At 31.3% G+C, this 121,896-nt stretch overlaps 11 protein-coding genes and 1 long non-coding RNA gene across 22 annotated transcripts; 5 read left to right on the forward strand and 7 right to left on the reverse strand.

Annotated features, from left to right (window-relative positions):
• Positions 1–16,587: 16,587 nt before the first annotated feature.
• Positions 16,588–18,261, forward strand: ENODL1 (early nodulin-like protein 1). Its single transcript, XM_012221220.4, has 2 exons — positions 16,588–16,995; positions 17,175–18,261. Exons 1-2 carry the CDS (start codon positions 16,827–16,829, stop codon positions 17,999–18,001), a joined length of 996 nt encoding a protein of 331 aa, XP_012076610.1. The 5' UTR covers positions 16,588–16,826; the 3' UTR covers positions 18,002–18,261.
• Positions 18,262–24,910: 6,649 nt separating this feature from the next.
• On the reverse strand, positions 24,911–40,119 carry EMB2737 (embryo defective 2737). Its single transcript, XM_012221233.4, has 12 exons — positions 39,769–40,119; positions 38,691–38,755; positions 37,751–37,849; positions 36,016–36,148; positions 35,585–35,644; positions 34,679–34,738; positions 31,262–31,384; positions 29,951–30,022; positions 28,717–28,854; positions 27,349–27,504; positions 26,269–26,373; positions 24,911–25,262 (listed from the first exon to the last, which is right to left on the reverse strand). The coding sequence occupies exons 1-12, from the start codon at positions 39,991–39,993 to the stop codon at positions 25,230–25,232; spliced, it is 1,269 nt and encodes a 422-aa protein (XP_012076623.1). The 5' UTR covers positions 39,994–40,119; the 3' UTR covers positions 24,911–25,229.
• A 3,764-nt stretch (positions 40,120–43,883) lies between these two features.
• Positions 43,884–54,829, forward strand: LOC105637681 (haloacid dehalogenase-like hydrolase family protein). The gene is made up of 12 exons (XM_037636151.2): positions 43,884–44,236; positions 45,045–45,181; positions 45,552–45,647; positions 46,656–46,775; positions 47,759–47,848; positions 50,636–50,815; positions 51,041–51,196; positions 52,449–52,598; positions 52,696–52,797; positions 53,452–53,561; positions 53,645–53,763; positions 54,495–54,829. Exons 1-12 carry the CDS (start codon positions 44,005–44,007, stop codon positions 54,584–54,586), a joined length of 1,584 nt encoding a protein of 527 aa, XP_037492079.1. The 5' UTR covers positions 43,884–44,004; the 3' UTR covers positions 54,587–54,829.
• Positions 54,830–59,661: 4,832 nt separating this feature from the next.
• Positions 59,662–60,849, reverse strand: LOC105650438 (VQ motif-containing protein 19). Its single transcript, XM_012237337.4, has one exon. It carries the CDS (start codon positions 60,566–60,568, stop codon positions 59,819–59,821), a length of 750 nt encoding a protein of 249 aa, XP_012092727.1. The 5' UTR covers positions 60,569–60,849; the 3' UTR covers positions 59,662–59,818.
• Positions 60,850–73,231: 12,382 nt separating this feature from the next.
• DRP5A (Dynamin related protein 5A) lies at positions 73,232–78,348 on the reverse strand. 2 transcript variants are annotated; one of them, XM_012237338.4, is made up of 8 exons: positions 77,902–78,343; positions 77,326–77,517; positions 77,009–77,215; positions 76,198–76,626; positions 75,600–75,827; positions 75,311–75,506; positions 74,201–74,900; positions 73,232–73,671 (listed from the first exon to the last, which is right to left on the reverse strand). In XM_012237338.4, the coding sequence occupies exons 1-8, from the start codon at positions 78,238–78,240 to the stop codon at positions 73,485–73,487; spliced, it is 2,478 nt and encodes an 825-aa protein (XP_012092728.1). In that variant the 5' UTR covers positions 78,241–78,343; the 3' UTR covers positions 73,232–73,484. The 2 variants fall into 2 exon arrangements, with proteins under 2 accessions (XP_012092728.1, XP_012092729.1); XM_012237339.4 differs by lacking the exon at positions 76,198–76,626 and having other exon boundaries at positions 77,902–78,348.
• Positions 78,349–79,745: 1,397 nt separating this feature from the next.
• LOC105650441 (proteasome assembly chaperone) lies at positions 79,746–81,344 on the reverse strand. Its single transcript, XM_012237340.4, has 5 exons — positions 81,015–81,344; positions 80,859–80,927; positions 80,685–80,760; positions 80,545–80,609; positions 79,746–80,130 (listed from the first exon to the last, which is right to left on the reverse strand). The coding sequence occupies exons 1-5, from the start codon at positions 81,210–81,212 to the stop codon at positions 80,050–80,052; spliced, it is 489 nt and encodes a 162-aa protein (XP_012092730.1). The 5' UTR covers positions 81,213–81,344; the 3' UTR covers positions 79,746–80,049.
• A 3,666-nt stretch (positions 81,345–85,010) lies between these two features.
• LOC105650443 (exosome complex component RRP41 homolog) lies at positions 85,011–88,464 on the forward strand. Its single transcript, XM_089724098.1, has 13 exons — positions 85,011–85,187; positions 85,306–85,361; positions 85,507–85,553; positions 85,626–85,686; positions 85,789–85,827; positions 85,932–85,999; positions 86,508–86,586; positions 86,684–86,720; positions 87,044–87,160; positions 87,259–87,344; positions 87,837–87,926; positions 88,062–88,127; positions 88,220–88,464. Exons 2-12 carry the CDS (start codon positions 85,308–85,310, stop codon positions 88,107–88,109), a joined length of 726 nt encoding a protein of 241 aa, XP_089580224.1. The 5' UTR covers positions 85,011–85,187; positions 85,306–85,307; the 3' UTR covers positions 88,110–88,127; positions 88,220–88,464.
• Positions 88,465–88,603: 139 nt separating this feature from the next.
• Positions 88,604–90,775, reverse strand: LOC105650444 (F-box/FBD/LRR-repeat protein At1g13570). Its single transcript, XM_012237343.4, has 4 exons — positions 90,591–90,775; positions 89,431–90,268; positions 89,174–89,332; positions 88,604–89,077 (listed from the first exon to the last, which is right to left on the reverse strand). Exons 2-4 carry the CDS (start codon positions 90,250–90,252, stop codon positions 88,769–88,771), a joined length of 1,290 nt encoding a protein of 429 aa, XP_012092733.1. The 5' UTR covers positions 90,253–90,268; positions 90,591–90,775; the 3' UTR covers positions 88,604–88,768.
• A 7,470-nt stretch (positions 90,776–98,245) lies between these two features.
• LOC105650445 (RNA-binding S4 domain-containing protein) lies at positions 98,246–105,143 on the reverse strand. Of its 8 annotated transcripts, none has more exons than XM_037636300.2 (12): positions 104,917–105,141; positions 104,669–104,713; positions 104,097–104,224; positions 103,764–103,895; positions 103,617–103,690; positions 103,416–103,521; positions 102,866–102,934; positions 102,403–102,467; positions 102,210–102,308; positions 101,355–101,454; positions 101,172–101,274; positions 98,246–98,785 (listed from the first exon to the last, which is right to left on the reverse strand). In XM_037636300.2, the coding sequence occupies exons 1-11, from the start codon at positions 105,068–105,070 to the stop codon at positions 101,212–101,214; spliced, it is 1,035 nt and encodes a 344-aa protein (XP_037492228.1). In that variant the 5' UTR covers positions 105,071–105,141; the 3' UTR covers positions 98,246–98,785; positions 101,172–101,211. The 8 variants fall into 8 exon arrangements, 7 of the variants coding, with proteins under 7 accessions (XP_037492228.1, XP_037492227.1, XP_037492226.1 ...); XM_037636299.2 differs by having other exon boundaries at positions 98,246–98,866; XM_037636298.2 differs by having other exon boundaries at positions 98,246–98,872.
• GRI (Stigma-specific Stig1 family protein) lies at positions 98,445–99,143 on the forward strand. The gene has a single exon (XM_089724251.1). The coding sequence runs from the start codon at positions 98,445–98,447 to the stop codon at positions 98,895–98,897; it is 453 nt and encodes a 150-aa protein (XP_089580377.1). The 3' UTR covers positions 98,898–99,143.
• Positions 105,144–106,108: 965 nt separating the features above from the next.
• On the forward strand, positions 106,109–114,210 carry LOC149494962 (uncharacterized). 3 transcript variants are annotated; one of them, XR_016321749.1, is made up of 4 exons: positions 106,109–106,502; positions 107,239–107,320; positions 113,042–113,123; positions 113,917–114,210. It is a non-coding gene; the product is annotated as an uncharacterized LOC149494962 (long non-coding RNA). The 3 variants fall into 3 exon arrangements; XR_016321751.1 differs by lacking the exons at positions 113,042–113,123; positions 113,917–114,210 and adding an exon at positions 108,114–108,704; XR_016321750.1 differs by lacking the exons at positions 106,109–106,502; positions 107,239–107,320 and adding an exon at positions 111,912–112,305.
• Positions 114,211–115,330: 1,120 nt separating this feature from the next.
• On the reverse strand, positions 115,331–121,320 carry LOC105644279 (proton pump-interactor). The gene is made up of 7 exons (XM_089724055.1): positions 121,132–121,320; positions 120,007–120,416; positions 118,346–118,531; positions 118,006–118,185; positions 117,686–117,880; positions 116,644–116,742; positions 115,331–116,556 (listed from the first exon to the last, which is right to left on the reverse strand). Exons 2-7 carry the CDS (start codon positions 120,376–120,378, stop codon positions 115,930–115,932), a joined length of 1,659 nt encoding a protein of 552 aa, XP_089580181.1. The 5' UTR covers positions 120,379–120,416; positions 121,132–121,320; the 3' UTR covers positions 115,331–115,929.
• Positions 121,321–121,896: the final 576 nt, after the last annotated feature.

The raw sequence follows: 121,896 nt of genomic DNA on the forward strand, positions 1-121,896 counted from the left end.
ACTACAGAGGTGAGAGAGAAAAAGAGCGGCATGGGAACTGCGGCGGGAGGCGATGGGAACGGCGGCGGCTTCAGGTGACCGGAAAAAAAAGAAAAGCAAAAAGGGGAGGGAGAGGGGTGTCGCGCGCCTGGCGCTGGCGCAAGGAAGAAGAAGGGAAAAGAAAAAAAAGAAAAAAAGAAAAAGAAAGAAAAAAAAGGAAAAGAAAGAAAAAAAATCCTGGGCTTCTAGACCATTCTGGTTCGATTCGAACCGGTTTGGTCTAATTTAATGATTTGGCTCAATTTGCTTGGTTTTCGAGTTTTTCGCTTGGTATTCGAAAAATCGAATTGGTTTACGGGTCCAGTTTAGCAATAATAAAATACTAGCTGGTATAATTTCATTGGTTGAAATAAAAAATTTAGTTTTTAAATGAAAATTCTACGAAATTAAATTTTCGGGTCGTTTCACTCGTGCTAGGTACCCATTAGTATAAGTATAGCAAACCATTTATATTTTTAGGTTAAATTATTAAAAACAAATTTGAAAATAAAATTTGGTATTTTCCCTCAAGGATAAAATTAGAACAAAAAGTGTTTTATTTGGCCTTTTTGGTTGAGTAACAAGAAAAATATTAACAAAATGACTATTCAGTTGAACAATGACAAAATGGATGGACCATATTTTAATAGTGAAAAATTGAAAATACCATTCTAACCTTTTATTGAATGATTGAATTTTCTTTTCTTTTATAAATCCATGCCCTGCTCTGCATTCAGATGAGTACATTAGGAGTCTGCATTTGGTTGATTTTATTTGAATTTTTATAAACCGAAATATCGATTTTTCTTAACTAAAATTTAATAAAAAAAATATATAAAATTGAGTCAAAATAAATTGAATTATCAAAACTAAATCAGCTGAATCATTTGTTTAACCCTAAAGTTTTGAAATTGAACGAATTGCGACAAATAAAACAATAACATTTGCGTTGAAAAGATAAGATAAAATAAAAAATTAGTACAAAAACTCAAAATGAAACGCATTCTCCTTTACATAGATAGAGATTGCATCAAAACAGAAGCAATTATTACTTCCCATTTATTTAATCATCACCACAAAGTGGTGTGCATTTCTCTGTACAACCTTGTGGTGTAGAACCTCCTCTATTATAAGGAGACATGCATCGTCTATAGCACTCACTGTAGCATTCCTTATCAATCTTAGGTGTATAATTTGAAAATGGCCATATCCAAGCTTCCCCAACCTCAATTAATACAAAAACAATAAGCAAGGAAAGTAAGATCGTTGATGTAACTTTTGTTGTTGATGATCCCATTCTTCTTGCTTTCCAAGAAGATGAGACACTCCTTATTTTCTTTTTATTGGAGTTTTGCTTTAATTGTTTCAAACTACTTCCAGAATTGCGTTTTTAAAGTTATTTAATTGGTTAAATTTTTCTATTTTTGCTTGTGATGTAGAGAAAAGTAAGGGCAAGCCAATTGTTCTTATTATGGAATGTTTGTATTAAGTTTTTCTTTGTTCTTTTATATTTTTTTTTCTTTTTATCTTCTAAACTATACATGTGGGGATAAACATGCACTTTGACTTGCACTAGCTTGCTTAGGCTAGTGGTAAACAATAATTGTAGTTCAATCAGTTAAGTTGGAATTTTATTGTTAATTGTACATAATAAAAAATTTATAGAAATTTAGAAAAAAAAAAATTTATCAGTTTGCAGGTGCTGAGGCAGAAATTTTGATTAGGATGGACAAAATCAAATTAACATGCTTTGAAGAGTCATTTTATTTTTTGTAAGAATGATGGATTACATATAAATACTTAAAAAAAATGAAAATTCATCTATAACAAATATTTATTCTGATTTCAGTAATACAATAAATTTTATTTGTCTACTTCCTAATTTAGAAATTGCATGTATTAAGTATTCATAATGATAATAATTGAATAATTTGAATTGCTATATATATATTAAATTAATTAATTTTGTCATGTTTAAATCTGAAATTTTTTTTTTCCTTTGTTTTATTTAGTATAGTTATAGCTATATATATTTAATGTGCATATCGATTAACTAAATCATTATAACTGGCACAAGATTAATTAACCATTTTGATTACCTTAATTCTCCCATTAAAAAACCTAAAATTTTGATCAATTTTAAGAATCATTTTATATGGGTAATTTAATTAAAACATGGATCATTTAATAATTAATTTAAAGATACATTAGGAAAAAAAAACTGGGCAAAAATTGTAGTTTAATTGTGTTAATTGCATTTTTTAATCAATTTAATAATCAAACTGGGATTATAATTGAGATTAAGACAGTATCTGATTTGAAGATGTAATTTTTTTTTTTTCTTAAAAAATGATGTTTAAATTATTTAGATTTTTTTTTAGAAGAAAGTATTTAGAAACATGTTAGTTTCATTTATATGTTTCGAAATATTTCATATTGAAGTAAGCATGTGGAGGTAAAATTAATAATTAAAAAAATAATTCAGAACTGTATAATAGAATTATCATCCAAAAACCAAAGACAGAGAGTCAATTATCACTCATTTGTATTTTCATTTTTCTTTTTTATTTTTGGAAAAAATATCACTCATCTGTGGAACTTTCATTTCAACTAGGTTACATCGAGTTTTACCAAGCCCACCTATGTTTTACATAGTAATAATTTCCAAAGGTACAGTGTCATGAACAGTAATTTTGGGAATTACTTAAAAAAAAAAAAAAAAAAAAAAAAAAAAAAAAAAAAAAAGGCTTGAAGAGAGACTCGTTGCTCAGCATTCACCAGATGTGGGCTTGGTTTTAGCAAACCCATTTTTTTTCAAGCAGGCCAACCACTGCGTTGTATAGATCTTGGTTGTATCATATCACGTTGAGGTAAAGGGATTAAAATTTCAGAATTTATTATTAAAAAAAAATTGTGATGAGCTAAAAAAATAATATCAGATTAGGAAAAGGTCTCGAGTCCGAATCTCTAGATCATAAGAGCTTTCAACGATTTTGTGAGTTAAGGAGAAGATTACCCTTATTCTATGATTCATAATGTTCTTTTGATTCATTGAGTTTTATAATATGTAAAAAGAAATAATAACAACCGTATCAAACTTGAAATTTCTTAATTTCCATGTTGATGAAAAGACCAACTAAATTACACCTGATTAACTCTCAACTTTATGGTTTATGTGAAATATTAATTAAATGGTTTATTTAATCAAATGTCTACTTTACAATGTAAGCAAGTGATTTCTCATTAGGTTATGCAGTAGAATTCATATGTATATGCTATTATATAAATTTATGTATCATCCACTTATATCAAATTATTATGACATCTCTAAAGTTTGACTTCCGTAAAAAGTCAGACCTTTTCATTAATTTTATATTAAAAAAAAAATCTAAAACACTCTTATTTTAGTACCCACAAATAACAAAACCTCTTATTTTCCACCCCTATTCTCACCTCTCTCTCTCTCAAACAAAAAACGATTTTGGGCTATAATATCATTATTAAGCAAACTCCCATTATCAAGCAAACAAAAATACAGGAAACATCCTCTACAATGGAGTTCCAAAATGTCAAGATAGTAATAAATTTAATAAAATATTAAAAGCAATATATAGCCTGTCCCCAACAGCAACAATCCAAAACCAGATTAAGCAACTGCATGTCAAAGTTAGGTATACCCACACACGTGATGAAAAGAAAAAAAAATTAGTTGAAAGTTGGCAAGCAATTTTGACAAAGATGGAGAGCCGTGAATGAGTTATACACGGCTCTCTCATCTTCCTCTCCTATAAATAGGAGAGGATTTACCTCCGTTCAATACACCAACAAGACAGAGAGAGTGAGGTCAATTGTGAGAGAGCAATTGTGAAAGAAAAAAATAGAGTGATTATTCAAGAAGAAAAATTAAGCTTAATTTTTCGGGTATTCTTAAAAGAGAGTTGTAAGTGTATGTAAACACTTTATTTATTTTTCTCCTATAAAAGATCTGTGGCAGTCTGGAGACGTAGGCAAGATTGGCCGAACTCCGTTATCAAATTGTGTGTTATTTTCTGACTTATTAGGGATTTTGCGTAATTTTTTCCCAACAACTGGTATCAGAGCCGAAGGTTTCGATAGGTCCAGCCGGTCAGATAGCGGTTCCGGATCCGTGGATATATTTTGAAAATTACGACGAGTCTATCGGTGTTGTCCGCTCGGAAAGTCGTTGCAGAATCGACTTAATGGTGAATAGTAAAACAATAACTCAAAGTTGGTGGTGAACAGTACTGTTAGAGTTAGCCCGTGACTCTTAAGCCCAACACTATTCAAACATAGTACTATTCACGTGTACGATTACTATTCACGTATAGTACTATTCATATGTACGATTACTATTCACATATATTACTATTCACGTGTACGGTTACTATTTACGCATAGTACTATTCGCGTATACGGTTACTATTCACGTATACTAACAATCAAGGCGAAGTTAGACTCGAGTGGGAGCAATGGCTGCAGATGAAGGAAAGTCGAAAATTGAAAAATTTGACGGTGCAGATTTTGGCTTTTGGAAAATGCAGATAGAGGATTATCTGTATCAGAAAGGTCTTTTCAAACCTCTCTCCGGAATAAAGCCAGAGGCTATGAAGGAAGAAGATTGGAATCTTCTAGACAGACAAGCACTCGGGGTTATTCGTTTAACCCTCTCCCGCAATGTTGCCTTCAACATAGCAAAAGAAAAGACCACGGCGGGTCTTATGGCGGCTCTTTCCAATATGTACGAAAAGCCATCAGCCGCAAACAAAGTTCACTTGATGAGACGATTATTCAATCTATGAATGACGGAAAGCGCATTTGTGGCCCAACATCTCAATGAACTCAATACAGTGACAACCCAATTGAGTTCAGTTGGAATTGAATTTGATGAAGAGGTACGAGCATTGATACTTTTGTCTTCCCTACCAGAAAGTTGGAATGCTACTGTCACAGCTGTGAGTAGCTCGTCCGGAAGCAAGAAGTTAAAATTTGATGATGTTCATGACCTAGTTCTCAGTGAAGAGATCCGACGGAGAGAGTCAGGTGAACCTTCAACTTCTTCAGTCTTGCATACAGAATTAAGAGGAAGAAATTCAACCAGAGGGAATGGACGCGGTAGATCGAACTACCGAGGCAAATCAAAGGACAAAAGGTCCAAATCCAGGAATCCCAGCAATTTCAATAGCACAAAAACCATTGAATGTTGGAATTGTGGAAAAATTGGTCACTACAAAAATCAGTGCAAGAATGCACCAAAGCACCAGGAAGGGAAGTTAGAAGCAAATGTTGCTTCCACCTCAGGAGAAGATGATGCACTTATATGCTCTTTGGAGAGCAAGCAGGAATCTTGGGTTTTAGACTCCGGTGCGTCATTTCATGCAACTTCACAAAAAGAACTCCTTGAAAGGTATGCCCCCGGAAACTTTGGAAAAGTATACATTGGTAATGACCAACCATGTAATATTGTTGGTAAAGGAGTAGTGAAGATTAAGTTGAACGGATCTACATGGGAGTTGAAGGATGTCAGACATATTCCTGACCTGAGAAAGAACTTAATCTCAGTAGGCCAGTTGGCCAGCGATGGCTACACAACAACCTTCCATGGCGATAATTGGAAGATTACAAAGGGTGCAATGATGGTTGCTCGTGGAAGTAAGAGTGGTACTCTTTACAGCACAGGAGGAGCAAGTTATTCCATTGCTGTTGCATCAAACAATGAAATTCCCAATCTATGGCATCAAAGGCTTGGCCATATGAGTATGAAAGGAATGAAGATTCTACACTCACAGGGAAAACTAGCAGGTCTTCAGTCAATTGAAATTGACATGTGTGAAGACTGCATATTTGGAAAGCAGAAAAGAGTCAGCATTCAGACAAATAGAAGAACCCCAAAGAAGGAGAAACTTGAGCTTGTTCACTCAGATGTGTGGGGACCAACTACTGTCTCATCTATTGGTGGGAAACACTACTTTGTGACTTTTATTGATGATCACTCTCGGAAAGTTTGGGTTTACTTTCTAAAATATAAGTCAAAAGTATTTGATGCTTTCAAAATTTGGAAAGCTATGGTTGAAAATGAGACAGTATTGAAGATCAAAAAGCTCAGAACCGACCATGGTGGTGAATATGAAGACACCAGGTTCAAGAAGTTCTGCTATGAGCATGGAATCAAGATGGAGAAAACCGTGCCAGGCACGCCTCAACACAATGGTGTAGCTGAGCGCATGAATCGAACGTTGACAGAAAGAGCCATAAGCTTACGTGTACAATCAGGCTTACCAAAGCAGTTCTGGGCAAAAGCAGTCAGCACAGCAGCTTACTTGATCAACCGAGGTCCATCGGTACCATTGGAGCACAAAATACCAGAAGAGGTATGGAGTGGAAAAGAAGTAAAACTCTCACACCTAAGAGTTTTCGGTTGTGTAGCATATGTGCATATAAGTGATCATGGCAAGAATAAGCTTGATCCCAAATCTAAGAAACGCATTTTCATCGGCTATGGCGAAGATGAGTTTGGATACCACCTCTGGGATGAAGAAAATAAGAAAGTGATCCGCAGCAGAGATGTAGTCTTCAATGAAAGAATTATGTACAAGAATAGACATAACACAGTTGCCAGCGACTCAGAGCAGAGTGGGTCAGTGTTTGTAGAGGTGGACGACATCTCAGAAAGTCTACCGAATGAGTTAGTTAAAGATCCTCAATCAGAGGAATCGATCGACACAACACAAACTTCTCCTCCAAAAGTTTTAAGAAGGTCCGAACGTCCTTCGAAGCCTAATAGAAAATATATGAATTATTTATGATTAACAGATGGAGGAGAACCTGAATGCTTTGAAGAAGCATGTCAAACGGTAGATGCCAGCAAGTGGGAGCTTGCCATGAAAGACGAAATGAAGTTTTTAATCTCCAATCAAACATGGGAACTAGCTGAGTTACCCGTGGGAAAGAAGGCACTTCATAATAAATGGGTGTATCGAGTGAAAGAGGAACATGATGGTTCCAAGAGATACAAAGCTCGATTGGTAGTCAAAGGGTTCCAGCAAAAGGAAGGAGTTGACTACACCGAAATATTTGCACCAGTTGTAAAACTCAATACTATCATGTCTGTGTTGAGTATTGTTGCCAGTGAAGGGCTCTACCTTGAGCAGTTGGACGTAAAGACAGCGTTTCTTCATGGAGACTTGGATAAGGAGATATACATGTACCAGCCGGAAGGATTCTCAGAAAAAGGAAAAGAGAATATGGTGTGCAAACTCAAGAAGAGCTTGTATGGCTTGAAGCAAGCCTTGGACAGTGGTACAGAAAATTTGATGGCTTCATGCACAGAGAAGGTTTCCAGAGGAGCAATGCCGACCACTGTTGCTACTTCATAAGGTTTAAGACTAATTATATCATTCTATTACTTTATGTCGATGATATGTTAGTAGCAGGACCAGATATAAATGAAATCAAAAACTTGAAGAAGCAATTGTCAAAAGAATTTGACATGAAGGACTTGGGTCCAGCGAAAAAGATTCTTGGAATGCAAATCACGAGAGATAAGAAAAAACAGGTGTTGCAGTTATCTCAGGCGGAGTACATCAATCGTGTATTGCAAAGATTCAACATGAACGATGCTAAGCCGGTCAGCACACCCTTGGCTAGCCATTTTCGCCTATCCAAGGACCAGTCCCCTCAGACGGAAAAAGAGAGAAAAGACATGGCCAAAATTCCTTATGCTTCAGCCATAGGAAGTTTGATGTATGCGATGGTTTGTACAAGACCAGATATTGGCCATGTAGTGGGAGTTGTTAGCAGGTATATGTCAAATCCAGGGAAAGCTCATTGGGAAGCGGTAAAGTGGATTTTGAGGTATCTACGAGGCACTACTGAGAAGTGTTTGTACTTTGGTAAAGGAGAACTAAAAGTACAAGGTTATGTAGATGCAGACTATGGAGGCTACATTGATCACCGAAGAAGCACCACAGGTTATATTTTCACTGTTGGTACTACAGCTGTTTGTTGGATGTCACAGGTACAGAAGATTGTAGCTCTATCCACCACAGAAGCTGAATATGTCGCAGTGACAGAAGCCAGCAAAGAGATGATATGGCTTCAAGGTTTGTTAACAGAGTTGGGATTCACGCAGGAAAAGAATGTTTTGTACAGTGATAGTCAGAGTGCACTACATTTGGCAAAGAATTCAGCATTCCATTCTAGAACAAAACACATTGGTCTTCGATATCATTTCATTAGGTCTCTGCTTGAAAATGATGTGCTAAAGTTAGAGAAGATTCAAGGAAACAAGAATCCAGCTGACATGTTAACAAAGGTGGTGACCATTGACAAACTGAAGTTGTGCTCGACTTCAGTTGGCCTGCTAGAATAACAGACCAGAGAAGATTGCCGCAGAATTAATGTGTGAAGACAGATTTGAAATCAGTCTTCAAGTGGGAGATTGTCAAAGTTAGTTGTACCCACACACGTGATGAAAAGAAAAAAAATTAGTTGAAAGTTGGCAAGCAACTTTGACAAAGATAGAGTGCCGTGAATGAGTTATACACGGCTCTCTCATCTTCCTCTCCTATAAATAGGAGAGGATTTGCCTCCGTTCAATACACCAACAAGACAGAGAGAGTGAGATCAATTGTGAGAGAGCAATTGTGAAAGAGAAAAATAGAGTGATTATTCAAGAAGAAAAATTAAGCTTAATTTTTCGGATATTCTTGAAAGAGAGTTATGAGTGTATGTAAATACTTTATTTATTTTTCTCCTATAAAAGATCTGTGGCAGTCCGGAGACGTTGGCAAGATTGGCCGAACTCCGTTATCAAATTGTGTGTTATTTTCTGACTTATTAGGGATTTTGCGTAATTTTTTCCCAACACTGCATCCTCGTGGACTCCATGAGACCTGAAAAAACTGATGCTGGTGTTAACTCAGTCCCATCCACAATGAAAGAGAAGAAAGATGCAGAAAAGAAATGCAAAGATTTCTTCAATAAAGCCTTTGGAGAATAAGGTAAAGTTCAACTGGGTTTTTGTTGTTTGGGCTAAATTTATTCTCTCTACGACTCAAATATAATCGATGGGTTGTTGCTTTTTAGCTATTCGTTTACTGGGTTGTGTCAACAAAAATTGCTGTCTCTGGTTTTCTTTTTGCTACCATTGTTTATTAGTTGGCTTTCTATGTGATGAAAACTCTGATTGCTCTTGGCCTGGTGTTTCTCCTGTCCCCCAGTAGCCAACCAATTTGATAGAATTATTCTCTCAATTAACCAATTTTTGTAATTTTCTTTTCAAGGTAAGGTTCGTTCTTGTAATTGACGATTGATTCTATTATCGTGGAATTGTTTTATGTTCTTTGCTTTACAGTAACAACTGGGTTGTGATTTTTCCCATACGCATGCTTGCTTTCATGTGCACACCACACCAAAATCGTTTTTGGTTGCAACAGATGAAAGGTTTTGTCATTTGTCGGTCCCAAAATAATGGTATTTTAGCCTTTTCGCATAAAATTAATGGAAAAAATATAGCTTTTTGGACGGAAGAATCAAGTTAACTAAAACAAACTTCAGAGACGTCATAATAATTTGATCAAAATATATGAACGAAGTTGTTAATTTGTTCAAATATAGGGACAAAATAGTAAATTTTCTCAAAATCTTTTGTTAGCATTAAAGTTAGTGTAAAGTAACTCTACAAATTAGCTCTCAAGATAGCAGCCTTCCTCGACTCAAAAGATCCTTAAATGAACATATCAAATTTGTGTTACAAATTAAAAGAGTCTATAGAAGGCTAATAGTGTTTCAAACATTTTACCCAACAAAACTTTGAAATCTAGCATGGATCTTCATGTGTTGCATGGGACGTGTGTTTTTTTACTCAAAAGGTCTATTTGGTAAAATTAACTATTTTGGTAGTTGTTAGTTATTTTAGTAGTATTTAATTTTTAACTGTTTGAGTAATTTTTCATAAAACGCTAAAAGCTAAACATTACATGAGTTAACGTTTTATAAAATGCTACCTTAATCTCTAAAATTTAGTTCAAACGCTATGTTGCCGAACACTTCATTCACACATACAATATAATCGTAAATAATTTGAAAAATAAATCTCACACTTCCTTCCTTGAGTCCTATACCATAGGACTTGGGAGTTACATAATCATAATTAGCCATGCAAGATGTACCAAACCAGGCAAATCAAATACTAATAGTAGCTACAACTTAATGCCTCAACTCACTATCTATTAATACTTTGAATAAAGGTAAAATTATTTTAAAATTGACATTTAATCGAATCTTCCAATAATAAACCACGATTCTTTTGATTTTGTAATTATTTTCAAAAAGCACAATCCCTTCGTGGCAGTCATAGCTTTAAAAGTACTTTTCACATTCTAGTTTTCTAATGTGGGATTCTGTCACGACCCGTTTCCATGGGCCGGACCGGCACTAGGGCCCAGGTAAGCTTAAGGCCCCCGAGGCCCGTAGTAAGCCTGAATCACTAATAACTATTATCTCAATATAATATTTAAAACATTCAGCCTATAATTATAGAAAAATAAACCTTAAGATTCTATTAAATTTCGGCCCAAATTTATCAATTACAACATTTCCACAGTTCGGGCCCAATTAACAATACATCATATTTTTAATATGGGCTCACATAATTATGTCGTCTAAGTTAATACACGACTAATTGCACACAAATTCTACAACTGCGGAATTCACTAACAGATGTATACAGATAAGTCTTCAGACATTTATCTACTTAATATATCAACATTAAAATTAAAGAATCTCTTTTTAACAGTGAAGGAGCAGAGTTATAGCTGGGATTTAGAAAATGCTACTTCCTGGAAGATTTAAACAAGAGATGTGAGTTTATTAATGAATAATAATTATTGCACAACACACGCATTCACACAAATGTATGAATATATCAATCTAGTCATCCGACTAGTTATATGCTCACACAGCCAGTCACACAAATGGCATATCACCAGCACTCACAATTATTAACATCTTCATATAATCACATCACGTGGAAATTAGTCAGTGGAGTCACCGAACCCCCGATGAGCCGTCCTCCCACATGGCCCATCCTCTCACGTGTGCACCAGGGAGCCGATCCCCCATACTGGCCGACCGGTCTAATCCTCACTTGACCAGCCCTCTCATTGTTTTTCCATTCTCTCTTTTCTTTTTTCATACCAACAGGAGGCAACCCGGTGGTCTCCATCCAATCTAGATCATCAAGCGCTCACAACAGGAGGCCACCCTGCGGGCTGCAATCAAATCTAGACTGTCCGGTGCGCAACGACGAGAAGCCAACCCGTGGTTAACGGTAACGGTAACGGTAGGTGCACACGGGGGCGCCGATCTCCCATTTACCCGGCTAACGGTAATGGATCCATATAACAGTAACGGTATATAACGGTAACGGTAATCAAGATCCATATAACGGTAACGGTCTCACAAACCCATGGTGACCCACTTCATCCCAATTCCACACAAGCAAAGCACAGCAATATCACAACACAATTAATCAAACATTGCGATTAAATGCAGACATATCGATCAATTACATATTGGACTGCAATGTACAATTAAACATCCATTCTCAAATGCAATTAAATAATTAAATAAATAATATTAACAATAACAGCAACGATAAAATAAATAATAATAATAATAATAAACTATGATAATGACAAGGTAGTTAAAGCACTTTATTTATTATGTATCAAATTGTAGAAATTTATCTAATAAGCTTATTTGTTATGTTATTAATTAAAATTAGTCTAAATTCTGTCAAAATTTCGACAGCACCTCCCCTAAAAATTGGGCTATCTACCTGCTCAAATATCACAATATTATCATATCTTTATCAATCAGTGCACACAGCCCATCCGTCGGGCAATCAATCAATTTAAAATCCCATCCTCCTTCCAAAAACAACAATATCAACACTCCAAAAATTTACAAACTAATTCTAATAATATCCATATAAGATCATTTATTAAGTCATTAGTTAACTAAATTATTAGTTTTACCGTAACTAATTTGTTAAGTAGCTAAAACATATTTTAACAATAACTGATTATAACTACTACCTATTAAAATTCGGTTTTTATATCAATATCAGCAATGGCTAGGCCTCCCAAATCTTGATTAATCAAAATTTCGGATCTAACCGTTAACCAACTAAAATTTGCCTCACTTTTCTTATGCACAATCGGTTAGTTTTAAACTAATGATTATCTAATTAACTAATTAACTAATTCTAATTTAGTTTCCCCCTCAATTCACCTATTTATAACAATAACCATGTAATTTATTTAAAAATGTTCAAAATTAATTTGTAACTACATTATATCAGTTAATTAATTTCATAGCAAGGATTATATTTGATTTCAACTTAATCAATTAATAGTTTTAAATTTGGAGTTTAAAACAAAATTTAGGAAATAGGTATTAGGGCGTACCGTTTGAGAATCGGACCTCAATTCCATGATCAACGCGAAGTGGAGATCATTCTGCCTCTTGGGGCCTCGCCGGAGTGTCGCCGGCCGGTCACCGGACCGCCGTCGCCAGCCGCCGTCCACGGTGGCCGGAAAAGTTGGGGCCACCCAGAATTGACCCTTCTTCACGCCACCCCACTCAAATTTCATCGAGGAGTCCGTTTTTGATGTCAGTTGTGGGAGGTTGGCCCTCCATTTGGCTGAATTAGTCCGACAATAGCTTGGTGCCGCCATTAATGGTGATTTCGCCATTTCAAGCTTTGTAGCCGGAATTAATGGAGGAGAAACACTCACAAGGTGGAGGTGACTCGATCGACGCCTGCCTTTCGTGTTGACGTCGCCGGAATTGCTCGATCTCGTCGGAGATCGAAGAAGGAGAATTGTCGATGGAGACAGTCCCGCTTCGCGTCACTGGAGACTCTGCCAGTGTGGAAGGAGGTCGGAAAACGGACCAGGAGCTCTAGCGGAGACGATCGCCATCTCGCTCTCGTCGAGCGGTGGCCGGAAACGGAGGGGGAGGGTGGAGGGAGGCTGTCGCGCGCCTGAAGAAGGAGAGGAGAAAGAAAAGAAAGGAAAAAAAAGTAAGGCGGTTTCTAGCAAACTCTAGGCCATTCCGGTTCGATTCAAACCGGTTTGGTCCGATTTAGTGGTTTGGTCTCATTTCGCTTGATTTTCAAGTTTTTCCCTCGGTTCTCGGATTATTTGGGTGGTTCTCGACAAATTAAACTGATTTTCGGGCCTGATTCAATTTATTTTAACTGTTTAATTCGGTTTCGTAATATTTTCTCCATTTACTCAATAATTATAAAATTATTTATAGTAACAATATTTGATTTTAGGATAATGATTTTATATATATTCATAATAGATTAAATTACGGGGTTTCGTATTATTCTCAAAAATTTTAACCGTTTACGATTCAAAATTTCTTTTCGATATTTTATTTGGGCTTGGGCCTGACTCGTAAAATTTTGGGCTCGAATTGAGATTGTTTGGTATATATATAGCCCATTAGTTGAAAATCGAGATTTTTGATTTATTAAAAATTCGAAAGTTTTCGAAAATAAAAATTCGGGGTGTCTCAGATTCATATTTTTTTATATTAATTTATTGTATTATTTGATAAACATGATTCCAACTAATTTAAAATTAAAAATTCTTTTTCCTTCTTTTTTGTTTGATATTATATTGTTTCTTTTTATTCATTATGTGAGAAAAGAAGAAAGGAATTAATTATTAATATATATATTTAAAAAAGCAAAAGAAATATTGAAATAACAAAAGAAAAGGAAATGAACGTTTCGAGAGGAAAAGAAAAACAATTATTATGAGAAAATCGTGATAAACCTTTTTTAAGCTTAATTATTGTGAAAAGCTCTTTTGTAGATAAATTATTGTGATGAACTATTGGAATTTGGAGAACTAATGAATTTTACCAACTACTTTTATTGGAAATTTTGTTGGACAATTAATTAGATGTAATCTAGTTAGTCTTCTCATTTTGCAGGCATGACCACAGTTTAGTTTCAAACTGAAATCGACCCGGTCAAAACTGACATTAAACTGTAGCTAAAGGCCCTTGGTTTTGAATTGTAATGAAAATCATGTACTTAACATTCATTTCTGATTTTTCATTTTTTAGAATCGAAATCATTATTATTGATTTAAAATTGATAGGTCCAATTTGAAACCATGAAAATATATTCCTAAAGAAACTACTAATTTATTTTTTTATTTTGTTATAAAATTTTAAAATAAATTATTAAACTGGTTTAGTGTTTTTCAACAACAATATTTATTATTATTATTATTATTATTATTATTTAAGCTACAAATCTAAAAATGAATTTTCAAAAGTTTGAAATAAATTATTTAATTTCGGTTCCAAACTAGAATAAAATCACAACCAGTGTTTCCAAAAAACATTTTAATGATGCATATATGCAATTCAATTTCAGTTTCAAATTTCTTATAATTAGATTGGTAATTTTAAAATTAAAACCGGCGGTTCTAGATTGTGGTCATACCTACATTTATGTGAAGAGTGAGAGGTCTAAAGTTTGAATCCTCTCGATTACAAGAATTTATACTAATTTGATGAGTAAAGGGAGGGCTATCTTTATTTTACAAGCCACAATGTTATTTCAGCAAATTACACCTTCCAACGAATAAAAAAAATTATTGGAGAACAACATGGGTAAACCTTTTTTTAGAAACTATTGTTGTTCTATTGTTTGAAATTTTATAGAGTACTAGTTTTCTCGAACATGTATTACATGTTATAATTTGTGGTCGTTGAATATTACTCATTGCAAGTAAAATGTAATTTAATTTATATATAATTTTCTTTTTTTATATAAATTATAATCCTATGAACCATTTATATTACCAAAAAACTCTAAAAGTATTCACAAAATAGAAAAAGAACATTTTATAAAATAATAAAACATAAAAAATAGTAAATTTTTTCAAGATAGATTAGCTTGACTTGGTTTATTATGTTTTTAATTTATATTATAGATATTATATACTAACGTGTTAAAAAAATTTCTTTTAACATGTTATATGCTATAACAAAATATTGTATTTTTTAACATGTTATATGCTATATCAAAATATTGTTTTGTTTACATTTTTTTAATGAGTATTATTTTCTATTTTATATTAAATAATAAATCTTATAATATATACTTTAATAAATAATAACAAATTATGTTTTGCTCTTTATAGAATAAGTTCCTTTTAGGAAATAATTATAGCCAATCATATAACTGTAGAGTACCATTGTAAATTAAGCACCAATATAATTTTTTTTATTAATTTCAGGTCCATTGGGATTCAAATTTTTAACTAATATTTTTAAAAATAAAATTTAATACTCTTAAGCCTAAAATCATTAAATATTTATGGTTGTCTGTATTATTTTTTTATATATTAAAGTTAAAGAAATATGATACTTATTACTAGTTAGTTTGTTACTATTACCAATAACAGATTTTAAATTTTCAACTATGAATTTTTTTTCCAAAAATCAGTTTTAAACGTGGAAAAAATTATATCTATTGAACTAATAATTTTTTTTTTAAAATTTTGGTATAGTACTTTTGTAGTCATATTATTATTTTACTGCTGCTAAACCCAAGCCCAAGCCGCTTACATACAATAAGAAAAAGGGCAACCATGCTGCTCACATATCAACGACTGTAGAAGAACTAGGAGCCAATGGCCCTTGCGATAAGGGATAACAAAAAAAAGAAATCCTTGGCCCCTCGATCAATGTCCATTTACCCGAAAGCTGCAAGGCTAGAAAAAAGTCAGAGACAAAAAGATATAAAATGACGATTGTTCAAGAACCATAACTAATGAAAATCAGGACTTACCAGCGGAGAAATCTTACAAACAAAATTCAATCACATTTCACCCTTTTTTCCAATAGCAACTTTAAAAAAATAATAAAAAAAGGATAGATATTCATACAAAATAAAATAGAATAAAAATATATATATGCAAATGACACTTAAGGGGCTATCACAGGTGGAGTTTGCATCGGAGAAAATTAAACTCATTGCTCCAGTGTTGTTTGTCACTGACCTACTCTCATTTGGATTAATTCAGTATGTGTTGTGCAAGAAATTTTATTTTTTTATATTTGCACGAGTTATTTAGACTCGTGTCTATATAAACGGTCCACAAATTTAACTAATTTTCATTCACCTTCAGAGATAAAAAGGCTGATCCGAAAGAATTTACATTTGTGAATAATTGAACAGATAACTTAAGTAATAACGATCACAAGAAAGTTTCACTGTTATATTAAATAAAATTTGCATAGATATATATTTGAGTTAAAGAAATTGATTTGGAAAAAAATATTCAGATTGCTTAAATAAAAAATAAATATTAAATAATCGTATCGTGAGAAAATTCTGTTAGGACCCAAAAATATATATATATACCGCAACTTTAAACACTAATGTAGTATCATCGAGTAACACACGCTTTTCCATATATTTGCCTCCTTTTGCTACCTTCAAACGCTATAATTCAACCCGTTACTACCCTTTTCCCTCTGCGATCTGTCTCTCTCTCTCTCTTTTAATTAAAAGAAAATCCCAAAAATCTTCACCTTCCAAATTAGCTTTCTGGTAACAATTCATCTTCCAAATCTATATTTCTCTCAGATTCTTCATTATACGCATATATATATATAGATACACACACTCGATAGATAGGGTTTTTAGTTAGGCATATACACTCTGTTTTCTCTGTTCCACTTGAAAGATGATTTCTTCTCTGTTTTTCATCCTAGTTCTGTTTGCTTCTTTTTTTATCTCCTCCTCTATCGCTTACAACTTCTACGTTGGAGGCAAAGATGGTTGGGTTTTGAAACCTTCTGAGGATTACAATCACTGGGCTGGCAGAAACAGATTTCAAGTCCACGATACACTCAGTATGTTCTTTTCTCATTCATTTTTAATTCTAGTTTTTTCACTCTTATGATTGCTCTGATCTGCACCACTGAAATAAAAATTTGATCTTTGATCGATTTGTGGGTATTGATTGATTAATATTATTTGGATTAAAGATTTGAACTTTCATTGATTTTCTTCTTGGTTTCTTTTCTGGTAGCTTTTAAGTTCAAAGAAGGGACAGACTCTGTTTTGGTTGTGAAGAAAGATGATTACTATAATTGCAACACAAAGAATCCAATCAAGATTTTGAGTTCTGGTACCTCTGTTTTTCAATTTGATCATTCTGGTCCTTTCTTTTTCATTAGTGGAAATCAAGAAAATTGTCAAAAAGGACAAAAGCTAATTGTTGTAGTTCTTGCCATTAGACCAAAACCAGCTCCTATAGCCCCTTCGCCACCATTAACACCACCACTGCCACCATCTAAACCACCTTCCATTGCCCCAAAACCATCATCCCCCAGTGTCTCCCCTGTCTCATCCCCACCATCTATAACACCAAAACCACCAGTTATTTCCCCTGCAATACCTACAGTTCCTGCAGTTTCCCCTGTTTCTCCTTCTTTAGCTCCATCACCAACAGCCAAGACTCCAGTTATATCTCCCGTACCGGCGAAATCTCCATCCCCATTAGCAAATGCTCCTTCACCGGCAATATCTCATGCACCCAAGTCTTCATCGCCGGCTAAATCTCCATCTCCGTCTCCTACAACCACTCCACCTGTTTACTCTCCGGCGACATCTCCATCTCCGTCAATCACAACGGCTCCGCCTGTTTTGTCTCCGGGAGCTGAACCGGCTGAATCACCTGAGGGAGGGTCAGGGCCAGCATCTTCACCGGGCTCTGGTGAAACGGCGGCGATCACTGCACCGCCTCCAGGTGGTTCTGCTTCATGGGCTGTAACTCCTTCAAAAATGATCTCGTTTGGTGTTACTATTGCTATTACTGTCGTTTTTGGTGCATTTCATTGGGGAGCTTATTTTTGAATAATTTGGTGGTTGATGGGTTTCTTTTGGAGTTTTAGTTTTTAATTTTTAATTTTTAATTTTATTTCATTTGGTTTTATTAGGATTTTCTCAGTTATTATTATTTTTTTTAATTATGGTTTGGTTCTGCTTTATTTGAATATATGCCCATGACATTTTCTTCTTTTCTTTTTTTTGTTTTATTGAGTTTCTGTATGTACTTGTAATGAACGAGCAATTTTTTATTTTACTTTAATAATAATTCAAATCTTTTTTTATTATTGCAATTCAATACATAAAATAATACTTCAATCTTCCAAGAAAAATTTGAAGGTACCCTCAATTTTAAGGTCCGCATATTAAATATTTTAACTATTAAAAATATATTTATTATATATTTGAATTTGTAAAAAATTTACAATTAATATAGTTTTGTACAATTTGGCAATTACTAAAAGTATGCATTTTTTTGACACAAATTATTAGAAATATAGTGATTTTAAGATGTTTAATCATTTGATAATTATTTAATTAAATTAAATATCAGATAAATATAATTTAATAAGTTAAAAACATAACATGTTCAATAGGTATAATTTTAACGATTAAAAAGTTTAATTGGTCAATTTTAGACTTAAAAATACCATAATTTTTTATTTTTATCGTAAAAGGTACATTCAATTTATGCATTTATACCATGATTAGATATTATCATAATTCAAATGCTTGTCCAAACTCAAAAAAAATGAAATATTTTGTTCATTTTGGCTATTGAACTTTTAAAATATTATTTTTCTTTAATTTTTATTAAAGAATTTATTTAATGTCTTTAGTTAGTGACCTTAAATATAAGGTGTTAAACAAGTTAATTGTGAAAAATAAAAATTAAAGGGTTTAATGTAAATAAATAAAAATTTAGGGACTTAATAGCCAAAGTAGATAAAGTTGAAGCACTTATTTAGGAATCCCTTTTTCTTTCTTTGGCTAAGTGTTGACTTTTGAGTAACATATCAAATGGCATCTTATTTCATTTCCAATATATGCAATGCAATGGATATAGAAAATTACAATGCATTTAAATGTCAATTTATTTATTTTTAAATAATTAATGATATTATTATGGTTTAATTTAATGTAATATTATTAATAGAAAATCATTTATGCAATTCAAAAATTTATAAATTATGAACATTTTTTTAGCTTAAACTTAAAAATTAACTTCTGATTAATATGGTATAAGGTAAATTACTTACTCTTTTCTTTTTTTTTCTTTTTGAATGAAGTAAATTACTTACTTTTGATAACTAGCTATGCCAATATTCTTGCTAGTAGTTAATAACAAATCACCTTATTTTCACTAAATTAAACATTTTAACTTTTTTGTAGAAAATTTAAATCTAAATTTAATTTGTATATTTAAAGATTTAAGATTTGCATTATAAATAGAAACTCATAAACTACAAATTTTTGTTAAATAGGCATATGAATGAATATGAAAGTTGTGGATTAAAACTCTATATGTTAATTTACATTTTGTTTCTTAATGATAGCAAATATAAGATAAAATTGTAGAATCTCTATTTTAAGGACCCTATTTTCCAAGACCACAATTAAATTAATTAATTAATATTAAAAATTAAAATGTTCTCGACTAATTTGATATATTTTGAAAAATAATCATTTGCTATATATAGAAAAATTAATATTAATATTCTAAATATGGTAGTGAATTTTGATCTTATCAATATTATGGAAATAAGTTATATAATATAATGGATTATATATATGATTGTTACCAAACAAGTAAAATGCAAAATAATCAAATAAAATATAATTATCATTAAATATCAATGGAAATAAATTCATAATCTAACCTTTTAATTATTGTCAAAAGTCAACCGTAAATCATTAAATGATTAATACGGTATGAGTGTTCAAATCTTTACACTAATTAAGAAAATATTTATTTAAATATTTCCTTAACGAAAATTATTGGGAAATAATTTTTTTTTTTTTACAAAATAAATTTTCGAAGGAGGAGAATCATGCCATGAAGTGAGAAAATTATATTCTCTGTCAACTCTATCAAAGTTATAAAATTTTGTATTAAATTATTTTCAGTAAGTGATTGGTTTCATTTATGTAAAGAAATAATATGTTATTTTCAACTTTATTCTTGTAATTTATTTTTAATTAATTAATGAAATATCTCTTTTTTATAAAAAACGAGAATTTTCTTTATAATATTGAAAAATCTTGTTGATAACAAAAATCAAATAATTGCTTTTGTTAATTGATACTAGTAATTATTTATGGAAAAATAATTATTTCGGTCCTAAAAGTCAATTCAATTGACTTATTTAGTATCTGAAATTCAATTTCATCTTATTAAATGATGTTTCTATCTAAAATCAAATGTTTTTTCCGTTAAATGAGGTTAAAAGGTAAGAGAGAAGAGAGATGACGAGTTTTAATTTTTGATCAATATTTATTTTAGTTATTAAGGAGTTTTTTAATTTTTTTTTCATCCTGTTTTAATGGAAAAAACTCTAAATTGAAATGAAATGACTATTTAACAAGATGAGATTGAATTTTAAAAAATAAATACTTAATAGTCCGAAGACAAATTAATTAATTTTGTAAAATTTTGAGTCCGAAATAATTATTTTCCGATTGGTTTAATTTTCTGCGTTTCTTAATAGGTCTAGGATAAGTAGATGTCGATAAGGTCCACATCTAGAAAGGTCATAATCTTGTGATATGTGTGATTTCTACTGATCATACTTTTTTTGCCACAATTTTAATTGAATAAACCATATAAAATAATAATAATAATAATCATGAATATCTTCTTCAAATTAATTTATATATTTTCTAATTTACAAATAAAATTTATTTTGTATATAATTTTTTTAAATTTATAAAATAGAAGCAAAAATTATTTATAAGGTAATTATTGAGTTATAATTTAATTTTATCAGATAGAGATAGACCATAATATTAATTAATGGTTGTTAATTTGTTGCCACGAATATGCCAAATGGAAAAGAAGAGGCTAAAAAAATTAGGTAACCAATTAGATAATGCCATGTTCAAAAGTGGAAGAGTGTTCTGGACCTATGAACCTGATCCTGATGCTGATGCTTTGATCAAAATCATAATCACCGTTCATAAATATGCAAAATTTAATATCTTTAATAAAAATTTATATATTCTTCAATTTGAAAGAGACTTTCCTCAATACAAGTTTTAAATAGAAAGAGATGTAATTAGGTTAGGTAGGCTTCTTCTTTCGGATTCACACTTTATGACCAGAAAAAATATTTTCTTGTTGTGTTTAGCACAAATAGCAAAACTACTGAATATATCCTTCATATTACATAATTCAAGTTAAACCCTAATTAATTTGAAAATGACAAATCATTTTATAATAATAATAAGATCATTGACTCATTAACTATGACAACAGAGTTTTATATTTGATTTATATAAATATTTATAATACTTGATATTATTATTAATGTACTATATTTCGGAAAAAATAATTATTAAATGGAAATAGATAATGTATTTGAATTGAGAGAAAGTCAGATTATCGAATTTCTATTATATTTCATGTGCCTTGACTAACTAAAAATGGACTAATTACGTTTTTAATTAAAAAATGTATAGAAAATAGCATTACTTATAGAATATGGCCAAAATGACCCTAGTATAGCTTCAATCTTTTGTCGTAGCTTGGTGGTTACAATTTTGTTTTATATTAATTAATTAAATTTTTTAGTGCATGACTCGTGACTTTATAAATATAAATACATTAGCAAGTTTGTTATTATTTGCCATCTATTATAATATCATTCAAATTAATTAAATAGTGAGTAATGTTCAACATTAAAGTTTATTTTTAATTCAAATTTCAAATTTTTTCCTATGTTATTTTATCTAAAATTATTAATTTTAGTAGGATAAATATTTGTATATTACAAGTGTAAATAGTAAAATTATAAATTTGTAGTAAAGTTATTTTCTTTGTAAACAAATGAAAATAATTTTAATTTTTTTTCTCTTTTTCTTTTCTCCAATTTAAACATTGATTGAAAAATAACTAAGAAAAATAAAATAGTAGAATGCTTCATTATTATTTTATAATGGAGAACTTTGACTTATTGGTTTTATTAGAATAATATCTATACTTAAAATATAAATTTACAATAATATCATTTTCTTTTCTCCTTAATTTAGGCATTTGCAAATAAAGAAAAATAATTTTATTTTCTTTCCTTTTATATTTTTAATCCAAATATAGAAAAAAATAAAGAAAAAAGTAAATAGTTTTCTAGTTTTCTCTATTATTTTCCTTTCTATATTTTATTTTTTCCGTGTTTCAAACAGACTGTTTCACTTTTTTATATATATATATATATATATATATATATATATATATATAATTAAGGTATGTAATCCTGTATTTTTACTCTTCTAGTAAATGTAATTTCTTACTCTTCTAATAAAATGTAAAATGTCTTTTTCAGGCATCAAATTTGTATTTTCGTCTTTTTAGCAGTGTAAAATAAAAATAATATATACTCTTTTAGTAAAATGTATTTTTCAGATATCGAACTTGTATTCTAATTTTTTTGGCAGTGTAAAATAAAAATAATATTGCAGGGCTACACAACATGGGTAATCCTCCTTTTAGCTCACTAAATTCGTAAAAACAATCGTAGTTAAGAAGACTCGAACTTTAAACATCTTATTCTTCACATCGGTGAAAAGATCAATTTGACTACTACTTAATTGACATTAATTTAATAACCCTGTTTCACTTGTCCTAATAAATAGAAAATTTTTACCTAGACCGTGTCTATGGCCGTACTCATAGACCAAATTAATAAAAATAAAATTTCTTATTAAAATGTGGATATTTCTAAACATACATAAAAAAAAAGTCAAAATAATTTTTTAAAAATATTTATCGTGATTGATTTGTTCCGGTTATGGACATGATCTAGCCAATTAATTATAGTGATTACTGGAATAAAATAAGCATTTTTAACAGTTTTCACTATTTAAAAAGTGCCACGTTTATTAGGACAGGAGAAATTAAGAGCCTGCTGACATGACTTCACTTGTCCATGTAATTTTGCCACGTGTAAGACTTACTTACTTCGTCTTAGTGGGCTTGGTTTACAAGTTACCGTTTTGCAATTATTAAGAACCGCTCCATCAGACCCACCTTCCGTACAACGAAATTCCCCAAATTCATATTTAAAAAAAAAATCAATTTTTAAAATATTAGAAAAATAAAAAGACTCATGCTAACAAGATTTTCACCGTAACATGTCAAAATGCCTATAATGCTTTCAATAGGTTTAACGAGACGGATTTTATTTTATCCATCATGGAATTTTTATATATTTGAAAATTGTGTCAAAACTAATTTAGATTAAACATAATTTTCGAAATATATAAAAAAATAACAATAAATAGATAAATAAATGGACTTATTAGTTTGTAATAAGAGTCGTTGTACCGTACTATTTCTGTTTCTTCTTTATAGCCGTTAAAGCTTTGGGGTTCATGAGGATGGGACCTCAATAATACCGACAGATGCAAGAGCTGGTAGGGGTCTTCATTATTGTTTCTCTAAAATTTGAAAATTGTATTTTTAGTTTAAATTAAATACTAAATTTTATTTTAATATATATATTTTATATTATCCTATCAAAATATTAAAATATTCTGTTTTTTATAATTCTACATCATCTTGCCTCAACTTAGGGACATTTTTTTTTTTTTTTTTTTGTTTCTATTTAATTTTAATTTTTTTTTAAAAAAAATAAAGCTTGAATAATTCATATATTTCTTTCATTATTATGAACAAGAGTCGCTTTGCTTTTGTCGGCAAAATTGGATTGGTCCTTTGATGTCTTTTTTAATGTGATTGGCTATTGACATATATGTCTTTTGCTGAGTTGATTTCAAAAAAAGAAGGCTTCCCATTTAAATTTTCTTTAGACACGTTGTATGTTTCTCATTTAACAAATTAAAAAAAAATCGTACCAATTTTTTTTTTTTTTTTTTTTTTTTGTCGATACAATATGACAGCATCATAAGAAAAAATTATGAACAATATGAATTTACAAAAAATATTTTTTAGTGACAAGTGAATTTCAATCGAATTTACTTTAATTTAAAATAAATATAAAGTTGATGAAATGTTAAATATATTGATTTATTTAAATTGTGATAGATTTTGAAATTCATGGAAGATAAAAGGCAAGAAATTGAAAAATATTTTAAAAATAGAATTAAATTCATGATTCCCAGCTGTATCCTAGGCTATTCGGTCAACAGATGTGACCCGATAAATAGGCCATTCAAAAATGTCCGTATCAATATGATATTGATAGCTGCAAATGCCCTTTAAGAGTTCATAACACCTATACTTGAGATCATCACATTCAAATCCAAAATAGACCTTGATCTATATATATTCCCTAAATAAATATTTTTAGTTTATTTGTAATTTTCCTCTTCAAAAATTAATATTTCTTGTTTTTGTCCCTATGTACCTAATTGTATATTTAGGTTTTCCATCTTAGCTTAAATTTAATTAGCTCTCCCTTTTGAGCTGTACATTGTCTAGCATTCTTTAATAATATTTCTAATGGAGACAAACAATAGATAGCATTCTTTAATGATATTTCTACCATTTCACTGAGGGGAAAAAAACAATTTTAAAAAATCTTTTTGATCAGTTTGGTTTATGGGTGAGTCGATGAACCGGGTCTAGACAAGTCTAATTCCTAATATCATAATTTGGGAGAACAAAAATAACATTTTATAGGTATACAAGCATCTAAAAAGCTTTAAAACATCTTGTGAAGCTACTAAAATACAAGTAAAATGGAAGAGAAAGATAACATATGCAGCGAAATTCCTCTTTCAGCATCCCCAGATTGATCAAATACAAGTCCAACTAACTTAAGACATCAAGAGCGGAAGAACATGTGAGAACTTCAAATTATACAACAAAAATAATTATATTGAGATACACTAAACATGCTAGAGAGAGAGAGAGAGAGAGATGCCTCCAACTACTTTTTTTTCTTCTCTTTTTTCAAAAATGACCTTGAATAAGGTAAAGATAAAAGGAAAAATGTAAATTACAGAGTGAAGAAATTGGAAGAAATACAAATTGTACAACAAAAAGGCATCAAGACAAGGGAAATGTGTAAAGCAACTTTCAGAAAAACCACCATCTCCTTTGCCGACTCCTCTGCAATAAACATAAGAAGTTGCAAAAGTTACAGCATTTCAACGAGTTCTAGAATTGCAAACCATAACTAGATATGCTCACAAGAATAAATCAAAGAAACCAAAGATTGAGTATGAATGTGATTTATGGTGGGTGGAATGGGAGGAGCCAAGGAGGGATTTGAATTTGGAACCTAATTTTCATGGAAAGCGATGTTAATAAAATATGGTGCCAAAAGCCTAGCAACTGCAGGAAACCCTGTGTTGCAACTTATTCAGCAGCACAATCAAATAACCATTATATAGAGCAAGCAAGAATCACGTGTTAAACCTATTCAATTTTGTTGATAGACAGCAAATAAGATTTCATTACATGAGATCAGAAATAGGATGCGTTACGTTATCTGCTACTCATGCAGGCATACATGAACCCTCTTACTAGTTGAGCCCCCCCCCCCCCCCCCCCCCATTCCTCGATTTGGTATTTAAAAATGTATGTTATTTTCTCCTTTCTTTTCTCTTCCCATCCCCTCTCTCTTCTGAGACCAGTGATATTAAAAAACATTTTTATTTAAAAAAAATCAATAAATTATAAAAATGAAGTCAAATATCAATCCACTTAAGTCCAAAATCTTGAAGCTAATAAGAGAATAGCTAAGGCTCAACTGCATATCATTTTGATGAATGGAACAAGAAAAGGAACACTATACTACTGATGTGGACACTAGAAGTAGAACTTGCCAAAACATGTCTCTTCGGTTAAAAATCCATGTACATGCACCACACATATTGGGGAGGGATGCAGACAACAGAGAATTGCACAATTTGCCAGAATAATCATGTCCAAACAAAGGACCAAGATGACTATACTTTCTCGAGCACCGAACATGGCCTTCCAAAGCAATGGCAAAATGAATGGTTTGGTTCTATCAGATTGACATAGATAATAATCTTTTCATGTTTACCTGATTCTAGCTCATTGCAACAGAAGTGAATAATTTAGAAATTGAAAGGAAAGAAAGGGAAACCTTTTTATCCTTATTCTGTGATTGCATTATAATAGGCCGGGATAGTACTGCATTATTGATGTTCTGAATGTATGGCCGTACCTTCTCCTCCAAAATCTCATTCAACTGAAAAACAATATAATCACATTGGCATCAATTCATGAGATGCTCAAAGTGACAGAGAAGTAAGGGGGAGAGAAAACATGAGCAAAAATGAAAAGGAAGAAGAAAAAGATGAAAGCTGCATCAAACATATAGCAGTGGTATGTAGTGGAAAAACCCCCCCGAGGCATCGCAGAAAAGCATTTGGAACCTCATAGATACAAGAACAAAACTCTTCAAGCATACTTCCAAAGTCTTCTCATATGTCAGATATGCAAAGTCTTTTCTGGTATTTGCATTTTCAACATTATACTTCTGATAACAGAGTATGAAATAGGCATCTTAATATAACCCTTCAAGCAACCAAAAAGTAAGAACGAAACTGCTAGAAAAGAAAATCAATTCTTTTAATATGTTAAATTGAGAGTTGCTGGAGATGGCAGTATGGGTAACCATGATATTCATCCTACAAATATAGATACATTTTCATCAGGAGTTGGTAAAAAAAAACAATTTCAGCAACTTTAGTGGCCAGAAGGCCCAAAAGTCAAGAATTTTAATCCTTTACTTTTTTGTAATTTTACTTTCCTGAAAGGAAAGAAAATATTATACATTCCCATAATAGCGCCATAACTATAATCTTCTCACGGATTTATGTTCAACTTCCTACTACATTTTAATAAATAAATGCCACCTGAAAATGCAATTACCCCAAAATGGAGAATTTCCTTAAAAATTCTTAATCGTCTCCCTGATGCAGCTTAAATTACAATGATGTCACAACCCAAATATCTGTCATGAAGAAAAGTTTTCTGCAAGTCTTTGGGAACAGACCACTAAGAAAAAATGTGTCATGCAACGTTAATAAATCATTGTCCCATGGCTTGAATGCATGATTGTGACGATAAGACAATGAAGAATATGTAACTTCCTATGAATATAGGCGTGGAGTTCAGAGACTTGTAATATATAGATGGGAGCAGATGAAAATGCACCAACCTTTTCTTGGCGCCATTTAGTTTCCCATTGTGCATCCAAAATTTTATCAGCAATTTCTCTTTGTGCATTCAGAAGAACAGTCATCTCATAGAATTTTTCTGGATTTTTAAGGTCTTCCTCACTCCAGGATGATACATTCAATGGAAGGTCCAGCTCCTGTCAACAGGCTGCAGTTAGACTCATTACAGAAACAAGAAATTCCACATATTCCATTTACCATCACATACTAATTTTTGTTATGATACATCTGCCAAGAAGCCACTATAATGGTCCGTACCAATAAATCCAGCCACATTGCCAGGGCATTATTTCTTTTTCAGAAAGATTTTCTAATTACAATCTACTTGGAAGATACAGAAACTACTCTAAATACAACTGTGAAATTAGCATGTTCTGTCGGAATGAAGCTAATGTAAGCTGAAAGACAGTTAATTGAATACTGGATATGCAGAAGCAGCAGAGCATTTCCATGTTCTTTTCTCTTCTTATATTATAAGTTTAATTAATTCCAAAAATAGAATGAGGGTCCAGGAAACAAAATGACCCCAAAAATTAGAGCAGGACGAAAGAAATAAAAGAATATCAATTTGTTTCTGCTTGTAAAGTACCTAAATAGATGAAGGGAAAATTGTGTAAAATGGTGGTAATACCAATTATACTTTTTGGCACAGAATTCTAGTTATTACTCCAGATCTAGTGTTTTTTTTACCTCCTTTGGTGTGTTTTGAATAAATTTGTGTAACAGATAATAGGCAATAAAGAAATACGTCCAAAAGAGAAGCCTAGCTGAACAGTAAGACAATGATATATGATTGATAATGAAAGGAATCACAGAAAAGAAATAAATATATCCTAAAAATTAAGTAGAATAAATGAAGAAAAAGTTGATGCATGAACAGTCGCATGTAAAACAGCTAAAAGGGGAAGATGACAAAAAATGATTTCAGACCAGATGGAATGGAGTATAATTTATATATCCAACCACATCTTGTTTAAAACTAAGGTTTAGTCAACTTAAGCTAGCTAGTAAGACTAGAATCTAAATTCACCTTATGCCCATTCTAGCCCTCCACAATGCTACAAGCCAATGATCAACTATTTCCAATTTTAGTAAATACAGATGCTGACCAACTATTTGTCTGGTTTGCTTCCTTCCTTGGAACAACAAGATAACATAAAAGCATTGTTGGTTCCAAATTATATCTAGATTCCTGTCTTGTCCAAACACTGAATTGCATGATGTTTTATGTTAATATCATTGTTTAATTGGCCATTTTATCTTTATTTTCAACCATTGACATTGTGAACATGCATAGGTGTTGCAGAATAAGAATCAGCACATACAGTGTGGTGACAACAAATACTTACACCCCAATTTTGTGGCCGTGGTGGAGGATTAAGTTTCATGACCTCTGCCTCCAGTGCCTTTTTGGCCTTGTAGTATGGGATATTTTTTACAATCACAGGATCTTCTCTGGCACGGATAGGATCTATTGAGATCAAGGCCTGTGAAAGTTAAAATTCGAATCTTAGAATTTTGGGCAAAAATTAAAGCAGATGCAGATGCACCAAGTACATATTTACATGTGCAAGAGTTTGATTGACAATAGAACACATAAAAGCTTAGGAATGACGGTTAGAAAAAACAACTGCGCAATGATGAAGTACATATAATCTACATGGCCATGCCTTGTGATGAATATCTGGAATCTTAAATCTGGATATGAACTCTTCACCAATACTAAAGCCAAAAGTAAACAACAACAATAATATCTATCACCTGGAAGGTGTTAATTCTGCTTCTAACCAATCATTCTGGGGATACATATTTAGGAGCAGAATTAACCAATCATAATATCTATTCAGAATGTCTAACAATAATATCTATCACCAAGTATCAGTGCTTTGACAATTCAAACCTAATCAATCATTCTGGGGATAATGATAAAATGGTTACAGCAATTTGGCTATTTATTTTATTCCAGTTGAAGTGGTCAATAAATTTTTCAAAAAATTTATTCCCAGTTCATTATGAAACTTCCACCAATTTTATCCTCAACACAGAATACCTACTGGGTTCAAAGACAAAATGGCTGTTGAAGGTGTCAATGAAAAGCTTGGTCAGCAACTAAGGACTCAATATTTTCATAACTACTAGTTCTCAATGACAGAAATACAGATTTATTGAAACATACAAGAGGCTGTTTCAGGTGCTTCAAGCAGGGATAACTTTGTTGATGACCCATTAAAACTGAGGCTATAACTATCAGATATTATATGGCTAGCCAGGAAAAACGTGGTGAAAGAAGATTATGCATTTATATTCAAATCAGCCGGACTGCAAGATAAAAATTAAATAGTAAAACAAGACCTCAATTGCAAACCAAAAGGAAATGTAGGCTTATAAATTCTCATTCATCCTCCTGAATAGTGGGATTGATTAAATTTATGTGAAGATGAAAACAAACAGAATCAGATAGTAAAAGAATAAATTAATGAATAAATGGTGGATTGACTATTGCAAATCTCATAAATAAAATGCATTATTAATGTGTCTATCAGTTTCCAAATAAGAACATTCAACAGAAGTAAATTCTCTTACTTCCTGCAAGTGCTCCCATCCTGGTTTTCTCTTTGCTACCACATCCCGTAGTTGATCATACCGCATAGATTCCTACAATAGAAAAATCAAATAGCTGAAGGAAGACACCAGCCAAATTACACCTTAATAAACATCAATGAAGGTAACAAAATGAAATGGTAATCTGGCTTGTAGCCATAGAAAGTCTTGAACATGTTGGAGTAACAAGTTATTGCATACAAATTACCCCATTTCATAGCAATATGTTGAAGTGTTAGATTAAAAATCCAGCTTAATAATAATATGAGGATATTACAAACAAAGGGACAGGAAAAATTACTGGCCACGTAATTGGGACAGCCCTGCTTTAGACTTGGGTTAAAGGTGATTGAAAAATTAAACAAAATGAGATTTTGGTATTGGGCTCAGCCAAAAAAAAAAATAAAATAAAATAAAAAATAAGGCTGGGCTCGGGCTTGCCTTCATGCCATTTACAACCATAGTCGAATCATCAACTCTGAATTACAAGGAGATCATACAGAAGAACATAAATTTCTAAATATTGAAAATAATAAAGCCTGAATTTTTTAAAAAAAGAAAAATTTGCAGAGAAGGTAAAATGTATTTACATAGTTTTACATTACAAAGTAATGCAATTTATAAGCACAGGTTTTTTCCAATTGATAGAAGAGCAGTGTTTAAGTTTCAAAGAGTACATTCCAAACATTTTTACAACAACTACAACTGCAGGAGGCATCCGAATATAAAATAAGTACAGGGTACAGCAACTTTCTGAATAAAGGGATGGATGAGTGTCAGTTTTCCTTCCACATGCATGACCATTTATGAAAAGAATCAATATTCAGAAGACAAATCAAGATGATCTTGTAACTAAAGAACTAAAAGATCACACCACACTATTACTTTGCATATTTGATTGTCAGTAGAAACTACTAGGCATATTTGATTAACAGACAATTGTTTTATTTAGTTTATATATGGGATAACATTTCACATTGGGATATGGCAGTTCCAAGAAAAAATGGACGAACAGGATAAAGTCATGAAGACATCACACATTGTTAGCACATTTACACTAGATACAGCTTTCAGCCCAACGTCGCAGTACCTATAAATAAATAAATAAAAATCAGTTTGATAAATATAATACAGGCACATGATCGCCTTTCACTAGGCACAGGCTAAACTAGTATGGTTGAGTAAAAGATGCCAGACTTTTCAAGCAATAATATGCAACCAGTATATGGAAAATTACAACATGTGAATAGCATCAGAAAAAGAGAGGAGAAGGAAACAAAATGCAGTAAAAACCTTGTATTGCCACCAAATCTTTTGCTTGACATCATCATCGTAATTGAATCCACCCACAATTTGGGGCAATGAAAATAACCAAAATGCAGCAATGCTGGGATCTTTCATGCTTTCCACTATATGCTGAAACAGCAAACACAAAATTATTATACCATCATAAAAGAACTAGCATAAACAACTATCAAGTATGTCCTAATATCATTTACTATCCACTAGTTCCCAATATAAATAATCATATTTATACCTATCAACTGATTTAAGCACCAAACACAGGGACTCCAACAACAATGGGGAATTGGAAAATGAAAAAGATGAGGAAAAAAAATAAACCATAAAGATATAAAGATATAATAATGAAAAACAAAATCAACTTTCAATTCCAATTGTGGCGTACTTAAGGATTTTGATTTCTTGACATCTTATTAATAACCCAAAGACCTCACAATGGAATACTTTATGGGCATGCAAGACTGCCTAATGCCTAAAATTATGATAACCACCAGTGCATGTAAAAAAATAATAATGGTAAGATTTTCATATATAAAAGAACATACACTCACTTGCCTATTTGCCTTTTATCATTTTTCACATTTTTCCCTTCAGGAACCCTGCTTTAACGAGTTCATATCTGGAGAATGGCAATTTTTTTGGCTTAACCTACAAAAAGACCCCGAGGTTTCCGGCTTGTTGTAAAAACACCTTAATCTGACTTTCGTCCCCCTGGTACCCCAATTTAAAAACTTTGTAATATTATCACCTTAAAATCAAAATTAGCTAGGGTTTTGAATAAAATAGTATTAAAATGGGTCCCACCAAACTAGTTTGGGTTAACTTAACCCAAGCTCACAATATCAAAACGCGACTGTTTCCTTAACACCTCCCCTTCTGCAGTGCAGAAGACGAAAAGAGAAATCTTAGTCCAGTCCCCCAAGGAAAATAATGGCCGGAAATCTTTTCAGCAGCACTCCGGTATTCTAGCTGCGATGCCAGAGTCAAATCATCACTCTATACTTTGCCGCAAGCCTTCATTTCTTCCTCATCGGAGTCAATTCTGATGATACCAAGACTGCTGCAGAGTGATAGAGAGTATGGATTGGAATCAGTGGACGAATCCACCTATTCAATAACTCATCTCTCTCTCCCTCTCTCTCTCTCTCTCTCTCTCTCTCTCTGTGAAAATGGAGTTTGGAAGCATTCTTCAATTTCTTGAAAACAAGAATATTTTGCCCACTGATGCAACTGGGTTTTTAGCAAAGAGTACAAATCCTCATTTTCTTTCTTTACTTTTTATTCTTTCTTTTTGAGTATAAAATTAATTTATGGGTTATTTTCTATTGTGCAAGTACGGTGGAGAAAATATTAAGACTGCAACCAAATTTGAAGAAATTGTACCTTCTTTTGAGAGCTGCAGATGCTAAGTCTGCTTCTCAACGCTTTCACAACGAGGTAAACAGTTCAAGGAATTGAAAAAGGAAATTTTTAAGGGAAAATAACTTAATTAACTCTTTATTTCTTTTCTTAAGAGTACAAATCATCATTTCTTTCCTTTTTTTTTTTTTTTTAATTTCAGATTATAGGGAAGGACTTGATACTAAACGGTGGTATTTTGATATTGTCCAGAAGCTTGGGTTAACCCAAGCTAGCTTGGTGGGACCCATTTTAATTGTATTTATTTAAAACCCTAGCGAGTTTTGATTTTAGGGTGATAATATTGCAAAGTTTTTAAATTGGGGTGTCAGGGGGACGAAGGTCAGATTAGGGTATTTTTGCAACAAGTTGCATACCTCAGGGTTTTTTTATAGGTTAAGCCAATTTTTTTTGTCTCAATAATCACCATGTTTCAAAGTTATGTTATTAATATTGGCCAGATCAATAATGACACAAAGTTGGCTTGACTGCTCAGTAATTGTAGCTAGCCTCTCAGGAACCTCAACTCATTTTTACAAGCCAATTACTAAATGAGGGTGAAGAATGATAAAAAGCAAATGGGCAGCTTTAGTAGAAAAGTAACTATAACTGATAGTATATTATTGAAAACTTGTCTTTTGTTATTGAAACATAATGGAATAAATTTCATTCACAGTAACTGAAGTAGTCACTACATCCTACTAAAATCACTAAATTTCAAATTGTTTCTCCGATATTGCTAAACCTTCATTTATGTAACAAATAAAGCCACTAGAGACAAGATTTGGGGAAATTGGGACCACATGTATGTTGTGACACATAAGTGAGATGCTTTCAGAATCATGTCATTTTATATGCTCAGTGAGTCACCCAAGACATTTTCTCTTCATTATCTCTCCAAAAGACATAAAACGAAAGAAATATTGGTATCTATCTCTCTTTCTTACTTCCCACTCTGTTATTCTCTTTCCCAGTTATGGTTTTTGTTTTTCACATCTTTTACCGTAGAGATGAGAGAGCGAGAGAGAGAGGAGATAGGGGACAGAAAAAAGAAGACTTGGGCAGTCCATTAAGTAGACAATATATATTTAAAAAGCCTAATATAGATTTCAAATCAGATATTTAGATGGAATTTGGATATAACTTGGTCTAGTGAGTTCAATAGAATTTGATGAAAAATCTCATAAGTGTAGGTGAAGTTAATCTAGACTAATGCATCAAATATGGCTCATTTATTAACCATGCCAAGAAATGAGGCACAGGATTGGTTCATAAGCAAATTAAATGAACCAGACTTAGCACTTTGTTTAGACAAGCCCAAACTTTTCATGTATCACATAGTTCAGTTAGAGCCAAATGCAGACAACTTAACATTCGAAAGTTTTAGTAACAAACTCACAATTGATATATAATGATCCATTTTGGCCAACTAGTACATTGAAGCATGCACAAAATTATAGCCCCACTAGAACGTCTCCTCATATGACTGTAAGTACAGATCCTTATAAAAGATATATATATAATGGCTAGTAGGGAAGGAGCTGTTGTTTAGCATTCCAGTACGCAAAGAAAAAATAGATCCTGTAAAGTCTATGTTCCAGTATATAGAAAACATCAAATTGATAATATAAATTATGATTATGAAAGATGAAATAATGCAAAAATAAAAGGAGTGTAGAAGGCTAACAATATCCCCAAGGTGCATGCCAGTGCATTCCAAATACATTGACCCACAAAAGCATCCACAAAAGTTAATGCACTTGAAAGTACAGACCACTAAAACATATTCACCAACCCAAGAACAAATAAACCAAAAGAAGATACATGGCAAAGTAAAACAGAGATCCACGTTCCTCACATCACTTCAGTAAATTATGTATATTTGAGCGCTACAAGTACAAGGTGCACTTCCTATGATTTTAGATATAAAGAGAGAACACTTCATGGCTTTCTAAACCTTAAGAGGTAAAGTAACTTTGAAAAATTATCACAAGAGCACAAGACACTGACCTCATAAGGATAGTCCATCTTTCTCATGATGTTATAGGCCTTCCATGGAGGTTCCATTATCTACAGAATTAAAGTAAACCACAGTAAAAAAACAATAAGGTTTTATCAAAGAACTTTAGAACACATAGCTGGATGATTTGAAGATACACAAACCCACCTCAGTTTATTATTCGATTATACGTACAAGTGATGTTTGTTAATAAAAATCCCAGGTAAATGCAGCAATGAGACTGAATCATCAAAATTATGGTCCCAACTTTAAAGATTTTTTAACAACACTTCCTAGCAAACCAAATTACTTGTACGGCTGATTTTCTACTTGCTATCTTTCTGACAGAAACTACACTGCTCAACTACTTTTCCCTTGTGCCTTAAATAATTATAGAGGCTATACAACAAAACTGGGAATAAAATAATGGAGCTGTCTCTTTTCACAGCATGAAAGCAAGCAAATATCAGAAGGAATCAGATGAAGGCTGTAAGGATCAATGGACATGATTCCTATAATATAATCACCCAAGGAAAGCTTAGTCATTGCATCAATAACTCTTCTTCCCTCAAGGCAAAGATACAAACGAATGAGTACAATACAGTAGATAACAAAGTGGCCGTGAAGTTGCATAGAATAGGCACAGCCTGGTTGATGATAAAAGTGATACATGTTTTCTGATTACATTTTCATCCATTAAAAAGAATAATTCTAGTAAGAAAGGGGCCAAAAAGGAAAGAGATTTGCTAACTTGTAGCTTTTGCACGCATGAAATAAATTATTTGCATGCTAGTTTAGATGCGATTGCACTCCATTTTTATACGGAACGCATCTAATTGACTGTATAATCATTCCTTCCTTCAAACCAATGCAGTAAAGTTAAAAAACAAAAATGCAAAAAGCACAAAGCAACTCACATCATCTGCAGAGATCCTGACTTGTAATTTGTCTTTGCATTCAGGACAGCCCATAACACCCTGAAACATCAATAACGATTGGATCCAAATATCATAACCAAACATTTCATATTCAGAAAACCTTATGCAGCTTATACTCAAAGAGAGGTAACATGTGCCTCCGGCTTCCCATTATTAATGCTGTAAAAAAATCACAAGAATGCTAAATACACATTTCCATCCAGACATTTAAATATTAAAAAAAAAAAAAAAAAAAAAAAAAAAAAAAAAAAAGCTACATTATTAGCTGAAGATATATTTCACTGCAATAGATTATCATCAGTTAGAAGAACATGTGAAGTAGCTGATTACATTTAATATAAAGGCATCCATGATGATATATCATGAGAAGAGGAAAAATATTAAAAACTTAATTGAAATATCAATCTCACCGTTCCATCACAAGTTGGACATTCGTTAGATGGCAAAGGTATATTAAGATCCATAGTGGATGGAAGGTGCACCAGCTCTGCCCGATTGTTGGCAATAGCATCTGCAATGCATTCAGCTGTAGCCTTCTCTCCACTGCAAAAGAATAATAAAAGAAATAAAGGGATAATAGTCTGAAAAATCCAGAACTACTTGTGTTTTCAATTGTCTCTTATACTTTAAATTAATCAAATTGATTGACAGGTTACTGGTTTTGTTTCAATTATATCCAATGCTGTCATGTGCCATGCTCATATAGAGCTGATATGGATGGCAAGCATGACATAAACTTGTTGACTGAGCGCACTTCGGTCCTACCAAATGGTAGCATTTTGCAAAATTCTTCTCCCATGAAGCTACTTAAGATACTTGTTTGGATCCTTATTCTGTAAAATACCACTGTTTAGTGACTCTCAGTGCTTTGGAGGAGTAGACATCATCCAAGTCAACAATTTCTGGTTCCACCAATAGTCCACTTCAACACGTCATAGGCACACACCCCAAAGTCTTTGAATACAATTGAATTTGAAACAAAATGCAAGCTTTAAACCACATTGATAAAATTCAATATGGAGGATATATAATTCAAAAGACATGCAAGGTTCAAGATTTTTTGAACCATTACTAACTAATGATATATTATAGATTATAATTCAATAGACAAACTGCAATTTGTACAAGTCAACCAAGTCTATATCCAGACACAGAAGGTCGTCACATTAACTTTTTCTCCCATTTTAACTCCACATGCTGATTCATCAAGACCCTATGACCATATTGTCTTCAATCATGCCCCTCTACTCCATCCATCATGCTTTGATTTATAGGCAATATTCGCCTTGATATCTTGCTTTATATGCTGCAATCTGACTCACAAAACTGATCATACTAGCGCACCTTCAGTCCATCCGATTATTCAGAATCTCCTTCTGCCCTACCATTGTTAAATTTTCAATGGACACATTTTAATTTCTGCTTAGTATGAAACCTCGGACCCTGTTATATACCTCTATTATTCTAATATTTAATCTACATTAAACTCCAGTTTCATAGAGCAACACTATGTCATAATGAACAGCATGAAATAATGCAATGAGAAGAATACAACAAAAGATATCAAGCAAACATAAGTTATGCTATATACCGACAACCTGTTTGGTACAAATGAATTTGTACAATTTATTTCAAATACATGCTTTTCTTGTTTGGAACAAAAGAAAAAGTTCATTTCAGATCTATGAATTCAATTCTTTAGAATTTTAATCTACATAACTAAACCAAAACTTTATCAGTATAGAATAGGTTTTCAAATGAAGTTCACATATTTAAAAACAAAAGGCCCATACCGATCCATTCTCTCCTTCACCTTCTCTCTCATCCACCTCTTCTTTCTCTCACCTCTCTCCCTTCTCCCTTTTCTCTTTGTCTCTATTTTCCTATTTTTCACTCCTCTTTAAATCAAATTCTTTTTGTTATATTTTCTGAGAGCAGACACGTAATTATCATGACAACAATTTGTGAATCCTCTTACTCACACTAATTTGGACAACTCAGATTGGAGGTGTTTAAAGCATTAAAATTTTATTACTAAAAAGTCTTCTTTTATAAAAGGTTTTGCTAAGAGTTTGATCTTTTTCATTTGCTATTAGTTTAACGGTTTCTCTTTTCATCTTGGTTAGAGTTTTGACAATAAGCTACCTCCTCAAGGTGTAATTTTTTACTTGGTAGTGCACCTTCCCTGATCCTTTGCACATAGTACACCGCAATGCCTGCCATCCATTGCAAGTCCGACAATTCCTGCATTACATATGTAAGAAAGCAGTGAATTTCAGCTATCCTGTGTAAATTATTTGTCCACATTTCAATTAGACCATGATAATTCCAATAATGAGGTATATAGGCAATATATCCTCTTCAAATCACCTTAAGATTTTCACAATTTACTATAATTGTTAGAAATATTAATTATTTAATGCAACCTCTACAATACTTGAATGATCCATTATTTTTAAAGGAATATTAACATAAAAAGCATAAAACGTTTGAAGCACTATCACCCATTTTAGTCAATGTTTGCATTGTTCTCACAGAAATACTACAAGCTGATTTATGAATTTCATAGAAAGAGAGAACTTATAAATTCATAAAACATAAGAGCTCTCAAAATTATTTTATTGGCATGTAAAGGAAATAAAAGATTAAAGATCAAACTAGACCTGCAGGTTTTACATTCTTTTATTTTGTTACCGCTTAATATAAATAAAATAAGAGTCTTTGTATCAATCACAAGGAAAAAGATCACAAGCATTTACATGTAGCTTAGATGACAGCAAATGGAAAAAATCATAAAAAAATAATTAAAAATTAAAAACCAGTTCTAAAAATTTTATTATGAAAAACTTTTTTAAATAAAATATTTTAGGAAGAGCTGAATAGAAAAGGATTTCACTTTTTCAGGCCAGAAAAATAAATGCATAATATAATTCTTAGCAACAGAAAAAAATGTTCGTATTGGTGGATGAAAAGCCAGCATTCATGGTTATAAACAAAAAATATAGTGGAAAGCACCATAGAACCACAGCAAATGCAATTACTGCTTCAATATGATACATTATTTGCAAAAAGTAAGGACAGGCACCTTTGACATATCACCTTCTTTCCCAGCTCCAAAGCAATATCATAGGTCCCAAGAGTTGCAACAGCCTGCAATCAATTTGATATTAATTGCAACAATCTCACTAAGTCAAATTTCAATCAAATTGGTAGCCTGTGGAGATACTATGCCACAAAGCAATTGCATAAACCCAGTCATTCTATTTGGAAGCAATCAAAAAGAAACAGAACACGGTAATTCATATCAGTATATCACAAAATTTAACTCAAGTACCTTAATGGATTCTTGATGGAACACCAATATTATCTTAAAATCAAAATCAGAAACAAAATCCAACAACCAAAAATCTAACTTCCACCACTACCCATTTAAACTAATGACAGGCACAAAACCAAAATAATCAACTCTGAACTTTCAAAATAACATAAAAAATATTTTAGCATACAACTATGAACAATAACCTCAATAACAATGGCTCAGCACTTGGAGAACCATTCAACCCAGTGACAAATTCAATTCAAAGAGACACTAGATTATCAAAATGTGAAACTTCAAAACAAAGTGTTGAGCTAGAATGCAACTTGACACACAAAGTAAAAAAATTGATAATCCATTTAATCTAAGGAGCAATCAAAAAGCAATCCATCAAAGCTAATGCAACATATAATATAACTCAAAAAAATTGGGTTTGGACATTAATCGTACACAAATGAACAGAAGACACCAATCCCACCAAAAGACACGCATAGTACAAAAACTACTATGAAACCTTCCAAAATTCAGCACAAACATACAATTTTAACTTTAAAAAAGAGTGAAAGCAAGAACAATTGATCAAAATTACAAAGGTAAACTTAAAACAGCGCCAACCAGCCACCACCAAAGTAACAAAGTTACACACGGACATCCTATTACATACACATAAATAAATGAATATAGACACGAATTTCATACAATGCAGGAAAGTATTTGTATAAGTAAAGCCCATTTAAGAAAATGACAAGTAGAGGTCAAAAGGCAGAAAATTCTCTAAATTTACAAAGTAACCAACAAGCATAAGATACAGATAGAGATAAAGATAAGCAATAGAAGTAGAACTTACAAAGACAGAAAGATAAGAGAGCTTGGAGATGAGCTCAGGTATACCAAACCCACGAGGAGCAGAACCAGCAATGTCGAAAGCAAGAGTAAAAGGAGACAAAACCACCTTAATTGGGAATTCGAAAATGTCAATCACTTGTTGGCCATAACGAGATGTGAATTGCTTGTATTGCCTGTCTGTGAACTGTTTCACGTTCTTTATTAGACGGTCCGTTCCTCTTGACATGGCTAATAGAGGCAGAGGACGGAGAAGATGAGAAGAGGATAATAAAGCTTGGAAACTTCACCGTGGTTTGAAGCTTAATCGCTATATCCTAGCTGCAATAGTGATAAGTTAATCTGAGTTTAGTTCGAGGGATTCCCTGCTGACCAAACACTAAGCTTTCTTTTATAATTTTATTTTGTTATTTTCCTTTTTTTTTTTTTTTTTGAATTCTTTTTTTTTTTTCCTTATAATTAACTATTACCTTGATCGCACAAACACCTTCAGGCTTTGTTTGGATGAAATAAAAGATGGATAAGTAAAGTATGATAAATGTCTTTTTTGTATTTATGGAAAATATATAGTAAATAAAGGTTTAACAACACTGTTTTATTTGATTTGATGGCAGAAGAAGATATGTTTAATTATAAAAATTATGAAAATAATCTTGTCATGAAATATTTATAAATATAGTTATGGATAATTTTAGAAATTAAATTTTTTAACCATACTTATACTTCAATTCGGCGATTTGAAGATTGAGGTATTTAAATTGATTTTTCAACCCTTCAAATAATTTTCAAAAAACCATCATCCCCCTCAAACATTTTTCCCAAACACCTAAATATTAATAAAACTAATAATAACTATTTTCATCATCAAGCTTCTCTATTAAATCTTTTAAATATAAAATTTTCATTCATTGTAATAAATGATAATTATGATATTCAATATCAATGTTATAGTAATATTAATTTAAAAGATAAGTTATAATACATGTTATTATGGTAATTTTTAATTAAAAAATAGGTTATAATGTTATAATAATTTTAATTATTTAATACATATTAATATGATAATCGAATGAGAATTAATACTAATATTATGTAATTTTAATTGAGAAGGACATGTTAGGATATTATAATACCACATGTCATTTTTTTTTTCAAAAAAACAAAAAATACTTCGTGTATATATATATATATATATATATAGGGTGGTCAAAATCCAGTTTTCAGATCCAGAACCATCGGTCCGAGCCGGTCCAAACAAAAATCGAAATTGGTGGGAATCGAAACTGGTTCAAACCAATTCGGTTTTGATTTCACCAATTTTGGAATTGTAAACTAGCGGTTCCCAAAACCAGTTGAAACCGACTGTTTCAGTTCCAATTGGAACCATTTAGAACTGAACGAAACCGTCCCGAACCGATCAAAAAACCTACCGGAGAATTGGCCGAAACCGTCAATTTTAGAACCATTAAGGAATCGAAACAGTTCATTTCCAAACCGTAACCGGAACCGTTAATTTTCGGTTCGGTTTCGATTCTAAAAAATTTGAAACCGGAACAGTCAATTTCGGAACTAGAACCGGCGATTCCAAAACTGTGGTCAATCTATATATATATATATATATATATTGATATCATAAAAGAGAGACAGAAGCATTCTCCTTTTAACAATAGAGCCCTCCATTTATAAAGGAACGAGGGCGAGATACAAACAAAATACAATAATTAAAGAGTCATTGTTCAAAAAATGAGATTAAGATAGTCATAATGCTTATTTTTAGAGCCATGATGATGAAATTATGTATGGATTTTGTGAGTCCTGGAAATAAATTTGAGTTTATCATTTTATGGGCCTGACTGTGACAAGCTTAGTTGAAATGGACCTGGGCCTTGGTTTAATGAGCTTGCTTGGAAAGGAGCCAACTTGTACTTCACAAATCCTTCAAGGAAAAATAAAACTCTTGTCAAAAAATAATAAAAGTGCAAAGAAACAACTCTTTTCTTTTTTTTTTTTTTAATGAAAATGAGGATAATAAACCCTTCTACTTCACAAATTCTTGAAGTTTCAATTTCAAATAATTTTTTCCATACAAGAAGAACACCATAAATAAAAATTTTCTCTAAATAAAAATAACAGAGGAAGTAACAATTTTTCTAATAATGAATTATTTCTAAATTTCTAAGATTTCTGAAAAGGTAGAGCTATTCAATTATAAAAAAAAGGATGACTTGTTAAATAGAATGTTAAAGTGCTTCATAAATAAAAAGTCAAATATATTAATTTACTTTGAAATTTGTGGTTTTAGTAATAGCAATTATATTATATCATTAATTATTAATTCCTTCGTCTCATTCTGTTTGCTTATTATTCCTTTTTAGAATGTTTGAAGATATTTTAGAAGTTTCTAAATTTATATATTTAAATAATTATTTTTCTCATAATAACCTTTATGATTGTTTATTAAATGAATGACTTTTACTAGCATCTTAATGAGTTAAAGGTAAAAAAATGTAAAATAATTTTTATTGACTAAATTCTTAATACGTATATTTTGTCAAACCATGCAAACAAAATGAGACAAAGTGAGTATTTTTTTATTATTTTCGATTTCAAATTTTGGTTTAAATTATACCATACTTATAAACTTGAAAAATAATAGTCTTTGTGTCCCACTTTATTTACATGATTTGACAAAACACAAATATTAAGAATTTAGTCGATAAAAGTTATTTTGCCATTTTTTTTTTTTTACCCTTAACCCATCAAGATATTGATAACATCATTTATTAAATGAAAGATCATAAAGGTTATCATGAGAAAAATAATTATTCATATGTATAAATTTAAAAATCTTACAAATAATGATAGTAATATTCTAGTAATGTATTTACTATTAATTTGACTAAAAATTTTCAATTGTTTTTATTTTCCATGTAAGAATTTTTATTTTTCTGAGAAAAGTTCCATGTAAGAACTTTATTTACAAACTAAAACTCAAAAAATGGAAACCATAACAAATAAATGAAAATACTTTGAAAAAATTCAATAATATATATTTTTCTTTTATTTCCCTTTGCAACAAAATCAAACTAACAAATAGGAAGCCACTAGGTACTATTGCTTTTATACGATGGATGAAAGTGTACATTCAACAAATTCAATTTTAAACTAAACCAAATTAATTTAAACTGAATATTTTTTTTTTAAAAAATAATTGTTGGTTTAATTTAAACTGAATAATTTTTTTTAAATAATTGAATGGAAATAAAGTTGTCTATAAAATCAAACCAAATCAATTTAATTTATTTTCTATTAAATCACTTCCACTTCATTTATTTGACCTAATTGTGAACAGCCCTTTAGATGTCGTAGGAGTTGTTAATTTGTTATCATCTGTTTGTCAATGGCATAGTACTTGCATTTTGTACATTAATTGTATTTTTAAGTATAATTTGATTAAATATTATATATATATATATATTAGGTTAAGTGGTCGTGTTGGATTTTTTTTTCTTTCCCATATGTGACCTTTTTACTTAAATAAATAATGTTGTCCAGAGCAGAGGGAGGAGATTGGGAGCCGGAATCCCTTAAATTCAAAAGAATTTTAAAAATTTTATATGTAAATAGTGAAAGATTTTTTTTTTTTCTAAATTTGGCTTTCCTTAATTTTGAAAAATTTCTTTTGGCCCCTTTAAGTTTTGGAGTATGACTTCGCTCCTGATATTGTCATATTTATATTAAATGATCGTATTAAAAAAAATTTGACATGATTATTAAATAATTTATTTTCATATCTACTAAATCATGTTGATAAAATATCGTTATGTAATTCGTATCAAACCCAATATGCAAATCCATTTTGACGCCCTATGATAAAATCACTATTTAATTTTTCATTTCATAGTCAGAATGACTACGTATAAATGAAAGAATTAAATAATTTATTAGAGTTGAATTTTTGAGAAATGTTAGTAATTTTGCTAAAATTTGGGACTAAACAATTGTTACTGAAAAAAAAAAAAAAAACCGTAATCTAGGACCTTCCACGTGGGCCAATAGATGATATGGCATTTCGGTGAACCACCAGTTACTTGATCACCTCTCTCCTCGCAGTATCAAAAATCGCAGCCATTGTCACTTGCTCACTTGATAACAACAACAGAAACGAAAGCTTGCATTTCAAGCTCAGTTTCTCTCTTTCTCTCTCTCTCTCTCTCTTTTTCTCTAAAACTACAACGCAATGGCTGCACCGGCGGCAGCAACGGCTGTGGCAGTCAATGGAGCGGTGAAGGTGGCATCACAGGCTTATCTGGAGAGCAAGGCTGTGAAAGACACAAGGGTTTTAATATCTGATCTCTGCCGTCAGTTTTATAACCTTGGGTGGGTCTCTGGTACAGGTGGTAGTATCACAATCAAGGTCCATGATGACTCCATCCCTAAGTCCCAACAGCTCGTTCTCATGTCCCCTTCTGGTAAATATTGTTTTTGTATGTTTATGTGTTGGCTGCTCGTTGGTCATGCAATGCATAGAATTTAATTAAAATATTTTATTTTTCATTTTTAAGTGTTCTTGGATTTCTGGGTATTTTGTATTTAATCTAATTTATCGTATATGGTCGATTACTGGGTATTTGTTGTTGAAAACTCAGGTATTTTTATGCTTTTTTCCGTGTTTGATTTTTTTTTTTTTGAATGTTCTATTTTTCTTTGTTGGAACGTGAATTATGCCTCTTTGCTTGCATGGCTGCTCTTTGTTGCTCGAATTTGTACCTTTACCTTGAGTTCTGTGTCGCTCTTTGTTATTTGACTACAGGGTAGCTGTTACTTGAGTTCATGGCCCATAATTTTATAGCCAGTGTGGCTTTAAAAGGGGTTCAACTGCATAAAAGGATTATCTAGCTAATCTAATTAAATATGGTTGATCATTATATGGTTATACTGTTTTATTATATAGTTATAGTTTTATTTTTGTATATTTTTACTGTAAATATAGTAACATTTTGTCCATATAGTTATATTATTTGAATAAAAATGAGATAGAGTTAATTAGTAAATTGTGTTCCATGCCTCTGTTTGTCTGAGTAAAAGTTCAGTTGTTACTTGCTTTCTTCATCATTTCATGTTTATTGATTACTGTTTTTTATTAAAGCTCAATTGTTAGATGTCTATTCTGTTTGTGATTCTTGGTCAGATTTTATTCAGCAACTTTCTTGCTTATTAGTGTTTTAAGTCCATTTACCTTATTAACGCTCAATTCTTTTGTGATTTTGAATTTGACAGGTGTCCAGAAGGAAAGAATGGAACCAGAAGACATGTATGTCTTAGCCTCAAATGGTTCTATATTGTCCTCACCATCTCCAAAGCCTTACCCAAATAAGGCTCCCAAGTGTTCTGATTGTGCTCCTCTCTTCTTGAAGGCATTGTTTCATTTTCTTTTTCTTTGTCCTTTGTTTTCCTGTATTCTTTCTCCACTGACTATTAATTAGTTAATTATCAAGTAACTGTGACAGTAAGTTCTTAAATTACTTATAATTGTAACTTTTGACAAATTTGTACAAATGATCCCGTTTTTCATCTTGATAATAGTCTCTTTAAATGCTCGACAGCTTGAGTGCTGCTGTAGCAATGTTTTATTTATGTAGGTTTGTGATTATTGGATCTTCATGTGAGGATGATCAATTGCAAATACATATTATGAAATAGGATGTTGTTCTTTCATTCTTTGATTTTGGTTTTGCAATCTTCTTTGATATGGTCATATTCAAACTTATTTCTGGTTTGCTCTAGGCATATGAGATGCGTAATGCGGGAGCTGTTATTCACAGTCATGGGATAGAATCTTGTCTCGTAACAATGATCAATCCATTATCAAAAGAATTCCGAGTAAGTACTTATGTGCTATGAAGCAATTGTAATTTTCAATCCTTTTTTCCCTGTTTCTTGTGTTTATTTGTCATGATAGCTTCTTTACATATCATTCCTACCTGCACATAAACATGAAGTCAACATGCTTACCAGAGTTTTTGGTAGTTTGATGAGGCTTTACTGCTTGATTGTCTCAAGAGCTATCCTGAGTAGTCATTGGAAATACACTATTGCAGCTGCACCAAGCAATACAGCATAAGTTTTATTATGCATGTGTTGGAGTAACCGCTTAAACCTTAATGCCTGCAGTAAGATGTGGAAAAAGATGATAGGGATCTGAAGCTTATTATCTTATTCAAAGTTAGGGTTTCTATTATTGGTGCCAACTTATGGGTCTATTTGGCATTGCTATTGCTATGATTGAGAAAAGTAGTTCCTTGAGTATGTTGTGACAGTTAGAAATTGTTTTGTTTTTACTCAGCGAAAGAAAAAAGAGAAAAAGATACATTTATAGAAAGTATGAAACTACAGGTGTTGTCAGTAATTACATATTTAAGAAATGCTCAAACAGGTATAATTATGTGGGAAATGAGCAAAACTGGTTTACAGATTCAAATTAGTTTTTCAGGAAGAAAAGAAAAGGTGAATCAATTTTCATAAGGTTTGAAATTTCTTCTACATATAAAATTATACTTCCAGTCTTTGTTACATGAAAGTTAACTGAATGTCAAATTTCTCATCTTTGAAAACAGCCTTTTCAGATTAAAGGTTTTTATGTATCCTTTTTGATTTACTGCAGAAACTGTCTATACTGTAATTTAGGGCATAAAGCGGTATCCTTATTAAATTACTAAAAAAGGGTGTGTCTTGTAATGGGCAGTTGTTGAGTGTCCTAAAAGGCTTTGTCATATCTTCATTTCATTGATATTAAACATTCTGTGCTGTGGCATGTGTAATTTTTTTACTCAACTACAAGTTTTCTGTTGCTTAACTTATTTTTACTTTTTTATTTATTAACATTTGCAGATTACTCATATGGAGATGATAAAAGGAATCCAAGGGCATGGTTACTATGATGAACTTGTAGTACCTATAATAGAGAATACAGCCTATGAAAATCAGCTTACAGATTCTCTTGCTAAAGCTGTATGTTCTTGTTATAACTTGCATTCTACAACCACTGTGTTTATTCTAGAGCATCTGACCTCAATGTTTATCTGTGGAAGACAATGATACCGTGGGAGTAAATGATCAATAATCTCTATGGAATAGACACAATTTATGGTTAGCTATGATGTGGTATATTTGCACATCATATGATATTTGTTAAAAAAAAAAAAACATTCTACCCCCCCTATACCATTTTGCTTCATTAGCTTTGCGGTGAATGATTGTTCTTGTTATTTGTTTTACTTATATTCTGCAGTTGCTCTCTATCATATGCGAGATAATTATTGCTATTGTGTCATGTAACAATTTTTATCTTACCTTACTATTTTACTGGGTTAAGAAAAAAATGTTAGTGTTGGCAGTCAAAATGTCATGTCTTAATGGCTGTTGTGGTTGTGCAGCCTTTATGCCTTAGACCTCTGCATTCACTCAGCATAAATTTTTCTTTTCTCTTCCCTGCCTTTATATGAAAAGATACTCAAATCTCTTCAAAATTTCTACTTTACTATCCAACTTAAATTATACTTATAAGAGCTACATGGTTTGCAGGATCAATTTCATACTTTGTTTTTAATTAAAATGAAAGTCAAAGTTGATAAATTTGGAAATTTGTTTTAGATCCATGACACTTTTACAGCAGTGACAGGGTCATATCTGTTTTTGTTTTGAGTTTGACAGTAAATAATAAATAAATAATATGACCGACACTTTTAGTTTTAGCATTTTTGTTCTCATAAAGCAGCTCTATGCAGATAATGCAATTTCTTATTCCAAGGGGCAAAAAGAAATATGCTACCGCTCACAATTGTGAATGTGATTAATTATCGTTGTATTTATTGGTGTCATAGTTGATGGCAGATGGATATGTTTCTATTGTTGGAAAGCTGGATGGTAATGGAATATTTTCATGGGATTCAATAATGCACTAAACTAATTGAAACTTCATTCTTGCTTTTCAGATAGAAGCCTACCCTAAAACAACAGCTGTGCTTGTTCGCAACCATGGCATATACATATGGGGGGAATCGTGGATCAGTGCCAAAACTCAGGTTTGTTATTGAATGATTTGAATGAAGTTGGTACCCACAAAAATTATTTTAACTGAAATTTTTGGTTATTTTAATGTGTACTGCAACTGATATATTGCTGTTAGGTAAGAAATAAAAAAATATTCACTGACAAATGACCTGATTAATCTAAAACTAGAGGGTGAGAAGCAGAGTTAAATGTGAAGTGGTGCCAACATTTTGAAGTGGTGACCATTTGAACTAGAGGTAAACATAAGGAAGATAACCATAGTGGTACAAATGATATTTTTTTCAGAAGCCGGTTTTCACCTTCCATTTTTGTTTAATATTATATGTTGGTTATTTTTTTTACTTTATGGGAGCCTATTAAGTATTACTGAATTGGGCAATTATCCTTTACAAGTTCCCATTGGGAACTTAAAAATTCTTGTTGTTGTATACTATCATTTCATGTAAGGGCTCATAGTGAAAATAACAGGAACTGCTTTTGTGTTTTTTTTGCTTAATTAAACTCGGGTAAACTATAATGCCAATCTATTTGAAGTCTGCTATATAGATGTTTTCCTTTCTTCTCTTTTTCTGGTTTAGATAGATTGTGCTTGCCAAAACAATAGTAATTAAAGGCGCAAAGGGTTGCTGGAGCGTAGGCACGTATTCGAGTGAGGTGGGGCGCAAAAAATGAAAAAGTAATTAAAAAATGTATAATAACTTCAAAATAAAAAAGCTGAATAATAATATAAAGGATAAAATATAACTGAGTCTGTAGATTATGTTCGAATTAACTCGTAAGTCCCTCTATATTTGAAAAATAACTATGACATCTCTAACTTATGCTTCCGTCTCACTATTAGGTCTAGAAAGAGAGTTCTTTACTGTTAATTAGACACACTTTTTGGATGGAATATGCTCACTCTTTGGACGGAAGGACTTGATAATGGGATAAAGCATAAGTTAGAGATGTCATAGTTATTTCTCAAATGTAAAAGGACTTAAGTGTTAATTTGGACATAATTTAGGGACCAATTATATTTTACCTAATATAAAACATATACTGATATAACCGTAAAGATAATAATTTCAATTTGTAAAGATAATAACTTCTTTACTTTCTCTATCTTCCATACTTCTCTCTTTCTTCTCTACACTTTCTTTTCTCTAATTTTCTACTCTTTCTCGGTACTAAACACACTCTTTAGGGGTTTCTTTAATTGGAATCCTAACAAAATCAGAAAAAAATTTGGCAGCATAACCCACTATAATTTAAGATATTGAATTAGAGAAGGAAGCAAAAGCAAGAGAGATTGAAAGACAGAGGTACATACCTGAGTTTTGATGGCTGAAAGAGAGAATCTGTTGGTTTTTCTTCTTTTCTTCTGTTATTATTTTTATTTTTTTAACGTAAACATATAATACATGAAGAGTGGAGCCAGCTAAATCATATATTCATAAAAGGAAAACGTAGCTGACTGTGCAAGGGACAAAATTAAAAAAAGGCGCGCCTTTTCTGCGCCTTGTGCCTGTGCAAAGGCGAGTGTCTTAAGCTCAAAAGCTCTCCCCTCATCAATGTTGCCTGCCTTTTCTGCCTTTTCAATGTTTGCCTGCCTTTTCCACCTCACACGCACTTTTAATTAAAACTATGGCCCAAACCATTTCAATTGCCACTTCCTCAACTTAATCTACATTTACTATTTTGCAAATGCACTCATTGATACTGTTTTACTAAGCCTAGAAGACCACGAAATTTACAATAAATTTAGATATCTAGGCTTTGTTTTTCAAAATAGGGTCCATAGTCTGATAGATAACTGATTAATCGGACGAGAATAAAGATAGTTTGGTGGATTAAGATATAATTTGTAGAATTCAAAATAGGATGGATGAGATGTGCTATGTGATAAGAAAATAATTAACAAGGTAAAAGATAAGTTCTATAGGATGGTAGTGAGACCTGTAATGTTATATGGGAGTGAATAGTAGGCACCAAATGCCCAAATGTTCATAAGATGAATTTGGTAAGAGATCTGGATGTTAAGATAGACGTGTGATCACATAACGATGGACAAGGTTAAGAATGACAACATTTGACAAAAGGTAAGTAGCAATGACAGAAGAACATCTGGATTGTTTGGTCATGTATAAGTGTGATGCTTTGGTGATAGAGGGTGCTAAATGAGGAAAAGGCAAACTTAGAACCATATGGAGAGGAGTCGCTAAAGATTTATGTTCTCTTGAGATTAATGAGGATCTAGTTATGAATAAAACAGAACTGGGACAAAAGATTCATTATCCCACCCCAACTAATCTAGGCTTAAGGCTTCTGTTATTGCTTGTCTTATGCTTGTTTATTACGTAATAAAGCAAATGATTTTAAAATCTTCAAAATTTTTTTTTTTTTATCCAAAATTCTTTGTTTCCCTATTTTTTGCTTTACTTATTTCTTGCCGTTAAGTGAACAGAATGAAAATGGTACCAAAGGATTCATGTAGCTGACACCTAACTAGTTTGGAACCGAGGCTTAGTAGTTATTGTTTTGTTCTCTCTCTGAAATACAATCTTGTTTTGTATTTTAATTTTGGACTTTTGTTGTCATAAATGATTGACTATCATAGCAGGATCACATACTGTGGAGAGATCAAATAGCTAATTTCAATTGTTTCAGATCACTTTGAACTACATGATCTTTATTTGTGTATGCAGATATTTTGCTTCACAATCTTTCTTCTCTAGTGGTTAATTTTTCTTTAGCATCTTGTTACTTTTCAGAGATTACCTTTTATGCTTTCCTTAAATTGATGTCAAAATTTGCAGGCTGAATGCTATCACTATTTATTTGATGCTGCTATCAAACTTCATCAATTGGGGTTGGACTGGTCCACTCCAGAACATGGTCCAGTTCAGAATGTCAAAGGAATTCTAGGCAGCAACAGAAACATAAACACATCTGTCAAGGCGACTGTGAAGGATTCAAATGATATTGGAGCACTGCCAGTGAGTTCTTAAAATACTGGCTGTGTTACAGCTAATGCTTAGAGTCTTTTACTTTTTATGAGCCTTATACCTCAGGGCTTAATATAATTTATGGTTTTCGGTAGCACTAATCCACACGGGTTTGGAAATTGTAGAGATTTTAAATTTGAAATATTTAGAATATCATAATTGCATTATATTTTAACGTCAAATTTGCATTAAAATTTCCAAATTATTTGGTGTCAGCGCTGCATTGTTCTTGACATTGAAGGGACTACTACTCCAATATCATTCGTTGCTGATGTTCTTTTTCCATATGCCCGGGATAATGTTGGGAGGCATTTGACTACTACATATGAGACTGTAGAAACTCAAGATGATATAAAATTATTGCGTTCTCAAGTAAGATTTTTGTTAAAAGTTTTGTTTGTTTATGCTTGTTGAATGAATAAATAGGTTTCCCACTCATTTCGCAAAAGAGAAGTTCACTCGCTTTGAGATCCACATCCGTCCATATGCATTGGCACATTGATTTATACATTTTATTGCATGCTAGCGTCTGTTCATTTGGTTACTAAGATTTAGTTGATTATTGCTTGCTATCAGTTGAACTATATCCTGTATTTTGATTATCATATATTTTAATACATAATCAAGTCATTACAATGCACTATTTGACATAACATAAGAAATATTTATTACTATATTAGAAATAAATATTCAGTTAGACATGAGTTACTTGAGTTGTCATGTTTTAATACTCAAATTTATTGACTCATTACTTAAGCTAATTGATTTTTCATGCTCAACTTAATTAAAATGGAGTAATACTTTAAAATATTTTGCAAGTTGAATCCATATAGTTTTTGAATACCTTGACTCTTATTTCCCCTTTACTTGAGTATCCAGGCATTTTATTGTGAAATTCATGCCATTAATACACTAATGCATATTTTGTGCCTCCATTTGATAAATGCATATTCAAAAAAATAAATAACATGATTATGTATACCAAGGGTTGATTAATGATAAATATGGATATTTTGACCTGTTAGGATCATATTTTTCATGGTTGCTTAGAAACTTTAGTAGGCCAAAAGGTAGTTAAAAACTCAAAATTGGTTTATATCCCACTGCATTTTTTTCATTTTGCTTCTTGTTGATATATATTTTATTTTTACATTCAAATTGAAGCATAAATGTGGTTAAAAAGTGAACGTTAGTATATGCCACTGCATTTTTTTCCTTTTTTGATTTTGCTTCTTGTGAGTATATCTTTTGCTCCCTATGCTTCTATATTCAACTCAAAGCAGCAAATGTGCTTTCAGAGTATGAAATATATTTGGGAACAGATAAAATCAGCATCATCTGGACACATATCCAAATTTTATACCATTAATCGAATTAGTGTGGAGACAGATCCAAATTTTATGAAGTCATGATATATTGTGGTGTCTGAAGTAGCTGATGCAGTATAGAAGCTGCTTTCTGCATTAGGAGTTGGAACTCAAAAGTTTGACAAAGTAGAGCTGAACAATTAGGATAAGCAGCTCATCATGCATTCTTATGCTTAAGTGGTTGATTATTACCCTTGTTTTGCTTGAAGTTCTAGATACATCATGAGAATTTTAATTTTTCAACAATCATTCTGCAGGTTGAAGAGGATCTGGCTCAAGGTGTTAATGGGTCTGTGCCCATTCCACCAGATGATGCAGGGAAAGAGGAGGTGGTTGCAGCCTTGGTTGCTAATGTTGAAGCAATGATAAGAGCAGATCGCAAGATCACTGCCTTAAAACAACTGCAAGTAAGTGTTGTGAAATATAGATTGGGAACTTGTCAAGAGATAGATGTGCCTTGTATGAAGCTTCTCTGTGGTATATTGTTAAAATTGAATTTCACAGGGTCATATTTGGAGAACAGGGTTTGAGAACAATGAATTGGAAGGAGTAGTTTTTGATGATGTACCAGAAGCACTGGAGAAGTGGCATTGTTTGGGTGTCAAGGTTATTCTCCTTTTCTTCATTATCCTATTTTGTTTTCACCTATGTGATTCCGTAATGTCAAAGCCACTGTTTGGTGTCAACTTATCAAGTTACCTGGATTATTCTTCAAAGCATTCCACACAACTCTATGAATGGATCCAAGAATAATTGGAAAAAAGTAACTTGTCATGGTGTGGCAGATGAATACTAGTATCATAAAATGGTGTAATCATTAGTCACAGTATGGGTTATATCTTCTTGCTGCACCATAGAAACTTTTAAACCCCTATCTTTTTCCTGTTTGGTACAGTAAATTTAACCCCCCCCCCCCCCTTCCATTTTTCATTTGCTAGGAAGTTTTATAGACACATATATCTAAGTTTTCCTTGAAAAATTATCTTATGTGACAAATTGCACCAGTTTACATCCAAATTTGATTGTTAGTCTTCTATGTTTATTTGGCAAGGTGAATTTTCCAGGGTGTTCAGAAATTCAAGATTAGTTTTCCCTTCAATTGAAGTGGCAATAGAGTTGTTTATATCTTTTAACCATGTCTGAGACTTGTTCTATTTCTAATGGAATTTACTATTGTTCCTTTTCTTTTTGCAAAAGAGCAATTATTTGAAGACGGATGTTAGTTTTGTTGTGTTAATTACTGTTCTTGTCTTGCTGCAGGTGTATATTTATTCTAGTGGTAGTAGATTGGCTCAAAGGCTTATATTTGGAAAGACAAACTATGGAGATTTGAGAAAATATTTGTCTGGATTTTTTGATACTACTGTGGGGTAAGCTTTTTAGATAATGCTCTCCTTCCAATATGCCTTTTTGGTATACATAACAATTAATTATGAACTTCTCTTGCTTACAGGAACAAAAAAGAAACAAACAGTTATATCGAAATTTCTCAGTCTTTGGGAGTTGATAAACCATCTGAGGTTTTGTTTATTACTGATGTCTTGCAAGAAGCTGTGGCTGCCAAAGGAGCAGGTAATGATCTACCTCTGGCTTTCCATTTTATCATATATATTTTGTTTTATTCTTTTTGTTCTGCTTGTCCTTATTATTGGATTATCAGAACCTTTCATGTCATGTCAATAAACTGTAAAAAGGAGTAGGCAATTGATTTGAACACATGGTGAGAAATCATATTATAACTCCTTTCAGAATAATCAAACACCTTTGACCATGATCAATGAAGGGATCACTGGTTCAATTATAGGTTTTTACCTAAAAGCTGATTAAGGTATATGATTCATTCAATTTCATGAGATATTTGGAATGTGGTTATATGGATTTTTGAATACCCTCACAAAAACATAACTTTTTTTCTGTGGAAACTCTGGTCTTCAAGAGCTCGATAAATTATGCGATATGTGGAATTTTCTTAATTCATCTCTTCGCCTTGATTACTATAAAATAAATGCATTTTATTCACAAAAGATACAATTTGATTTGGTTATGTTGAATTTCATAAAATTAAGATGAATATTTCATCCATACCAAATATGAAAATCTGGTCTTTCTTGGTGAAGTCTCAAAATATTTGTGCAATTTATTGGTACCTATTAAGGCCTTAAAGGTGTCTAGAGTTTTTTTTTTTTTTTTTTTTTTTTTTTTTTTTTTTTTTTTTTAAATTGCAGGTTATATACGTGTGCAGTCTTAATTATATGTTAATATTATTTGCTGCATTATTGTCTGAGTTTTCATCCATGATTTAGGTTTGGAGGTGGCGATTTCTATCCGGCCAGGAAACGCTTCTCTTCCGGAGAATCACGGGTTCAAGACAATTAACAGTTTCTCAGAAATCTGAAACCAGGATGCATACTTGGTGTAATGCGCCAAAAGTGACATGGGAGGTTAAAATATTTCAGTCTTTTATGTCTAACTGTGTATTTTATCTGTTGATATATATGAATTAATAAAGCCTTTACTCCAATAGTTTGATTTTGAAGCAAGTTATTGCTTGTGATGCTTTAACTGACAATAAAGCAACATGAGCTTTCGTAATGTTCTTCTAATATAAAACAGTGCTAGCAATAACTTTTCTTGCCTAGACGGTCCTAAAATTAACTATCACCCAAGGCCTTGTTTGGTTCATGGATTTATTTGAATTCAGATATTATTTGTGATAAATATTCTAATTTTATGAAACAAAATTTCATAAAACATAAATAATTCGAATCCATTTTGTAACCAAAAAAGTCCTTAAGTTTTGTGCATTAGACTTCATTATCATTGGATAAATACTTGAAACAAAAATAGAAGGATGGCTAAAAACATTTAGGGTCTGTTTTGGTATATATTAGCAGTTTAAATAGTATTTAGCTGTTTGAGTAGTTTTTTATAAAATACTAAAAGCAGCTTTTTATAAAACGATAAAAAGCTAAATATTACATGATTTAATTTTTTTGTAAAATGCTAATTTAATTTTTAAAAGTTAGTTCAAATGCTATGATAGCGAAATTATAGAAAGTGAAAACGCTAAAAGCTATTTAAAAAGTTGTTAACGATTGCAGCTTTAAGTCAAGTGGTAATGGAATATAATATAATGTAATTAAAAGTATTTTTAGTGTAATATTTATGAAAAAAGAAAATTCTACTAAAATGAAAGGAAATGATTATGTTGGTAAAGGGAAAAAAAAAAGAGATTACTATTACTAATAATTTGAGAAATTATTGTAAACATGGATTCTTTGAATAAAAAAGAAATTAATCATATTAAGAAACAACATTAAATCAAAAGTTAATAATTGTACAAAGATGTGCATTACAACAAAAGCATAAAGAACTTTTGGGAATGTCAAAATAAGCATTAGTAAGTTTGAAGAAAATAAATTAAGATATGATTATCTAAAGAAGCATCATAAGTAATTGAAAACAAAAAAGAAAGAACCCATTAACTGTTTGACATTCTTTCAGCGCATTCTTTTACTGTTTTGCCTAATTATATTCTTACCACTTGCTGTTATATATCTTTTTAAAAACCTACCACTGGACAAAACAATTTCTTTTTTTATTATTTATGATAATTAATTTCCATTAACTTTATTAATTATGTGAGTAATTCAAAGTTTTAACAAGGCTTTATTATTATTATTATTATTATTATTTTAAAAGTATACCATTCAGAGTATCATTTGTTTTTTTATTGTTCATTGGTAAGTGCTTAGGTCATTACTTTCCCTTTTTTTGTCACCACATCAAATTCCTTTAATAGGAATTAGGGATGCCAATTTGTTTCTCAAGGGAAGATCTAAACTTTGAACTTAAAAACTTACTTATACAAAATTTTCCAAAAATATTTATAGATAATTGATTTGAAAATACAATGAATTGTTTATTATAATTATTTTTTAAAAATATTGATAATCTGAGACATTCAAAAATTGTATGTATTGATAAATATTATTTAGACTTTTAAGATATCATTTTCAGTAATTTTACTTATTTATGCAAATTTGGTAAACATAATAGTGTATGCTTATAGTGAATTACATAGATTTTAGTTTCTAATAATTATTTTATTATTGTTAATTTCATTTATTTACAAATAACTTTTTCCTAAAAGAAGAAGATTGTTTACATTGTGGCTTCTCTTTTTCATTTTTTATATGAAAGTATAAATAAAATTGAATTCATCTTTACTTATTTATTTTCATATTTTTATTTAATTTAAAAAAATGCATATAAAAAAATTCATTTTCAGATAATTACTTTTAACTGTATCCAATTCAAAACTCATAAATTGATTTTATATATATAAACCAAACATGAAAGTGGCTCAAACCTAATTAAAATAATCCATCTAAACTTATCTCTTCCTACCAATAGAAATTAAGGTGGCATTGGACAAGAATCTTTGAAGTAGCTTTTATATTATTCGGTAAGATAGTATTTTAAATTAGTTTTTAAATATTACGTTCAGTTTTTAGGGTTTTATAAAAAAAAAAAAACCTAAATAGTTAAAGTTAAACATTACTCAAATAACTAACAATTATCAAAACAACTAATTTTACCGAAGAGACTCATAATCTGTGTATACCAATTAAAGAAAATAAAATTAAAAAAAAAAAAAATCTTAGCGGTTCTTTGTCTATTACATTAACACATTCGAAGAATTATATATGTATACAATAATGACAAAGAAAAATATGCAAGAAAAGAGAAAGTCTTTCACATTTTCTTTTTAATATTTTCCCTTTATGTTTTGGATTATACTCTTTTTCCTCTTCATTTTCAACCATAATCATACCAAAGTCCCACTCTTTTCTCTTTCTCTGTACTTTAATTTCATGAGAACATGTCTTCTCTCAAGTCAAAAAAAGACTGACCATAAGTTCACACAAACACAAAAACATATAGTTAGACTTTTTTTTTCAATTTATTTAAAGTATTATAGGAATTAATTTGGATTATTTAATTACTTGTAATTATTGAATATTTGAATTTAACACAATGTAAAAAAAATTCATACAATTTTACTAAAAATTTAAATGTAAAATTCAAATTTATTTCAAATGACTTAGAGTTTGCCATATTTAAAAACTTAATTTTCATGTAAACATTTTTCAAATACCATTTATTTTATTTTTAATTATCTTGATTTATTTAAAAAACAACTAATATAATCGAGCTTTGGTAATTAAAATATAAATTTTAATGATATTTATGCAATTCAGTATAAGTGAATTTCATTAAAATTTTGTAAACTTCACTTGAATTTTTTTTTTCATATTTGACTTGATAAAATTTTTTCATATTTGACTTGATAAAATATTTATTTTACTCCATGAATTTAATTTTGAAAAATTCAAGTTAACTAATAAACTAAATTCCATTCTATATAAAAAAATTACACTGCTAAATGAGGAGAAAAATAATAAGGAACCCTAAAAATATTTAATTAATTCTCATTTATTTTTATATATTTCATGCATGATTGCATGGCAGGTTAACGTCATAGCAAGAAACAATGACTTTACAAGTTTACTTCCTTCTTGAAAGAAACAACAGAGAGAGCCATTAATTTCTTCCAATCATAATTCCTTGCAGAACCCTTTATACATTTTACTGGATACCCTAAAATCTAAGGACACAACCCTAACGAGATCCAACTCCAACTATATATAAGATGAGTATCCAAGAATCTAAGTACTATCTGCCAAACTGCAAGAATATCTTATATCCAAGATTCAGTCAGCAATAATTTCTACAGGAGACAGAAGAGATCATTATACCCTACACAGAAATTTTAAAAGAAAAATCCATGAAATTAAAAAATTAGTATTTATTTTTTATTTCTATCACATTTTTATGCAGCGGTGATTACTAGCTGTTTTTCTTACAAGCTCATCCATGCGAAAGTAGTTTTTTATAAAATGTTAAAAATTAAATATTATATGAGTTAACTTTTTATAAAACGTAATATTAATTTTTAAAAGTTAATTCAAACACTGTTATCGAACAGTATAAAAAATGAATTAACTTTTTATAAAACGCTACATTAACTTCTAAAAGCTAGTTCGAACGCTATGTTACCGAACACTATAAAAAATAACGTTAAACATTTCGACATATTATAAAAAATAGCGTTTAAAGTTTTGACCGGCCAAACACAGTAGTAATAACTAATAGACAATGGGGAAACCTCAATGTAGAAACTTTATTTTATTTTTTTATTAGGATTTTGAAAAAATTATGAAAAATAAGAAGAATCAACTGTGGAAACTAATTTTAATATCAGAAATAAAAAAGTTAGATAAAAAGAACATATCCCTTAAAACATGGATATGCAAGTCAATTGGTCTCCCCAATATTCCAAAAAGAAAAAGATAAAAATAAGATTATATCTAATCTTTTTCTATTTTTAATTGATTTAAATTGATATTAAGAAATAGTTAATGTTTTGTTTGCTGGTGCTTTTAAATTAATTGAGAGGCTTAAGCCAAAAACAATGAGGCATAACTCGTTTATTGTTTTGGATTTTGCTAACCATCCTTTAACCTTTTTTTTCCCCTTAAATTACAAGGTATTTCTTCACTTTTTTCGACGTAAATTAATTTTTGTTTGAAATATAAAGAATTATTTTTTTACCCCCTCATTGAAGTATGCTTCATGAGATTAAATTTACCATTTCATTCTTACAAAAATAACATAAATTAAAATTACTTATATTGAGTCCGCTTATTATTTAAACCAACGTATTTATTAATATATCTTCTTAAAAAAGCCTAACTATACTTGTGGGCCATTCTAAGAAAATATATATTTCCCTTTAAATTATTAACCCTAATAGCATATATAACATTCTAAAAGTAGGACTTGACTTTGATAAAGTTAAATGGGGAAAAATAATGCAAAACCAAAAAACTGTGTGATTTCAGCAAGTTAGAATTTTCAAAATTGCCATTAATATACATCAATTCAATTGTATCAAAATTTCCTATTTTTTTTAAGAGCACAAATATAACCTCTTCTGTAGTCTGCTGTTACAATGATTGACTGACCACATAAATTCTCCCCTCAAAATTGTAAAAACATGCCTAAAAAAATTGTAAATGCTCAATGCTCAACGTTATTTCTAGTTAATACAATCAAATTCATATGTCCAATTCAGATATGTAATTATGAAAAGAGAGGGAAAATAAAAAATAAAAAAGAAAATTCCTGAGAATAATTCAAGAAAATTAAACTCCACCCATAATGATTATTTGCCCATGTTAATGTAGTCTCAGAAATTTAAAGAAAAGGGTTTAGCATAAATAATATTATCTCATTATAATACTTTATGATAATCCTCATTTATGAAAAAATTAAAATTAAAAAGGAAAAAAAAGGAAAAACACACATACACACTCAAGAATACACAAGAAAAGAACTAGAAGATGAAGAAGCTAAACAAGAGTTTACCATCCATATATATATGAGAAAATGAAGAGAGGGATCAAATTGTACAATTGAAGCAAAACGGTGCCTTCTGATCTATTTCAAAACCATAAAAGAAAGGAAAAGAAAATCACAGAGTTGAATATCTTGAGGAAAATCAAGAACCTGAAGCTTTTGGTGAAGTAACAGGAAACAGAGGCAGCAATTGAGGCTCAGAATCTCTAGGAGTAGAAATAGGTGAAGGATGCAAATAAAACCCTTTTTCTGCAATAGCTCTTTCTTCTTCGGATGATGAAGAATAACTCCCAAAATTGTTATTACTACAAGGTGAATTCCTGTTGAAAGGGTCTTCATTATTCAAAGGAGTAACAGGACTAAGTGTCAATTTAGGAAATTCAAGCAAAGAAGGAGACAAGATCTCAGGAGTCTTGTTTCTTGGAGAAAATCCTGAAATAATAGAATTATGACTATTAATTGCAAAACCAGGAGGCAGTAAAGTATTTATCATCAGACTAGTATTTTTAAGATTAGTGTTGTTTCTTCTTTCATAAAGCTTGAAACTGTTCTGTTGCTTTTTTGGCATATTTTTCATAGGAGGGATATTGAAGTTTCTTGAATTAGTGGGTGCTGGTGGATCTTGATTATTTCTTGAATTAGAGGCTTGCTTGGCTGTTTCTGATGAGCCAGTAAGCAATTGAACAACTTGTTTGAAAGTAGAAGTGTCTGCTTGGACAAAAGTTGTTGGGTAAGGGTTAGAAGAGTCAGATCTGGAAATGGGTATTGGAGAAAGAGGTGGAGTATTGTGCATTTGGACGCTTATACTGCTGCTTCCATTGCTATTTCCATTTGGAGAGTTCGTTGGAGATGGGTTTTTGCTCATTTCTTGATTTCTTGTGGTACTTTCCATATCTTTCTTCCTTTCTTTCTTGATGTCTCTACTCTTCCACCACCACCACCACCACTAAACAGAGGAAGATGGAAAAAAAAAAAAGTGAAAAACAAGGCTTGATAATAGAGAGGGAGGGAGGGAGAAAAGGGTTAAGCTTGAAAGGATATTTGCTTTTTTTGTTTTGGTTTAGTTTTGTTGTACTTGTGCCACAAAAACATATATATCTAGTGCTTGCTCTCTCTCTCTCTCTCTCTCTTCCCCTCTCACTCTCCTATTAGTTTTTTTTTTCTTAGCAAATAGAAATTAAGATATTTAAATTTGGGTTTCTGTTTAAATGGGTATTTTCAAACTGTGCCTGTGACTGCTTTTTATTGGAATTTATTATTACTTTTTTTTAAAAAAAAAATTGGTGGGGGTGATTGGCTAAGTAGCAAATGGACAAATGGTTTTTGGGATTATAAAGAGATTAAAAAAAAAAAGGTATTGGATTTATTTGGAATTTCTGGCCAACAGCATCTATGCCACCAGTGACAAGTCTTTTACGAATCAATTAGTATATATATATATAGGAAGAGAGAGAGAGAGAAATTGCGTATGGCATTGACTTCAGAGCCCTGACTAGAAGGACTCTTTTGTGTTTGGGTGATGGGATATTTGGAGATGAAGGTGACATTTCTATCAGAAAACCAAAAAAGAACCATAACCATTAACCATAGCCATTCATTTAATTATTCAGGCTTGTGACTTTGTGTTCCACTTAAAAGGATAATGCAATGTGACTTCAGCGTGCATTTCACGCTCCGACAAGGCAGCGGTTGATTGAATGCCATGAGTTTTCATTTTCACCCCAATGTTGCTGCTCCTTAGTGCGTAAACTAAGGTGAGTTAGCTCGCGGGATACTTGAATTTGAATCGAGAAAAATTCAATAAAGATTGATTCAGACGGAGCACGAATCAATCTGGTAATAAAAGAGTCAAGCTTGAATCTAATAATATTCAATTTGAAAATTCGTTAAATCTTATCGAACTTTTATATATATATGCATATAATATTTATTTAAACTTATTCGAGTATCGAGTTTTAAGCTGAGCTTAAATTTAAAATTTTTCGAGTTGAACTCGAAGCTCAAGTCGAGCTTGAGTTTTATCGAGCCGTGCTTCGAGTCTGGTAAGTTCAAGCTCGACTTGATTTGCTTACACCCCTAGCTATTAAATAGGCATGTCCGGTACTGTAAACCGAATATTTTTCTACTAATTTTGACATGATTTTTGTAGGTTTTGAGTGTTTTTTTTCAGGTTGATATGGTCGGAAACTGGCCGGTTTTAATTTCAATATTGGAAACTGGGATTTATTCATTTGTTCGAATCATTTGTAATTTGATCTCCATCTGAAATTGATTCAATGGTTATGCCTACTGTTAAGCTAATATAATCCGTCAAGAAAATTTCTCTTTCTTACTATATATTATACATTTTTTAGTAATTATATTGCATCTTTGTTCTGACCAAAATGTGCAAGTTTTTTGTAAGTATTAGAGCAACATTGGTATTTGTGATTCTATCCTAATAACACTTAGGCTTAAGTAATAGTGCCTCTGTTCCTTTTATTTGATTGTTATTCCTTATTTGAATGTCCAAAATATTTGTAAAGTTTCGAAATTTATGTGCATGAATGATTATTTTTTTCACGATAACATTTATGATCATTTATTTAATGAATGATTTTTATTAATATCTTAATGAATTAAGGGTAAAAAATGACAAAATAACTTTTATTGATTCTTAATATGTGTATTTTGTCAAACCATACAAATAAAATGGAATAATGAGAGTATTATAATAATTAATAGACAGTGGATGAACTAATATAAAGTGTATTTCCATATAAACTTTGGAGTTACTATTTTTGAAAGAATTTTACAGAAATACCACCTTCAGTCAGAAATTAAAAATATATTTACAAATAAAGCTTAATAATATTTTAAAATAATAAGTTTAAGGAGTTCTTTCAGAAACGGTTGGAAAAAAAAAAAATTGATCCCCTTATTGATGCATTATAGCTAGGGTTTCATTGTACAACAACCTCTAACATTTTTAGAGCAGATAAGATTAGTCACCTACATTGAAAAGAAAGAAGTAAGTTGAGCCACATTTTGAGGAAAACAGTTGAAATATTGTAACAACTTGATTAATCACATGATAGATTGAAATCGGTTATCACCTTAATTAATATCTTATTGATTATAATCAATAAGTTTTTATTTAGTAGACCGAAAGATTTAGCGCTCGAACCCTAATTGAATGCACTTTTTTTTTTTAAAAAAAATTACATTTGTATAGAATAATATTTTTCGGTTACAATTAAGCAAAAAAATTCAATAGGTTAGCTGGATTATTACACTTTAAAATAATTATAAATTAAACGTGATTTGACACCCAACTCTTTGTTAATGGGAAGAGATAATTACGAATCTCGAATTGAGATAAGTCTTATATCCAAAAAGATTATAAACATAATCGGGCATAAACAAAAAAAAAAAAATCAATACATATAACTTAATCTTTATTAATCACCCTTAATCTATTGGATATCTTATAAAATGAGTTAAAGAATGATTAGCAATTTAAGTTAATTTTTTTAAATAACCTTTTTAGATGAATCTGTTCGATTCCATAATTAGTGTATGGAACCATTAAAAGCAATGGTCAGATTCTAATTTTTATAATGGAATTTAGTTAGTTTTTTAAAACATTGTTCTGTATTCAAAATATGGAAATGAGAATCAAATACTCATTTATATAGAAAAAAAAAATATTTCAGAATTTTCTTTTGAAAAAAAAAAAGAAAGAGAAGGGGTGGGGGCCAAAACTCCATTAGACACTATTGCGGCTAAAAAGGGGATAACATATTCTTTCAGAGCCAAAATGATTATGTCTGGTTTGTGGAGTTCTTAACAAACTCCATTTATAATGAAAAAAGCCATTAATTAGCATTTAATTGTAAAAAAAAAAAAAAAAAAATACAATTTGATTAAACCTTAAGCAAGAAACCTGCAAAAGGTGTGGCTGATATGAATATTAATTATTAAATATGTACAATTATTAATCAGATGGCATATATGCTAACTGCAACTATTCATTTATAGTATCATGCAAGTTGATTCAATTCACTGAATTTGTCATTATATGCTAATATCCAATTATATATATATATATATATATATATATATATATATATATAAATCTTGAGATTATTATTATTATTATTATTTTTAATGGCAACTTTTGAATCAAATTAGGAAAAAATTAATTTTTAATAATTGATATATTTAGAAATAACTAGGGTTCGACTATTAATAGTGGATGTGAACATCCGAGCTATTAATATTTGACCTATATTAAAGATATGTTCTACAAATAGGAAAAGAAGTTAAAGTTATTCCAGTTCATATCTAGTAATAAGGATTACAACTGTATTTCTGATTAGAAATAGAGGTCAATTTAGCATTTAAACTTATTTAGCGGGATCAAAAATATTAGATTTTGACCTTTTAATCCAATTTAACTCTTGGATTTATTTAAAATAATTAAAAAAAATCAGGTAAGCATTCTATTTTTCTGTGCTTCTAATAATCTTCTAAACCCATATGCTAATTTAAGCATTACTCGTCTTCTTTTCCAAGTTCAAACTGACGTAGTTGAGTAAAGGAAATTCCGACATCAATTGTAATAGATAGTATAGATTTTGCAATTTATATTCTATGAGCTAAAAAATTATTTTGAAAAGAAGTTAATATCTCTTGTAAATAATTATTTAATTCAATCCGAATGAGAGTAGCTCAATGGCAAAGAACGGGGTTGATTACCATGGTTAAGTTTATGTGTTGAATCCTCTGTAATGCAAAATTCTCTGGACCAGTACCTTTACCTCTGAATACGAGCGCAGAAGATTCTAAATTAAAAGATTATGGGAAGAAAAAAAATGTAAAAAAATAAGTTTTCCTTTATTGTATAACTTGTAAGAATAAGTTAAACGATTTTCCTTTCTTTAAAAAAAAAAAAATTTTGACTTTAAATTATGAGCATGATCTTTGTGAATGGAAAAAATTTCCGCTGAAAGCGTTTGTCATAGCCCTGACCTGGTCAGTATTGTCCGCTTTAGGCTTTGCAACCCTCACGGATTTGTCCCTCAGGCAGGCTTTGCAACCCGCCCAAAAGCGCGCTAACCAAGTTAGAAGCTACCCCTCTTATGTATAGATCGTTTACCCCGTCCTTAACCGATGTGGGATTTGCCTAAGGTGTGCTGGCCTTGCCACATACACCCCCCTTGGGGACTCAGCGTCCTCGCTGAGGTTTGCCCCACCACCGGTCAGAGGGCACAGGGCCGGCTCTGATACCAATTGTCATAGCCCTGACCTGGTCAGTATTGTCTGTTTTAGGCTTTGCAACCCTCACGGATTTGTCCCTCAGGCAGGCTTTGCAACCCGCCCAAAAGCGTGCTAACCAAGTTAGAAGCTACCCCTCTTATGTATAGATCGTTTACCCCGTCCTTAACCGATGTGGGATTTGCCTAAGGTGTGCTGGCCTTGCCACAGCGTTTCCCCTTGCGGACTTAACACAATGCATGCAGGAGTATGTTTAGCCTAATAGGCTAAGAACATTTATGATATAAACAAAAAAAAAAAAAAAAAAAAGATTGTTTACAAAATTCAAATGTGTGACCTTTTAATTACTAATACATAAAACCATCCATATAGTTTTCACGAAAAATCTCGTGGCACTCTCAACTTTTATTTTGACCTATTGAACACTTTAATTTATAATATTGCACTTATTAAACACTTTGATTGACTTATTAAACACTTCAATTTATAAAATTAAATCAATTAAATAGTTGTTGGATAGTTGAAAAATATTAAAATTATTATTTCAAAAGTTATGCTAACCACGTATTAAATTAATATTTTACATATAAAAATAAAAACCTTAAAAATGATTATTTCTAGTGTGACGAGGTATGAGGTTATTACAAAAAGAAAAGTTTCGAGTACAACTATATTGATTTTAAAGTTCAGAGTGTCGCAAGTTTTTTTTTTTTTGGTTAAATTTCAGGGATTAAATTATATATTCAACCAATAGAATAATCTCATTACTTCACCAACAATTGTTCATCTAATAAATTACATAATTAAAAACAAAAACACTAAGATTTACTAATCGACTTTAAGAATTATTATAATATTAGGTTGTTAACCAAGAAAATTAAGCCTTACCTAAAGAAAAGAGACATAAAATAAAATAAAAATTAAAGGAAAAGACAGAGAGTAAAATCTAAAAGGGATAATGGATGAATATTACCTGATTTGTAGGTCCAAGTGACAAACATGAAATGAACCATTGACAACAAAATTTTATATTGTTACGTGATCTTTCACCATATCTATTATTAGATGCATTGAAGATATACATGATTGCATTAGAGTAACTCTTTTTCTGTTTGTAGATAATATTTCAATGTCAAAAAATTGTTCATGATTAATGAATATTTTGCTGTTTTTTTTTTTCTTTTTCTCCCTTAGGTAGGGCTTAGTTAACTATGCCTCTTTACTTGCTTTGCCATCTTCATAATTGTAATATTTCAACTTGCAATGGGACATTTGGCTTGTAGAGATCATATATATCTCCTCCATGGGTGAAACCAAAAATTTAGGGGAAAATACATTACAATATATATATGATTTGTGAAATACAATTAGTTCGTTCTTGTCTTTTTTTCAAATATATCATTTCTTTCTATGTTTTGTTTCCGTTACACTATCAGATCATTCTGTCCAATTTTTGCATTTTTTCTGTTAAGTTAACAAGAAAATATATAGGTTAAACGAAAGATACTAAAATATTATACCAGAAAATTACAATATGGTCCATATGGTTTGATACAACTAGTATGTCTCTATGTTTTTAAAAATAAAATGGATATTTTCGTCATTTCATAAGGTACTTAATGGAAAAAAAAAATGTAAAAATTAGACAGAAGAATTTTATAGTCTGACGAAAGTAAAATATAAAGATGTTTTAGTCTATTTTTAAAATGATAGAAACATGCTAGTTGTATTTGATAAATTACATTGATCGTGATGTATTTTTTCCAAAAAATTATATTAAGGATTTGAAACATTGAAATCAAACCGAAAACATTGTCGTAGTATAAAAACCAATAAGCTTTTAACTCCATATATTGCAACGCAATTGTCCTCCTCTCACATGCGACTAACTTAAACTCCAAGAATTACAAAGCAATTGTCCTTCTTGTCTTGCACGAAGCTAGAAATGATCGTGATTTAGTCTCAAATTGAAATCAAATCAAAATTAAATTGGTCAAAATTGACATCATACCGTGGTCAATGGTTTCATTTTCAAATCGTAAAAGCAACTATATTTTAATATATAATTTCGATTCTTCATTTTTTGAAACCAGAACAATAATTAGGTTTGTAATTAGTGGTACCAGTTTGAAATAGTAAAAAGAAATATTATAAAAAAAAACCCCTGATTTGTTTTTATTATGTTTTTTTTAAAATTAAAAATTCTAAGACTTTTTTTATTAAATTGAGTTAGTGTTTTGCAATAATATTTATTATTATTATTATTATTATTATTATTATTATTTATTCAATATACAAAACTTTAGAAAAAAAGTTTAAAAGCTTAAAAAATGTTATCTAATTTCGATTTTAAATCGGAACGAAACTAAAATGAACGGTTCTAAAATTATCTTAAAAACCACTTAAAAACAATTCGATTTTAGTTCCATCTTTCTTATAATAAGAACTAATGGATTTAAAATCAAAATCAATGGTTGTGAAACTACAGCAATGCGTACGTGTAAACATCAAAGACAAAAAATTAATATTAATAAACATTAAAGATTGAAGTTATATGAAAAAAACATAATTTAATGACGCCATCAAATTAACATTTCTTATAAAACATTATAGCATAAGTATCTAATGATATTAAAAGTAATTAATATTATTAAGTCTATTACTATTTATTATAGTAATAATCAATCCATATATATAATATATACATTTTCTTTCTTTTTCCATGCAGTACCCAAAATCTTCCAACAAAAATGTTTCTTTGACATTAATTTAAGAAAAGTGTAGACAAACTATAAAATATGTTATTTAATTTATTTTTTAAAATGTTATTTTTAGAATATAATTTTAGTTGCTTTCATTATATAATATATTGCATTGAAAAATGTTATCTACAAGACCCAACAACATATCTTGTTTTTTTATTTCAATAGTATATGTCTATATTTATGAAAGCATGATTATAATAATTCAACTATTAGACCAACCAAGATGGAGATGGTAATTTTTATTATATTCATCTCATTGGATTTACCACTATGTTATAAAGCTATAGTAGGTTCTCCACTCCATCCACAATTTCTTACTTAATTATTAAAATTTTTTTAGTATAACATAAATTCTAAAAAGAAAGAAATTAATTATCAGAATTTAAATAATTGTTTGGATTAATAAAATGTGAAATTTTATAAATTTCACAAATTTTATAGAATTTAATTAAAGGATGCATTTAACATAAAATTACGTAATTTAAATACCATTTTAAATACAAAAAACCGTTAGAATTAAAAACTTAGTCTCTGATATATGACTTTTCTCTCTTATAAAATGATGAAATTGAATTTACGATGAAATTTATTAATGTTATTGATTATATTTTTTTTTTGTCGACTAAATAAAAGAATACGATGAATGCATGATTATTTAAATTTCATCACTTAAATTCAATCTATCTAAATTTTAGTTTCTTAATTTTCTTACTATATTTAATATATGCATTCAATCAATTAATTACCAAATAACTTAAACTAGAATTCCCATCATGCTTCATAATCTTCAATTATGATTAATTATTAAAAATTTCTTGGAAATTCCAACCATGCAATAAGCTCGATATTCTTAATCTATGATATAATTAATTAAAGTTATTTGGACCAGAAAGCAAAATATGTAAGATAACATTTTATATAATAAATAAATAAATAAATGTAACAATTAAGAATTACCAATAAACTTTTGTTGGCCGGCTTGACTAATCTCTTAATTAATTAAAAGTATTAGGTGGTTTTTGTTACTTCTTATGCTATGACTGCCAACATTTTTTTTATTTAAAAAAATAGTTTTCATTTTCAAGACTCTTATTGTTATTTATTTTTTTATTTATTTCTTTTTTGACTTTGTAGGGTCCGCTAAGCTTAGTTTTAATTTGTGACACCACCATAGCCGCTCTAGTCATGTTAGGCACATCTTTCATACAAGAAATATGTGTACTTTGTTAATTAATTAATTTATTTTACATTTTTATTTCTTTTTTTGAAATTGACATGTGCTATTAAATTAATTAATAAAATAGCGATTATAAGTTTATGTTTTTTAACATAAGATATTAAAAATTCAAATTCTAAAATTCCTTTCTTATTAAACATTTAAAATTAAATTACTTAACTTAAAAAAATAACATTTAAAATTAATGTTCAATATATTTCTAATACTTTCTTTCAAATTCATATAAAAATAGAACATGCATTATTGAATAATATGTACAAATATTTCATTACAATAAAAAAATGGATAGCGATGGAAAAGAGAAATTACAAGAAGTGAGTGGTTTGCGCTCCATTTGAGATAAATGAAATCAAGATATATAATTCATTTATAAATAAATTCTATAGAATTTGGTTGTAAATGAATTTTTTTTGTTTGAAATAAATTTAGAAATTAAAAATTTATTTGCTTTTACTCTTAAAATATATTTGACATAATAATTTTAGAAGGTTAGGAAAATGGAGAATTTTGTCATAAAATTTTGAGCTGTTAAAATTTGTGAAATTCATTTAAAAATTCGACATTGTTTTGTACAATTTGATTTAGTTATATTCAAATCTATAGAATTGAATTCCTAGGATTTTCTTATTTTTTTTAATATCGAATACAAAAATTTAATTAGATTTTATAAATAAATTCCATAAAATTTAATCAACTTTATTTACTCCAAATAAGGGATTAGTATTGGACTTTGATTCTTTCACAAGTATAAAAAAATAATTGCAAAATAAGGGATAATTTGTTATTTTTCGATGACAAATAAATGAGTTAGAGTGTAGAATTTGGATTTAAATTGGTGATAAAATAAGTCTAATTTTATTTTCTTTATAATACGGTGAAAAAATAATTTTTTTCAATTTAGCTATTTCCCTTTTGCCCTTCTTAGATTTTAGGTCCATCGGTGCCTATCATATTGTTCCAAAGGTAGTATTTTAAAAAATTAAAAAAAAAAAGAAAGAAATTACTTTTTTTATATCATCGGTATTCGAACCCTATTATTAGAGACCGACTAAATCAGGTTCGGACTTAGTCACAGTTAAGGTTTTTCGCTCCTCTCTACATGTATATTTTATAGGGATCAAATCTGAGAACTCTTTCCACAAGTTCGGCATGCTGACAACTGAGCCACAAATAAAAGAGGAATTGAAAGCCACAAATAAATGGGATATGGTGCTACAACTCCTACACTTCCTTTCCTAGGGTTGCTCTCAATAATGATAGTAATAATAATTAAACAAAACCTCCAAAAGACTATTTGACAAAATTTGTGCCCTAAAAGACTTTCTATCCCTAACTTTTGTAGGCTCGAGAGAAGAATGCTTCTTAATTACTTATTAGGGTTGAAATTTTCAATTTTTGCACATGCCAAACAAGTGAAGACAAAAATAAGAATTATTGTTTCATAATTTATAATTTTATGAAATTATATTTTTAATCATCATATGATAAGGTAAAATCAAAGTGGCCCTATAGTATTAATTACATTTTTATTTAATCAATCGTATAAATTTTTGATTTTTAATATAATATTTGCTTTATCAGCTATCACTTGAACCGCTCTTTATAATTATTTTTTTATAGTTTTATTTACATATTTTTCAAGTGTTTTGTTATAATACGTTATTTGAATTTCTCTTTTATTGGATCCCAACTACAAACTATAAGCCCCTTTGGTTTCTATAATTTCAATATTAGATTTCTCTTTTTCAAGTTTGGCCTATAATTATTAAACTAATCTTAGATAATGATATTCTTAAAAAAAGAAAAATACTATTGAGATAATGATTGCAATGTGACAATGTAGTCAAATTAAGTAATTTTTATCCAATAATTGGTTAATTAGTTTTAATTACTTATTGATTACTTTTTTTTTAGTATTAGGGGAAGCGAAATTCGAACCTGGATCAATTGTCAAATTGTATATGCATTTATCATTAGGCTATGTCTTGATGTGCAACTCTATTGATTAATTTATTTTAAAGAGAGTTGACAATTTATTAAAAAAAGAATGTAATATAACTGCATCATAATATTCTCATAAAAATAAAAATTATAATTTTGACAAAAGTGATTAATCTTTTGAGTAAAAATTAATCCGACAATGAAAATGTTTTTTTTTTACAACGTTATCTTTTTGGAATACTTACTGCATTCCATGCCCATGAAAGAGTTTAAACTATCGAATATCTATAATATTAAATTCTATTAATAAAAGAAATTTATATGAATTTGAAGATCTAAAATCTTTGATACAGTCTATTTTCTCCAAAATCTAAAATCCTAAAAACTCTCTCTCTTTTTTCAACGGGTTGGTGAGTTCTCACCGGTGGTCACCCTTCCCTTTTTTTTTTTTTTTTTGCTTTTTATTTTTTTGCAAATAATTTTTAGATCTATATACAGATCTGAATTATTGTCGTCCAAATATTATGATTTATTATCACCCATATATCGAGATTTTATTTTCAGATTTAGTTCTGAGTTATTGTTATCACCATTATAGTGATTTTGTCTAGCGTCTTTCATTATTTGGATAATTATGCAGAAGAAAACGCAGATATACTTCTCGATAAAAGAAAGAAATTTGAAGGCAATCAAATCGGATCTGTAGAAAGATCATGAAGTTGAACAATGATCATGGAGTTGAACAAATATTATGCTCTGTCAACTCGATCAGATATTTCAAATCAAAATTATATTTTTTATTTTTTTTTGTATAAGTGGTTTATTATTAAACTTTCTATACAAAAATATAAAAACATATTGATCTGTATTTCATATCCATATACAATTTTCTCTTAGTGAAATTTCTAGTTTAATTTTCTTTTTTTTTTTAAAAAAAAACTTCAACCACAAGAAATTAACCATTTATATTGTAATTTATGAAGATCTAATCAATAATGATGGATATGAGAGAATAATCCAAAATTTAAACCTAAGCAATCACATGTATGAAATTATTGAATAGAAAAATTATAAAAAATGAAGAAAATGGACCAAAAAGAATGAAATCGAACCACTTTTTATTTTTAATATTGAGAAAATTAAATGAATTTATATTAAATCTTAACATTTATTCAAAAAATTATAACAAAGTGGAAAACAATTGAAAGTTTCGTTAATAGTTTTTAATTTTACAATTTTTTTTTTATGATTTCAAATTGAAACTATTAGCTTTAATTTGAAAAAATAGAAACTAAAATTGAACCGAGAGCACAAGGTTTCAATTACGGTTTAAAAATATTGATCACATTTTTTATCGTTTTGATTTCTTTTGGTTTCAACTGAAGTCGAACTGTTATTTTAATCTATGTAAATATTTTAATCTTCAAATGAGCTGTTGTCAAACGAAGACCATCAAATAATGGCAATATATATATATATATCAAATAAAAATAAAAAAGATTGTGAACAAACCTAGAAAAAAGAAAAAAAAAATATTTTTCTATTTAAAAAAGAAAAATAAATATTATTCGTCATCCGGCGTTAAGGCAGGAGGACTTTGACAATTGAAAATACGACCAGCAAACAGATATAAAATAATATTCTGTATTTTCGACCCCCATTATTAATAGACAGTCATGCTTTTTTTTGACTGAAAATAGCTCTTCCATTATTGATAATTTGAAAGTTCAAAAAAGAAAATTATATATTATATATAACGGTTTGGTTCGATTTTTGATATTATGGTTTAAATTTGAGGCATAACCATAAAATTGGTTTGAGGTTTCAACCACCCGAAATCTGTAGCATATTGGAGAAACATATGAATTTTTCATTTTTTGGCACCCATCAAATCAAAACTTGGAACCATAATTTTAGAATATATCCAGAGCACAAAATTAAGAGAATCAAACTTCAAATTACAAGCATTATGTACGTTTGTGAATCATCAATCGTCACTAAAACCAAACTAAAGTTGAGAGAATATTTTAGGTTGTCTTCTCAGAATGAAAACTTCTTAACTTTAACTAGCAGGATCAAGAGTTGCCATCACAACCACACTTACATTATGCTTCTTTTTATTTATTTTTTTTTCCTTTTAGTTTGAGATTTTCATTCCTTCTATATATAGCACACTAACGATAATTCTCTTGGTAAAACACGCTTGAATTAAGCAAACAATCTGAAGTTAGAAGGTTCGACCTATAGGAAAGTACTTATAAGAAAGAACATTCATGAATACCGAAACGAGATCCGTTTTACATCCAAACAGTTCAGAATACTCGTAGGAAAATCCGAAAGAAAAAGAAAAATATTAAGCGCTTCCAATATAAATGTTTATATAAACATGTGAACTTTAACAGTTACTGTTATGTATATCGAGCTATGAATAAAATATCATTAAAATATATTCTGTAAACAATTGGCAAAAAGAAAACTTTTGCAAATATTACAGGCATAAAATGTTTCACATAATGAAATGCTAGCCTATACAACAAGCTTGAGAACTTGCATGTTCACCAGAAGTGAAGCATTTTTCACTTTATCATTATAGATATTGGCTGCCATCAAAGAGCCCTAGCAATATTTTTGAACTCATTCAAGCAAGACTGCAGTATTTTCTGGCGCTTCTGAAGAGATTGTCTCTCATTCTGTAGCACATCAATTGCATCAGGTGCAACAAACATGTCCATGAATTTCTCATCACTTATAGCAAACAAATCCAGCCCAAGTGCCACAACAAGACGATCCCGGCTATATGGAGCAGAACAAAGTGAAAATTTTCCAGTCAGTTCCTCTAAAACAAACTGAATGCTAACAAGTAACAATAACAAGATAGGGAAAGAATAGCAGTCATAATGCAAAATAGTTAGACCAACAAACTTCAACAAAAGTAGGTGAAATTTTTTGGATGGAATTTGAAGTTTGTTTGGCTTCCCTAATGCTCAGAGAATGAAAGAGAAGAGGTTAAAATGAGAGTCATTTAGATTTAGAAATGGATCAACTGATCATTAAAACACAGGCAGGAAATAGGAATTCAGTGCCATATACTATTCTAGAAATGATGTTGAGGTGACTATTGACTAAATCATATACAATTCTAGAAGGTTCTAAATAATGGTCAAGATAAAAGTTCAATATTTAGATGGCAGCCTCATCTGCCGTGTGTGTTGCACTAGGATACGCTTGTCAATTTCACCACTCACCGTGCATTTTCTTTTCAAAGCATTTTGTATATAATCATTCAGATTCAAATAAATTTCAGCAGACAAAGGAAACTCACCAAGGGGTCAAGAATCCAGAGTTCAAGGTTGACATCACACTTCGCTCAACAAGAACTTCACGTATCCGTGCAAAATGCTGTGCAGCAGATGAGCATATTTCTGAGTAAGCTGAGCAAGATCTTGAATCACTATCTCCACTTCCAAATAGAAGACCACCGCCATTTTGAACTCTTAAATGCTCAGTATTTCTGTTATTTCCTGTCATTCTTGAAATCCGCTTTCTTGGTCCAGCTTCAATGCAGTTTCCAAGCTCCTTCTTTGCCCCACCATATACCACATCACATGGTTGGTCAGGAGATGGGGTTTCAGGAACAGTCATTTGGCATTCTTTGAGAGCTTCTCTAGCTCCTGTACCTTTTCCTGGAGTGGTTTGCTGTTGTGCATTCTTTTCTGGAGGCATGTTCTCTTGTTCTCTCATTGCTTCATCGTGGGATGATTCCCTGGCATCTGATAGCTCAAAACAAAATGAACCAGCGGATGCTTGGTTGAATTTAAAGATAGATGCCGTACTCATGCCAAAGCCTCCTTGAATGTCGTTCTCATAACAGACCTGAGAATATGGGCTCGTAACTGAATCAAGATGATGCCTAGCTAATTGCTTGCATTGTTTGGCAAGGTCTTTTATGAATCTATTGTAAGCATGCCTTAAGGTAGCATGAAAGCCAACATAGCCATCCATATTTCCATTTTTCTTTGCATCTGCAAAATTTTTAAAGTAGGTCACAGTTTGCAAGCAACAAAGATTAATGCGTTTCCAAATGCGGTCCCTAAAACATGAGCAGAAGATGTCATATCATTGGATTAGAATGGGAGGACAATGAGAAGAAACCAAGCACTAAATATCCACTGTTGTCATTGGATTTTATGTATTATCAGCGGAATTCCACTGGCTAACTTTAGAAATTTAAACTCGGGTGAAAGCTGATCATATTCTCAGGAATTACACACAAAAAGGCAAGTTCAGGCTTCTCGCTGCACAACTTGTCGTGCGACAACCCCCTAGATGATTATTCATTGTCCAGTCCATATCACATGCACTTTTTGTTACAGAAAACTAAAAAAGAGAGAATGAAATGTAATTATCAACTTAGTTTGAGAAAACGTCTTACGTTCTGAGTCACGAATACGATTTCTTTCCAGAGCAAGATCAAAGAGGTTCCCCAAAACGAAGGCAAGCCGATCACAGGCAGTGTCAAGAAGAGGAGCAAGCCATGACCGGGCAGCAGCACGAGCAATCTCTGCAGCAGCTTCTGTTACACCTCTACCCCCTCCTCTGCCAGCATGGGCAAGTAATATATTTGCCACCTGTTTCAAGAAGGATGAGTAATTTACCACTTCACTCTTTATCAAATTCAACTACCTTAAATTGGATTACGAGGAAAAATTAAAAATAAATACCTTCTCCCTAGATATGGTTGGGCATTCAATGGAATATGCAGCACACCGGAACTCATGTATCACTCTCTCAAAAGCAGCACCTCCATAGAGCCTAAGCGTAGCATTAGGAGGTTTTATGTGGACAATAACACCTGGCCAACTCCCAATACTACTCTCTGACTGCTCCTCCTCTGTTGTTTTCCCCCACTGCTCTGGTGCAGGATCCGCTGCTCCATCAATCAAAGCTCCCTTCACCGAGGAAAGAATTTACAATTCAATGCAAACTTTACAACTATGGACTTTCTTGCATCATGAAAAGACAAATACAAAACATATATTGATTTCTTCATGTTAAGCAACAACTCATTATTGAAGAACAAGCCCGAGATTGATATAGAGAATTGGGAAGTGCTGAACAATAATATAAAATAAATTTGATAGAAATATCATTGATTGAGAAATAGACAATTCCCAATAGAAATATTTGATAAACGGTAATGAAAGCACCCTGTAACTAACTGAAAATAAAATATTATGTGAAATAACAATTTGTCTAACCTGATGTAAAGTTACTTATGGTCTACAACAATTTGCAAAATGATCAAACCAAATTATTTACCACATGATTGCTAACAGAAGCTGTGTACAACATTGCAGATCTGCGCAGATGAGCAACATCAGAAGTAGCCTGTATTTTAGAATCCATTTTGGCCAACTCATTGGAAACTTCACCACACCGCTGCTCAAGCAAAGCTAGTGTTGCTGGAGCAGCTTCTTTATATCTCTTTTGCAGCTCTGACTCCAGATAGTCCCTCAAACTGCTAAAACCAATGTAAGGCCTAAACTTGTCTTCATCAAATCCTCCCTTAATACCATCACGTAAATGACGTAGGACTTCTGAATCCACCTGAGTTATTTGCCTCCGGAACTCATCATTTGAGATGGTGCTTCTGTCCTTCGGTAAAGCCACAAAGAATGGGCGAGTGCTCTCACCAAGGTACCCACTCGCACTCAAATAACGATCTACTTCCCATCGGTCGCTAAATTCCTTCAATAGTTGAAACTCTTTGGTTCAGAATCAAGTATTACAGTTCAATGTGTGAGTTAAGTTTCTAAAATACAGTTCCACACCAAGGAAAATGATTTCTTTATTCAGCCATTTAACTTAAACAATCGAATGATCTCCAATTGCACACTAAGACAGTTAAACTAAGCAGGTCACTATATTATGTTCTCTGAAACAAGAATAATCGTCATTTCATTACACAATATTAACATAAAGATGGTTTTAATGACCAACAAATTAGACAAGTTGCATTTTTCTTGTATTATAGTATATAAATACTTATAATTATTAAATTGTCTCAGTCGCCAATGCACTTCCATTGCACTACTTTTACGAATACGCTACAAGATGAATCTAGAGGTACCTTGAGCCGATTGTCAAATTTGGAGACAACTATTATTGTCCTTCTGAATGTAGGATCAATCTCCCGAATTGCATCCAACCACAAAGATGAACACCATTCCACACTACTTTGTTGAAGGAACAAAAGAATTCGGTGAGGAGGGCTAGCCAAGGACTTCACCATTGAAAGAATTTCCTCAGGGGTTTTCTCTGGTTCCCCCTTCTTTGCCTGCCCACAAAATTTCAAATCACTAACAACATTGGAACGATAAAGTTATTAAAAAAGATAATATATTGTAGAATTTCTTTTCTCTTTTAACTTAAAAATAAAAAACAGACCTTAAGGACAAAGCCTGGAGTATCAATAATGGTGAGATTAGGACAATGTGCAAATTCAGCTCTCATCACAATTGGCTTAGGAGAAACAGCAGCTTTAGTCCTTTTTAAGAGTGACTCTGTACGTGATTTTATAATATCTGCAATTGTTGATGCTGACACAACAGGACTCCCATATTCCTCAGAATCCTCTTCCTGTTTTAATTTTCAGCTTTCAGTAATTATGATAATAATAATAATAATATTTTGTCGGAAAAAAAAAAAAAAAAAAAAAAAAAAAAAAACAACAACAACAGCAATATTAATAATAAAAAGACCATACCACCAAAAGCTGAGGATCCAATACGAATATAGCTTTGTTGGCTTAATTGGAACATATTACAACTTTTTAACCAATTTGTAATTTTTCAGAAACCAAACAATAATAAAAAACATAAAATTGCAAATATAAAATCCCTAAAATAACAATTTGAAGAATTCCTCAGAATGCACTAAACCACCATGATCCAAAAGCTACAAACATTTAAAACCTACACAAGAAATCACAAAATCTACAAATGAAAATCGAAAACAATGGACCTGAAAGCGACAACGGGGCTCAAGAGCAGTTGGATCATGGACCATCTGCAGAATAAGGGGCCTGCGGGTCCCCATCTCGACCTCGCGGACATTGAAGCGAAAGCCAAGTAGTGCTTCAAGAAGCGAGCTCTTGCCATCCGATTGGCCACCGAGGGCTACGATCTCAGGAATAGGGAGTTTCTCGCCGAAGGCAACCGCGGCTGCTTGTAAGCGATTGTAGGCCTCGAATCTGGAGGTTGAGGACGTCGTGGAGTTTGGGGTCTGTTGATGTTTCTTGGATGAGGACGTTGATGATGGCGTTTTTGTGGGTGTAGTCAAGTAACCATTAGCAGTCGCCATTCTAAGATAGAAGACAAATCGAAGAGAGAGGGAAGTGGAGCCTGTGAGAGTGTATATTTTCGAATTTGAATTCTTGAGGAGAGAGACGTTGGTTTTTGAAATATTTGGTGTTTATTGGCCTTAGTCTTAGGTTTAAAAAACAAGTGGGCTTTTGCTATCCAAAAAATAATGTGGGCCGTAAAAGCTACAATCCCCTTTAACAGCATGCGACCTGAGCCCTTTATGCTCAAGGCATGAGCACTTTCTTTTTTAACCAATACAAACTTCACTAGTCTAAACACATTGCCAAAAAAAAAAAAAAATTGTAACTGTCTTGTATTAAAGTGCTCCATATCTAGGGTTCGAGCTCGAGACTCTGGTTAAAGGTAAAAAGATTTCTACCGCCCCATATTTAGAATTCAAACCCGAAATCCTTGATTAAGAATGCAGAGATTTCTACTATTCAATATCATCTCCCGATAATTATTGCAACTGTTTTTTGTACTTCAAGATTAACTCTCAAAAATATTAAAGCACGAATTTTAAACTGCCAGCAGCATCTGAATTCATTTATAATTTTATAATTTATATTCGTATGAGATGGATTCAGTTATTTGTAGAATCACTTCCTCAGTTTTTTTGTTTTAAAAATTAAATAATAAATATGACTTTTTAATTGGAAAGCACTGAATTTGTTTCTCGAAATTGGTTTTTAGTTTTTTTCCCTAAATCTGTCTTTTTGATTGATACATTTGAATTAAAATGTTCCATCAAAATTGATATTATTTTTGAAATCAGTTTTAGAAGAGCATTATTTTGATAAATAGTTTTCAAAGCAGTAGTATTTCCATCATAACCCTACTTCCCCGCGTGATGTTTTATGCACCATAAGGCACCTAAGTATATTGAAATGTACCAATGGACAAAATACGGTCAAAATCTATTAATCAAACCGAATTGAGGCTACTCGGTTAAAAAGGTTCGGCAGAAAAACAAAACAGTAAATGACACGACAAAATACAGTAAAGGGCAAATGGTTTTCATCTATTGAAAACAGTAGCATTTTAAGTTCAAAAAGAAAAAATGAAAAGCCAACTTTAGCACCAAAAATCGATCCATGTGGCAAATTTGGTAAGTTCGTGAATAAATTTTCGATTCAGTAAATATTTAAATCAATTGGTGAACAGTATCTGTCATTTAAACAGGCAGAACCGCATTCATTCTCGTATGTTTTAACAAAAAGGCTGCAAGCCCCATGGTTCATGCTAGGGAAGCGTCCGATCTAAAATCATTAATTGCAACAGTTCAAAATAGCAAAAACCTAATGAAGAAAATAGCTTCAGATCATAAACTTAGGTCCAAAATACTGTTTCCAATTGTAAGCTATAGATGGAAAAAGTTTTTCAAGACAATCACGTTTAGCAGCCATAAAAGCCAAAAGCTGAAACCATTTAAAATTCAAAACTTTCACTTTTCATTTCCCAAATCAATAGCGTTTATATTGCAGCTGGAAACCAAGCAGACAGTTTGTACCAACAATGCTGACAATGAAAGCCGAGGGCGAAAATCCTACAGTAGAATTGAACACAGGCATCACCTAACTGCGTTCACAGTCACAACCCTAGAAGAGTTACATGCTGTGTCCCATGATCTACTAATGAGCTATTCAAATCAATAACAGAAACTGTGAAGCACTAACAATCTTCATCCATCAGAGCTTCCTGAAAGATCTATATCTTTGATTATGCTGTCATATTGTGCAAGGTGAATTACTATAATACTAAGCTGGGATATATATGACCTCACATAGCAGGATCTTTCAGCTTTCTGCTACAAAGACAATCCGTTGGATTTTGGCTTTGCATAACCCAAATAGGTTAGCTTCTCCACCAATTTTCTCTCAGCATTTACCTAGCAAGACAAAGAAAGGGGAGAAATAAAATAAATGACTAGTGTTTCTGATGTGATAACAAATAAATACATGGTAATTGATTATGAGATTTTTCAACTATGCCAATTAGCAAAGCAAAAGATTCATCCATCAAGTGATAACACGCAGAATTATAGATAACATAAATCTAATGAAAATGAAAGCCCAAGAACAATGGACAATCTTATTTAGACGCTTTTGAAATATTATTGCCTAAAAGTTGGCAAATTAAGTTACAAAAATGCTCCTCCAAATAAACCACACTAAAATTCCATAATTTTGCCCAAATTATTCACTGTAAGCTAGATTAAGTTTGTTAATGGAACCTGCAACAAAAGTGACAAGCAAATATACATGCCATATGTGTGTTAGTGAGAGAGAGAGAGAGAGAGAACCTCAAGCATGGGACTGTTCTTGGGAATATTACAAGCCAGAATTATATTGAGGCCAGTCTTTAACACTGTAAAGAAACATGAAATTATCTTTAGCACATGAAGCAGAAAAAATCCCATAATCATCAAACTCAGAGTCTTACCTAGTCGCCGAGCAATGCCAGATCCCGTATTATCAGAAGCTCCTCCAAGCAAACAAGTAACACTAGCCGTATTAGTCTGTGACAAATTATCAAATTCAGAGATAACAATAATGAAAAGAAGAAACAGTAACTACTAGATTAACATCAAAGAAAACAAATTTATATGTAACTTACAGGGCGCGTGGGTGCAGCCGCATACAAGTGCCCAAATTTAGCAGAATTGCAGCCAATCCAAGCGTATATCTACACCCACAATCAGTCAGTATTAATTTTTATTTTAAAGAAAAATCTTAAGTAGACTGCAAAAAAAAGTTAAGTTAAGAAGAATACCTGTTTGGAAAGGCAAATGATCTGGAAATGAAGGGTAACATCATCAACGATTTCAGTGAAATTTGTGACCTGCAATCCTCCGCCATTACCACTGGCATTACCATCATTTTGAGCGGAAGATGAGGATGACTCTTCTACTCTGAGATTTCCCAAAGACCCATTTAACACATCAAATTCAGAACTTTCCCTGCTCATCATTAATCATGCTAGCATACACACAGCTCAATTGTCGGACTTGAATCTCAAAAAGAGAATAATTTGTTGGAGCAAACAGCAGGGAGAGCCAGTAGGAGGACGCTCCTTATGTATTGTTACTTGAGCAAGGAGTGGAATGGCAACCTACTTCTTTTCTGGAAGTTAAACTACAAGTCGTTTGCCCATCTGGGTCTGCAATGATGGGCCATAGTTAATTTTTCACATTTCCAAATACGATTTTGTGTGAAAGGTTCATTCAAAGTTGATCTGCTCTTGACTTTGCATTCAAGCATACAGCAGAAAAGAGAAGATATATACAAATACATTTAATGTTGCAAAGAAAAAGATTTCCACTTCAATCAATTGTAGTAATGAAACTTTTGATTTCCTATTCAGCATCCACAAGATCTAAATCACACAAACAAGGGCTAATTACAACAATCATGAAATCTTTTAACATCAATGAAGCACATTATATCACGCATTGGATTCAGTATTATTCAACTGACTTTTCTTGAAATTATTATTTTAAATATTATTTTGCAATTTGAAACTTTTATTGTCATAACATTTTAAATTTGGTCTTAATAAAATTATAGTAACTATCTTTAATCAAAATTTTTAACAGTATTTTATGGATTTAACTGTTAATTGGATCAGAAAATTGAAAATTTTCATAATTCAAGTCTAATATATATTATACTATTGCTTGATTTGGCAGTAAAACTTGTGTACATTAATTAAGCTCTAGGCATAGTTTTATTAATTTAGCAAATTAAGTTGGAAAAGAAGCAAATTAATTAATGAGAAAAGGGCAAGAACAATGAGAACAAAAAGAAGAAATTCATAAAATTCTGCATAAATATTTTGATAAACCAGCAAAGTCAAATCTTATGTTTATATAAATTAGTATATATCCACAAAATCAAACCACACATTTACAATCAAAAGAAAAAGCAAAAGACAAAATTATCCACAGAGCTTTAACAGTAGGAACAATACCTTGCGATTGCGACTACTACTTGACGGAGCGGAGATGGCCGCTCGGATTCAATCTTTCAAATGCCAGAAGAAAGCGGCGATGAATGATTAAGGAAAAATGAGCTTGCAGCCTTTGCTTTGTTTCGAAACCCTAAATTAAAACGATGTAGTTTTGATGTCAGTTAATTTGCACTTGGTGTTTTTCTTTTCATTATTTTTTATAATTATGCTTATAATAATAATAATAATAATAATAATAATAATGTCACGACCCGTTTCCGTGGGTCGGATCAGCACTAGGGCTAGGTAAGTTTAAGGCCCCCGACACCCGTAGTAAGCGTGTAACGCTAAAAATTTCACTTTCTCAATATAAATTTCAAACATTCAACCTAAATTTAACATCTTAAACATTTCACAGATCGAGCTCAATTTACAATACATCTCTTTTATAATATGAGTTCACAGAATTATTTCATTTATATTAATACACGACTAAATGTATGTAAATTCTACAACTGCGGAGTCACTAACTGTTTGGTATACATAGCTTTTATACATATAGTTACATAGCAAAATGGTTATTGAACTAGGGAAATTTCTTTCTAGCCCTGCAGCGAAGAAACATAGCTTTACCGAATTAAAGAGAAACTTACTTCTTGAAAAGTTAAACAAGACATATGAGTCTTCTAGGGGGTAATAATTATTGTATAACACACGCATTCACACAAATGTATAAACATATCAATTTAGTCATCCGACTAGTTATATGCTCACACAACCAGTCACACAAATGGCATATCACCAGCACTCACAATTATTAACATCTTCACATAATCACATCACGTGGAAAATAGTCAGTAGCGTCACCGAAACCCCCGATGAGCCGTACTCTCACCTGGCCCATCCTCTCAAACGTGTGCACTCGAGGAGCCAATCTCCCATACATGGCCGACCGGTCTAATCCTCACACGACCAATCCTCACATGACCAGTCCTCTCATTGTTTTTACATTTTCTCTTTTCTTTTCCATACTAACAGGAGGCAACCCAATCGTCTCCGTCAAATCTAGATCATTAGGCGCACACAACAGGAGGCCACCCTACGGGCTATCATCAAATCTAGATTATCAAGTGCGCCCAATAAGAAGCTACCATGTGGTTTCTACATAATCCATGGTATCAAGTGCACACGGGGTCGCCGATCTCCCAATTTTTCGGCCGACGGTCCAATTTCATAATTTCATCATAATCAGGATCCATGCTTTATGGACCGTCCTCACAAACTCATGGTGACTCACTTCATCCCAATTCCACACAAACAAAGCATAGCATTATCACAACACAATTAATCAAGTATTGCAATTAAATGCAAGCATAGCAAACAATTAATTAACATGATGCAAATACACAAGTAGACATTCATAGTTAATTATAATTAAACAGGGAAATAGAAATCAACAACATATGATAATAATTGATCCATCGAAAATAAATAAATAATTAAATAACTAAATAAATAATAATAATACTAATAACAATAATAACAATAATAATAATAAAATAATTAGAAAACTTTATCTATTATGTATTAAGTTAAAGAATTAATCTAAATAAACTTATTAATTATGTGTAGTCTAGATTCTACCGAAATTTCAGCAGAATCTCCCCTAAAAATAGGACTATCCATCTGTTTAAAGAAACACAGCTTAATATATATAGATATCAATCATTACACACAGCTCATCCATCGGGCAATCAAGTAATTTAATTTTTCCCTTCCTCCGTTTCAAAATAACAATATCAATATTACATTCAACTCTCAACATATAAATTGAAATAATCTTCATTGATCCAAGCGCATTATTAGACATTCTCACTTCACCTCAATATAATTAGCTCTCTCGCGCGCGCGCGCGCACACACACATATATATATATATATGTATACACATCGAATATCCATTGGTTCTCTCCTGGTTTTCATTTAGTTGCAGGTTTGGTCAACTATAAAAATATATTTGCATTTAATTTTGCTAAATAAATTCATAGGATATTAAATTTATTTAAGTTTAAATAATATAGTATCCTAAAATGTCATTGGTTTAGAATTACTAGTTAAAATTTTAAATGAAAAATTTTTTGAAAATAAAATTCCGGGTTGTTTCAAATAATAATTGAAATTGCTATAATTATATTATCTTTAAAAAAGCTATTTTTATAATACTATTAGATAAAATACTAAATATAATTATAATATTATAAGAAGCTATGATTATAATAAATTACACTTGATTGTATTTTTTTAAGGTACAATTAATTGTATTATTAAAATATTAATAATGATTAAAATAATTGTATTATAATACTAATTAAAGTTACAATATTAGTTGTCATAATTATATTTATGTTTGATGATAGTACTAAATATTAATTCAAAATATACCAAATGAACACAAATTGTGGATATTTGGTTATTGTACTTCAATTTAACTTAATTCATGAATATAATTTATTCTTTAACATATAATAATTAAAGGACTTATATATTTTGAAGATTGTTAAATATATTTAAATTAATCACTATCATTATAGATCATTTGTGAAAATAATAAAAATAAAAAATGTAAAGTATTTCAAAAAGTAGTATAAAAATGAAGATTAATGATTTTTAAAATGTTCAGTTTTGATGATACTTCATTCCTTCATCAACTCATTTATGCTAGGGTGGAAATGTTTCTTTACTCAGGAAAAGGAAAAGTAATAATTAAAAAAATAAAAATATTTAAAATCAAATTACTAATTGATATTCAAAAAGGTAATTAGAGTAACAACACAAACATAATTCACATTCAAAATCAAAAGTGTCTTAAGCAGTGACCTTTTGAACCAGCTTCGTCCCAGCCACCGCGATCACTACCGCCATCCTCTTCTGTTCCTCTCCGATCAAACCCCAACCTGAATTGACCATTATCGACATAATTTTATAATTAGGGTTTAAGGTAAGAAGCAATTGGTTTCTGCCAAGCAGTACTTACGCAAAAAGCAAATAGCATTACCAATGCGTTCCTTTTTGCTTCTCTGATTTCTTCTTTTTATTGCTTGCTTAAATATTGGCAGACATGGAATTTGTAAGCCCTGAAGGACTCCGTCTAGATGGTCGACGCCCCATGGAAGTATGCATCTCTTTGCTTCTCGTTTGCTATTCTTTTTTTTTTTTTTTTCTTCTTCTTCTTTTGTTTGTTTACCGGCTTATTTACATTAACCGCTATATTTCGTTGGTTGCTTTTTAGACAAGCTAATTTGTTTTACTAATTTCAGATGAGGCAACTTCGAGCGCAGATTGGTGCCGTCGCCAAGGCAGATGGGTATGTTAGCTACTTATAGTTCAACTTCTATTGGCTTTGATTTAAAGCATTTTAAGTAATATTGGTTTGCAGTTCTGCTGTTTTTGAGATGGGTAATACTAAAGTAATTGCTGCAGTGTATGGGCCAAGAGAGGTATTCTTTATTTTCTTTCTTCATCTTATCCCATTGATAGTGATTAGTGAGGACATCTTTGAGTTAGTTTTTAAGTTGGCTTTCATTCACCTCCTTGTCCAGGTTCAAAATAGGAGCCAACAGCTCAGTGACCAGGCATTGGTAGCACTTCTTCAATATATTCAATCATATATTAGTCTTCCTGCTCTTTTAACTGCAGTGGTAACTCTCTCATCAAAAACTGTGTGTATTTATGTTCATCTCAGGTACGATGTGAGTACAGCATGGCTAATTTTAGTACTGGAGATCGCATGAGAAAACCGAAGGGTGACAGGTAACCTGCCTTTGGTGTATTTTAAAATTGGGATGGTTGAAATAACTGTAAAGTGCTAGTCAATGCAAAAATCTGCCTAAGCACTTAATGTGATTTGGTTAATACATGCTTATAAAATGATTCGTAACATTCTAGGATTGAATTCTTAGTGACTTTTTAACATAGAAAAAAGCTCCAAATATTTTGAAGATTTTGTGCTAGGATTGTTAGGCTAAAACCTTACTACGCCATCCATAATGCTATTGGATGGAAATGGAGGGAATATTGTTTGGGAGCATAGTCTAATAAAATTATGAAGCTTAATATTATACTGATTTTTGGGAGTTTAATTTAGAACATTAAGCAGGCATCCATTCTGCCCTTGGGACATTTTTAGTTTCCATTGCTGTCTCAAAATGTACCAATATAAAGATTGTCAATAAAAAGGTTGTTTACACTTTCCAAATAGTTGTTCAAAAGGTTTTTTTTGTTTTCTTTTACATATATTACAATTTCTTTTTGTACACAGGCGATCAACAGAAATATCTCTAGTTATTCGTCAGACAATGGAGGCATGCATATTGACACACTTGATGCCTCGTTCTCAGGTTATATTGCAATTTTTTGGAACTGTTTTCATATACCTGGATATTGCTCTCCTCAATGCTCATTTCTTGCTCTAAAGCATTGCCTCTATTTTTGCAGATAGATATTTATGTGCAAGTTCTTCAAGCTGATGGAGGTAATATCCAAGTCATTTATGAATCCTTCTGCTGATTCCTAGATGATAATTACTAATTGCTGGAAAAATGACTTAAACAGAAATTATACTAGTAAATCAAACTGATCTTGTGGTGTTATATGGAAGCGTAGAATTTGGGAACACCCAATGTTTCTGTAGCATAAGCAAATAGGCTGAGCCAGCCTATATCTCTGAGAGATTATTATAGTTCCCAAAGTGGTAACGGAAGTTATTAAGATGATTCATTATATTTCCCTAAAAGATTACTTCTCAATAATGAAAAGGTTTTGTCCCTAATCTTGCTGGCCATTTGTGGCCTGCAGGAACTAGATCTGCATGTATCAATGCTGCAACTTTGGCCCTGGCTGATGCTGGAATCCCCATGCGCGATCTTGTCACTTCTTGTAGTTCTGGATACCTCAATAACACTCCTTTGCTTGGTAACTTATCCTTCTATATCATTTGGGCTAATGCAGTTTTGTTTTCAATATTAATTTTAAATTGCAAAATTAAAGTCGGCATTAATAAATGAATGCAGATTTGAATTATGTAGAAGACAGTGCAGGAGGTCCAGATGTTACAGTTGGAATTTTACCTAAGTTGGATAAAGTTACTCTCCTTCAGGTTTTTATCGTCCAAGATATGAACTGCTTAATAATGATCGCAAATTCTAATAACTTGTGTTCTTTTGCTTAGCTGTCACGAATTTTAATCTCATTACATGGGTGGAAATTTAATCATGGTGCAACATACGTTTTGAAAGTCGTTATTTCTGGTGTATTTTCTTCTAGATATTAACTGTCATGCTCCATCCTGACTGCTTCTTCAGGTAAAATATTAATTACAAGAGAGAGAGAGAGAGAAAAAATTCTAGTTGCCTTTATGTGATCCATCTTGCTTTGCTGGATAAGGGTTGATAGACTCAGCTTGTTTAAAATACGTGTTGATTGTTTGTTTGGGAGCAACAAAGTTTGTCCTTAATTTCCAACATCTATTGTTTTTAAGGCGTCTGATTGGGGAGTCGGGATTAGTAAAGTTTCCTTGCCTGATTTAGCATTTTTCCCCAGATCAGATTTTTACTTGTAGACTAATAATCACAATGCTTTTCTAATATAGATGGATGCTAAGTTGCCAGTAGAAATCTTTGAAAATGTTATGCAACTTGCTATTGAAGGCTGCAAGGCAATCGCGAAGTACATTGGAGAAGTAAGGAAATTGTTTTTGCTGCCAGTCTAAAGAAATCTATATATATTGGCACAAGTTATATTATCTTTTTTTCAGTTCAAGATTGGATTGTAAATGATGATTTTATCCGAAATACTTATTTTGGCTTCGTGGCAGGTGTTATTGGAGAATACCAAGCAACTAGAATACCGAAGAAGCTTATAGTTTATTATTAATAATTAGGTGAATAATTCAAAATCTCATAATTTTAACCTAGCATTGTCAAGTTATCAACAATTAAGTGTTGCTAACAATTTCTATTTTTTTGAGTGCAGGTTGCATTAGCGATCACAACAAGGCAAAATTTAGCTTAGCTTGGAAGTCCTTTACAGATGATTGAATTGGCAGTTTTCAGTTAGACCTGTGTGTGCATGTTTGCATACATTTTGCTGTTGTTGCTTGAGATACTTCGTCTTGTTATTTCCATTAGTATTTGAACCGCAAATTATATAGCACAGGTTGGAATATATTTTAATATTAATATTATTTTCAGTCTGGAGGAAAATCTATTATTACCCAATTTGTCTGTAGAAATAGTCAAAGACTGCTCGCCATGGAATGTATAACTTATTGTTGAATATTTTATCTAAGCTTGTTTTCAGGCGTAACACATTCTTTTAACATACAGGTCTCAGGTTTAAAAAATTTTTTTAAAAATATTTAAAATAAAATTACTTTTTGATATTCAGAAAGGTAATTAAAGTAATAACACAAACTTAATTCACATTCGAAAGTGCCTTGTACCATCTGCTTCATAGAAAAATTCTAATCAAGTTCATTAAATATCATCTTCTTCTACCTAGAGGTACTCGCAAACATGCTGATTAAGCATTCTTCTGATTTTGGTTAGAGAATATGATTTCAGCTTCTGTTGATGCCCTTCGATATCGAGTAATCTCTTTCAAAATCCTTACTTCTTCAGCGATGTTCATAGTATTACAAGGGTGAATATGCATTCTCTGTAACAAGGGTGATTTGGATAGCAGAAACTTCACAAACTCCATCTGGGGTTTTGTTCCTACAAAAGCTTTCATCTCCACCTCCTGAAGTTGATGCTGCAAAATATTTGAATGCTTTTGCACTTCTAAAAGTTCTACAACATCCATGCTGTCTTCATTTTGCTCATTAAAAACCTGAAAGAATAACAAACCATATCCTAGTTCATCTCTGCCTTTCAAAATCCATTTAAATTTAGAACATACAGAACCATAATGTTCTGAAAAACTTACATAAATCTTAAGTTTCTGCAGGAAAGGAGAACTTCTAATCAAGCAGAGAGTACATGAAACCTCCTTCAGCTCACCAAAACACAATGAAACAATTTCAAGAGTTTTTAGGCTATTCAAAGGTGCAGGAAGCCTCTCTGGTAAATTCCTTGCAGCCAAAATCTTGAAGCAAACATCCAAAGAAACAGAAAGAAAAACATTACGATAGTACTTAAAATAAACATTATCGAATAAACTAAATCACCACGAAGTTATCTTACCATCAAAAAATAAAAACTTATTTGGAGATGCTCTATACTAGGCAGACAACTGAAAACCTCAACCATATCGATTCCGCTGGCTTCCTTGACCTCTGGATAAATGCCTTTCCACCCTCGAATTACAGCTTTTGTAAGAAGTGGAGTATCTTTGAAACAGATAGACTTGAATAGCAGACTGATGGATAAGAACTTTAGATTAGGAGCAGATATGTCAAGGTGATCCACATTCTGGCAGTTCGTTAGTTCTAATCTTTCCAATAATGGGCATTTCAATAATAAATTTTCAACAGCAGCATTGGTGTTGAAGCAAACATCGTTGAAACTAGCACTGATGAGCTCGTTAAGTCCATCGAATGCAACAGGAAGCTTGAATGAACAAGAAGATAAATGCATATGCCGCAATGTTTTACATGAAAAAATACATTGGGGAATTGTATGAGGTTTACCCTTTTTAATGCAAAGGGTCAGTTCCTGGATGCCATTCCTTGTCAGGAAATCTAACATATGATCAATCTCAGGACAGCTTTCCATTCCAGAAATGGAGAGAGTGAACTTAATTACTGGGCATCGACAAAGTAGAAGAACCTGAAATATAATCAATAGAAGCTCGTTCTTTGCTGGAGGTTGTGCTTTGAAGTGATTCTCGAACGTGTTGTCAAATACAAGTGGAACAGTTTTCCACTTATGCCTCCAATTCTTTGACAATAAACTCGTTCTTACTGCCTCTTGCAGGGGCAAACGTGCAAGGATGTTTTCGGTGACATTTTGTGGGATGTTACTGATCATGTCATGATCAACAATTGAACTAACAATATCCATCATTTCAAAATGATTGTCTCTGAAATCACAAGAAAAAGGAAATGAAATCAAAATGCAGAATTCACATGATGATTTAAATTCAACCATAAGTAATCTTTACAAAATTCTGAAACAAAGATAAATTCCTTGGAACTTTATGAAATAATCATTCATATCAAACATAACATGTATGAATTTGCAAATGAAACTTCATGTCAAACAAGCTATTAATTCAGCAGAACTGTAATCTATTTCATACATGTATAACTGTCAACAAGTAGTAGATATATATATAAGCCAACCCTCAAAGAAAAATCCAAAATTTCGCATACGAGAAATCAGCAAGAGAAAGAAATCCATACTTATTATAAGGCAGAAGTAAGTTGCTTCTCCTTCTCCGTGGTTAATTCAAGTAAGTCAGCTCTGATTCAACCCTCGCTTCTCATTTTCGCCTTCTTTGCGAAGGAAAGTAGTGTTAAAAAGTGGAAATAGCTTTCTGATGGCAACCGGTAGGTTAACCACTTAAAATGCACCACCGGAGTCTGAATCCATTTAAAAATTTACATTTAAAGGGGGTGTATTAGACCATTAGCCCTGTTATAAATTTTTCTAGATTTATTAAAATCTTATGGTATTTAATTCAGACTGCTACGTGATCTATAAAAATTAAATAGTATTTAATTATAACTTTTTAAAAGTATATATAAATCTAATGGTATTCAAAAAATTACTGATTTGAAAAGATTTTATAAAATTATTGATTTCGTTGGATTTTAAAACGTTAGATATATTTTTTTAATTTTTATTTTACTTAATATATATATATATTTAAACCTGTAATTTTTTAGTGAGACGGTCGCTAACGGTGTGCAAACTTACCAACCGAGAGGAATTGAAAATCAAACCGACTTATTTTCGGTTCGGTTAGTTAAATCAAGAAATGTTCAATTGTCAGTTTATTCAGTTTGAACCGAATTTATTAATCGTTTTGAGTCGGTTTCATAGAAATCTATCAGTTGGACTTAAAACTGAATCAACATGGAAAAACCGATCAAAATTGACCAAATTAACTGGTTTTGTTTGGTTTGATTTATTTCAAAAGGTGAATTTAGTTTGGTTCGGTTTGGTCTATTGGTAAAATTTTTTATTTGTATTTTTTTATCTCGATTCGATTTAGTTTAAATCAAACCGACCTTTTGCTCACCCCTAACCGTCCCTATTTAGTTAAGGGACAAGAAGCTCATGATCTTCTGGCCACATTACGATTGTTCCAGGGGAGCAAGCGATAAGGTTAACAAAGAAGAAAACGATTTTGGAGAAATGACTATTTTTTGGTCCTCATTGTTCTTCAATGTTTCAATTGGGTAAAAATTTTTAAATTTGTTCAATTAGGTCTTAAATTTAATTTTAATTGGATCTATAAAAAGCATTGTAATTCCATCAAAATCACACAAAAAAGTCTCACCCAATTCCATAAAACTCTACATAGAATTTTAGTAAAATCTGTGAAAATCTTAGGAAATCCTTTAATTTTATCAAGCTCAATAATTCTTTTAAAATCTAACACAATAGTAATTCAATGCACCCCTTTAATATTCGAGCATGTCCTAAATCCGATTGTAATTATCCATTTAAATGCTCGAATCCGTTTAACATTCAAAATATTATTTTTATTTTTCAAAAATAAAAAGTAAGAAAAAATATAATATAATTATAATTATAATTATAATTATAATTATAATTAAAAATGTGTATATATAATTTTCTTTAAAAAAATAAGTGTTTTAAATATTTTTAGAATATTAATTTAACGGGTAATGGGTAGCGGATACCAAGGTCTTTAAATTCGAACCTAACAAAATCCGATAGAGGTAGTAAAAATATTATCTAAACCCATATCATATTCACTATCCGAACCTGCCAAAATCGGATTAAATCTAATCGGGTACCCGCCGGTTTGGATAAAATTATCATTCCTACCAATGACCAAGAAAAATAAAAGAAAAAATATTCCTTTTAAAAAGAAAGTGATTTTCGTCTAATAGAAAAAGTTTTGGCTTGCCTAATATATTAAAATACCTTGAATTAAAAACATTTGCAATTTCGTTCTATTTTAATTTTTCTTCAATTTTATCCAATTTCAATAATTTGTAGCAATATCATCCTCAATCAATCGTAATTAAGAACGAAATTGTAAATAAAAAAAATTCATCCATTTTTATATCATCATGTGACCATAATAAAAATTTAAAAAATAAAAATTTGAAAAAAAATTCCACTAATTTACCTAAGTGATGTTGCACAAATTTAATTTTTAATTTTTAAAATAAATATATAATTAATAATTTAATAATAAAAATTTTTATTTTCAAAATATGGCATAAAAATTAGATTAATGAAATATTATTTTATTCAATTGCGTGTTTTGTTTTCATATTATCTATATGGTAATGATAAAAAAATCCTAATTCTTATAATTTTTTTAAATCGATAATATAGCCACATTATTTTTCATTTAATAAAAAAATAACTTTTTAATTATTTTAATTGCATGTTTTAAATATCATATTTCTAAATCTATAAATGTATTACTAACTAGATGTGAATATAATTTAATATTCAAACGACGTTTAAAATTATAGTTTTATTATTAATTTTTTTGTTTATTAACGATAACATACTAAAAAAAAAAAAAGGAAATTATTTTTCTATTTGCAATTATATCCTTAATTGCAATTGAGGGTGATATAGTTATAAAAGGTCAAATTCACGTGATTTTTATTTATAGTTGCAAATTTGATGAGTAAATTTTTCAAAATTTTTTATTTTAGCGCTTGACCAAAAGACTTTTTAAATTAAATTCTTGAATCATAGAAATTTTTTATCAAATCAATCTAGTGTTGACGTGGATTTCTCTTTCCTCTTACACAATTCCCTATTCGGCAAAAGTCTTTGAGCTAACTTATATCATTCGACTAAATTAAAACTCTATCTCAATTAATTGTACCGTTCTGCAACATAACTTTTATAATAGCTTTTAGAGTTTGAGTAGTTTTTTATAAAACATGAAACCCTTTAACTTTTAACATACAATCATACCCATTGTTTTTTTTCTCCGGAATTCAACTAATTAAACAACTAATGTCATTTTAAGTTAAACAACTATTTTTATTGAACACTTTTAATTTAAACCGCTCTAAAAACGGCTATCATTTAAAAGCTAATAACTAACAGTTAACATTGTTAAACAAATCTAATATTTCCTTACTTGTTATCTATGAATTAAACTTGCTTACATATAGTCTATAAGCTCATCTATGAATTAATCTAATAAAAATAAGAATATTTAAAAATGGTTTTCAATTTATCTTTCTTTTTTCCAGTAAATAGTAAAAAAAATCCTCGTTTCGATAAAAAAATTACTTTTGATTAATTTGGTCCATATATGAATTTATAGACCGAGTCTAAACAAGTCATTTATTCTACCTAATGCCTCAATAATTTCTTATCCCATTACTCTACCGTAAGTATTCATAAACCGCTGAAGATAGTTACAAATATCTACAGTAATAAGAAAACACTCATTACATAGAATCTGAACAAAAACGTTCTTGCAAGCATGAAATAACAAACGATGCTTCCATCCTCGAAGAAGGGGCTTAAAAAACTTCTTTCTTCTTACATTTTACATTTTACATTTTACATTTTAATACTAATAAATTGGCGTACGATGGTCGACTATCACCGAATTCCAGTTTCATCTTTATCTTATTATTGTAATTAAGTTGTTTATAATTCAAATGCGATATTCATTATTAATGTGAAAATTAATTTATTTTTAATCAAATTGAAAACATAAATATAGTAGTGTGAGAAATACAATATCATTAGATCCAAAACTGCAATTTTTTTCACACAAAATGCCCAAAGAGTAAAGACACCATCCTTAATTAGTGAAGAAGATGACACATAATTGCCAAGTCAGACAAAACAGATGTTTACTTAGGTAAGTAATATGGTGTTCACTAGCACCATGTTTTAATGCAAATGGATGCATTAAATTAACTTTCTCCTCAAAAATAAAATAAAATAAAATACATTTAGCTTAAAATTAAAAATGTTTCCCCTGGAATATGTTAGCAGTCATCATTTTGATCTTAATTTAATACCTCTTAATATAAATATTAACATTTTTTTTCAATTGCTTCAATGAAATCCAAAAGATTTAAAAATTAAAAAATTTAAATATAAGAAGCTCAAACATATTGTATGTTTATGAGAAAAATGTGATTAGACTAATTATCTAATAATATATAATTCAAATTGATAATTTGCTTTTTTTTTTTTTTGAAAAATTAATATTAAAAAAACAAGAAAATAAATAAAGAATTGTACTATTTGATTTAATACAGTAATTGATCCCTCTTATCTTAGAAAATACACTATTTAATTAGTTTATAAAATTTTAAAAATTAAATTATTTAGTTATTCTATTTGAATTAATGTAATTAAAAGAGAGAAATAATAATACATTCATACATTAACAAGACTGCGTTTTTTTATTAAAAAAAAAAACCAAGACTGCGTAATTTTCTGAATTCTACCCTATGAAAAGCCTTTAATTAAATTTCTCAAATTTTCTTATCTAATCATAATTATCTATTGGATCTTTTTTCTTTAAGAGATGTTTTTTAATTTTGGAAGGATGAAATTTGAGAGGATTTGGAGTTTATTATTATTATTATTTTGTAATTATAAATCTAAAGAAACCTTAGCAAGCTTAGACAGTTAATGGACAATCTGATTGCCTAGCCTACGAACATGAGAACATTGAAAAGAAGAGAAACTAGAAATGAAAACCTGTAAAGACAGCAATCTAGTCTCATATTCAATATCTGGGACGTTTTGAGAATTAACCAGGGAGATGTCATCGGACTCCAGAATTATAGGAATAAAATAATTCCCCTTTTAAACTTTAGGAACAAAATAATTTATATTTTTGAAATAATAGAGATTGATAAATGTGTTAGATTAAATTTTAGAGGCAAATAATAATTTAATCAACAAAACAAGAAAAAAGTATTTAGGACGTGTTCCACAATGCTATTTACACTGCTGATAAAAAAAAAAAAAAAAACATTTTGTTGAAATTATTGATGACTAGAATTTATTATTATTATTATTGATTATATAGGAAACAACAACATATAAGGTAAGCTACATAACATAAACACTTTTTACAACCAATATAAGATTACGAAGGATTAATCCGATAAGAACAATATAACAATTAAACAACATGTCCAAACTATTTTTTTTTAATTATATTTACCAAATTATTTTTCCTAATTAAAAGGAAGTGACAAAAATGTTCTCAATTTTAATATTTTCTTTTATAAATATAGTCATTTTTTTAATTTTATCAAATAATAATTTATTTTTTATTTTTTATAATAATCATGGCCCTGTATGTGTGCTATCCAAAATCAGCTTACATGACCATTAAAATTGACATTGGGATCCACATATAATACATCAATGCTTAGTGGGAAATCTACTAGTAACTTGGTAAAAATTCAAAATCGCAGTGTTCTTTTTATAGCTAAATCTTAAAATTTAACACCGCATGGCCACCCTAACCAGTAGGAAGGTAAGGTATTTTAACTGAGTTGTTAGTGTTTTCCGATCATCCTGTGATTTGTTACGCGGTATAAATTTGGTTAGTTTTTTTATTTTTGTGAAGGGTGACAGTATTTAATTACAATCTTTTTAACTATAAAAATTTTATTAATTTAATAAGCCAACGAGAGACCTATCTGGCTATTCGTATCGTGTAGTCTATAGCCCGCGGTATTTTTTTTGATCCATTAGGCTTCCTTAGGTATTAAAAAATTTGGATGATAGTATTAATATTAGGAACCAAAATTGATAGAATAAAAAATAAGACACTAATAGACTCTCGCTTATTTATGAAAACTCTTGTGATAAAAGAATTCAAACTCATAATCTCTCACTCCTTACATAATTGAAAAAATCAATCAAATCATATCTCATAATATATATATATATAATTTTTATCATTTAGCATTCCTAAAAATAACATTAACAAGAGATTGAGTTAACGCGTCTAATCTCGGTTGGGTTATATTCACAGATTGTAACATTTAGTCTATGAGTTACATTCCTCTTTATCAATAATGCTATGTTTGGTTTAGTTGCAGAGGATTGTAAGAAAATTTTTAATCATAAAAATGACATTATCGTTGAATGGCTAAGAAAACAAGCTAACGTTCAAACTCATACTCTAGGAAGAGCTTTTTACCGATATTCTATTCTCAAATAATGGAATTTTATTCCTGATTGTATTTGGTTGTTATTTTGTTACTGCAATTGGTTTTTATCCTTTAAAAAACAAAAAAATCTCGGTCGGCGGATGAGCGATTTTGGAGTCAACTTGTAAATGTATTATCAAGATCTGTGCCTTGCTCTCATTTCTTAATTTACACATGAGAACAACGAATCCTATTTTGCCACGTCTACAGCCAATACTTCATTGTCATTGGCTGTGATCATGTGTTGAAAAGCGTGTATCCATTGGTGGCTTCTACGCTTTCGCCGCCGAGAAAGAAGATCCTCCGCACGTTCACCGGCTATCAACGCTTCAAGGTCAAGCAAATACTTTTCTTTTTTTTTTTCAATTTTCACATGTTGATTAGAATTCGTCAACTTATGCCTAATTATTTTCTAGAAAGGGTGAGTTACAAAATGAGGGTGATTTTCCTCTTATGATTTAGAGTTTACAATTAAATTATCACCTTAAGAATTAATGAAGCATTATGAGAAAAAAAGGATACTGTAACTTTAGTTTTGTTTGTAACATTGTATTTTCTGGTAAGCTTTACCCACAAGGTCAGTAATTCAAAGTCTTGAGGTGCCATTGTTACATTGGTAGAGGTTTAAAACTTGAATTTGAAACCTGAAATTGTTGCTGTCAAAAAATTAAAAGTCTTCTTGAGGCGGGATTGTTATATTGGTAAAGGGTCGAAACCTGAATTTGTTGCTGTTAAGAAAGATTTAGTTGAATCATTTGATTTACTCTAAGCTTGAAAATGCATGTGTAAACAAAAAATAGAAAGAATTAAATAATTATAGTATCATTCTCCACTATCACCTGATCCTTTTGTGAAGATTTTATTTGTATTGTGAAGGAAATTAAATTTACAAAATGACATACAATCAATCCTCCTAAGCTCAATTTAGTAGTTATGCATTTCTTAGAACTACAATGCAAGTCTAATTAGTTCCATTTTCCACTATTTTGAAAAGAAAAGAAACATATTTCGGATCACATTAATTAGTAATTAAGTAGGTCAATTTATTCCTATGCATTTTTTCTAACAGGAAAAACTTATATACAATGGGTGTATAAATTTACAAATTTAATAACGAAAATTGGCATAATAAAAATACAGAGCATTTTTTCATTAAAGTGTTTTTTCATTAGAGAGAAAGAGATAAAAATATTATAAAAATACAAATTTAATAACGACAATTGAGTATTTACATACAATTAGATATTCATAATTAGCACAAAAACTACAAGTTTGTTCGACAAAATTAATTGTTTTGATAGTTGTTAAGTGTTTAGCTGTTAGCTATTTGAATAGTTTTTTATAAAAAAACTAAAAATTAAACGTTAGATGAATCAACTTTTTATAAAACCTTACCTCAACATCTAAAAGTTAGTTCAAATGTTATGTCACCGAATATCCTAAAATATAACGTTTAGCTATTTAAAAAATTTTTGCCGAATATAACCTACAGATAACAAGATAAAAATATACACAAACAAGCCTAGCTAGCTAAGAAAAATAATACTAGTGTTGTCTTTCAATTAGATCTTCATTAATCAAAAACTTAATGCAGAATGCCAGCCTTTCATTCTAATTAGTCAAAGAAATAATTAATTAACTCACTCTAGAATCTAGAGTCTAAGAATTAATGCGAATCTAGAGTCTAAGAATTAATGCTTAAATTCATGAATTAATTAACAATTTAATCAACCCTCTTCTTAAAAACTTAAGACAGCATTTCTTTTCCCTTACATTATGGAATATTTTTATCACAAACTTTCAGCTTAAAATACCCTCCAAGCACCTCTCTTGCTGTACACTTCTATAGACAAATTTCAATTTGATAGAGAAAGAGAAAAGAGAATGGCTCCTTCTCTACTCAAACTCACAACCATTCTCTCTGTCCTTTTACTACTGCTAGTATCATTTCATACTCAAAAATCCCTCGCAGCCGAAAGTGAAGACGATGAAGAGTACATTCTTGATACCCCGTTGCCTAATTTTAGGTCAAGAAGTAGTTTCTTGGCAAGAGTTATAAGAAAAGGTACGCGTTGCAATGCGTTAAGTTCCAATATATGTAATGGAGTGTATGCAAACAATGGCACAAGCTTACTCTACTGCTGCAAGAGCCATTGCCGGAACGTTCTTGGAGATCAGAACAACTGTGGCGAGTGCGGTAGCAAGTGCAAATTTGGAGAGCGTTGCTGCCATGGAAGCTGTATTAGTGTTGCTTATGATGCAAATAATTGTGGCGGGTGCAATAAAAAATGCCCTCCGGGAGTTCCCTGCAACTACGGAGTTTGTGGGTATGCTTAGAACAAACTACTATACACATATATAGATATATATATATATATATATATAGATGGTTTAAAGATAATAATAAATAAAGAAAATTATAGTTCGTTAGAGATTATTGGTAGATGAGTCTATGGTTTGGGATGTATTGTTTCTCAAGAGAGTGAATGGGAAGGGCTTTTTTTCTTTTTTTAAATATTGTACTTAAAGATTGAGTTTTTTTTTTTTTATTTATTTATTTCATTCAGCAGTATAAATGAACAAGGTTTTGTGTCCGTAATAAGAGGAAGAGAAGCCTATTTCAAGGTGGTTCGTTGTTATTTTTATTATGAGTAGCTAATTCTATAATTAATTACATAGAAATTATTAAGTAGAAAGTCCAATTTCTTTCTCAAAAACACAGCAAGCCAGCATTTTCAAGAATCCACTCAGCTTCTTAACTAACCTACTATTCGATAGATGATTCACAAGTTAAAAGGGCTAAATAAATAATTTAACCTTTTAATTTTGACAAAAAAAAAAATTGTATTACGTTAAAGTTTAAAATCGATAAGATGGCACTCTATATTTCGCTTTTTGTAATAATTTGAAATGTTCTTATGCTAAAAACAACAAATTTTACATTTAAAATATTGATTTAATATGTTGTTAATATAAATTTAACCGTGAATGTTGTATACTCGTAACTCCAATGCTTTTGAAAAACCTATCATTGCTCTTGAACTTCTATTTTTGTATATTTCACTAAAAGTTCTGTTTTTATTTTTCATGTCATCTTCCATCCTTCCTTCTTTATAGCTTAAATCACTAAGTTTGAAACTCTCAATTTGATAAAACAGATGGAAACAAATTCCTTCTAGCTCATGGTGAGGATTAATGTGGAGATTCAAAAGATTTGTGGTGCTGATACCATCATTATAACGAAGGCTTTCTTTCTGCTTTTTTGCATAAAATATCTAGGTATACGGTAGCTTCCAGAAAGAGAATTTGAAACAGAGGGATTGTTTTTACCGGGTTAAGACTTGAGAATTGATTTTTTTTTTTTTTTTTTTCCTTGGTTGTCCTGGAGTATAAGTTTTCTAGATGTTATTGGCACGTTGGTTAAAAATATTGAAAATTAGTTAAAAATTAGTATAAGTTTCCATTGTTTGGTTACATTATTGAAAATTAGTTAAAAACATTAAAATTTTAACTCATAAGACTATACTAATAATAATAATAACAATATAAATTTCGTATTTTAAAATTTTTATTGTTAAATATGAGAATAATGCAAAAAAAAAAGGTAAATTATGATAGACGCCGGTGAGCGACGGTGACTGGTGGTGAATGGTAAGTGGTGGTAGTGGTTATTGATGATTAGTAAATTTAAAAAATATGGATTTATTAGATTAAAATAAGTTTGTCAAACTCCAAAAAATCTTTTACGCTCTTGAAAATGAGAAGCCATTTTCCTTAAAAATGACTTAATTTTCCTTTGATCAGGAAAATATTTTCTGTTGACTTATTTTCTTAAACAATCCAAACAACGGAAAATTATGAAAATTTCCTGGAAGTTATTTTACAGAAACAAACAGAAGTTAGGTATTTGATATTTCGTCTTCAAGGGCAAGTAATTTCCTTGTCTCAATGGAGGGTAGATCGTAAATGAGTGAGGGAGTAGAAAGAGAGGAAGAGAATGAAAAGAATTTTTGTTTTACTTAAAATTTAATATTTCATTAACATTTACAAATATATTGTTATTTGATTCTTCTTCAAATTTGATCAGTAAGGTTTATATGCAACTCTTGTTTTAAAAATTTTTGAGTTTGTTTTTAATTTTAGAAAAAAAAAATTATTTGCTATTTTATTCTTATATTAATTTCAGATAAAAAAAAAAGTCTTAGATATTTAAAATGAAAAAATGGAATAAGAATCAAAATCTGAAACTGTAATATTAAAAACCCAAAAAAAAAGTATTCTTACATTAGTTTTAGAAAAAAATTAATTTATGATTTTTAATAATCAAATTTTGAAACTGTAATCTGTATTTTAGGAAAAAAAATATTTTAATTTATAAACTTATTCTTATACTAATTTTAGGAAAAAAATGTAATAAAAATCAAAATATGAAACTGTAATTAATTTTAGAAAATTATTCTTACATTATTTTCATTTTCAGTAAGTGGAAATTGGAGCTTCTAAATCATAGTTGACGGTAAGCTTTTAAGTCAATATTGCCTGAGAACTCTAGCTCTTACATAAAGATCTTGCTTTAGGTGAAAAGAAGCTGCAATCCAATAACTTACTAACCAGAGTAAACCAATGCCCTTGAATTGCCACCTCGTATCAGTCACAGAAAACGAATAAGCTCAACTGCAAATTTTCCTTTCTTCGTAGAATTTATTTCTCCTATCTGAGTTAAAGCAATTCATGCATTAGAATGACGATCTAAATAATAAAAGTAAATTATAACAAGAAGTTCAAATACTTCACCTTTAATCTGCCTTTCCCACTGACTGAAACAATATCTCCAGTTTTCAGTGTAGTATTATTTTTTGTGATGGTCGTCCAATTCACGCGCACGTCCTTGTTACTGCAGAGACAGAACATTAGGTGTATATATAAAATTCTCCATCTAATAAATTGCCAGGTTATGGCACTTCCAACTATCGATTTGCTTCTCATCTAGATGCAAGTTATCAAAGTGACCAATATAATTACTCTTTGAAAACAACTATGCATCAATTGAGGCACGTGTCATTCTAAAGGCTGAAACGAGTTGTCTTCTGGTCAAAATTCCTGATATTTTCAGAGTTCAGGATTCTTACTATTTTCTTTCATGCAGATTCTAATTAAATATGCATCAAACCAAAACCAAAAGAAAACAAATTGACCCAGGAAATCCCAAAGCTATTTCATTTGTTATGTGACCATAACTGCCATTGAAATGATTTGATCAATTTACGATATCAAGGGTGCTAAAACTTACCTCTGTTGCACCAAATATCCAAATGTCCAGTAGAGTTGTGCAGAGACAAAACCAAAAACATGATGGTCGGAATGGCATTACCAGATGGGAGATTCGGCTAAAATGGCCTATTTATGTGCATTGATGACCAGAAATATATCATTTTACAAATAAGCAGTAACTTTCTTGAAGGAATTGGTTAAAGAAGTCTGCAAATATATATAAGATAGAAGACAGCAGGCAAAAAGAACTCGAGTATTTAATATGGATACGTGGATGGACAATTAAAGATATGTCTCACTAAGTATAGGTAGTGGTCATAATGTACATCCAGAGTGGATATCAATGGATAAATTCCACGGAAGCAAAACAGGCATTACCTAATCAAATCAACTAATTTCGATCGTGAAATCTTGAATCCAGCGCTAGCTAGAGCATCAACCCTGAGTGACGTTTCTACTGTTTTAAATGTATTAGTCCTGAAAACAGAAAAGAGCACACAATGTTCAACTCAAGCCAAATGTGAATATGTCCAAAATTATGCAGAAAACACCAAACATGATAGCCTGCAACCTTGGCGGTTCATATTCAAGAGCAAGCAACGGTATCCTTGCACAAGAAACTGAAACATTACTAACCTGCAAGACAAATAAGTAAAATAATAACACAGGAGAGCATTGAATAGCATCACATCAAAAGCCACCAAGTATACAATCTACAGGACCAAATTTCTAATTTTCTAATCCATGCGCCTGCTGAGAAATGGTTGAGCAATGCCACCTAATCGGGTAAGAGATCTTCAAGAAGAATTTTTTCTCATATCATAACTAAGAAATTCTAGCTTCACAAAAATTTATATGCATTGGTAATTGGAACTTGTCCTGTCAAAATATCAAGCCAAGGTCATAAATTTCCTATGAAACAGTGTTCATTATGATATATTCTATAGAGGAAAATAATATTTATTTTTGTAGACATTAATAATTTATTTAGATACATGATGGCATCCATGGTTATTTAAAGAAGGCTTATATACCTTGTCCAGTGATGACATGATAAAGTCGACAAGTTCTGGAACAAGAAGGATTTGAGCCCCTTTGTCGCCCTGGATAATCATTAAAGCAGCAAACAAAGATTTATACGAGTTAACTTATCATAATCAAAAGGCTCAAGCTTGCTGATAAACTGTGCTCCTTTCCTCTTTCTTTTGGTCCTTAAGTTAGCTTATTCTACTGCTCAGCTCAGGAAGGCTATAAAGAAATATTACTTGACAAAATTACTTGGCAAAACAAGTCTTTTTTTTATTCCTTCTTTTTGTCTTGAATTCCTATTTCCGTGCTCACTTTCAAAGCATTAGCTTTATCTAATCTGCACCAAGTCTAGTTCAACTTCAAACTTGAATTCAAGCACCAATTAGAGATGGCACTAGTTTTATATGGAATATGCAAGCTATGGTCAAGCAAGCATTTGAAGCTAGAAACTAGAACCAAATTTGCGCAATAACTCTAATAGCCAAGCTAAGGTTTGAGTGATAAAATAGCTGAAATAGTTTCAGGAAGAATCCAAAAAATATATTGACATAGTACCTGCAAGATTATATCCCCAACCTTTTCTCTGGAGATCCCCGCACCTAAAATTGCACCAAGGAAGTCACCATGAGAACAGGTTTGGAATGCAAAGTTACCTGTAATACTGGAAAGCCTAGAGATGTTAAAGAAATCTGAAAAATCATCAGAAAATTTAGAGTGGATTTCTAGTTTGTCAAAGAGAAGGTCAGTACAACTTACCTCAATGCTGCAATTATATCTGGATCATTTGTCAGCGTGTCTGGATGACCAACAGAAAGCCTGCAACGCTCAGCCTAGAGGATTTGGGAGATATATCAATGAAAAATCGGAAAACTGGAGAGAGATAGAGAGCTTATTTGTTTTAACCTGCGGGTATCCTCCCTGAGCAACTACTTTAATGTCAGCTAGTTTTTCCAATAGACGTATTGACTCCTTCAATGTTGGTGGGGTGAGAAAATCTGTATGGAGTACTTCCCTTCTTGATGATGCTCTTTTAGCCTGCAAAAAGCATAGAAGACAAATTAGAAACTGAGCAAGATTAAGAGATGTTTAGTTTCACATTGATGAATAGGCCTTTAACTTTACTTATACAGGAAAAAATCCTAGCCTTTTTGTTCTTATTAGAGAAGTGAAATAAAGAAAACATATGTTTAGAAGCACATATAGTTAGGAAATGGTTCCAGAAAGGCTGAAAAATACCATGTCAAGGATATGCTTAACTTCTTCAACGATACTTCTGTCTCCTATACCCTTGAGTAAATCATTGACGTCCCCCTTCATAGCTTGTGCCAAGTGACATATCCCGAGGGCTATAAATGGGTTATTGACTAATTAAATAATGTGATTAGATTAGATATAAATCAAAAAGTTGCATACACCACCAGCCCATAAATGTTAACAAATGTTTCATAAAAGATAGAAGATAATAATAATAATGCATGTCAGCATATTCCTAATTTCCAATATTGTGAAAGATTTTAATCCATGAAATGATCTAGCCAAGCATTTCTGCACCCAAATAATTTTGCACCAATGCAGGAATCAATGTAAGGATCACTGGCACATAAAATTAACATCATCTTTGCCAGACCAAGCATCAAAATTTAGAGAAACCCCAAGACTTATGTCAGGTGTTCACAAAAGCTGTCATAAAGCAAATCCAACACTCAATTCGCTAGAAGCCTTACTCTAGCTAAAACAAACTAATCAATTCCACATATTCAAAAGGCTTAGCATAGAATAGCATTATTGGCGAAGAAATTTTCACTTACTTATCACACTAGAATTGGATTGAAGGAAAACTTCTTGTACAATATCTATGTCAGGCATTTCATCAAACATCAGATAACCATTTCAGTTTAAGCATAATCGAGTAATCACCACACAAATTAAAAGAAAGCCCAAAAAAAAAAAAAAAACTTTCATTAGCCTAATGGGTATAATTAATAGCTCAATTTCGTTTTTGTTCTCAATTGAAGCGGTATCTACTTATAAGGCATGAATAGTTTAAGTCGTAAACCTGAGTTTCTCAAAGGAGTGATGTGAGGAAGAAGAGAGGAAGGTTTTCTATAAAAAGAGAGGGCGGTGTTTCTGTGAAGAGGGTGAGATGGTGCTAAAGCACGAAATGCTCCTCTTATAAGCCAGGTTGTCGTTGCAGTGCTGGTGACAGCCATTGTTTGTGGTGCAGGTTAGCATATAGAGATTAGTTTTCTGATTTTGGCTAAAACGGTCGACCGTCCAATTTTAAAAATATTGATGCAATACTCCTTTGTCAGCATTCTTTTAAAAAAAAAAAAATTAAATTAAATTTTTATTGCACTCCCTTAAAAATTATTTATTTTTCCTAAATCAAAAGAATCATGAACGGACAAAAATGATTCCACAAATTCTATTCAACTCAAATATTTCACACATCTAATATAAGAATTAAAAAAAAATTCACGCGTAAAATCAATATAAAAGTACCAAATTCAGTCGCTATAAATATGAAACAAAATATATTAAATAGCTAAATAAAAAATCGATTATCAATACTAATGCAAGAAGCTTTCAACATATCTAATGGTAAAAATAATTATAGACAATAAAATAAAATATTATTATTAATTATAAGATTATATTTTAATTAGCATCTAAGATTTCTATTGAAATACCCCGAATTTTTATTTTCTAAACTTTGGAATTTTTATTAAATCAAAAATCTGAATTTTTGATAATATGGGTTGTTACGATCGAGCAATTCTAACTTTGAGTCCAAATTTGAATTGGGCCCAAGCCCAAAACGGATTATTCGGGATTTTCGATTGGACAATGCTTAAAATGTTGATGAAGTAAAATAGGATACAAATTATTAATTGATTTTAAATATATGATTATGTATGTAATTGGTATATAAACTAAAATCAAATATTATTACTGTTACTATTTTTATTGAGTAAATGAAGGGAATGTTTTCTAACCTAACTGAATAATAAAAATTAAATCAAACCAAACTCGGGAATCAAAGCGATTTTTTTGAAAACCACACGGATAATCTGAAAACCAAGTGAAAAACCTACAAATCAAATAAAAATCGAGCTAAATCATTGAGTTGGACCAAACCGGTTCGAATCGAACCGGAATGGCCTTGAAACCTCTAGAAACACTCCCTTTCTTTTTATTTTTTTTCTCTCTTCTTCTTCGCACATGCAAGGAGCAGCGCCGCTCCTCCTCCTCCTCCTCCTCCTCCTCCTTCTTCTTCTTCTTTTTCTTCTTCTTCTTTCTCTTCTTTCTTTCCTTTTCCTTTCTTCTTCCTTGGATCTGCGTCGGCGTTGTGTTCCAGCCGCTCCAGCAGAGGCGATCGACCACCGAGCGCCACCGCACGCAGCTCCGGCGCCACGTCCAGCCGCTCCACGTCGCAGCGCCTCCACCAGCTTCCTGGGTCAGATCGCGCGGCACGAGCAGACCCAACCTCCCTCTGTCTTCGTTCGAGAAAACGTCGCGCCATCGCCACCGCCTAGTCGCTGCTCCAGCGCGCCTCCGACCACCAACAGCCACTGCTCTCCGATCCGGCACGCGTGGAAATTTCCGATCTAGCAGAAATTCTACAAAAAAATTATATTTGGGGTATAAATTAATTTAAATGCATTTTCGTTAATTAATTTAATTTTATTCATGGTAGTTAATTAAATTTAGTCATGTTAGTTAGTTTAATTTTAATAATTTAGTTGATTAATTTGATTTTAGTAATTTTAGTGAATTAAATCGATTTTAGTAATCTTGATTAATTAATTTGATTTAGCAATTTTGATTAGTTAAATGAATTTAATTTGGTTAGATCTACTAAATTAATTTAATTTAGTGTTGATCCATTGATTAATAAAAATTACTTGAATAATTAAAATTAAATTCGTGTAATAAATAAATTGTTAGGAATGATGATATATAGAATTAAAGAAACATTTATAAATTTATGTTGATATGGAAAATATGGAGGATGGGAGAAATTGACTTGTTTGATTGCCCGATGGATGGGCTGTGTGGTTTGAAATATTTGATGAACTGTTGATATCTTAACAGGTGGATAGTCCAATTTTTAGGGGAGATGCCGCCGAAATTTCGGTAGAAAAATAAAATAAATTTCGGTAGAAAGTAAAATAGAGTTCGGTAGAAAAATAAAAATTGAAATTAATATCGAGAGTAGATTACGTAAAAAAAAAAAATTTAGGAGAAGACCCAGATATATATATATGCATATATAACAAGTGAATTAAATGACTGGTAACCGAAATAAATAAATGAATGTGAAATATAAGTTTTTGGATTAAAATTCTTATTTAGAATTTTCTTGTTTATTTTAAAGGTTTATGGAATACCAAAATGCGAGAACAAAAGCTGGAAGCATGTGGCTATAAAGACAGTCCTTTAAAGGACAATAAAGAACTGTGAGTAGTGTTAGATAACTAGTATCATCCACCTGCATTCATGCATTCATGGCTAAATGTTATCATGCATTATTTTATTGAATTGCCATATCGTGCTGCACTATTTGTATTGCTTGATTCGCTGTGATGTGATATTGCTGTGCTTTGTTTATGTGGAATTGGGATGAAGTGGGTCACCATGGGTTTGTGAGAATGGTATATGTGATATGGATCCTGAATATGATATGAAATTTGGCCGGGTAAATGGGAGATCGGCGCCCCCGTGTGCACCTGCTGCTATGATCTGTGTGATATGGAAAACCACAGGTTGGTTTCTTTATTGGGCGCACCTGATAATCTAGATCTGATCGCAGCCCGCAGGGTGGCCTCCTGTTGTGAGCGCCTGATGATCTAGATTTGATGGAGACGCCCGGGTTACCTCCTGTTGGTATGAAAAAGAAAAGAGAGAATGGAAAAACAATGAGAGGGCTGGTCAAGTGAGGATTAGACCGGTCGGCCAGTATGGGGGATCGGCTCCCTGGTGCACACGTGAGAGGATGGGCCATGTGGGAGGACGGCTCATCGGGGGTTCGGTGACTCCACTGACTAATTTCCACGTGATGTGATTATATGAAGGTGATAATAATTGTGGTTGCTGTTGTATTGTCATTTGTGTGACACTGCATGATCATAAATTTAATCGATAAACAAATAAAAATATTTTAGCATTTGTATGATTGTGTGGGGTGAGAGGGTTATCTAACCCTACTCATTGAGTTTGGCGCTCACTCCTGCCTGCCTATTTTTTTTCCAGGTAATAGAAGAAAGAAAAATCCTATGGAGTTGAGACATAAGTATAGAAGACTGTAAACAATAAATAAATGATGATGTAAATATACAGGTAGAGTTTCGCAATTGTATTCTAGTGGGTTGTAGATGAACTGTACTAGTGATACATAATTGAAATAGATTATTGGGCCTGTATCCACAGTTATGAATAGTAAATGAGAATTGCATAATATAGGCTTACTACGGGCTTCGGGGGCCTTAAGCCCACCCAGGTCCTAGTGCCGGTCCGGTCCATGGAAATGGGTCGTGACAAAGTTGGTATCAGAGCATAAGTTAGGCCTTAGGAATCAATTGCGGAACATAGGAAAAGAAGTATAGGACTCCTATGTTGGGATCGGCCGTAACCAACAAAGGAGTTGTAGTCTGGATTGAATTCCATTTTAGTGCCGGTGGACGCATCGTGCACGAGAACGGAAGGAAATCTGTATGAAACTTAGGATGAGAACTAAAGGGACATAAATAATAGGAAATTATAAATAGGTCTGGGTAACTGACGTTTATAAAATAAATATTTTGAGCTTTGCTAAATTCCCTCCATCTATTTTGAAGCAGAAGATCAGTTGAAAATTGGTGTAATGGCCTGATCACCCAGTACACCTTGATTCGACAAGAGACACTGCTTCAAAAAATTATTTGAAATTGTTTAGAAAAGAATTGGGAGTTTTAAAGACAATAAGAACGTGAGTTTATTTAAACTATGATTTGAAAAAAAAAAAAAAAAAATGTTTGATTATTTGCGTATTGGAACTTGTTTTTATTGTGAAGTTTCAATTAATTGCTTGGTTTTATTATTCTGTCGGCATGTCAAAATTTGTTTGATTTTAGAATTTAAATGATTTACAAGAATTACATGTTTGATTTATTTTATTGTCTATCCCGAGGACTAAATTAGGCTTACAGAAATTGATACTGATAAATTAATAATAAATGGTATAGAATATGAATTTGAATGAAAATTTCAATTAAGATATAGATTAAATTCTAAAAATGTTACGGTTAGGTAATAAAAAGTGGAAATTGTAATTTAAATTAAATTAAGGGTTAGAAAATGAGGGTTTAGGACAAATAATCATACTAGACAAGAAATCCTCAATTAACTGAGGCAAAATTTAAGGATGTAAAAAAGAGAAAATTTGTAAATTATTTAAAGTATAACATTAAGGAGAATAGAGACCTAGAGGCATAATTAAAAAGAATCAGATGTAGAAACGATAAATTGTGTCTAAGGATAATGAAAGGTATTGATTGAGGTGGATGTTGATATGTAGAATTTAGATGGAGTAATTAAAACAGTATAAAGGAGAAAAAGGTGAATTAATTATGTGAAAGAAAATAATGTTAACTGGATATGTCATATTGAGGTGAGGCAGAATGACTGGACATAATAAAGAAGCATGTAAAAATTTCCTTTGGAGAAATTAGTATGACGGGTAAGATTGTAGTACTTTTAAGTATAATCAAAAGTGGCTAGTGAATAATTGGGCAAAAGTTTGAAAAAATAACTAAATAAATAAAGATAAGATAATAATAATAATATAAATATAAATAATAAATCATTAATGAAAATAAATTTTGGAAAAATTTAAGGTGTGGACCAGTCTATTTGACAGACTAATAATAGAGAAAGGAATAGTAATAATGGAGATTAGAATATTTTTGGTTTAAGAGGATTATTTAGGAATGAACTATGTAACAGTAGACTGGAACTAGATGAGTTGAGGACTGTCCTCGTGGAGATAGACAATTCATTTTTGTGTTAAATACAAAAAGATTTTAGAAAATACAATGGGTGTTGATTTTCAAACTTTTCGAAAATAGGTTATATTACCATTGATATTGGTTTTTGAAGGAAATAAAAGTGAAATGCAAATTTCTATTATAAGAATTTCAAAGTTATATATGAGTGACATGCCGATATTTTTAACAGTGGAAAAGGAAAATTATTTTGAAATTGTTTGTAATGGTCAGTTACCCATAGGATGGTCGACCTAGAGTATAGTCGTCAACTCATTAGTCGAATTTTGAATAAACGATTAATCTGTCAGTGAAACAATGTATAGTGAGAGTATTAATAAATGAGGATTCTTAAATTACTCAAAACTCCTTAGTTAGTACACACATTCGATGAAATGCACAAGAAATAGCTAGTATCGTAGACTATTAGTACAAGTGAATCTGATGAGGCAGAAATTTTCTCAAAATAAGAAATAGAAATCAATAAAAATTTAAAGATAGATACGTTAAGAACTGTAATTTTTAGTATTATGCCTTTTAGACTATAATGACTTGTGACAAATCAGAACTAGAGAGTCGTGATATTTAAATTTGAAGTTTTGGGTAGTTGCTAGATCATAAGAAAATTATTCAACTTTAGGGGATGTTTTGGAGTTAAAAGACATGTTAATAAAGTACAATTGAAACATGTGGCAATTAATTTCTCCGAAGTCTTCGATAAATATTAAAATTAATTAATTTAAATCCTGACAGGATGGTTGTCGGTAAAGAAAAAGAATATTCGAAGTTGACTCTTCTATGAGACAATGCTTTGACTTACGTTGATTATGGGGCTATCTGAAAATGATAACAGTAGTAGATGTAAACAACCCATTAATAGATTAAACAATTAAACTTCAAGAGGTTAAATTAGTAAAATGTACAGTTATTAGTTGAGGTTGAGACGATAACAACAGGTGGCAGTGTGCTAACCTGAGAAACTAGAAATGATAAGGTTAAATGGATAAATTTAAGGAAGTTGTAAATACCTTGTTAGACATAAATAAGAAAAGATGAGATAGATAAATTGATACTATATTTTAAAACTTGGATGGAAAAATTTAACAATTAGCTTATGTATTATAAATGTGGAGTAGGACCTTGCTATTATTTCATAAATAAAGTATAAACTGAACGTTCATATGGAAACAAATAAATTAATTTTTTAAATGAAAGTAAATAAGCTTCGGCTAGGTGGTACTATGTAGCTTGAACGAAATTTTATTCTAAATATAATAATTGGCGGTAGAAGTACAATCAGAATACCCCCACTCACTTTGTTTTCTCGATATGTATTTTCGCTTTTGAGCTGTCTCTTTGGTATTGGAAGCAATTTCTTGCAACTTTAAAATTTTCCATGCATCCATTCTTATTCTTTCCCACTAGATTCAATTCGAGGACGAATTGTCTTAAGGGGGGGAGATTGAAATACCCCGAATTTTTATTTTCTAAACTTTGGAATTTTTATTAAATCAAAAATCTGAATTTTTGATAATATGGGTTGTTACGATCGAGCAATTCTAACTTTGAGTCCAAATTTGAATTGGGCCCAAGCCCAAAACGGATTATTCGGGATTTTCGATTGGACAATGCTTAAAATGTTGATGAAGTAAAATAGGATACAAATTATTAATTGATTTTAAATATATGATTATGTATGTAATTGGTATATAAACTAAAATCAAATATTATTACTGTTACTATTTTTATTGAGTAAATGAAGGGAATGTTTTCTAACCTAACTGAATAATAAAAATTAAATCAAACCAAACTCGGGAATCAAAGCGATTTTTTTGAAAACCACACGGATAATCTGAAAACCAAGTGAAAAACCTACAAATCAAATAAAAATCGAGCTAAATCATTGAGTTGGACCAAACCGGTTCGAATCGAACCGGAATGGCCTTGAAACCTCTAGAAACACTCCCTTTCTTTTTATTTTTTTTCTCTCTTCTTCTTCGCACATGCAAGGAGCAGCGCCGCTCCTCCTCCTCCTCCTCCTCCTCCTCCTTCTTCTTCTTCTTTTTCTTCTTCTTCTTTCTCTTCTTTCTTTCCTTTTCCTTTCTTCTTCCTTGGATCTGCGTCGGCGTTGTGTTCCAGCCGCTCCAGCAGAGGCGATCGACCACCGAGCGCCACCGCACGCAGCTCCGGCGCCACGTCCAGCCGCTCCACGTCGCAGCGCCTCCACCAGCTTCCTGGGTCAGATCGCGCGGCACGAGCAGACCCAACCTCCCTCTGTCTTCGTTCGAGAAAACGTCGCGCCATCGCCACCGCCTAGTCGCTGCTCCAGCGCGCCTCCGACCACCAACAGCCACTGCTCTCCGATCCGGCACGCGTGGAAATTTCCGATCTAGCAGAAATTCTACAAAAAAATTATATTTGGGGTATAAATTAATTTAAATGCATTTTCGTTAATTAATTTAATTTTATTCATGGTAGTTAATTAAATTTAGTCATGTTAGTTAGTTTAATTTTTAATAATTTAGTTGATTAATTTGATTTTAGTAATTTTAGTGAATTAAATCGATTTTAGTAATCTTGATTAATTAATTTGATTTAGCAATTTTGATTAGTTAAATGAATTTAATTTGGTTAGATCTACTAAATTAATTTAATTTAGTGTTGATCCATTGATTAATAAAAATTACTTGAATAATTAAAATTAAATTCGTGTAATAAATAAATTGTTAGGAATGATGATATATAGAATTAAAGAAACATTTATAAATTTATGTTGATATGGAAAATATGGAGGATGGGAGAAATTGACTTGTTTGATTGCCCGATGGATGGGCTGTGTGGTTTGAAATATTTGATGAACTGTTGATATCTTAACAGGTGGATAGTCCAATTTTTAGGGGAGATGCCGCCGAAATTTCGGTAGAAAAATAAAATAAATTTCGGTAGAAAGTAAAATAGAGTTCGGTAGAAAAATAAAAATTGAAATTAATATCGAGAGTAGATTACGTAAAAAAAAAAATTTAGGAGAAGACCCAGATATATATATATGCATATATAACAAGTGAATTAAATGACCGGTAACCGAAATAAATAAATGAATGTGAAATATAAGTTTTTGGATTAAAATTCTTATTTAGAATTTTCTTGTTTATTTTAAAGGTTTATGGAATACCAAAATGCGAGAACAAAAGCTGGAAGCATGTGGCTATAAAGACAGTCCTTTAAAGGACAATAAAGAACTGTGAGTAGTGTTAGATAACTAGTATCATCCACCTGCATTCATGCATTCACGGCTAAATGTTATCATGCATTATTTTGTTGAATTGCCATATCGTGCTGCACTATTTGTATTGCTTGATTCGCTGTGATGTGATATTGCTGTGCTTTGTTTATGTGGAATTGGGATGAAGTGGGTCACCATGGGTTTGTGAGAATGGTATATGTGATATGGATCCTGAATATGATATGAAATTTGGCCGGGTAAATGGGAGATCGGCGCCCCCGTGTGCACCTGCTGCTATGATCTGTGTGATATGGAAAACCACAGGTTGGTTTCTTTATTGGGCGCACCTGATAATCTAGATCTGATCGCAGCCCGCAGGGTGGCCTCCTGTTGTGAGCGCCTGATGATCTAGATTTGATGGAGACGCCCGGGTTACCTCCTGTTGGTATGAAAAAGAAAAGAGAGAATGGAAAAACAATGAGAGGGCTGGTCAAGTGAGGATTAGACCGGTCGGCCAGTATGGGGGATCGGCTCCCTGGTGCACACGTGAGAGGATGGGCCATGTGGGAGGACGGCTCATCGGGGGTTCGGTGACTCCACTGACTAATTTCCACGTGATGTGATTATATGAAGGTGATAATAATTGTGGTTGCTGTTGTATTGTCATTTGTGTGACACTGCATGATCATAAATTTAATCGATAAACAAATAAAAATATTTTAGCATTTGTATGATTGTGTGGGGTGAGAGGGTTATCTAACCCTACTCATTGAGTTTGGCGCTCACTCCTGCCTGCCTATTTTTTTTCCAGGTAATAGAAGAAAGAAAAATCCTATGGAGTTGAGACATAAGTATAGAAGACTGTAAACAATAAATAAATGATGATGTAAATATACAGGTAGAGTTTCGCAATTGTATTCTAGTGGGTTGTAGATGAACTGTACTAGTGATACATAATTGAAATAGATTATTGGGCCTGTATCCACAGTTATGAATAGTAAATGAGAATTGCATAATATAGGCTTACTACGGGCTTCGGGGGCCTTAAGCCCACCCAGGTCCTAGTGCCGGTCCGGTCCATGGAAATGGGTCGTGACATCTATAAACAAAAGCATTTGATTAGAAATAATTAACCATTGATAAATTGAATTTTAACATTTTATTCATTTTTATACAATCACGAGAAGAATAAGATAAACATACATTCATGCAAACACGTTAAGTAATTTTAATATATTAATTTTAAAATATATAATTAAATATAAATTTTTTTGATAATTTAAAATAAATTAATTAAATAGAATAAATTAGATGAAGTAATAAATATTAAAATTTTTGTGCGTGTGTGCGTGAAGTATTAAAAAATTTAAAAGTATCACATTTTAAAAAATATATCTAAAATTCAAAACTTAAAACTCATAATTCTCTATTTATATATTAATTATTCAAATATTATATGCGTCTATACTATTCAAAAGTTTAAAAGAATATATTTAAAAAAAATAACGAAAAAATCTCTAAACTTCAATAAAATTAAAAGTCATGATTATCTATTTATATATTAATTATTCAAATATTGTGTTTGAGAATATATTATTTCTCTATTTTAATATACTAACATTCAAATTATTTCTCTATTTTAATATATTAGTATTCAAACAAGTGTTACACGTTGCTAATAGTTAAACATACATGTTGAAATGATTATTTGTAATTTTTTAATTAAAATTCAAATTAGCCGGACATTTTAAAAACTCAAATATATTATAGATTATACAAATATATTTCTATTTTTTTATATTAATCAAATTTTTTATAATTATATTTATTTATTATTTATTATTTTTAAATAATTATAAACAAATTATCGAATAAAAATATTAATTTAATTTAATCTGAAGGTATCAATTTAATTGCAAGGAATCAACTTAACTTGGACAATGCTCACCCTAAAACTAACATGGGCCTGCTTTGAAACGTAAGAAGGGGTAGACCATCCTCTATGTGAACAAGAACTCATCTCCACCTTTGTATGTACATCCCAAAGTAATTGCCAGAGGGAAAACAAAAAAAAGAGGATTTTACTCCCTCATAAGAACACATTCAAAAAAAGAAGACACTTTCATTCTCAGGTCTCTCCTAAACCAAAATGCAAACCTGAAAAGGAAATTTGCCTGACAATGAAAATTCTCATGTTAAGTGAATAGGATCGAAGGCACAAAATATATTCTGAAAATGAACTTCTAAATTTCCAAATAAAAGCAAAGGCTTCAGTTAACATTCATGAAATTTAACCAAGTCAAAATTTGGAAGCATAAAAAACAAACCAAATGTATATCATTTTTCTTGCTAAAGTATTTTAAACTGCATCTGCTATGACCACCAACATTATGAGCTTTGAGTCCATCCTGCAACAGGATGCAACGAGCAAAATTGTCTTAGTTCGTTCTTCTAAAAGACCTAGCCACTCGCATGTTCATCAAGCAGAAAACTGTCCACCACTCTACACAATTACTCCTATTTCCACTTCTTCAGTGAAGATAGTAGTATCCAGTGACTGCAAACACAAGGAGCAGCAAAGCTGCAACAGCAGCCCACATCCAGTAGTTGGTCGTCTTTTTCTTCCTCAAGATGGCTTTTGGAAGTGAATCTGGACCCTTTGGTCGAGTCCTGTACCTAACACTATTCTCCTTTCTCACTCTTTCCTTTGAGGGAGCTGGAGGCTCATCATCCACTTCAACCTTTTCAGTTTCTGCTGCCTCTACAACCGCTTCAGATGGTTCCTCAGCTTCAGCTGACGGAGCAGAAATTGCAGCCTTCTTCTTCAATTTCTTTTCACGCTCCTGTAAGTACAGATTAGAAGTAATGTTTCAGTTCCATTTTCAACAGTTAAGAAAAATAGTATATGCAAGCAATTATCAGGAACTAAGGAATAAGTAATAATTTCCTTGAGCTTTTTCTCTGCTTCCTTTTGAGCTCTTATTGCTGCTTTAGCTGCAGCTTTCTCAGCCAGTTTCTTCTTCCTTTCCAGGGCTTGCTTAGCTTTTACCATCTCTTCTTCTCTTTTAAGCTCCTTCAACTTTGATTCATCAATTTCCTCCTTCGCAGGACTCCTCTTTTCTGGCACATAGATCTCATCAGCTACATCAATATGGTCCGAGGTTGCCTTTGAACCAGTCTTACTTGATTCTTTTTGGGCCTTCTGGGTAGCTGCAATATCCTTTTGTGCAGCAGGTTTTGGTTCTTCCTTCACCCGTTTTACATTAGGTTTAGCCACTGGTTCTGGTTCAGACTGTACTGCTGACTCCACAACAACCAATGGCTTCTCATCAGGGTTTCTGATTCGTCCATCTCTGCTCAACTGTCGCATGTCAAGTGATGGCAAAATTCTTTTCTCATAATCATCCCTAAAGGCTTTGTTGCTGCTCCAGAGGGACACAAATTTGTCAACCTAGTCAAGAATAAAAACACAAGGTTAGCATGTAGCAGAATAATCAGCTATTAGATGTTCAACAAAACAAGTACTTGTCTAGCATACCTCTTCATGAGCAAGCTTCTCAAGAGCCTGAACATCTTTCTTAGCAGCAAGATCTTTAGCTTCAGTTATGGTCTTACGGCTGTTGTAGAAGTGGACATTCTGATAGAGAGAGAGAGACGACAGTATAAATCGAAATGCAAATAATGCTGACAGACTTCATCCAAACAGATAAATTTTAGCACCGCATATGACCAGAGCAGAATGCCAATCAATATAGTGCTATAAGTGAGGGACCAATGGATGAAAGGAATAACCATTAAGTCATTCTCATGCAAATTAAGACCATATAATTCTTTGCAAAAGGGAGTTCGCTTATGATTGGCTTTCTAGCTTTTTGCATCAACTCAGCATTGGTAAAACAAACTTTCAACTAGAAGCATCATAGTAAAAATATATGGGCTTGTGCTTCTTGATTGATAGAAACCAAAAGCTAACATACATAAAATTCTTCCTAATTCAGGATTATTCAATATTGTGTAAATGGAACCAATATATAGTTGCAATTCATGTTCATTATTGTTTCAACCACGAACAACATTAGTATAAGATTTGTTAAAAACTGAACTGACAAGTCTCAATCCAACCAACACACTAACAACCTAACTCCCGATATGGTGCAAACAAAGCAAGGAGAAAATTTTTAGACCAAACCCAATAAAAAGAAAGCGAGGGAGGGAGAGCAGAAGGGAGATGGAGAGACAGAGCACTGTAAAATCACCACAGAACTGTGATGCAAGAGAGGGAACCATAAAAAGGGAAGAAGGGAGGAAGAAAACTTAATAGAAGGTTAATTCACGTAACAAATCCACATCAGAATCTCATTTCTATACTCGAGAAATTTTTTGCCCAAGCGTACAACTTGATCTCAGCACCAGCAAGTTTCGATGATAACATTGAGCGACTCAGTTAAATCATTCATCAAGAAGATTGTAGATATAACATAAGTGTTTCTTTTTATATTGTTGCATATATATAGAAAAACAGATAGCAACACACAAAAAGACTTAAATCATTGCAAAAAAACACTGATATAAAATATTACCCCATCATCACGCTGTTGTCTCAAGGACTTGATATTTTCAAATGCTTTGTCCCTCTTGACTGTAACAGCTTCCAGATCATCCTGCAATGACTTGATTTCAGCATCCAATGCCTTCACTTTTTCTTTAAGTAGACCAATTCTTGTCCCAACCGCCTGTTTCTCCTTTCTTACTCCATCCAAGTCAACGCCCATAAGCTATAATAACAAAAATATTCCAAGTTACCATATGCGTGCTAATGACTACAAATATTCCTAACTGGAGAAGTCAATGAAACCACAAACTTTCAATACATTAGAAGTCAAAACTTCATATCACTTACTTTGACCTGGTCTTGAATAGCTTCTTTCTGGCCCAGTGAATCCTGAATCTTTGCTCTCATAGCAGCATTTGCAATTACTTTGTCCCTTGTCCCCTCAAGCTGTTTGATTTCTCTAAGTATTTTCTTTTCCTCAGTCAATGGGATGCTCTCATGTTCTATGCAGTATCGCAAGCCATTGATCTAAATTCACCAATGCAAAAAAAAAAAAAAAAAAAAAAAAAAAAAAAAAAAAAAAAAAGAAAAGGAACATAAATAAAATAGCATCAAGTCATCGACATAGTTCTGCTCAAAAGAAATTGTTGGCTAGCAATATTACAAAAAGCTAATAACTATAACATACAACATCATTGAGCTCTTCCTCAGATGAACACAGAGCACCACGACCTGCATTGTTTGTGCTGCGTAGCTTTCCCAGTGCCTGCTGCAGAGGTTCTATTTCCTTCCTTTTCTCATCAACGATATTTCGGTATTGATCATTTTCGTTTCTTAGAGTTTTAACCTGTTCCATCAATTCTGCGCGCACCGACTAGATGGGAAACAAAAAAAAAAGAATTAGAATTAATTGTTTGGAGGTTACGAGGCTGGTAATACCAACAGGCATGGTCTTAATCTATAATTTGAAAAGAATTCTAACAACTTTTGGCATATTAGACTAGCGGGCAAACTCATGGTTAAATGGAGGACAAACAGAGTTGTTCCCATCAAAACAGTAACTACACCATTCACCCCAAATTGAGGTTGAAAGTGTCATTCAAACATCACAAGAATCAATCATGGATCTGAAAGCAGTCAAATAAAGAGGTTTGACTCTAAATAGAATTCCTAGAGTATGCCAAGGATTTTATTTCAATAAATGAATCCATAGACCTCTTCAACTGCCAGTTTGACAACTATCAGTAGCTCGTAGCAGAAAACCAGCCAAAACATTCACAGAGACACCATTAAATTAATTCTATTAGCTTTAATCCAAGCGAAAAAGGGCAATGGCAATGATAGTGTTAAAAATGTCAACAGAAGATTTTACAAATTTGCTATGCAAATATAGCAAATGCTTTAGAAGCTTATTAGCTAGACTAATAAGAAACCATATCATCCATGAGATGTTGGATTGGCATTTTTTCACTCATAAGATGGTTCAAATTAAAATCAAACATTCATCAAGGTCATCTTTTCAAAATCAAGGTATTTCAATATTTTTACTAAAGACACAAATGCAAGTGAAACTAAAACCAACATGCTCCCTTTGAATAAGAAACCTTGTGTCTTCCATTTTCTTAATCATTTAAAAGGGAAATGAGAGGAGAGATTAGTAAGGGAACTGAATTTAATTGAAAAACATGTATGCACACAAAATTATTGCAAACAACTTGTCTTAAAAGACTAACTCAAAACCAACTAATTTTCTTGATATAACTTTTTTGATCAAAGGGAATTTCCATTAGAAAGATTCCTCCTGTATCTCTTTCTCATTCTCTTCTGAACTAAACATAGAAAATAAGACAGTGGATTAAATTAAAATATTTACAAAAACACCACAAACATTTTTAAAAAAGAGCTTCCCTCAGTAAATGCATTGTCAAAATCTGGTACCACAAATAGCTTTTACAATAAAAGGTTGATCATGTTCACATTTATCTTGTACTACAAAGTAACTGCAGATTTCTTTTTACTAAAAGAGTTTGCCAGGTATGCATTTCTTTCATACATATAAAGCATGTCTGATAATCCTTTATTGACTGACTCATTAATTTTCAAAGAAGAAAAGCTCCAAAATAAGTTGTTTAGATACCATATTAACCTGTGGCAGCAAACAGAAATATTTTGTATATCCTGACAATTGATAACGAGTTAAAGACTTCCTTTACGGCCTTAACTACCATAATTGCTCCAGCAAATGTTAGTTCCTAAAAAATAATTAAGATTTGGCAACTGGAATCACCCAGAGATAATACGGCTAAAACTGCTAGTTCAAGTTGACAGACAAGTAACTTTTTAACATACCCTCTTTGCTTTCAACTCTTCCAAAATCTGAAACCTGGATTGATTAGTCCTTTGAATCTCCCTGTCAGCCGAATCAATTTTGGCTTTTATTTTTGGATCATCAAATGGTCGGTATCTTACAAAATAAAAGGTATGGATCTGCCTTGGAGCAGGCCACTCGTCAGCTGCTTCTTTTGGGAACTTGGCATCTGCAACAATGTCCGCTTCTTTTGCGGGCTCCTCATCCTGGGAACCGAATTTGATAGGCTCTTTAAACCCTGATTCCATATCCAGTTTCCCATTTTCCTTCTCATGCAGAAATGAGTTGTCTACTTCAGCAACAGTCTCAACGGGTACATGAGCCATTTCAGATCCCACAACCTCAACACCCATCCTTTCAACAAAAGATCAGCCTTGAGAATTGAAAAATCCTGAATTACAAATAATTAAAATTTTACCAAATATGTAATTAAAGATTCAACAGAACGAATTTTATAACATAACCAAATACAATTCACTTGTTCTGCAGGATTTTGTTTATGAAAGATCAAATAGAGTAACAAGAACAATAATTTCCCAAAATAATAATAATAATAATAATCAAATAAATAAATAAACAATTCAAGATTCAAAAAAGTCAGTGAATCTATATAACATACTGAAAAATAACAGTTTTCTACAATAAGCAACCAACAAGAGCATTAACCAATCATTCAAGAAACAAAGAAACCAAAGCACTTAAATAAATCCAGATAAAATAATCAGGAAGATATCAAAGAAAATCCAAAATAATCAGGAAGATATCAAAGAAAATCCATGCAATTGAGATATCAAATCCATTAAATAAAAATCCAAAAGAAAAACAAAAGCTAACTCAATTGAGCAACAAAACCAATATCATAAAACCACATTAAATCATAACAATAATCTCAGCAGTAGTAAATAATGGTATTCGCAAAGATCAACACATAGCAAGCATCCTATAAACAAATCCAACAAAAACCAAAACCAGATCAATGAAAAATAAAATAAAAGATCAAGAACATACCACCACCAAAGTAAAAGGTGCATAGAAAATAAAAGAAAGAAATCGAATTGCATAAAACAAGAGAAGAGGAAAAAGCAAAAGAAATGGCAGATTATTACCAGAGACAGAAAGGAAGAGAAGCAGAAAGAGAAGACCCCCTTGACAAAGGGCCCCCAAGTTTCGAGTTTTGGCAAAAACCAAACAAAACGGGTCAGATCTCAAAACCTCTCTCTCTTTTTAAATTTCTCAGTTTCCTGTTCTTTTTCTTGATTTTCTGTTTTCCTTGAAAGAAAGACAGACTGACTAGTGGGTAATACTAATAGCTATATTTACTAGGTGTCCATTTAGAGAGAGAGAGCTAGAGAATTAGGGAGGATATTCCGGTTATGAATTTCTACATGCAGTAAAAAAGATTATATTATTATTTTTTTTTTTCCCCTTTTTTTCCACTTGCATAGAAAATTAGTGAAAAAAGATAAGAAGAATTATTTTAGAATTTTTAAGACTTATTAAAATTAAATTAAAAAAAATTATTAATATATATATATATATAGAGAGAGAGAGTTGTAAAATTATTATGGGGAAAAAAATGCTAGGCTTTTCTTTCAACATCCTTTCAAATCAAATTAAGCAAAATTTGTATAAAGTAAAACAACTTAATTTGGAGCTGTATGATTTGTTATTTAAAATGAACAAATTGAATTTCAAATTTAAAAAATTTAAATTCAATCCTAAAGGGTATATCTCTATCTCTATGTAGATGTGATGTTTTAGTTTTAATCTCCAAATCATTTTCTTCAAATATTTTAAGTAACTTGTAAATAAAAATAGTTAAACTTTAGCTATAAGTAAAATAAATTTCGTTTTCGCATAAATTTTTTATT

The sequence above is a fragment of the Jatropha curcas genome, chromosome 7, assembly GCF_041381405.1.
Source record: "Jatropha curcas cultivar XTBG-Jc1 chromosome 7, XTBG_Jcur_1.0, whole genome shotgun sequence".
Lineage (NCBI taxonomy): Eukaryota > Viridiplantae > Streptophyta > Magnoliopsida > Malpighiales > Euphorbiaceae > Jatropha > Jatropha curcas.

Coding starts and splice junctions, on each gene's coding strand:
- ENODL1 (XM_012221220.4), top strand. CDS start 16,827: ATGATTTCTTCTCTGTTTTTCATCCTAGTTCTGTTTGCTTCTTTTTTT. Junction 16,996..17,174: donor TCAAGTCCACGATACACTCA/GTATGTTCTTTT, acceptor CTTTTCTGGTAG/CTTTTAAGTTCAAAGAAGGG.
- EMB2737 (XM_012221233.4), bottom strand. CDS start 39,993: ATGTCAAGAGGAACGGACCGTCTAATAAAGAACGTGAAACAGTTCACA. Junction 34,739..35,584: donor TCAGGATCTCTGCAGATGAT/GTGAGTTGCTTT, acceptor TTAATTCTGTAG/ATAATGGAACCTCCATGGAA. Junction 27,505..28,716: donor CACGGCCACAAAATTGGGGT/GTAAGTATTTGT, acceptor GCCTGTTGACAG/GAGCTGGACCTTCCATTGAA.
- LOC105637681 (XM_037636151.2), top strand. CDS start 44,005: ATGGCTGCACCGGCGGCAGCAACGGCTGTGGCAGTCAATGGAGCGGTG. Junction 45,648..46,655: donor CATTATCAAAAGAATTCCGA/GTAAGTACTTAT, acceptor TAACATTTGCAG/ATTACTCATATGGAGATGAT. Junction 47,849..50,635: donor GGATCAGTGCCAAAACTCAG/GTTTGTTATTGA, acceptor CAAAATTTGCAG/GCTGAATGCTATCACTATTT.
- LOC105650438 (XM_012237337.4), bottom strand. CDS start 60,568: ATGGAAAGTACCACAAGAAATCAAGAAATGAGCAAAAACCCATCTCCA.
- DRP5A (XM_012237338.4), bottom strand. CDS start 78,240: ATGGCGACTGCTAATGGTTACTTGACTACACCCACAAAAACGCCATCA. Junction 77,216..77,325: donor CTCCAGGCTTTGTCCTTAAG/GTCTGTTTTTTA, acceptor TTTTGTGGGCAG/GCAAAGAAGGGGGAACCAGA. Junction 76,627..77,008: donor AATTTGACAATCGGCTCAAG/GTACCTCTAGAT, acceptor CAACTATTGAAG/GAATTTAGCGACCGATGGGA.
- LOC105650441 (XM_012237340.4), bottom strand. CDS start 81,212: ATGATGAGCAGGGAAAGTTCTGAATTTGATGTGTTAAATGGGTCTTTG. Junction 80,761..80,858: donor CGGCTGCACCCACGCGCCCT/GTAAGTTACATA, acceptor AATTTGTCACAG/ACTAATACGGCTAGTGTTAC. Junction 80,610..80,684: donor TGGCATTGCTCGGCGACTAG/GTAAGACTCTGA, acceptor GTTTCTTTACAG/TGTTAAAGACTGGCCTCAAT.
- LOC105650443 (XM_089724098.1), top strand. CDS start 85,308: ATGGAATTTGTAAGCCCTGAAGGACTCCGTCTAGATGGTCGACGCCCC. Junction 85,362..85,506: donor ATGGTCGACGCCCCATGGAA/GTATGCATCTCT, acceptor TACTAATTTCAG/ATGAGGCAACTTCGAGCGCA. Junction 86,000..86,507: donor AGAAAACCGAAGGGTGACAG/GTAACCTGCCTT, acceptor TTTTGTACACAG/GCGATCAACAGAAATATCTC.
- LOC105650444 (XM_012237343.4), bottom strand. CDS start 90,252: ATGATGGATATTGTTAGTTCAATTGTTGATCATGACATGATCAGTAAC. Junction 89,333..89,430: donor TAAGTTTTTATTTTTTGATG/GTAAGATAACTT, acceptor GTTTGCTTCAAG/ATTTTGGCTGCAAGGAATTT. Junction 89,078..89,173: donor TGCAGAAACTTAAGATTTAT/GTAAGTTTTTCA, acceptor TTATTCTTTCAG/GTTTTTAATGAGCAAAATGA.
- GRI (XM_089724251.1), top strand. CDS start 98,445: ATGGCTCCTTCTCTACTCAAACTCACAACCATTCTCTCTGTCCTTTTA.
- LOC105650445 (XM_037636300.2), bottom strand. CDS start 105,070: ATGGCTGTCACCAGCACTGCAACGACAACCTGGCTTATAAGAGGAGCA. Junction 102,935..103,415: donor TTGGGGATATAATCTTGCAG/GTACTATGTCAA, acceptor ATGATTATCCAG/GGCGACAAAGGGGCTCAAAT. Junction 101,275..101,354: donor GTGGGAAAGGCAGATTAAAG/GTGAAGTATTTG, acceptor GCTTTAACTCAG/ATAGGAGAAATAAATTCTAC.
- LOC105644279 (XM_089724055.1), bottom strand. CDS start 120,378: ATGGGTGTTGAGGTTGTGGGATCTGAAATGGCTCATGTACCCGTTGAG. Junction 118,186..118,345: donor AGGAAGAGCTCAATGATGTT/GTATGTTATAGT, acceptor TGGTGAATTTAG/ATCAATGGCTTGCGATACTG. Junction 116,557..116,643: donor AGAAGCTTGCTCATGAAGAG/GTATGCTAGACA, acceptor ATTCTTGACTAG/GTTGACAAATTTGTGTCCCT.